The sequence below is a fragment of the Melanotaenia boesemani genome, chromosome 2 (assembly GCF_017639745.1).
Source record: "Melanotaenia boesemani isolate fMelBoe1 chromosome 2, fMelBoe1.pri, whole genome shotgun sequence".
Classification (NCBI taxonomy): Eukaryota; Metazoa; Chordata; class Actinopteri; order Atheriniformes; family Melanotaeniidae; genus Melanotaenia; species Melanotaenia boesemani.
The window spans coordinates 26033182-26177360 of record NC_055683.1 but is presented as its reverse complement, the minus strand read 5'-3'; the positions used below and the strand labels follow the sequence as shown (position 1 = coordinate 26177360).

The 144179-nt window shown below is 39.3% G+C and overlaps 1 protein-coding gene and 1 long non-coding RNA gene across 2 annotated transcripts; one reads left to right on the top strand and one right to left on the bottom strand.

Annotated features, from left to right (window-relative positions):
* The first annotated feature begins 15471 nt into the window (after positions 1-15471).
* LOC121630304 (transcription factor Sox-9-like) lies at positions 15472-19302 on the top strand. Its single transcript, XM_041970542.1, has 3 exons — positions 15472-16227; positions 16590-16837; positions 17114-19302. The coding sequence occupies exons 1-3, from the start codon at positions 15800-15802 to the stop codon at positions 17875-17877; spliced, it is 1440 nt and encodes a 479-aa protein (XP_041826476.1). The 5' UTR covers positions 15472-15799; the 3' UTR covers positions 17878-19302.
* A 43257-nt stretch (positions 19303-62559) lies between these two features.
* LOC121631898 lies at positions 62560-110981 on the bottom strand. The gene is made up of 4 exons (XR_006008833.1): positions 110286-110981; positions 80645-80706; positions 65290-65354; positions 62560-63469 (listed from the first exon to the last, which is right to left on the bottom strand). It is a non-coding gene; the product is annotated as an uncharacterized LOC121631898 (long non-coding RNA).
* Positions 110982-144179: the final 33198 nt, after the last annotated feature.

Sequence of the window (144179 nt, the reverse complement as noted above, 5' to 3'; positions counted from 1 at the left end):
TGGTGTGTGGTCCTATTCACATCACATATAGGTGCCCCCTCCCCATTGCTGGGCCACTACCACTTCACCCAGAGACACAATTAAGAGCTCTGGCCGGAAAGCGGGGCTGAGCGGGTGGATGCTGAGATGAGACAGGCTCATGGAGTAATTCCTTTCCCTCCTCAACTCTGAAAGCCCCTTGGCAAGTTGCAGACGGCCCGAGATGTCAGTTTGCAGCAAAAATCCAATCGGTCTCAACACAGCTGGCTGACTGCAGGACCTGAAGGAATCTCAACGTGTAGCATCTCTCTGCTTGCTTTGCACTGAGCCATGCATGCTCACGCAGCAGGACACAGGAAGGCCTGATCAGGTCAGCCTTTCACAGCAGTTCAGGTGGTCTGCATGTAGAGCTGCAGAACTCATGGGACATAGCTGCTGATAATTTTGTCTGGTGTAGGGCCAGGCTTTCTCAAAAGCTAGTAAGTAGAATGAAGTCCCTCTCAAAACCACTACATAGAGACTAATTAATGACAGATGCTTGCTCAAGCTAGAAATGGTATGCTTTTTTTTTTCTTTTATAAAGTTTGAACATTTTTTTTACATTATTTATGTGTAAAAAAAGGAGCAGCAGGTATAGTATCTTATGATCTTAATAAAATAGCACCTCCAAATTAAATTATTAAATAACCACCAACAAACTCAAACAACAAATTATTTCTTAAATGTCTATTTCAGAATCTCTGGGGTCAAATGACAGAGTTAAACAGCTATATTTAGGACTGTGTCTTGTTTTGCCTCCAGCATAACATTGACCTCTGACCTCTAAATAGGCACTAAACTCTGTGCATTGAATTTCTGACAAATGCTTTATCAGCTGAACTGAAAGACAGTTAATTTGTTAGACATGCTTCATGCACGCACACTACTCAAGAAAAAGATGAACATGAAAAAGATCAAAATATTTGAGATAAAACTTTGGGGCTGCCATTGTCATAACTGAAAAGTGCTTACAGTGACAGCTTATTTGTTGCAGCACCTTACTGTTTCCAGGCTTAGAGTGTGTTCCAAGAGCAAATGAACAGATTTACTGCTTAGAGGTGTGAGTGCTAAGTGCAAGTGTTGCATCTCATTGGGTTTTCAAGTGGACAAACATTAGCTTTGAGTCCTCTCTGATACCAAGTGTCAAGTGTTTGTTTTTCCTCAAGCAATGATGTGGTGAGAGAGACACACTTTCATTTCATTTCCAATTTATTTCTGACAATATGATAATAATGTTCTGGAAGAATTGTGTTATGGTTAAGGAAAATATGATTTTTTTCTATACATTATAATGAAACAAATCACATTAATTTCCATTTCCTCATCTCCAAGTATCTAATTGCTCATTGATGTTCGACACCTAGGTGACAGGTGTTAGTGTTTCCCCTCCTTAAAACCAAAATAGGTTTATTTAGGTTTTCACACATAGACTTCATCCATGAGCCAACACCAGTTCTGCCCCATATAATAGGAGGGAGACATCATTTGAGTGACTCACATTACTATCATTCATGTTAGCCAGTCTGCAGCACATCTTAGCCTTGCTCCCCTATAACACCAGCTGTAAAATGACACAACTCCTCAAGTAGCTCTTCAGCAGCAATCAAACCCCTATGTGCCTGTTAAAGTTCACTGATTCAACCTCCACCTCAACCATCCCACCCCTGTCTTATAAAACCAGGAGCCATAAAACCACCACTGGGATCATTCTGACTCTCCACGTGTCCTCAGTGTTGTGACAAATGGACAATTCATACATTAACATGTCATGACAGTAATATGAACATGATTCTTTCAATTGGGGATTCATAACAGATGATTTATTTGCTACAGATCAGAGGTCAGATGCAGAAAAACTCAAACATAGTTCAATACCAGCATATAATTCCAGTAGTATTTATAAAGTGGTTCTTCACTGCCGAGGAAAGCACATACATATATCACATCTGTCAGCACCCTATATGGGAATCTAATAAAACTTATATATAGTTGCCTGATAAATAATACAAACCCATGAGCAAATCATTTTGGGATTTGGACCAAAGTAGACATGAAGAAAAAATTAGCAGCCTGAGAACGTGGACTGAAGCGTTAGAAGTCAGACCAAGAAACCCCTCCCAATCCTCACACCAGCCCTCCTATCCTTATTTACACCCTTTTCCTTTGCCAGTTCCTTTCCACAAGCTGACCAACAAAAATGAGATAAAAATCTGAGCAGCTGCTGGTATTTTAAGGAAAGATCATTGTCAACCAGATATACTATGTGACTATGAAGATATAAATATGATAATGTTTTAGGGGAACTCATTCAACCTGGAGGCAAATACAGATTATGCTTAGGATGTGTTCACAAGTCATTCCCATCTAATGTTGTGCAACTTATGCAATAATGCTGCATTTGCATTTATTTAGCAAAAAACACTTTTGCAGTACTCCCGAGTTATCCATGTGACAGAGTTTCATGGAAACGATTACTCACTGGCAAGTGAAGTTTTTTTTGGCAGGTCCTTGTGTGTGTTTGACAGTGCACATCCACACATGTTGGTACACTTAATCTCAAAGAGAATAATTGCCACTGAAACATCACTAGGTTTCATTTGACAAGTGCTCTGTGAAACAGCCAAACAACATCTGGACAAGAGTAGAGAAGTGTGATGCCTGCCAAGCACAGGCATCACAGCTCAAATCTATCTGCAAGTATGGATGAGACTGAAAATTAGGTAAGATCGTGGTGTAAAAGCTGCAAAGCAGGATCATCTGTTTGTATGTCTCTCCTTGTGACATCTTAAAAATCCAGCTTTAAAAAAAACTTTAAAGGGGAAACACAGAAAAAGATGGTTCATGATGTTTGATGAGAGAAACAGGATAGTTAGTGGTAAAAGTTTCCCAAATACAAATAAAAACTACTCCAAAAATAAAGCAAAAGGTTACAGTTACCCAAAGGAAACATAAAAATCCTCATAAAGTAAAGTTCTCTACAGCATAAATATGTAGTAAATATCCCTTTCACTGCATTTAGAGGACACATTTACTTCACTTCTAGTGGCTTCTTTGACCAAATCCATATACTCATATAAAATGTATTTAAGCACTCAAGCAAGAAATTTAACTTAAATCCCTAAATGTGTGGTGAAGGAAAGATATCAATAGCAACTTTAAAACTTTAAAAGACATAGCTTTTAAGAGAGAAACCAAGAATTATTAACACCAACAAAACTATCCAAATCCAGGACTGATGATGTTAAAAATAGAGACAGTAGGCCTTCTCAGATGCTGAAGTTTATATTCTTTTTCCCTTCTTATTTGGATCAGGCTTTAGATCCCAGAGCACTTATGTAGCATTTATTTTCATCTAAAAGAAAAAATGTTCTCCAGTCTGCAGCATATCATCGCCATGCAAGGAAGGAAAACTGAAAGCCGCCCTCAGATGAACTCTGACCTGGTTCACTATGCGGCTTAAACCCAGAGCGAAGGGCCTCTTTATTCTGCATCTTTAATGAGGTAAACTGACAAAATTAATCTAAGAGCCCACTAAGGTGGGCTAGATGAAGAAATTAGCTACTGGGGCCTGTTCTCTGTTGGGTTTAAATGAATCTGATTGGTTGTACTGGAGTATAATTGGGTCTAATCAAGTCAACCACAGTGAGCATTTCTTTTACTTGTCTGCTGTAAAAAGACATTGCAATCAACGACTGTGTCTCCACTGGGGCTGATCATTGTCAAGAGTAGTTGAGGCAAACTTCGGCAAAAACCATCAGGTGGTTTCACAAACTGATTTGGAACAAACAAACACTGAGTCGTAGTGGCGGTACATGGGTATAATAAATAGAACAGTCTGCCAACCACTGACAAAATCTTGAGTAAAAAGACAAACAAAAAGAAAAGTTATCTTTTTATATTGATCTTGTTTTATTTCTGTAATGTTTTTTTTCTTGATGTATAAACAGCTGATTATGTTCATGTGCTGAAAATATTATTTATGTGAGAACTAATTTGCAAAAGGTGCTTTCATCTTCTACTTTGGTTGATCATTTCCTTCTGAAATAAGGACAAATAAAGTAAAACATATTAAAAAATTAAGGAAAATTTTGAAAAATGGAAATAATGGCACTCCCACTAAAATATAAAATTTTAAGTTTAATCACATAAGCTACTTAATGCCATGAAACTCCTATAGCTCATATAATCAGCTTTTTGATGCGTTTCTTAAGAACTTAACATGCATTCTTTCTTAGCAGTGAACCTGTTTGTATAAAGTTTTGTTCAGGTCCCACTATGCAAGTGCAGCAGTAACTTTGCTGACCCATTTCAAGCTGACAGCCTGTGTTCACACATCTGTTGTTGGTTTGACAGTGTTCCACTCTTTCATATGCAATCCCAAACACTTTGCAATGGATAAGCAATAATTGGTAAGGCAACTGTAAAATGGCAATTGGTTCTTGGGTGTTATAGGAACTGTATGACAGCATAAACCAGGACTCTGGTGGTCTGACTCAGAGATTGACTTTGGGGTTTTGTGGGCAGGATTTTCAGTTGTGGGAGCTGTAGTTGATGCTGACAGCGTTTGGATGATGCAAAGAATTGGAGATAAGACCTTTTTTGTGACATTTATTTTGGTAGGATCACTACACATCACTCACATTTTAATGCTGGATGTATAAAAAAGAAAAGAAAGAAAACAAAAATGCATGAAGCTGACGTTCAGCACAACTGGGAGGCAAAATTAAATACTTACTAATGTGAGTGCTTCAGGCTTTGTCACAAATCAAAATCTGGATTTTGTGGTTGGATCAGTCTAATCAACTTCACCTGATTCCCATTCTCTCATGAGCATTTCCTTGTTGTTCTATGACATTTTTTTACTTCCCCTGTCCGTGGCTAAGAAAGCTAACATTAATGAGTAACTCCACTATGAGACATATTTGCCTAATGCTGCTTGTTGAAGTGATACTTTACAGGATGAAATTATGAGTCCTATCCAAGGCTATGACAGATACGATTGTTTCAGTTGGAGAACTTGAAGATTTATGTATCTGTCCAACACATTGTAGTGACACAGTATATGGCTGCAAACAGTGTACGATGATCAGGTACCCCTGAGATTTTGTTTGCTTTTGAGCAGCAATCATGTGACATAATACAATATAAGAGTGTGTAAGATGTCATTGTGTAGATTAAGACAAGGCAAGGCAGATTATTTAGATAGCACATTTCCTGTACAAGACAACTCAACAAGCTAAAACATAGAGAGAAAACAGACAACAGAATTCAAACTGTATGATATAAAAAGACGTCCGTGGGACATACATCATTATTATTATTGTAATCATCATCATCATTATCACCATCATTATCATTGTCATCATATTGTCATCATCACATCACCCTCACCATCACTGTTAATGTACATATACAAGAAAATGTATTCAAAGCTAAACAGAAAAATCTCTACCTTACTTAAAAGCAGTGGCAAATTAAAGAGTTGTAAAACTGGATTAAAAAAAAAACAAAAAAAAAAAAAAAACAGTTTTGGAGCTTGGAGCAGGCTTGCGGTTTGTTCCAGATATTAGGAACATAAAAACTGGACTCTGCAATAATTGCAAGTATTTTAATGATTTTTTAGAGAGACACATAACAAACACTTTATTACAGAAGTCAAGACTACTGAAAATAAATGCATTTCCTTTTTAATCATCTGGAGACATCAGTCCCATTATTCTAGATATGTTCTTCAGGTGGTAAAAGATTAATTTGATGATTGCTTTAATTGGCTGTTAAAATTTAGCTCAGTTTCCAAACATGACATCAATATTTCTGACTTGATCTGTTTATTTCAACATTGCTAACTGAAGCTGGGCACTAATCTTTGGATGCTCATCCTTGTTTCCGAGCACAATGATTTCAGTTTTATTTTTATTTAGCTGAAGAAAATTCTGACATATCCCTACACTGATTTGACCAATGATTGCGCTTGAAGCTTTGTATGGGACCAGAGTCCCTGGTGAGGCAGTGATATAAAGCTGAGCATCATCAGCATAACTACGGTAAAACATTTACTTTGTTTCCATTATTTGAGCAAGTGGGAGCATATAGGGTGGACAAAATAAAGCCTTGGAAAGTCCCCATATAATCTTTGAAAAGATTTATAGTTACGAATTATAAGAAATAGTCTCTGCTTTTTAAAATAGGATTCAGACCAGTTAAGAATTGGACCACTGATTCCCACCTAATTTTCTAGTCGGTCTAGTGATGGGAAACCTTGGCCCTCAACCTTCAAGTTTTCCATGTGTCCCTGCTCCAACACACCTGATTCAAATTAATGAGCCACAGTGCAAAACTTGATGGGCTGTTGGATCCATTTGATTTGAATCAGGTGTGTTAGAGCAGAGACACATGGAAAACATGCCGGTTGAGGGCCAAGGTTCCCCACCATTGATCTAATTAGATGTTGTGGTCAACTGTGTCAAAAAGGAGCACTGAGATGTAACATAACCAAAACCACACTTCTTCCACTGTATTTTCTTTAGATAGATGTCATTCAAGATTTTGACAAGGGAGGTTTCAGTGCTGTGATGTGGTTGAAATCCTGACCGAAAGTCGTGAAATAAGTTATTAAGCACCAAGAATTTGAAAAGCTGTTGATAAACAGCTTTTTTTTTATTATTTTATGTAAAAATTGGAGGTTTGGAATGGGTCTGTAGCTGTACATTATTACATTTGGTTTAAGTGGTTGTGTGATCACTGCAGTTTTCAGGGTTTGTTGGAAACAGCCTGAGAAATTAATGCTACTGATGAACAAGAAGACCTAACCATGTGCATTAATGTCCCTAATCATGTGTATAATGTGTTTTTACTACTTTGCAATAACCAATGGGTAATGATGATGTAGGAATATGAATAAACTGAAGAATCAAATCTAAGCGTTATCTATGTAGTGAACAGAATAATGACAATGTAGCAATCATAAAATTGTTCAGCCTGTATTGTAAAGCTCATGCAGGTTTTTCATGTTCTGCCAACAAATGATTTTTAAAAGCTTGCATAAAAGTGGTAGTCTTAAAGTGGAAGTATTGACGTCTTCATAATCAACACAGTATATGTTAGACTTTGGAAACAGTCCTCTGCTGTCAACCTTGTCAAAAAGGAATTCATGTCTCAGCCCAGAGAGCAGGAAGGTTGGGGAAATGGAGACAGTTTTTAAAGGAGATAAAAATCAACTGGCGCCTGTTGAGGAGGTGCCTGTGTACAGTACGTGCCGTGACAGACTCACCCGAGTCACACCTCTAAAAAGGATTTCCATCTTAATGCTCAATTTTGGCTTTTAACTTCTGACATTATGACATTGGTTAAAAGGCGTGCTATGAAAAATCATGAATGTGCTCACTAGGTGCAAAATGACAGCTTAATACAAAAAGTAAAATAGTAATATTATCTGATATGATACATTAGTTGTTTTTTTCTGCTCAAGTAACATGACATATGATGTTTTCTATTCTCCTGCTTGTCCAGCTCAAATCTTTCATCTCTCCTTGTTGTTGTTTTTCCTAACCATTAGCCTACACCTTCAACTGTAACTTCGAGCCCCTTGTGGGACCTCATGCACCTTCTGTTGCAATCTCTCCTTCCTTGTGCTTCTGATCTTTAGGCTGGTGGGAAACATTCAAAGGTATTCCCCTTTCTTCCTGTTTCATGCATGACTTTAAGTGGTGCCCCAAGAGACCTGGTGTGGATTTACTGACAAAACTTTCCACTCCCCCCCACACGCTCACTATCCTGTGTCTATCCATTGGATTTCATCTGCTCCTTCTTGGGGTCTGCCACCTGCATGTACTTGTGCATAGATACCCATTGTTAGAAAGTTAGGCCTCAGTGAGCAGCTTCAACCAAACTAAGGAGAAACCACAGTTTTAGGTCATAGCAGTGCGCTGAGGTGTAGGTGCTGGGTAACTCTAGATTTCTAATTACAGACTGGGCATGGGGCTGCAATACGAGGGTCACAGCTTCCTGATAGTCTATTTGCTGAGTCACTCAGATGGAGTGTAAACTCCAGACTTCCTATAAAATCAAAGCAACAGCCATTCTTTGCTTTTGTCTCTGACAGTTAAAAGCATATGTCTGACTCATTGTTTTCCAGTCTATTTCAATTAGTTATTTTCATGCTTTAAGCTTTCATTTATCCACAAAGTCATTTTACTGGTTTGTTTTATAGCCATTTACTAATGCTCTTGTCTTTCCAGATTTTCCAACTCTCACCTACATGCTGTTCTGGTAGTAGTCTCACCTGGCCCTGCCATTACTCATAACTAAGAATCTGTGGCAGGCTCAGGTTGCATTAACACAAATACACACACACACACACACACACACACACACACACACACACACACACACACACACACACACACACACACACACACACACACACACATATATATATATATATATTATCCAAAGAAAAATAATATGCCCCAATAACCTGATGAACGGGGTTGCTAATCTTTAGTGAACTTATCAGAGTTCAGGACACAGCAGGCTATAGCAGGCATGATGGCACGCTTGCACTCTGCAGCAATCTACAGAAAATTTAATGGAGCATTTACAGATTTTTTTCCTCCTATCAAGAAAAGTCACCAAGTGGCTCACATATTGGATCTCAGGAAATGGTGGGGAACAATTTCCTTCAAGAGTAACATTAGAATTCATGAGTCTGGCTCCCGGAGGTTCGGGGCCACCACTGCTGGGCTGCCCCAATTAGACGGTGCTTCCCTGCTGTGTCTGATCCAGCCTGAATATAGGAGCACCCAAAAGGAGCTGAAGGAAGAAATGGAGGAAATAAAGAAGGGAGACATATACAGCCCTGTGTGCTCTGTTGTGCTTGGCACATATTTTACTTAATGTCTCTCCTAGTGTGCACACATTGCATTATTTTTCTTGTTCAGAAAAATGAATGAAAAAGATGAAAATTTGACAAATTGGAACAAGTAAGCAGAAAGTCACTCATTTGTTTATAAACTGTTTGAAGGAGATTGCATATTTTGTTGGATCAGGTTTGAGAATCAATTAACTGATTCAGTGGTTTCATAAGAATGAATTTATGTAATTTCAAAGCAGTTTGTGATACAGTCACAAAATAGTCACAACATTGTTGTGATAGATATACATTGAGGTCATGGTAAATATACACATTGTTTTTGCTTTGCAGCTTAAGTAGTAATGATTTATTTATTTATTTTTTGTTGCTTTTTTTTTGTTTTGTGCCTGCACAGAAACAATCATGTACACATCCCTATAATTGTACAGCCAATTCAATAACAGGACTATTGGTAGAGCTTCAATGATAAGTGTCAAAACTGATATGTTCATTTTAAACCTGCGCATAGTGTACAGTCTCTAAAGTCAGTTTGTTGACCTTCTCTTTTTCCTTTGCCCTGTAATAGGCTTAAACAAGAATAGACTTGGCTCTCCTCATTGTAACAAGACACTGGTTTAAAGCCCTTGAAATATGCCATTGTTCATTTACCCCTACCCTCTCTGAATGTATTAATCCCATTGCTACGGTCTAATGCTGAAATCCCTGAGCACCTAAGAGGACTGGATCTGCTTGACCACACAAGATATCCCCATTTCCCTGCAACAAGTGATATCAAAGGTATAAGCATAGTGAGTGGTGCATGGCTAAGAGGAAGTACATCTGTACACCATCCATTTCTAAGTATTCAGCAAAGGTTTGGGTACTGGCTCTGATGCAGGTGCTACACTCTGGAAGGTGATTAGATATCATCACTCTTTCATTAACTTGGTATTTCTAGTATCTCCATGACTGTGTAGGAAGAATGGCCCTTTTCATCAGTCCTCCCAACAAATGAGCCCTGCTGAAAAGAGCCAGGTTAAGTTGGGAGGATAATGAAACAAGAGAAAAGAGGGGAGATATCTGACAAAAAGTAAAATGGTGCACTGTGGGTGTTCAGTATCACTGAGGATAATCAAACGTGCGCCAATAAAGCTATAAAACTTGTAGTGAGTAACTTTTATAAAACTTGTAGTGAGGAATAAACAAATGAGGATGTAAACAAGAGCGGCAGGTGACAGAAACAAAAAGGGGAAGTTGGGAAACTCATTAGAGTTTATTTTTAGATTTGCAACTGCAGGGACAACAAAAGTTTCATTTTCACCTGATCATTGAAACAGGTGGGAGGAGAGAAGGGGTTGCATATTCCATTACGTAGTCCAGAGCCAAGCACATACAGTGTCTTTATGAAAGGTGTCTCTGTGTGTAGGCAGAGGTGCCGCGCTGACATCATTCAGAGCTTGCGGATGGGACCTTTCATGTGTATTGGTACCAGGGAGCAGCTCGCACTGTCAGCCAGTCTGAGTCAAAGCTGCGCCTCAGACACGAACGTGTGACAATCCATGACAGAGTTTCACAATTTACACACAGTTCTGCTCACAAAATGAACAATTACGATAAACATGAAGCACATGAAAATATTTCTGCAGAAATGGCTTGAAGAATGAGCAGCTGGAAGATTTGACATCTTTTACACCTTTTTTTTGTATCTTCTTTCAGTGCTCAAGCTGGAGGATCAGCCTCTAAAGTCATATGAGAGTCCATTATATGCCTAAATAAAATGCTAAGCATATGTAACAACATGTTTTTAATGAGACTAAAGATTAAACACATAAACAAATAAATAAAAAACAGGATAACAATGTATTTACTATTATTATTTATAACCTAGTTAAAGAGTATCAATTTATACAACATCATCTTTAAATAAGACTACAAATTTTCTCCCAGGTAAGTAGGCTTGAATACCCCCCTTCTGAAAAGAAAATTCAGATAACATGGCAAAGTGAAGAAGCCTGTCAATGTTCATTTTAGGTTCATTAAAACTTTATCACCCAAAATCAGTGATGTGCTGATATCATCCTATACTGCGTTACCCTTCAAATTAAAAAAAAAAGAAAAAAGAAAAGAAAAGCTTATTAAGAGATTCACAGCAATACACTTTATCCCATTCTAACATGCTCAACCACAAGTCACTGATCAAACCTGTTAAGTGAAAGCATGCAAAATCCCTGGATATATTGACCTGAACAAGGGGTATTGTATTATCTGTGAGTTGAACATTTTAATTTAGAAGAATAACAAATTATTTTGCCATCAAACCTCATATTGTCTTTCTTAAAAATGATCCATCAGCTTTGGAAATAACAGTGAAAGCTGGTAATATGTGTTGTTTTAATTACTCCTTTGTGACTGCTGCCTGCTTTCAGATGAGAGAACCCCTGTTGAGGGTGCAAGCACATTTTTGTCCTCTGCAAAGACCCAGGTAATGTTGTAACATTTTGTCAGCACTCTGAGAATGAGCTATTGTCATTCAAACATAATTACAGGTCAGGCCCTATTATTGGAAATGGAGGGCAGTGACCTACAGAGATCACACTCTGCTTTCATTGCATTTCATTGTCATTTAAACTGCCTCTAAGGACACTCCACCTGAAGGCATGGAACGTCCCTTGAAGTCACTCAGCGGAGTTCAATATTGAATGTGCTTTTCAGGTGTGCTGGCAGAAGTATTGAAAGGCAAATATAATGCAGTGAGGAGAATGGAAATTCCATTAGAGGCATTTTTACTTTACAATTTATAAGTTAATTTTATCTTGAATTATTGCATGTATAGTTTTACAGTCTATTTATTTATGTTTGTGTTATAGCAAAAGCTATAGATCAGGGCTGGCATTTATCTATATTTTGTTTCCCACTGTACTTCCAGATCAGAGTGCATTTCCTTCCCTCAGCAGATAAGGCTGAAATTGTAGTGCTGCTATCTTCTTATAACAATGAAGCAATAGAAGGATATGCAAAAAAGTTTGGAGGAGTAATTACCCCACACTGTTGGACAGAGAGGTGAAGGCCAAACTACATCTGTTTCTCAGTTGGAAGGTATTTCCCCTGAGGCAGGACTTGACCTAATGAATTGTGTGGTTTTGTGCATTTTACTGTTACTTTGCACTATTTCTCTCTTTTTTGTGTGTGTAAAGATATGTAAACATTGAACTGATCTCAAAATATTGCAGTGTCTTGGAAATGTATTGTTGTACATAAAGTTACTATTTCCAAATTGTCTGCCTGCTTTTATCCCACAGTCTTTCTGGTGAAGCCACTGGGAGCTGCTGTGGTTTTGTGAAGGATATCAGGGAGGTGTGAGTGAGTCGGAGCAGGGAATATGAGGCTGATTCTTCTGAGGGTGACAGGGTCTTGATAAGTCTTATTTAAACTTTACCCTTTGCAAAATGCCATGTGTCAACAGTTGCCCGTGGCCAAAGTGCTCTGGTCTGGTAAAGCAAACACCCAGGGACAGCCCGTACATCCTTATGAGACCGTCACTGACAGTGGGCACTGCAATCTCTGTGGCTTATGTTCCAGATATAACCCTAAAAACTAACAGAGCAAGCACCCAGAAGGAAAGAATGAGATGGTTTGCCTAAAGGATTTTGTCAGTTTTCCCTCGTGACGGTTTCTGCTATGCCTTGGGCAGTTGGTACAATTTATAGAAAGCCTCAAACAGGTGTTCTATCAGCTATAAGCTGAAGGTACTTTTTGCCTCCACTACCTAAGCCACATTATTTATCATCTAGATAATTTGTCTCCTCTTCAAAAATCTCACAACAGATCATTTAAACGCATTGAAGGTGTCATACACTAATTGCAAGACATCTAATTTGTCTCATTATTGTTGAAGGTCTTCACACATTTAATTCTGACCAGCCCTTTAAAATATAATCCTGTAATTTTTCGTGCACGCAGGGAACTTTAACATGTTTTATTGAAAATTAATCAGAATTTGACAGTGGAACATCAGCAAGATATAAAGTACTCTGCTTTGTGTCAGACACATCTAAAGCAACAATACTGAGTCATACACCCACACTACACTGACATACAAATAACATTGAAAGCAAAAAAAAAAAAGCTGGGGGGTGGATGGGGGTGGGGTAGGCGGTGAGCTCAAACATTTGCAGTGGAATCTGAAAGAGCTAGGAAAGGTGGAAGACATGATTTGGCAGTTTACCCCCAGTGTTTGCCTCAAAATTTTGACGCCATGGCTCGAAGTCAAGCTGAGAAGTTTCCCAAGACTTGCTCATCCTGCAAGCGGGTGTTTCTTGTAGGCTCCCAAGCATCCATTCCCCCTCCCAGACGGCTGAAGGGCTGCTCCAACCCTCGGCAGTCAGCAATATGAAGGCGTGAACGTGTCCAACCACACCTCTGATGCCTCTGTGTTAACCAACACGGTTTGCTCCTCCGCATGTTGAGACCATTCCCCTCACAAAAGAAAACCCTACAAAAGGCAACAGCTCTTATCAAAGTTTTCAAAACACATGTCCACCTAAATCTACAAATAATATTAAAGATTCACTTTCTGCTGGGACTCATATGTTTGTACTATAAAAGACATTTAACAAAGTCTAAGTGGAATAAAGTGTGACCTTAGCCGCAGCTCAAAGGCACCTCAGACTTTACACCTTACTAAAGGAAATAGGTTTCCAATACAAGCAGAGAGTAAAGTTTTGTTTTTGTTAAGAAAACATGCACAATTATACATATTAGGTGATTATGAAAGAAAAACATTTCACACTCAGAAAGTTTTTCTATTCCTTGTGTTTTTCAGACATTTGGAAAAAGAGCTTGGATGTTCTGTAGTGGCATGAAAGTCATGTCTCATCTTTTCACTGCTTCATGAAAAAGACAAAATATTCTTTCTATACCTGCTTACACATTCTCAACGTAGAGCTATTTAAAAATACATTTATTAAAAAATTGATTTTATTGATGGTTACCACCTTCATTCCTTATGATGGTTATATGTGAACTCAAAACTTACCATTGGATTTTGTTTCTAAAATTGAATACATGGATTATAGGCACTGAACTCTCTTAACAAAATGTCTTTTGTCCTCTGAAAACAAGTGTTGGAGCACATCCAGAAAAGTAGATTGTGATGTTGCAACACATTTGAAATTAACATTTTTAATGTGATTTTTCCACACAGAACCTGTAATACAGCCTAAGTTTCATTAGTTGTATTAAATACATGCATGTATTCTTATTATGGTAAAAAATAATATTACTGACATTAAGATTATTTTCATGTCATTATTACTGTTAGCAGTCTAGATCATAGACAATTTATTGTGAAAGAAAAGTAAGCTTTGTGTGAAATAAAAAAACTGGTCTTATTAAATGAAAACGAATTACTTTTTTTATAAACTCTTAGGCACAAATAAATACACCTATAATGATTGTTTTTTATGTAATGTGAGATGCTGTTGCGCCCCTTTCCACGTTAGTAAATGTTAAAAAAAAATAAATAAATAAAAAAAAGAAGAATTTCTGCCTGGACATTTTTAGAAAAAAATGACTGCAAGTTGAATATAGTTTTTTTTAGAGCTGGTGGAGTGAAAGCAGGGTTTAGTTTAATTAACATATCCATTAAATTATGTTTGATTGCACTTTTTGTTGGTGTTGTATTTAAATAATTTTGCTGTGCAGTAAAACTAAAACACAAAACCAAGCCAGAATTTTGAATGCAAGGACTAATGACTTGTTTTAAATGTTGCAGCAGCCTATAGACACAGTCGCAGGTCTTCCGCTCATGTTTCTGGACTGCTGTCGCCCCCTGTTGGTCAATGTTGTTACAACCTTTGACCGCTGCGCCTCGGCTTTGTAAAGACTCGTGTGCAAAGCTCTGTGCAAAAAAGATTTCACACAGTGGTCGTTTGCCTGCATTCAAACACAAGTAAATATTCATAAAATGCTTGACAATAATCAAAATGATTAAAGATAAGCCTCTGCAAAAAGTCTAGGCTATATTTATTTGTATATAAACGGTACATTAAAGGTAGGTTTTGCCCTTTAAAGGGATTTCTTACACAAGAGAGGACAGACTCGTCAGGTAAAGCAAGAGGTTGAATGTTTGGCGTTGACATATAAAAAATAATATTACATTTATATCATACATAAAATGGTAAGTGTGAAATCATTAAAGCTTTGATTGTGGACAGAAGTTAAGTGTGTTAGGTACAACTTAGTTTCCGTAAAGTAGAATAAAATAAAAATTGAAATTTTCCAAATCAAAGTAATATATTGCTTTTGTGGTTAAAAAGAACATAGAAAGAGGACTAAATTAGGAATAAATATCTAAGCTATCTTTAATTTATCTGATTTTCAAGTCAACCTGTTCTTCCTTAGTTCTTGCTATATTAATTTTATTTTAATTTTTCAAACTTGTGACATGGATTAAACGAAACCAAAGACCATCGGGGGAAAAACATTAACTTCTGCTGTGTTTTCAGAGCTGTAGATTGTGCTGTGGACTTCTGAGTCAAATTACGTCTCCGCCCACCGAATCATTCCCTTGCAGTCAAACATAAATTGAGGCATCGCCTCCTGAGTTTGCAGACTCTTCACTTATCTTCAAACAGTAGACTTCTCAGTCACATTTTTCTTAAAATCGCTGTTTCAGAGTTAAGCATCCGAAGGCAATCACTTTCAGTTTGCTTTCTTATCTGTGAAAAGTTGAAGGAACGTCAAATACGATTCTTTTTTTCCTCCTTTGGCATATTTTTTTCACTGAAGGATTCAAGTTTCCCAGTGAAGCAGTGCGCCCTGACAGGCTGTCACTGCAGTCTCTGGGCACAACACTTGGATTTAGAAGAAGGATTTACTCCTTTTTTCTTCTTTTTTTTATTTTGAGAGGTTACTCTTTAATTTTTTCGCATGAATCTCCTCGATCCATACCTGAAGATGACAGAAGAACAGGAGAAGTGTCACTCTGACGCTCCCAGCCCCAGCATGTCTGAGGACTCCGCAGGCTCTCCGTGCCCGTCCGGCTCCGGTTCGGACACTGAAAACACCCGGCCGTCCGACAACCACTTGCTCGGGGGTCCAGACTACAAGAAGGAGCACGAAGAAGAAAAGTTTCCCGTGTGCATCAGAGACGCGGTGTCCCAGGTGTTGAAGGGTTATGACTGGACGCTGGTGCCCATGCCGGTGCGCGTCAACGGCTCAAGCAAAAGCAAACCTCACGTTAAAAGACCCATGAACGCATTCATGGTGTGGGCTCAAGCAGCTCGGAGGAAACTGGCCGATCAGTACCCTCATTTGCACAACGCAGAACTCAGCAAAACCCTTGGAAAACTTTGGAGGTAAGTTTGGTTTGCATTTCCACGCACTTTTGCAGAGCGCTTTTACGCGCCGTTGTGCGCGGCGCCCTACCTCTTCTAAAACCTGCAAAGCCTGTCGACTGCTTCGACTTATTTTAGCGTGGGAATATAGCTTCTGATTTTCTCAGATTTTATTTCTTTAGTTCATATTGTAATCGAGGCACATTAAGTTCTTGTGCGTACATTAAATTATTTGGGATAAGCAAGTTTATTTCCATTAATTTTCCCTTTAGTTTGTTTTTAATTAACAACTGCACCCACTCAGTAAGATTGCCCGTCACTCTAAAAATGAATTAAACGAATTTAATATGAATGCACATTTATTTTTCTGTGATTACTCCCAGATTGCTCAATGAGGTAGAGAAGCGACCGTTTGTGGAGGAAGCTGAGCGACTGAGAGTGCAACATAAGAAGGATCACCCCGACTACAAATATCAGCCAAGGCGAAGAAAATCAGTCAAGAACGGTCAGAGCGAATCCGAGGAGGGGGAACAAACTCACATTTCTCCCAATGCAATCTTCAAGGCTCTGCAGCAGGCCGACTCTCCGGCCTCCAGTATGGGCGAGGTTCACTCTCCAGGAGAACATTCAGGTGAGATAAGGAAAAGAAATCATTTAATCTGAGAAGTTTTTTTTTTCTTTTTCTGTTTGAAGAAATCGAATCCTTTGAAGTCTTTAAGAGACTGAAAATACAGCTGCTAATGATTATTGGTTAATGGTTAGTAAGTTTTACAAGCCAGTAAGCAAATACACCTGTCAGAGGAGTCCTAATCAAGCTCCATGTGCATTTACATCAATATATAACAAATATTTTCTAAGCTATATTTTTTTTAACTTGATGAGTCTAACTTTGCCTTCCTTTAACTAGGTCAGTCACAGGGCCCACCAACACCCCCAACCACCCCCAAGACAGATCTCGCTTCCAGCAAAGCTGACCTGAAACGTGAGGGGCGCCCCATGCAGGAGGGCTCCAGCCGCCAGCTCAACATAGACTTTGGAGCTGTGGACATTGGTGAGCTGAGCAGCGAGGTCATTTCCAACATGGGAAGTTTTGATGTTGATGAGTTTGATCAGTACCTGCCACCTCACAGCCATGCCGGGGTGACTGGCACAGCCCCTGCTGGCTACACCGGAAGCTATGGTATCAACAGCTCCTCAGTTGGCCAGGCAGCCAATGTCGGAGCCCATGCCTGGATGTCCAAACAGCAGCAGCAGCAGCATACTCTGACCACCCTGGGTGGAGCAGGAGAACAAGGCCAGCAGGGTCAGCAGAGAGCCACCCAGATTAAGACAGAGCAGCTGAGCCCCAGTCACTACAACGAACAGCAGGGCTCCCCGCAGCATGTCCCCTACGGCTCCTTCAACCTGCAGCACTACAGCACCTCCTCTTACCCCTCCATCACAAGAGCACAGTATGACTATTCAGACCACCAAAGTGGTGCCAATTCATACTACAGCCATGCAGCTGGTCAGGGCTCCAGCTTGTACTCCACCTTCAGCTATATGAGCCCCAGCCAGAGGCCGATGTACACCCCGATTGCTGACAGCACCGGTGTGCCCTCTGTGCCGCAGACTCACAGTCCGCAGCACTGGGAGCAGCAGCCCATTTACACACAACTGTCCAGGCCCTGAGGAAGCAGTCTGAGCACTGACTGCATAACAGCCACCCAGACTTGTTCCTGGCTGGTAGCCTTGAGGCTGCCTTGCCACAAATCCTTCGTTGCCAACAGAAAAACATGACAAGGACTTTTTTATAGTTCTGAAAATATATCTTGGATTGGCTCACAACAGTGCCTTTTGTATTGGTTGGAATGATTATTATATTTTTTTTAGATATAATGCTTAAAAAAAGTTAAATCCTCTGTGAGGACATACTGGTTATGGATATGTTAGTATGTACTGTGTATGTGTCTGCTCTTGTCATTTTCATCATAATCAGTGTCATCAGCATCATTACCATTTGAAGGTTTAACTCATCTAAAGGAGCAGGGATGCCATGTTACAACACCCTCAGTGGCCTTACTTCTCACTAATGTACTTTTTTTTTTACAGGAAGTAAGAGACATTTGTTTACTGACACTGCCATCTCATAATAGCCTTCATTCTGCTTTGAATTTTTGTACTGTACATATTTTAATTCCCATGAGATGCAGATATTGAGCAATGCAGGTTTAAAATAGACTAGAATTTTTGGCCATGATATGACCATGTCATCAGTGAATTAGTCAAATATTCTACTCCTTGTTTGCGCTATTTCAATTAATGGTGTTGGAAACGCTATAGCAGGTGCCATGAAACTCTTTTAGGGGCCTTATTGTGTTGCTAGATATGACAGCAATGGTTGCTTTTATCTGAGTACTGCCTTGACACCATGGGTGCCTCTGGAGCCACACTAGTGAGGCTTCATCCACCGGCATTGCAGCATGGAAACCACAGCACAGGTTAGACTTCCTGCTTGATGAGGTTCAGGAAGTGACCTTTGACCTGAGTCTTGTCAGCAGCCATCAGGTCTGATCGTGGTGTGCTTCTGCCATTCCTTTTTGCCACATTCTTTCTCCTAACTTTTTTTCTTAATTTATTCCTTAGCATTAATTTTATTTGAGAATAACTATTTGCAAATATCTTTTTAATTCAACAGCAGCTAACTGAGGTGAAATAGGTTGCTGTCATATGTGGTACAAATTTGTTTATTTATCATTTGTAAATGTTTCCGTATAAAAGTTTCTTTTATTTCTGATCTGGTCATGTACAGAATGCTTAAAATTACATGATGAGTCTTTCTCTAAATTAAACCTGGACATTTTCTCTCTTTTTTCTTTCTAACAAATGACTAAATGGATGAGAAAGCAGCTGTAAAGAATTTGCTGGAATCAACAAGATACTTTCAATTTATTTGTTTGTTTTATTCTGAGAAAAGTACGTTTCTCGTTTTATATTTTGTATCATTAGTTCTCATTTTGTCATCTTAATGCAGTTTCCATAGGCAAACATGGCATTGTCTTAAAAGCGTATATTTTGTATTATATTTGTTTGCAATAAAAACAAAACACAGAAATATGTTTGCTGTTTTGTGGCATCTTCAATTTTATGTGGTATTGTTTGTGCAGAATAAAGCTGCTGGCAGCCACTATGGTTTATTCTTTCCATTAAAAACAAGGGAATCTGGTTACGGATAATAAGAATAAATAAGGTTATTACTCAGCAAGTTTAATTAAATATGGACCTTTAAAACTCAAATAAAAGAAAAAAATCTGCTCTTAGAAAGACTGTCTTAATGTGACACAGATAATTGAATTTCTGTAACACTAAGAGCCAGCTTGTTGGTAACAAGCTAGCAGTTAAGTAAAGCTAAGTTTTTGCTTCTGGCTTCTCAGCCCATGAGGTCACAGGTCCATTATTACCACGGCCTATTGACAAGATGTATGTCCACACCCTTCCCACTGCCTGTACACACTACAGCTTAAAGAAACAAACTAGACACTGAATATTGTTTATTCATTACTGGCCAAGTAACATAGGAATAGAACTGACCTTAATAAATCAGTGAAAATGTAAACACAATCAGGTACTATAGCTTTGTGTTGAAATTTGAGGCACATTCACAGATGACGTCTCTTTCCTCACATCAATTGGACTAGACGTTTTTCTTTCTGCTGCATCTCATCTCACTGTGATGACTGGACAATTTCTTTCTTTTTTCTTTCCTTTTAACTTAACTCCATCTATACCTATTAACACAGGAAACAGGAGCGGACAAACACTGTGGCTATGAAGACTTCTAGAATATATGTTTATCACCTAAATTTATGTGTAGTTATTGTAAATGCTAAATATCAGCAATTATTAAGAATAACATTGAATTATTAGAAATATGCTTGAATGCTACAATATCAATGTCATAAGATGGTAATTTGTTCTTAATCCATCTGAAAATCACGGAAACCAACTAAACCTGCAGGAACATAGCAACTAGAAGAATAATACAATACTATATACATATATATATATATTACATGCATATATTGCAGCTAATTTTTTAGTGTCATCAGGTCTGACTCTGCTGTCTCTGGTTACAGAGGAGGGAAACCTCCCCTCTGACTGTGTGGAGCAGGCAGGGTGTGTGAAGCCCACCTCCCACAGAGAGCCCCAGGGGCACATCCATCACTGAATCTCCTGTGGCTCAAACCTGGAGCCAGGCAGCGGGCCTGGGGGGCCAAACAGGGCAAAAGGAAGGCAGTTAGGGATGGCTCGAGGCAGAGCAGAAAATAGAGAAGGGAGTTCACAAGGAGAAGATAGAAAGAGCTGAATAATCCACCTTTTTTTGTCCTTCAAAGCAAGGAATTTTACTCATGACTAACATGAGAATTTAAAATGGGACTAATTCCCCAAAACTGAAACCATTAAAATGACAGTGTGAATGGAATTAGGGGGCGCCTTTAACCCAAACAAGGATGTCTGAGTTTGACAAGTTCTTAAAGTATTACAAAGAAAAATGTTAGGAAACTCAAAGTGTGTGGTTTTAGCTGTTGTTGATGGGTGTATTTGGTAACACAGCACTGATTGGCTCCTGATCGAAGATTTTGCCTGGAAGTTCAACCCAACATGTCTTTTCAGAAAAAAAAAACACAGATCCATGTTTCTCCGCTTTCAGAGAACGAGTGAAGCACTTTTTAAAAATGTTTTCATTGGCAGGTTGTTAGCTGTGTTTGTTGCTTTATGGGAAAATATTACATGTTTACCTTTTCAGGTCCAGCAGTGCTTTACTTATACACTCATTTTTAACAGAAAACAAATGTATTTACTCACTGGAATGACAGAAAATGTGGACATGGTAAAATTTTATTTGTAAAAGCAGTTCTAGTAGATTTGCCAGCCTTGCTCTGCTGGTAAAAAGAAACAAACATGGAGTTACGATGGACTCTTTCATCGCATTTCATCAGAATGATGTTTTGTGTGGCGCTGTCAATGAGTAGCATCCCATCAGGAAATGACATCAGTACTGAGACATTGGGCTTTTCTGCAGATCCAAACAGCCCAAAAATGATGATGTATTAAATGTGCATGATGTATCAGATTACAATACAGTTATCTTTAGAACGTATTCCCTGATTTTGCAAAGCATCAAGTCCAGTGAGCTTTTGAGGCAATGATGAAGCTGCTTCCCACTAAACAGCAGTAGTGCCCTGATGAATGTTTCCGAGAAGGATCGGAAACAAGATGAAATTTTTCTTCTTTTTTTTCTTCTTTTTTTTTTTGCCAGACAGGCCTTTCCATGGGCAATTTTCCCAGGACGACCCCATTATTATTCCACAGAGACGTCTGCCCCCTCCAAGCCCTATGGGTGGTCTTTCTGAAGGCGAAAGGAAGAGAAAAAGAAAAGGAAAAGCTAAAAAAAAAAAATCTCGTGATACACCCATGGAGACTGGACAACAATAAAATACATAAAAATGTAAAGGGAAAGTCAAAACAACAAATCAGCAACACAAATGGTACACAAGCATCTAACAAGGATTTGGTGCTTCATATTATGCTGCTAGTATTTGTGCAAGCAAGTGCATTTTGGTTTATAATACAGCTAAGAACTAATTAAGGAAGAAAACGAACACATGGTTATGTCCAGATTTATGTTTGTGTCTTAGACCTAACTTTTGTTTTGTTCATTGTGTTCTTGGTGTTTTTGTACCACTTCTGTTTTGATTACCTACAGAGACAGTGTAAATGGACCCCACACTCATTTGCTTTTAAACTGTCCAGTCCATAAAATTCTTTCTTAAACCAATAAGACACATCCAGAGGAAACTCCTGCTAAATCATGTGGAAAGACAAGCTGAGTACAAGGCTGTTTCCATGGAGGCAACACCCTCAGCTGAAGAACTACTGTGTGAGCAGATGGGATGTAAATGGTGGGTACATTTTCTCCATCCTGAGTTGTATTAATTGTTGTTTAAGCACATGAACTAAACCATTCAGGGCCTTCTAATTCTTGGAAAATCTGAATTTATTTTAAAATACTCTCATGTCACATTTTGATTTCACTCGTTGTTGGAGCATACTTAGTGGGAGAAACCCGCAATTATCCATCTTGCACTGGTCCTAAGAGGACATTGCCCTGTGCCAAGAGGCCGAGTTAGGCCAGCCTGCTGGAAGCCTTGGTGAGTTTTGTGCCTTTGTCTGAGGATGTGGAAGAAACCTGGCACTGGCCCGAGGTCAGCGTCACAAAATTATATTACCATAATCCCATTAAGTGTGTCTGAGGCCTCATGAGCTCCAGCTCAGTCTGGGAGAAAGGTAGGTGAGGGCTGGCAATGGGAGGTTTGTACTGGAGAAAACAGACAGTAAATCATTTAAAATGTGGGCATTATGTTTTATCCTTTTGCCCTTTATGTATCATCAACATAATGTCTTGATGTTAACCCCAGTTAAAACTTTCCTAAATCATGTGCTTTAAACACTGTGCTTCACATTAAGAAAGCATGCAAATGTTCCTGTGAGCAAGACAACTCCCCATAATTGAATCCAGGAGCCCTAACAAGATGATGGATCAAGTGGTTTTGTCTGTAAGCTTTATATAATCAAAGTTTCTCATCCTTATCTTTACTATTCCTTCATAATTCAGAGAAGGAGCCTCTCCAATAATAATGAAATTTTCCATCCATGTGTCCAATTTAGACATCGAGAGAAATTATTTGACTGTTGAACCTACCACAGATAAAGTAGTTTGTCTTTTATATTTCCTGCTCTGTACCTGGTAAATCGCCATGGTACATATCATGTTACTGTGTACATGCCCATTAGGCATAGTTTGTTTGAGAGGAGACACATGAACATATTACTAACAACCGATACTGTTCTCACAGTGTATGAGAGCTGAATTCAAGCCAAGCTGTGGTAGCTGATCCTTAAGCCATACTTGTGGCTGTAACAAAAAAGAAAAAAAAAACTATTTTCTTATAGAAAAATGAGCCAAGATTCAGTTTTACATTAAAGTTTTGAACTCTAACCATATTTATGCAGAAAATAAATACAATAATAAAAGAAAAATTGCTGAGGGGTGCGGTCTACTTCTTAGAAACATGTTCAGCTACTGAATGCAATAACCATCTTTCATGTTTACCTTTTGTTGGATAATAGTATGAAAAACAATATAAACTGAATTCTTGTCACCAGTGGAGTCAACTAAGCTAATAAAATCTAATATTACAGCAGCATGGGAGTACTTGCCTTTTCAGGAAAACACAGGCGTTAGCTGCCAGTGTTTGCAATGACAGCAGTGAGTATTATTAGCAGCTCAGCAGGCATTTCTTTAGTGACAGGGCCCAGTATCTCAAACATACCTCCCCTGTGTTTGTCCATTCCATCTGTGGGACAACCAGTAAGACTCAATCCTTTGTCCAAATAAGTTAATACCTCAACCAACAAGTATAAGTAAAGTTCATGGCCAAATGCAGATTCCTGAGAAACGCACCATCCTTAAACTGGCAGTAAACCGATTAATTTTACACAATGACATGAAGACATGAAATTATGCACAAACAAACATGTAGTTCTTTCATGGGGTGATACACTGTAAAAGCAGGAAATGAAAAAAAAAAGTTTTGCGTCCAAAGTAAAATATCTTAATTTCCATAAATTCTACAATCACCCATTTTGCATGCTCCTTTGCATTTATTTGTGTTCTATGAGCGATAGCCTTACTTCTTGTCTGTCCTGTTCCCTCTCTTTTCCTTGCTGAGCTTCTGGATGTGTGCCAATAGTCTTTGAGAGAGAAATTTGGTAAAATACATGAAAGGAAGAGCCTTCATTTGCTTCATTTCTTCTCTGCAGAGATGTCACAGAGCATCAAGCACTGCTCCCAGGTCTGTTTATAACAGCAGAATTATCATCAGAGCTCTACTTTGACAAAAACAGTCTCTAAAACCCATTTAAAAATATATAGAAACAACAACTTTGAGTACGGGGGATGTAAAAACACACATCTTGTAATGCCTTTGTGAAGTTTGCTAGAAGACATTTGCAAAACAGCTGACTCATCAGAAAACTGGCTGGCTGGTATCTACTACAAGTCTCCACTAGCTTAAATCTGCATTAGCTTTAAATTAAGCTAGTGTCATGCTTTGTAATTTAATAGATAAAGCAAAAATGAAATTGTTCAGTTTACTCATGGTCCCTTCCTAAGTTTTCACAAAGTTATGGGCACTCCGTTCTCAGTGTGTTAATTAGTAACAGTGCTAAGATGGGGGGTTAGATAGGGGCTCTGGTTTGTTTTGTTGTGTGCCTCGTTATTTTCTCCACAGGCTGTTTAGTGCGTTCCAACTACCCCTGAAGAATCAGCAGTTTTGGCTTTATTGTGTTCAGAAGCAATACTTTAAAACAAGGTGAGAAGCTTTTTATGCACCTCTGATATTATGATACTGTTTTACAGATGGAAACTTTTGCACGTGCCCATTCCTATTGGAAGGTTTTATCTATTTGGTGGTTGTCTTTTCTCTTTAATAACTCTAACTAAGATCCTTTTAAATATTTTCCATTGTGCTAGTTGTATTTGCAAAGCTTAAATTTCTCCTGCAAAGTCTAAAAAAATGGAATTATACCTTTGCACAGATTGCTTTTGCAGCAAAAGCAGCAGCAGGAGGAAACAGGTGTGTGTGGTTAGCACATAATGAGGACCATGAATCCTCTCACATGTTGGATGTATATAACAAGCCTTCTTAACATAGAAAGAAATTAGCTAAACACTCCTAAATCCTTTTTGTTTCTTTGTTGTCAATTATCTATAAAAAAGATAGTGGGAAATAAAACGTATAAATAAGTGCCAGTTAAGTAATAGATGAAGGAGATACCTGAATCTCTCTTTTTATAAATCCAAGATAAAATTTGAATAAATGAATGAGTGTTGTGCCCAGCCACAAAACCGAAGCTGCTAGGCAGTACATCCAGCCCTCTCTTTCTTTCCAGCCTTTTTCTCAAGTCACTTGTTACGTACCTCACTGTCTGTAACTTGCTGTAAAATTCCAAGAAGACATCAAGATGAGAAGAATCAAGAGGGAGACATTTGTCATTCACGAGCAGAGAAGCTAATGTCTCAAACACAAGACTGCATGTTTTACTTTTTTATGTAAGGGAAATGCATTTTCTGTTGTGTTTGTTGTGTTTTACCCCAAGGAAGGGGGTGTTTGCGATTCAATTGCAGTTCCTCTTGTTATCAATGGTTGCCATGGTAATAAAGCTTGTTGACGTTGAAGGGTTTCGGTAGTCTTTTTGGCATTGGCCTGTAGCAAGTGAGATGAGGCTCCTCACCCTGGGAAAAATCATGCTTTCTCCTGATTTATGATACCTGTGAAAACTTCAAAATTCTCTCCCAGACATGTCAACAAACATCACAGCACAGGTCCAGTTATTCGTGTGTTCGTGTGCATAGATCCAACGAGCCTGTTTGACACCTTGTTAAGGTTTTCCTCTCCTTCCTCATGAGCTCTCAACCCCAGCACATCCATGCCCCATCTGGCCTTTTGCACTTTGGGCACTGACCCCAAAGCCCTGAAGATCACTTAAAGAAGCCCCCTGACCACCACAACAATCTGGCAACATTTGGCCCACAAATTCTTTTCCCACTAGCTTTCTTCAAGAAGCTCCACTTACCTTTTGCAGCAAGTAGTAGCTGAGCAAAACTTTAGTATCATTATTGCATCTAGTCATGACAACTACTGAAAAAAACTGGTCAATAATATAAAAGGCAAAACTTGCTTTTCTACAGATATATAGCTGTTAAAGTGTAATTTGCATATAACTGAAAATAACATAAATAACATTCATCAGGCCAAGCATGTAAAAGTTAATAGGTTTTGTTATATTTACATACATAGCCTTCTTTATGTTACGCCAAGTTGCTAACATGGATGCTAGGACCTGTGTCCCTGTGTCTAATCAGCCAAAGTACCACACAATAACCATGAGAAAAAACTCTCCTGTAAGATCCAAGAATGCACTGTTGCATATCAATGACCCCCATCAACAGAAAGACACAGAAAGAGGGAGAGAGAGAGAGACAACAAAAAGGGAGGACAAAAGGGCCCCTACCCAACTAAGGCACACAACACAAACACACTACAAACACACACAGGCAGGCAAGTCTGTGAAATATGACAGGCCCACGGTGAAGAAGGTGGGGGTGAAGGGAAGCCATATTGTAACAATCTGATTCTGTGGTCATTAATCGTATCCTGCTGTTCCAGCCTCCCCGACCGTGTGCGCTGAGCGTATGTCAAACACATTTCCCCTCTCTCGGTGGGCGCACTCCCAGCCAGCTTTAATGCTGCACAAAGACACACACCCCAAGAGCTCCTGAAGGCAGACAGGCCAGATAATCTCCCCGTCAGACTCTACCGCCAAGTCCAGAACCAACTTATTATAGACACAGAAAGACACAGGCACACAGGGAATGTCTTTTGGCCTGGTTGCTGCTAATGTTAGCATCCATATTTATTATGAATGAAACTATAATATTTCAGCAAACTTGTTTACCTCTGTTCCTGGTGGTCCTTATGAGTGAAAATTATGAAATGCTGCTACCTCTGTTGCTCTCCCACTTGGCTTTCCAAAAGCTTTCCAAACACACACTTTTGGAAATGTGAGTTTCTATAGAATTAAGGCTTATACAGTATACTAAATTCAAAAGAACACCTTTTACATGACACTGAGTTCTAATCAAAAGCAAAAAACAATGATTTCTGAAAAAAAAAAAAAAAAAAAAAAAAAACAATTTTCGGTTTCAGCCTTCAATAGCAAAAATCTATTCACTGACACACAGGCAAATTTTGGGCAGCCATGGTGTTTGGCAACTGTAAAGTGTCCTTCTTTCTTTTCATCCATCTCTCCATCTATACTTCTTGTCTTGCTCCCTCTTTTCCCTCCTGCTGTGAGCTGCCTCATTAGGGAAGTGATGATGTAACCCCTCTGTTTCATCAAGCCTGCCATTTGTCATTATGACTGACAAGTGCAGAGCCAGGCCAACTTACAGGAAGAAAGGTCCGTTTGGCCCACTTGCTCTGTAAATAGTTTTAGTTATTATTAAAACTTGCTCATGTTTATCTATTTAAAATTGCCTTAGTGCATAAGAAAAAGAAAAGGCAAAAAGATATCCCTTTATTTCACGCCGTCACTGCCAGTGCTGTTTGTATAAGCACAAAAGAAATAATATGAGCACCTCAATCGCCATGTTTCATTATATTAATTTTATTTTAAGCACAGAGTATTGAGTGGCTGTACACATCTAAGAAAAAACAAACAAAAAAAAACAAACAAACAAACAAACAAACAAACAAATGAAAAAACCTAAGACTATTGCCAGAAACTTGAGAAGTCTCGTGACTTAAAAAGGAGTCTCTAGAGTGATGGAAAATCAGTCTGAAAGCTCATCAATCAGATCACAGGAGGCTGGGTGAAAGAAGTGTTTTTCACCAACAGTCTTCCCAGAGATCCTGACAAGATAATAGATTGTGAAGTTGTCATGACACTTGAAGACATATTGATCATAAATCAAGCTTTCCAGACTTTAACTTGCAGAGATCATATGCTGATACACCATTATGATAAAATCTCTAGTGGAAACAACTTTATAGGTTGACGTTTGGGACATTTTGGCCTTTTTCTGGGTTTTAAGCCTTAGCCATTCAGGGTAGCTAAGAACAACAAATAGTACAGCCATTGCAGCAACTATCTGAATGAGACAGTTACAAGCACATGCATAATGAACACTTCTAGCATAACAACACTCCTCAAGTGATCAAATTAATTTGATTGCGGTCAAGTGATGAGTGTACGAAGCTGAATATGCCTTGACAGAACCCTTGACCTGCGGGTCTTTGTTTAGATGGGTGCCCGTCAGTGGAGACAGGAGAGGAGTGATTGATTGGGTCTGCGTTGGCGAGCTCAGCTGGACATCCTGAAGAGATCTCCCCATCCATCAGATCACCGAGAGCCGAGAGGAGCTGCTTCCAGATGGGCAGCATTGTTCCTGGGCCACCCTGGCAGACATCTGAAGGACCTTGCAAGGCCCAGAATGTTACTGACAGCAGCCATGGACAACCCACAACTCTGGCATCTGTGGCTGTCTGTCAGCATGCTCTGGGAGTCACAGCTCACACCAAACCTAATCGATACCATACACCAGAAAGGGCATGCAGAAACAATAGCTGTCATTACAATTAAGAGCCATACCTCAGCAATCATCCACGGTGCAGAGATAAGAGGTAGCACCGAGGGTGCGCTGGCAGTGATCACTGTGTCTAGAGTCTAGTGAGGCATAACATAGAGATTTAATTGTGGTTCAAGGCCTAATTGCATGGTCAGGACAGGGGGTAATGACTTAATCCTGAGCCAGTCATCCATGAGGAGGAGAAGCAGGTCCTCAGTAATTGCACTGCTGCTCATTAACCTCTGAGCATTGGTAGATGGATGTGGAGGATGTTTTGATGATCTGCTCTCAACTTCAAACTGAAGGAAATTGAACAGGTACACTTGGGGTTTTGGGACAGCTTAGTTTAATACACTGATGGTTTAAGGAAACATCCTGCACTGGAAAAGAGGAATGACATGAGAGCTTACATGATACATGTAGTGCTCATTAATTACCTCATAGGGTCAATTTCCTACTATCTGATATTCTCCAAGTAATCAGCTGCTGACTGCAAACACAGTTTCAGTGGTGACAGGTGACGCTGTGGCTGGATATGGTCACTGTTCAGACTTCAGCTGCTGATGTCTGTGCTTCTATGGGAAGCCAATTGTTACTTTATGAGGCAGCAGATATGACAGATATGTTACCATCACGTCACAGAAGTTTGGGAATATAATAACTTTAATATAGCCAGCACAAGTATTGCACATATCTATGAATAAAAGATGCGCCATAACCAGTGGATCTGAGACCTGGAGCCAATGAGGAAGCATTGGCAAGTGCAATACCATCAAGTGACACTAGGCTTCAAAACACATTTCCACTGATAATGTCTCACCTTTTCTCATTTTGATTCTATTACTTTGATTAATTCATTCTGATCAGTACGCTGGTGGTTTTGAAAATAATTTAAAGATCAAGAAAATATTAATCCTCAGTAAGTAGGTATTTTTTTCCTGGTTTTAAGCATTTTCCATTTCCACCCTCTTGTGTAGATATGGTCACATCTGACTCCAAAAATACCAAAAGCAAAGCATACAATTTATGAAATGATAGCTTAAAACCAGTGTGTCACTGTGACTACATCTACCTTTTATACACAGTCCATGCTCCATAACTGTAATAACACTAGCTCTTACTGTGGTAGCCATGTGTCCTACTGTCCAAATCAGTGTGTTTTGAACCAACTCTTTTAGTTTTCTTTTTCAATGGGAAGGTACAGACTGACCATCAGGCACAAACATCATTCTGTGTGTGTCACTTTTAAGAAGTGGCAGTCTACTAAGTACCCCTGTATATTAAAAGCCCAATCTATTTCTGTGGAGGAGATGCAAACAGTGATACAAGGGAATGTTAGAGGTATTTTTAGGTTACACAACCTCATAGCACAAAAACAATCCAGAAACCAAATTTCCATAGTGATCTTTGCAGGGAATATGTAAAAGACAGCTTAGCTTTACTCTTTGGTCAGAATATTTACTCTTGTTACTGCAAGATGTTCAAATGAAATATATTTATTGAAATATAAAGATAATCTATAAAAATCCCCTTTCATGGTTTGTACATCAATCTAATGTGTTGACACAAAGATTGCAGTGTAAAAAATAGCTTTGTTAAAATTATTCTGGTCTGGACTAAATCTTGAATATCTTGTGGCATTCAAGCAAGTTTTATAACATTTTAATGGTGGTTTTGGTAGTTTAGCCACAGCTCTTGTAGTATTTAACGGGCTAGCCAAGGAAGCCAAATGTTCTGTCGTGAAGGGAAAAGGTTGATTTCTCAGTTGCATATCACTTTGACAAATTTTTACTATATTTTCTAGCAGAGGCTATTCAGGAGAAGAACATGTCAATATTTAGGGGATACTATATGAGGGGAACGTGTGATCCAATAGCCCGATATGACAGGCATCACACTGTTCTCTATGTGATGATCTCTTCCATATGGTCCTAGGAATGGTCAGTTTACATTAGCTGATCCCAAAAATGTGTCCTTAGATTTGTTCTCTGGCACTGCAGCCCAGGAGGAGAGCAGACGAAAGGCGCTTGGGCAATCAGGACACCCCCTGCCGAAGACCCATTAAGGCAGGCTGCACAGTGACACCATGCAGAGCAGCAACCCTCCAAAAACATATACTTAAACACCCACAAAGCACTACACCTATCATATTTTCATAATTGTCGGAGGCTCCTGAAGTCATGGCCAAGTCAACACATTTTGCCTGGCAACATTTGAACAGGCCCATATGTGTGAAATGAATATCAAAAGTCTTTCATCTGTGTTTGCTGCAGAAAATTGAAGAAAATATCAAGGTGTGATTTTCAGATGGCAGTCCTAGAGAATCTGAGCTTCTTTGTCAACCTTGGACTGAAGAAGGTGTCAAATAATTTTAACTAGGTGGAAGTATAAAGTCTCCTAAGTTTCACTGCCAAACTAAATCCTGGCAGTAGGACTGAAAACTGGTACCAGCCAGTGCAGAGCTTACAACTTCCTGCTCTAAAACTCATGTGATATACTGCACAGTTAGATCTTTTTGGTTATTTGCAGCAAGTATATTTAGAGGGGTAAATGAACTCATATGGGAAAAGTGTCACAGAGATATGAGATCTTACTTTGATGGAGAAATTGATAAGCCGACTTTACACAGAACTGTGATTTCTCTAGTATTCCACATGGGTTTGGTCTCCATTAGCAGGACCTATGGACAGAATGAAATGACAGACCTGCAGCTATCACACTCTTCTCCCCATTTGCACCATAGCCTCACCTCTATTCAAAACATAATTTCACCCTAAGAGTATAAACCCTTCTGTGAATGTTTGGAGAAGGGGGCTCTCCCCATAGTCTCCTTAAATAACCACTTCCCCAGGAATGAAAACAAATCCATTATAGGACACTAGTATCTGCTCTCCTACTGGGGCACCTCTCTCAGTCTCCCCTGACTGAGTTCAGGGTCTAGGCTAAACGATGAGATGTGATGGCAGAAAACTGCCCCTTCTGTGTTGACTCATAGCTGGAAGTGAGTAAGCTGAACTCAGGCCCTTTTTCACAAGGGACCAGCCGCACCCCGCTAACAACATCCAGCCCTTGACATTCTTAAAAAGTCTCTGGTTATTAAGGAAAACAAACAAGGGCATGGATCTCGCTCACTGTCTGTGCTAATACATACTGTCCCTAGGCAATACACTGGATTCCTGGAGTAAAAATCCAATCAGTTCATGATCATTTAGAATATTGGATAGGACCAACTCAGCAGTCATCCTGTTTAGTGGATAAAAGAAGCAGCTGCAAATGTGATAACCTGTGAAATGTGCAGGCAGAGAGTATGTCTTCCTTACGCAGGACTCACAGCTGTCTTGGGGAGAGCAGCGTATGTGCAGTTTGGTCCTCATTGGGGCTTTATGATGGGATGTGGCTCTCAATCCATTGGAGGGAGCTCTTTCATCCCTTCCTCCGGCCCCCACATCCCAGAATCCTATTCCACTTCCAGCCTTCCCTCCTTTTTCCCATCTTGCCACACATCATTGCCCCACTAAACGCTGACAATTGCTGACAAATGGACTGCACTGCTCACAGTGAGTCAGTTGCCCCAGGAGACAGTGGCGGACTTGGGGTAGTGGAGGAGAGCAAAGGAGGAAGGGAGCAGGGAGTCCTCGCAGCAGTAAGGCGCCTGGCACAGGTGGCTGAAAATCAATACAGATCCGGCCTCTGATTGGGCCTGACAGCACAAGAGCGGTGGAGTGTGGGAATCCTCTGAGTGCCACCCACTGCAAATTTGGATGACGATGGAGGGTAGAGGGAGAACAGAAGAAAGTGTGTGTGTGTGTGGGGGGGGAGCATTATTCCACATTATTACAATTATATTTTCACAAAGAGGCAAAGATGAACTCAAAATGCATGCACATATAATAAAGAAAGATACATTAACAGATGGCATGTCAACAAACACAACTCATATTTAGCATGTTTCTGTAACTCATGTCAGTAATGTAACATATTCAGAGTAAACGATGTCGCAGCTGACAGGGGGATCTTGCACACTTAGCAGACCAAATGATTTGGTTTTAGTGCAAATAACAGAGCCATATGTCATTTGCACATATGTACTCTTATAGGCTTACTTTCTGTCATGCGCAAACCCTCTCTTGCTCATAGCTTGCAGTAACATTAGTTCCAACCAAGGCTGAGCACATGCAAATGGTGCAGCCTGTGGCTACTTTGCTGCTGCTTGAACATGTCAGGTCAAGAAAATGAAAATATTGAACATACAGGGGATACATAAAATATTAAAGTTGTAAAAAAGCTTAAAAAAGTTGTCAGCACCTGTCATGAAATGTGCAAGCAACCATACAAACGTGATACAAATAACAAATCTGTGCAGTTCCAACCACCAGTTTGATACATGTTAAGTTCTCTTTTTATTTAAGGTAATAAAGTATTTTATTTATGAGTTTCATCTCATATATATTTGTATGTCTCTGAGAAAATCTGTCAGTCAATTTGATGAGAAGAAACCTAAAGTTGGGAAGTGACATTCCCACCCTGCAGCCCCCCTGGTGGAAGAGCCCTCCCACATATGACAGTACAAATTAATCAAGATCCAGGACAAACCTTAACTCGTCATGAAACAAAAGGATTTTCCCCAGGCCTCAAGCTGGCCTCACCAGGCAATTAAGTGCATGTGCATGTGCACATGCAGCCATATCAACAACTTTATCCCATGTCATAAATTCTAATTCATGCATTAAACATGAGCAAATATCTGTGTCGACCTAGCAGCGTATATTTATGAGTGTGTGAGCAATTGGTTAATACGGGTGTGTGTTTGTACATGCATGTGGAGGAAAACGTGTTTTATGTGAAGTGGTGGGGGCGCAGTGGGGGGTTACAATCAGCTGTGTGCAGGTTGCCGTCTTTGAGCAGTGATTGGGTGGGGGTGTGAGGACATGTCGGCCCTGTGTGTGGGAACCCTGCGCTCCTCACTTCTCATACATTGTTCTCTTGCTCCTACAAACCGTTAATGCCACAAAAGATGCTCAGCCTATTGTGGCCCAGGGACAGCTGAGGGGGGAGGCCACTGGGGCGGAGGTAGGCGAGGGAGGAGAGGTCTAGCCTGACCTGATCCTGGTGTAGATGCCTTGGTTACCAACCCTCCTTTCCTCTCCTCTTCTCTTCTGTCCTCTCTCCTCTCTGCTCCTGTGCTCTCCTCTCCTCTTCTGTACTCTTCTCCCTTCACTCAGCTCTGCCACTTAGCCCTTCTCAAGAGGATTTGGCTGGGCTGGATTTAGGGGGCTGATGCTTACCATACAAAAGAATTAAACCAACTTTATGTCCAAGCTTTCTGCTGTAGACTGCTATGGCTAAGCTGAGAATCTGTGGAGACGGGCTTAGGTGATGTTATATTTTCATTAGACAACTGATGGCAAATGGGGTGCTAATGGTAAGAGCTCTGGGTGGCATTGTGATGCAAATTGTGATTATTTCTTTAATTAAAGCATAAGGGGAGGGGGGAAAGGGGGTGGAGTTGACACTGACAGAACTGTATGTCCTTACCCCAACTAGACAAAGTTTCTCACGTCCATTGCAGACTGGAGATCTGGGGCTCCAGGGGATTTGAGCGGGTTGGGTTAAGGGATTGGGGCTGAGTTTCTGAATCTGTGACACAGGTTGGTCATATTGCATGAGAACATTAAATTTTAGCTAAGCCTTAAGCAAGTACTAAATCTTTTAGTTACTAAGAAGGAAATCTGATGACCCCCCCTACTGAAGTTCACATTAATATTAAACAGACACCCGATCAATCACCATGTTTTTAAGGGTAAAGTCATATAACCCCAAAAGATCCAATGAACACCTCTCTTCTTTGCAATACTGTGCACAACAAAAGAGGAAGACAGAAAAACATACTGTTAGGTAGATGAGTGATCCACCCTCAGGAATTGTACTGTTTGCCCCTGTCACGGTTCTGGTATTCATGGGAAGACCGTATGGCTGGAGACCAGATGTGGTGCTTAACTAACTGTTGTAAGGCAGGAACCACTGTAGGCACTGGGCAGCAAAGAAGGGTGTGTCAAATGTGCGCATGACACCTCCCAAATCACCTTAGATCATCCTCCTTTAGCCTGGAAGAATGATGTGCACGTGTGTCATGGTTGGTGGTGAGGGCTGTTGCTCATGACTGTTGGTGATTGAGGAATATTGAGCCCAGGAGAGGAAGGCGGTGTGTGTGGAAACCCTGAGAACGTTTTTTTTTTTTTCTTTTTCCTCTGGCATAGCTGCACTGCTCTCCAGGACCATGCAGTGTTGCCCCCCTGTAGCTTAAGCCTCTGTCTCTTTTTGTCCTCAGCACAACAGTCTGTGGCATTCCATGGCAGCAAATCTGGCTGTGCTGTCACATGGGGGAGATTAGCCAAACTAAGACCTCAATAGAATGCTCACTTTACTTACCCATTCCAGCAGTGGCCGCATAACCCCCCACACCCCGTCCTTCCTTTCACCCAAACACCCTCATACACTCAATTTAACCATTCCTCGTCTAGACGGAGTGTAAAGTGATTATTTATGGCATTATTAGAACTTACATGCAATTCAAATGTGACATTCCCAGTGATACACACGAGCTGCCGAGCTATAAACCCTATTTCCCACTGTTTAGGCACTTTCTTCGGGGATGGGCCTGTACAACAAGCTGCAAAGCCAAGCTACAGCTCCTAGAACTGAATGTTGAATATCTTACTGTGGACTTACGTAATTCTATTTCCTGTCCATTTTCTTCTGTAACTGTGGCTTCTTATGCCTTCTGGCTCCTCCGGTCCACCTCCCCTCCATAATCAAGTTATTCTGGGCTCGGTCACAGATATTTAACTGAGTTCTTTTTGCCACACTGCCACACACTCCATCCTTATCTGGCTGAGGACACTAGAGGAGGAGGATCTTCCAGGAAACAAGGTTTAGGCAAGATGCATAGGCCTGTGGCTGCCTTAAGGGAATTGAGCTGATCAGAATCCACTCCTATGGGGTACTGTAAGAACAAAGCCATCTGACTACATTTACAGACAATGAGGGAAACACATGGTTCATGTTTGTAGCATGTCGGACTTACATCATTTGCCCATTTTATTCAACTCCTTCAGGTTCATTTGCATATGCATTCATGTCCAATGGGAATTATTAGATTAAGATTTGCCAGATATATTCCCTGATTATGCTTTTTAAGTATCCTAAATCAGATTGCAGTTAATGCACTGAAAGAAGACACTTCACACACTGTAATGGTAAACACAATCTGATGATGGCTATGATTTTGTAGTTCGGAGCATTGTTTTAGTTATTAGTTAAGTGAATCAACCTTTCTCTTTGGGATAACTTTACAGAGATGAAAAAGGCTGAGCTTCATGAGGCCCAGGAGCTGAGGCCAAGGCATGAGCCTGAGTTTGCAGCTGGAGACACGGGGCCATAGTTGCAGCAGCACAGAAAATAATTAGGTTTATTTTCAAGTAATGGTCTACTGCCCAAAGCAGCACCATTGCTAAGCAAAGGCAAAAAGCTATTTTATCGTTGCCACATAAAAGGATCTCTCCCACCACCTCCCAAAATGGATGTCATTAATGGACCAGGTCTGGTTGCAAAGGGGTGAGGGTAGGGACATTGCGGGCAGGGAGAGGGCTAATAGATTAGGAAAGGATATATGGGCAAGAGCTACCCGTTCCAGACTGGTGAGCCACTCAGGCCCTGCTCCAGTGCCACTTCCTCCCTCACCTGTTTTGCATTACAGGCAGAGCAAAAGAAACAGTGAACCATGAGCCATTAAGCAGATATGGTATATGCTCTTAAGTCATATACTTTCGCTGACGTACATTGTAGGTGAAGAAAAATCATAAAATCTGAGCTGCTTGGGGACCACAAGGAAGGATACTCAAGGCATACACTACATAGGATCTACATATAATTTCCTGCTGATACAATAACAGTTTATAAGGCATTTATCTGAATAGAAGAACTACGAACATTAAAATCCTGCTTCAGAAAATAAGAAATTACCATTTACTTACTATCACATGCAGATTTAATTTCCATTGCTTTAACTGCTGGCTTTAACCGATATATTTTTTAGAAAGTTTAGCTTTCTTTACTTGGGAGACTTGGTAAGACCCCTCAATGCATGTAACCCACCAATGACCTAACACAGCCAAGAGGGAGGAGCACCAGTGACGTACTTAAATCGTATCAGCTAAACTACGAGCAACTCCACCTCTTTGGGGACATATTCAACCCAAGTCCTAAACTTGGATCTGCAATCAAGCCATGTTTGATTGTTTATTTACTTATTTATTTATAATATAATGCCTTATAGTCAAGGAAAAGCTGAGAACAGTGCAAAAAAGTAATAACTTCAGAATGCAGCCGTGCCGGAGGTCATGAGTATGTAAATGATCAAAGATTTGGGTTTTCTGACCCTGAAATGCATTTGGGCTGGTGCCGCCATCTTTCACCTCCATTTTAAATAAGCTGCTAGAATTAAGTTTACCTCTCTTTGTCAAGCTTTGGGTTCCTGTCAACAGACAAACCCTAATCACCTCCTCTTGGCAGTTGACCCAGTTCCTGTAGGCTGGCTTTGCAACATGGAAGCCTTAAGCATATACAGCACATCCATTATAGATTAATCCTGACTTATTACATCTCCAGGGTCATGGGATTACTAAAATAATAAATAAAAAAAAAGAAGAAGAATGTGAGGGTTATGGGAAGACCTGGGAATGATTTTGTCAGAGATGACCTCTTTTACCTCTTGTGACGCACACGTATGCACAGTTATAAACAGGAGTGAAGTAAGTGCTTGGCAAAATGAGTAAGTGGGTACCTGCAATGTCAGGCTTCTGGCTCCACTCTATCAGGCTGTTATTGCCCCTTTCCATTTATTCCGTCATTCACACTTTCCATTCACAGCACCACAGGCTTGCCAGTGGGGTTTCTATTTCTGTCACACAAAGCTATTTTGTATGTGATATACAAATAATGGTGATAAAAGCAAGAGGTTTTAGATAAATAAATGCTCAATTTTGCAAACAACAGATTCTGCTGTCCAGCTGTGGTGGCATTTTGGCTTATTGCACCGAAATTGGTATTCAGAAAGCATTCTACATATCTCCTTGCTTGCTTACTGCTGAGTTCTCACCAAAAATTTGGCTCCCTAAACAGTGACTTACAAAGATTTAAATACTTCTTGTTTAATGTGTGAATGCTTGTTTGCCTGGTCACGCATGTATTGCATAAAGTTATATGTGCTTATTTGTATCTGAGGATCTTATTACCCCACATCACTTATGAAAACTTTTAATCTAAGAAGTGAATTTGGAATTTCCATAACTTTTGACCTTTTTAATGTCTAACAAATTTTTTGTAGTTTACGGGAAAGCTTTTGAAAGTGCCTCTCAGTTCTGTTCTTGTCAGATTGCTGACCTTTATAATGTAGTCAAAGACACTGACACTTCTGGGAGCTATTGGAATTTTTTTTTCAACCCCTGCTCACATGTAGAAAATATGTACGCAAAGGGCCAGGTTAGACAGGGGAATAAGGGAATAAATATGCTGAGACAGAAGGTGTGAATTCCCTCTCCAAGAGGGAGCTGGGAATATGTGAACTGTGTACTCCCTGTGGCAGAGGGACTGCACCTCATTGAAGCCACAGGACACTCCCAACCAGTTAAGGAAAAGAGAAGCACAAGCCACATAGATTACAAAAGTATACCATTTTGAAGTAAACAGTTACACTGATTACGTCAAGTCAGAGCAGAAATGAAAAAATGGAAGGTGTATTTAGGCACAATGACAGACTCAGAACTTCCCCTTTTAATGTTGCTGGAAAATGTGTCTGAATGATATCACTCATGTCAGACAGACATGAGAAAATAGTGAGAAGTGAAAGTGCATGTCTGTGCTCAGCCCACAGCAATGATGTCAAAGTGTCTCGTGAAGATTAGACATCTGATTTAACCAGCAATGTCTCTACCATGGGAAACATTATTTGAAAATTATATTTGCAGGAGCTTGGATTTGATATAGTATAATTAAATCTGAGCACTTGCGATATTTGTTGGTATTCTTTAATCCAATTAAATCATCTCTGACATATTGCTCTTAATCAGTCAAACTTATTTGATTATTTATACATATTAAACCTTCCGGTGTCGTTATCACTTTCGAATTTGTGTAGGATATGTATATATTGATTTTCAAAGTTTTATTTGTTTAAGAGACACAAAAGAAATAGTCCCTGAGCAGGTGGAAAAGTGCTTTCCTTACTGATTCTTAGGTGCGACTATTGAACACTACTACCTGCACTGTACATCATGCTGACTCCGACTCATGCCAATCTTTACTAAAACCACTTTTTCATCTTAAAAATTGTGCTACAAGTGTGTCTAAAGTCTCCAGTTTACAGCACATATGGTATGGAAGAAACACAGACCCTACAATACAAGCACACACACACGCATTCTTGAATGCGGTGGAACTTTAGTCTCATACTGGGTATCAGTTTCCACTTTCCAGCTCCTTATAACTGTACAAATTGCTTTGAATCAGATTTACTTGCAGGGTCTGCTCTTTGTTAAATAAAGACAGAGTGATTATAGGATCATGACTACGCTTTCTCTTAAATGATGACAAACTGCATGGATTCTTCCTTACCAAGACTAATGTTGCTATGTTGCTGGCTTGTTTTTTATTATATAAAGAGCATTGCTAACTTGTTCAGAGCATCAAAAAATATTGCAGTGTTTTAAATGTAATAAGTAAAAGCATTAACAAATTTTAGTACTGGCTGCACTTGAACTAAAACTATGTTTTTTTTATTATAAAATTATTTGGAAACTATTTTTCAGCCAAGTTGCTAAGTTATTAATGGGCCACTTGCTGCTACCTTCAAACCGGGTTACCAAATGTTCCTAAGAAAAATGTAATTTCATTGCATCTTACCCTCCATCTGAACTCAGTGGCACAAACAACATGGTCCTATTAATCCACAGACACTCGAAAGGTAATATAAGCAGACACATGTGCATAATACATAGAGATGAATGGTTTTATTGCAAAGGGATAGTGGTGTGTTTCTTTTTGGTTCTGCTCTTCGTTGCTGTCTTTCTCACTCCCACATTTTTGTCCCAAAACTTGACGGTTATTGAGGCGTAGCATTACATGTAGCATAGAATTTCTGGCATTATCACTGCATGACATTTTATAAACTACGAGACTTTGGATCACCAGCTGCACTTTCCAACAGTAAATGTGCTGCTGGCATGTAAATATCAAATGAGCTCAGGACCTGAGGGATAACTAACTGCGAAAACCAATTATATGAGCAAAGATCATGCCAATGCAAACAACCCCTCAAATCCAGCAAGTGATCTTGATCAACAAATTAAAACAACAAAGACTCTGACAGGTTCCTCCTACATGCAGAGAACTCTCCACACCCCATGTTTTCTACACACAACAATACAGTGCACTAATATAAGTGGACTGAGTTTCCATTTGATAGACATTCCCATGGTATCAGCTGTCTCAGGTGTTTGCCAGGATGTTGCTGTCCCACACAGCCATTTCCTCCCAGGGCCAGGTGATTGACAAAGACACAACGGGCTACAGAGCCAAAACGACCCACTGCTCTACTGCCAAGCACTCTGGGTTACAGAGCCATTCCCATACTGAACAAAGGCATTGAGCAACTGGAGATAGAAGGCCATATCAATTTCAGCTTTAATGAACACCTTCTGTACTCAAGCTTAATAAGCAGAGCCACAAGCTATCATTTGTGTGTGTATACTTACAGGAACATGAAAAAACACATTTTATGATTGAGGCTGTTGCTCTAAGATCAACGTGCAGTCAGCCGAGGGCAGATTTATTCTTCGATAATGACAGCATATATTATCTAGATGTCAGTAAATCATGTCGTTTTGTATCATATTCATCTCATTGCTGCACAAACATGATTGTGAGGTGGTATGTATTGGAAGTGTGGGAAGGCCTTGAGAATAAAAAAAAAAAAAAAAATGTAGACAGTGCAGAGGAGCTAAGCTTGGGATCCTGATCTGTCTTCTGCCATAAACAGCTGCGTGTTATCCAGCTTACAGCAATGAGACGTGACCAAGCTTCCTTCCCTCCCTGCTGCACATCTCGACAGGCTACTTCAAGGAGATATCATCAGATGGCTGTGATAGCATCAGATGCAGGCTCCCAAACATCCCTCCATGAACAATGTCTGTAATTTGCTCCTCTCACTCTCTTCTTCTGAGTTCCACCAAGTGTACGTAAGCGTTTGTTTTGTCATGTGGAAACAAGAGGACAGGCTTCTTGTCAAAACTATTTACTTTCAGAACGCTTTCATTAAGAGCTTGATTTCCAAGTTGAATGCTCTCACACTCTGTAAGGATGCATGTCTGGGTCTGTGTATGTGTGTGTACCAGATATATGCCTTTACATTTCCTTGCAGTGGCTAGTGAGCTCATCAGGTTTTCGGGGGGGGGGGTTGACAGGTGTTGTTAATGTCTGAGTAAGTGTATATGTGCACAAGGATGCTCACGGGCTTATGGTTGACTATTATTAAGGAAAACATTCTGCTGTCACCATAGAGATGGCGGTGCTCTGACATGGCTTCTGGGAGTGCTGACAGGCCTGTGTCAGAGCAGAAATACCACCCCACTATTTAGTATCACTTCATCACTCCACCCCTATTTCTCATGTCTTTTGTCAAACCACTGAAACGCTTTCTAATGCTGGTTTTCTCTCCTTACCTCACTCTTTATTTTTTTGGCACTTTCAAGCAGCCGCTCCAGTCTTCAATGCTCAAGCAAAGTAGTCTAAATTACTACTTTACTATTCAGTTTATAATGCATTTTGCAAAGGTGTCATCTTCGTTATACTTTGGATTTTATTAGATAGAATATTTCCAGAGTAACAATCTTAAACCATATCAGCGCTGAGCATTTAAGAACACATATAGAGAACTGAATAAAGGGCTTTGACAGCTTGACAAGCAAGGAGACAACAATGCATATGTTGCATTTGTTCTTCTACAGTTAAGCTAGCAGGTACAGCCTACTACTGACAGTGTCACTCACTATAATGACAGAGCAGATAATAGTGCATAAAAGTTGTGTGAATGTGGCATAAAGTAGCACATAGTGGTTCATGTGTGTCACCCACTCGGTACAGTTTACTGGGCACAAGCTGTCAGCTAATGTGCTCTGCATGACTCAGACTTTCTGATTAGCAGCCTGTTTACATCGATACCACGCAACAAGAAACAAATGTGTCTGAGGAGTAACTCTGAGAAGAAAAGAAGGATTTAATGGCATTCAAGTGCAATTAGTGACAAGTATCTTTGACTCCTGATTTTCAACCTAACTGTGATTTATCACATAGTAATGTCTCTTTCACAAAATAAAACTGAATCAAAAGGACATGCACAAACAAGCCATGTATTTACCCAGTAATACATCAGCAGTTTTATTGCTTTCTTCTTACTTTAAAGACAATGACACAATCATCATCCAGTCTCTCAAACACCATTATCAGATATTTGGCCTCATACGTTGCATTCTTTGTATTCCCTCCATCATTAATATTTTCAACAGACTGAGTTAAAACATCTATTGAACATAATGTCACACAGGTCATCAATTTACTTATGTAATTACATCCTATTGACAATAACCAAAATGCAACAGTTTTTTATTAAAAGATATAAGGATGCTGGTCCACACTGAAAAGTGCTTCTGTTTAACAGTGTTATGTTTAATAGGTTTTGTTGCATTCTTTATTGGAGTGCTAATGTTAGATTTTCATGTTTGGTATTTTAGTCAAATTATTTCTAATTTACCATGATTTATTTATTTATTTTATTTATTTATTTTTTGCTTTAAGTTTTACCTCCTGCCTGTAGTTTAGACCTGTGTTTAGTTACCTATTTGCTACTCAAATTCATTTCTTTTGTTGATTACCCTCTCATATATTTGTCTTAGTTTCCTATGTTCTTCACCATTCTGTAATTATTCCTGATGGTTCTTAACCCTGCTTGTTTCCTCCCTTGTTTGCCAGGATTTTTCTTTTTTTTTAATTTACTTTTTTTTTATTCCAATTCTATGCCTCTGCGACAGCTTTATTTTGTGTTTTTGTAAGATTCATTCATAGTTCACATCAAATCCCTTGAGACTCTTTTTTTGTCTTTTTCCCCACACCAATTAAGACATACAGGCTCCAAAATTATTCCACCTCATCACATTTTGGGACGTTTGTTTCTTTTTCCATTTCTTTGTGTCACTGTATTCTTCTGTTTTAAGGAGTGTTGCAATAGAATAATTTCCCTCTGGGATTGATAAACTATTTCTGATTCTGATACAGAGACATAAAGATTTCAAAATGACATCAGAGCATTTTCTGTTCGTGTTTAACGTTACCTGAAGTCCTGTCTGAAGTATATGTTCAGAAAAGATAAGCATCTCACAATAAATTTCCTTCACAAGGCAGCGTTCTTGTTGGGTCACAAGATTAAAAATTTGGAAACAACCCTTCTTGATATGCTCCAAGCTAAGTTTTTGAGCTGAATGAGTTGAGTTCATGAGTTCAAACCAATAACCTTCAGCAAATAGGGTTCAACAGAAGTTAGAAGCTCATAGGATCACTTATACTAGAGGTGGAGAATATTTTTTCATGGCTTTTCCTGGTTAGAGGGGATGTTTTCAGTCTTATATTATAGTTCTAATGTAAGTTTATTTTTTAACCAACAATAATAAACAGTTTAAGCAACAACCTGACAAAAGATTCTTATAGCGCTGCCCTTTTCAAAACACTTTTACATGATGACCTCCAGCTATGTGTAACTGATAATTTATCATTTTAGAGTTCTCAGTTCTGTAAGACCTTAGTCCTTCAATGTGCTCTGGCCAACATTAAAGGAAAATGTGTAAGAGTTGGAAAGCAAAAATGGATCCAAAATTTAATAAGTTGTGAGAGGAGATTTGCTGCTGCTAGTAGTTTTGTTATCTGTGGTTTCAATCAAAAGAAAACATTGATAATAAAATGTGCATTCATTTGTTGTGTGCAAAAAGCTGTACATCAATAGAAATTGCATGTACATGTGTTCAACAGACATAATACCTGTGATTTGACTTGCCATTGATGTCATGGGTCATTTAAAAAGTGACAGATGCTCCTAACTGAAATGAGAAACTCTTCCTGAATGTGTTCTAGACTGATCTTTTACAAAGAAAGGAACAGGAATGACAACAAATTCCTCATCATTCAAGTGTCAGAGTGTCGTCCAACATCTCTGATTTAATAAACATGTAAATTTACATGGTCTGAGCACTGAACTCATTTTCAATAGTATATCAGGATCTTATTATGGACACACATTCAGTACCAATAATAGGATCAGGGAAATTAAATGCAGCTAAGACAATTGGCTCAGTATAGACTGAAGCCAGTACTTGGATCAATGCCAGAATCAAACTTAAGACATCTTCTACATCTGACATCTGGCTTTTTATTGGAAACATTTCCTGGCACTGAATTTTTGCCATGTGCTTTTGTAGGCTGTAACTGTCAGATATTTCAGTTATAAACAAATTAATAAATAAATACATACTGTATGTGTGTCTAAAGTGAGTTAAATATAATATCTCATGTTGCCTTGTTTTCTGAATGTAAGACATAGTTAATAAAATACAGCAATTCATCTTCTGTATACTTTACCAAAACCATTTCAATAACCTTCTTGTTAATTCAGTATATGCTAAGTTGTGATTAGATGCTGTTGTTGTTTTACATTATCTTTTGTTTGTTGTAGTTACAGCAGTGCAAAAACAAAAGATGATGTATTGCACCTGGCAATGTGTTGTCATGTCACCACACTAGATTTTAAGTCAGCAGCTCTTGTGAAAAACCTTGTGAAACTCTTCAATCTCATACCGGAAAGAGTGGAGGAAACCACAGATTATCATCCGTATAATTTAGACTTTTCTAGCATTTATACATGCTTGCCTGCAATGGTATAGGTGGTGTAAGTCACACTACTGATATCTGAACAAAAATGCATGTCTCCTAGTTGCATTGTATCAAGCTGACACTGGGTGCAGCGATAGGTAAATCCTGGATTTCACTGGTCAATCATACTCACATCTGTAGGAAATCTAGAGCTGCAAATCAACCCAGAGAACCACTAAACTGCATGCTGTCTGTAGTGCCTACATCTGTTCAAATTCTTCAGAAATGAGTTACAGATTTTTACTCAGCATAAGGTACTCCCCTAACTTTACCTCTACTCAGCTTTGCATTATTGTAAACATGCTCTGACTATCCAGTCTGTTTACAAGTCATGGTCCTGTCAGGGACAGGGAACCTCTGAGAATTATGAATATTTTTCCACTAGTGTGAAATCATCACCAGTGTTCTTTTACAAGCACAATAATACCATAAAACTTTGGCAACGCCTCACAAGTTCTTTCATCTCATTCTCTTTCTTCTCTTAATCTCCCTCTTAATTTCTAAGGCAATGGAATAATAAAGTAGCTGGTAAGATTTGGAAGGGCTGCAATCTGATGACAGAATCATAGTCAGGCTTTTCAAGTGATGCATAATAAAACAGTTACATTTTGAGGCGTGTAAGGGGTTTAAACAGCTTGCTGGGTCCAATTTGTTCACAAGCCTCAGTTGTCAAGATACATATCTAACATCCAAAAGTAGCACAATGCACAATGTCACTTTACTTCCTTCAATCACTTACCTTAGGTCACACCTCTCATACATGCATAATAGTTCATGCAAATGTGCAATCGCAGACAAAAAAGCCCACAGACAACTATCAGACATAGCTGTGCAAACAGTACTCTCCAGCTTTAGTGACAGGTCAAACAAGTCTGAGCAGTGTGCTGTATATTAATACACTTTTGGCTTAAGGCCTTAGACACAGTAGGCAGTCAGAGCTGGGTGGGACAGAACCGTGGCATCAGACTTGGCAAGGTACAACAGTACTCCCTACTAAGCCACAAACTGTAGTTCTGTACATTCAACATATTTTTAAGCAGTTTAAGTCTATTTGAAAAATGATCATGTTGACAGCAGTTATTTCATGAATTCCAACCAATAGTGTCTGGTTTTAGGAGTTTGGCTTGTGCATGCAGGACATCCTATAACTTGAATCCTGTTTCATTCCCAAGTTGTTGTGCATCGCCAAGACAACATCTATATAAGCCTGTCCTCGAGGTGAACTCTGCTGTGTGCCCTGACAAAGCAAAGGGGAACAGCCCTTATGGCTACAGGACAGGTAAATTGCACTGGAAGACAAGGGGCTGTTTGTGTGAGACAGAAACATGACACGTTCTAATGTAGGAAGTGAGTTTTTTTTCCCCCAGTCTCTATCTTTATCTCACTGTAAAATAAAGAATTAAAGCTGGAGTAGAGGGAGCATTATAGAAACCATGCTGGCACCTTGGTGTCTGTGAAAGTGCTAGAATAACGTAATGTATGACTGACAAGGAATATGTTTCTAAAAGGTGCATGTCTTGTCATGTTTAAAAGTTCACTACAGTTTGAAAAACAGAGAGATATTGCTAATATGGTACAATAAAATTGTCCTTGGAGCTTGCCCAGGCAGTAACCGATCTGTGGGAGTGCAGTGCTCTTGATCTTGCAAGTCACTGCATACTACACGTGGAAGGAAATCTAAAGTTCTCCTCTTTCCTATTTACAATTACTTGGCATATGTTTCACTCAGCAACAGTGTCAAACTAAAAACTGGAGCACTGGTTCCCATATGCATATCTAATTTGCAGGGTTTTTATTTTGCGCTGTTACCACTTATCTTCCTTCTGGCACCTAGAGACTCTTTTTCTACACTAAAAATGTAAACCAACACCCACACCATGCAGTAAATCTGTGTATCTTTGTGTCTGTCTAAACTTGATCTGGAAAACAAAGGTTTACAAGACAGAGAAGAAGAAACATTAGGGATTTGGTGCCTTCTTATTCAACAAGAGGTTTGGCTTAAAAGTGGATACACTTCTCAACACAAACGTACTGAGGTAGAGAAGCCACACCACATAGCCCATTTGGCCGTGATGCTTTTATGCTAACACTTCATGTCATGGCACCATCTCGTAATGCCAAGATGTTGACACCCAATGATTTTTGTTGTGCAGAAAAACTGGTGCAGCCTGTATGAGAATGGGAGAGATTCAAAGATGAGTAATATAAAAGCATGATATAGATACCATATGTTTCTACTCCAAGCCAGAAGATTGAAGGATGATTAGGTGTTAAGATGTCAGATTCCTGAAAGGAAGCTGGATGATTTTGAGGACAAATGGAAACAGAAGAAGGAGAAGAAGAGGGAACAGGAAGTAAGTGTGCTGAGAGAGTTTCAAAAACAGTTCCCATGCAATATGCCAAGTGTTAGGCTGGGGCATACAGTCTATGACCTCACTGCTCTACTGAGCTGCAGAGCTGTTCAGCAGTTTCACTGCATCAAACCCTTAATTTTTGTGGTTTTGTTTGGGGCAGATCAAGAAAACCCAAATGGAGCCCAGAACATGGAGGTGGGATTGCAGCCCAGAAAAAAAAAAAAAAAAAAAAAAGAAAAATCTGAGCCAGCAAATTGCTTGTGGTAGTCTCATCAGGTCAAAACTCTTAGGAGCAATGTTCCGCCCCATGCAGCAAACAGGGCTTACCTTGGTCTCTGGTATGACTGTGTCAAAAGCAAGAAGCCCCTCTTTCTGAACCACAGCTTTAGGCTCAATCCCATTTCTCTTTTTTATCCCTTCCCCTTCAACTACCCCTTACTTTTCGCTACCCCTCATCCCCTACAACAAAATTGTGAACAGTTAGAGGTGAAAACATTCCCCTAGGAAATGAGTTACCCCTATTTTACTGTTATATGTCATTAGAAGTAGTCACTAGCTGCTACATCAGATGAAGCGACAAGTATCTATGACAACCAAATGGCAACAAACTTATAACAACAAAGATGGTGTATATAGATGTTCAGTTCTTCAATTATCGTTTCAATTGCCTGGGTTATGGGCATATTTTTGTATTTGTCCTCAATAAGACAAATAAACAAAAGGAAATATAATGCTATAATGTTATAAAATACCCTTGGAGGGCTATGCTGATGAACATTAGAGACATTAGCAAACTAGCTAATGTTTTAGGTAATGAAAGTTATTGATCAGCAGTTAGTGATAAATTAGCGGTTTTGATAACAACCCTATAATGAGTAGAGCCGTAAATTAACGGCTACAAGATGGAACACAGTTTTAAAATAATTTTGTCCAGCCTTCTGGGCTGTCTATGTTTGGAGGGTTGTGCGGCCCTCACCCTTGGCCCTTCCCCATTTTCCAAAAGAGAATCGAGATAGCCCTTCCCCTAATGTGAACACGCAAAACAGAGGGGTAGGGCCAAGGGGTAGAAATGCAATTCAGCCTTTGTATGCTGCCATACTGCCGTACTGATGTAGATACTAAAGCCAGAACAAGAATTGCAACCAACTGGCCACGGAGGTGGAACCGCTTCTCTAACCTTGCACTAACATGAAAAACTGTGTGGGATAGAAAATAGAAAGATAATGAAACGTTACCCTTCATGAATAAACTTAAGTGGTGACAGAATACAACCCGTTAAAAGATGTGAGAAAGAAAAGAAAAATTATTGGAGGCAAAAAATTTGATTAATGATTAGGATAAACAGTATGTTTTCATCTTAAATCCTGCTCTAATCTCAGTGAGGGTGTTACAGCCACAGTGCATCCTCTGGTAGCTTTTGGAGGTGCTTAACTCTTTCACAACACCAAAGAACTGAAGCTGCATTTTATATGACTCGAACCAGCGACCTTTTTGCTTTGAGGCTGCTGTGTTAATCACCACACCACCGTGCAGCACCATGGCACATTATACTTAGCCATAATGTAAATACAACAGGTATTATTAATGCGCTTTTTTTGTTGTAAGTGCTAGTTATAATTATTATACTTGAAATTCTTGCTAATGTTTTACAACTGTCTATTACTTTCTTGTGAACTATGTGAATGACACTGTACATGATATATACTAAGTGAGACATTATGTGTGAACTGATTTATAGTTTTGACATGGGACATGTGGCAGCATTCCCGCCATGCTTACATTAGAAAGCCCTTTCTCTCTTTGTAAATTTTACTCCTCTCCCACAGAGCTGAACTTTCTCCAGCAGCTCTATCTTGCTCCAGCCAGGATGCTAAACAGTCCCAGGTGTTGTCAAAGCTAAGCTAACACAGTAAGCCCACCTAGACTGCAAGGCCTTTAGTTTCACTTCAAATTGCAAGCAGTGAAAGATCCAACGTTTACCACAAAAGTAACGTGTTTTAATTGGGCTAACCCTTGTGCAAGCATGCCCCTTCATGCATTATACCAACATGTCAATCATGCACTGTGCTTATTAATTCATCTGGCATGAGGTTGTTTTGCCTTCTATAAGCTTTAAACAATGGATTGCTCAATGCTCACTGCCAACAACGATAGCAGTAAATGCAAGATTAATATGACAAAGACTGTCGAGCCCAATACCAGTCTAGATAAATGTGTTGTCTTTTGTAAATCCTGATCTCGCTGAACCAGTAGATTAAAGGTCTTTGTCTAAACTTCCTGCATCACCCACAATACTTCCTTATTCTGTTTGACCACTGCTGTACACGTGTTTTTGATGAAAATTAGGAGGTAGAGCAATCGTGGCTTTTCATTTGGGTTGCTGGTCTAAATGGTCTGCGTATCTGTAGTCTTTCGTGGACTAAATGAAATGTGGCACTGAAACGTAAAACTGCACAGCTGCTACTTTAATGCTTGTAATTCCTGACCAGCATTGTGCCTTAACAGTCTATCAGGTGTTGTTCTTCAGTCATGCAGGCAAATATGGTTTCCACACTTACATGGCCATTTGCCAGCAGTATGTGAGGGCAATGTGTTTTCAGACAAGGGCAGGTGGAGGGAGGGGTGCAGTGGCTACGTGCCTGCAGAATGGTTTACAGAAGCTAAAGGAACAAGTGAATAGGGAGGAGGTGAAGGTGGAAGGGATGTCTTATGATAAATCTTCTATATTGTAAGCTATGATCTGCCTCCATGCTCAGTATGTAGATATGCCATGCACTTTAAGTGCATACCAAAGACAAGGTAAACAACACGTAATCCCTCCCATATCACATCCATCACAGCCCTTCCCATATGCATACTCTCATATAAACTTGTCTCCACCTTACCTACAATGTCTTTGAGCACTTTTAACCTTTATCTCTCATTCCCCTCCCAACTGAACTAAAGCTATAAACTTCCATGAAACCAGTGGCTTTTAATTGCAGCCAAAATTATGTCATCATTGTTTCCACAGTCATTTTCACCGCATTACCCAAAAGTCTTTGTCATTATCTCCTCTGGTATCAAGCCAATGATTTGTTTACAATGCTCCTTACCCTTCAATATATGTTTAAGCATACACACAAACTGAAACCTACTCCGTCTACCCTGGAGATAGAGACAAGATGAGTTGCAGGTAGCACTGTGAGAACATGTAACCACATATCCACTTTCTTAAAGCCCATTTTATCTTGCTGAGCTCATCTAAATCTGAGCAGGGCAGAGTATAGAAACTTGCTCTGTACCTTTGAGTAAGACAGTAATCGTTTTGATATCAATTTGCATCAGCAACCCAGAGAAATGCATAGGAAATGTAACACATCAGATTAAAAAGTATACCACTGTGCCAAGATGGTGCAGCACCTGTGTAAACCCTTGAAAGACACAGAAATTAATTCTACCTACACCTAAACTGAATAATTGCTAGAAATCCATCTCTCTTCTGACATAATGTGATTTTCTTAAGCTTTGTTATTCCTGTTCCGACCAGATTTGTATCATATCATATTATGTTAGATGAATCCTCTGTTCTTTTATCTCTCTAACCTTTTGTTGCCGCATTACAGGGTTAACCAGAGGCGAACTGATGTCATCTGATTGTGCAGGCTGATTAGTTGTGGCGTTTCTATCAGTAGCCATCTTATTCAGCTACTGTTTGTTTTTTAGCTCACACAGAGACAAGATGTACTCATAAATGACATCATGAGAATGGAGCAGCTCTTCAGAGAGTGAGGCTCTGAGAAGGTATGACCATGTTCTTTCTGCACAAGAAAGATAGAGGAGCAAGAAACAGAATGAAAGAGTCAGGGGAAATGTAGAACACACACACAGTGGGCACTGAGTTATGAGGAAATGAAACATAAGCTCCCTTTTAAAGTAGTGTCCTGTGGAGAAATGTCCAACAAAGGGGAAGGCAAAGGTCTTCAGTTCCTTTTGTCATTTTTTTTTTTTTTTTTTTTTTACCAAAAAGAATCTATTCTTAACACTTTACAAACAAGAATATGTATAATCATGCAAGACACATAAAAAGCTGCAACACAAATTGGGATAATATTGGGTAAAATCTAAACTACGGAAACGGCATCTTCATTTATTTTTCACTCCATAAGTTCCCAGTCTTCTGGTACAGTCAAAATATGTCTTTCTTATTCTTATTTTTATATGTCAATCTCACAGTATGTCTCTTTGCAAAGGCTGTCTGAGTTGATCGGAGTGATGAGTAAGTGTGTGGGTGAGTAACCTTGTAGGAAAACAAGAATTGGTTCCTGTCTGCAACTTAAAGAGTAATAAAGTACATGGATTCAAATCCCATCAGAAACTAAGTAGGCTATTGCTATTAACCACAGTGTTTGGCTGATGAAGCAAAATGTTGATGCTCTAAATTAATACATAAATAGATATAAAATGCTGCATGAACTCGGTCAATAATTTAAGGACTGACAGGAAAATGATGTGTTCATGTGGGTGTCTGCAGTTGCAGGTTAGAGGAGAGGGTGGAGGTGAAGTAGTGCATGGTGTTGATTGCGAGGAGGCAGTGGGTGGTAGAGGTGGAAGTGCAGTGGAGATAATCCCCGGCTTTTGCCCTAAGTCCTGTGCACGCTGGGCAGATCACGGGCTGAGGGAGGAGTGGTGCTACCCTGCGGCAGTCACCCAGCCTTGAGCTCCCCACCTGACCAGCCTGGCAGCCTTGCAGCCTGCCGCCTTGGAAACCCAGCCTTCAGCTTCAATCAGGATCTGCCAAGTACATACTGCTAATTCTAGCTGAACGGACTTTGAGCCTGCTTTTGGTGCGACTGTGTCCTAAAATGCCCCGGTGCACTATGAGTAAGCGTGTTTTGAATGCTTTTCTCAGATGCATATGGTCCATTCCTCCCTCTACTCATGTTTCATCACACCCCACGTGTAAAAAGATTTATACTTTTTGCAAATGAGCATCTAAAAGTGTAAAATAATAGCTATTGTTATCATTGAGTGAAAATGAAGTGTTCCGTGTATCAGTGAGCAGGACACAGGGGGTCAGTGGGTTAATGTGTTCAGTATGGCAATGGGTTTGGCCCAAGGGAGAGATGAAGCTGAGAGGTTAACTTGGGGGGCAAAAGGTCAGGCAACCCCAAAGCACCACTCCAGGCCGAGCCCCAATTCAGCTGGAGACTCTGAGGAGAGACTTCTTCAACCTACACATCACCCTGCATGCAGTTGGGAGCACCAGCTGTTAAGAGGAGCAGCAGAGAGAAAGGAGGAGGGAGAGGTAGAAAGAGCTCAGCTGACAGGATATGCACCAGTCCCGAGACACTCTTTCACTCCCATCCATCCCACACTCTCTGTAATCAATCACAGTAAGCATTTTTAATGTTTTTTAAAGCTATTCCGCTCATGAAAAATGAGATTTTATCACGTCCATGTAAGCTGTGTGAAATACTTGTCTTAAATGATTTGAAATTATACCAATTTCTGAATAAAATCTAGATGCAAAAGCAGAAAACATTGCGATCCCCCCAGTGGCAATAAACCCAAGCTCTTCTTTAGCTGATTATAACCTCTTGATAACCCCACCACCACTGTCATTATGGCCATCACACTAATCATGTGATTATGCGAAGCTTGGCTCCAGCTGTAAACCCACAGCTTCACACCCAAGTCCACTGCTTTGCTGAGTAACTCCAATTCATAAGAAATAGCTAAATACAAGCAACGCTGGAGAGATTCTTCACATAGCTAAACTTTCCCCAGTCTACACCACAATGTCACTATCACTTCCCTATTTCTATTACACTGAGTAATCTCTTGCTCTTCCTTTCTCAGGGGAGTTCCCAGGTGCCTTAAATGGATGCAGGGGGTGAGATGTGAGAAGACTGTGTCAAAACAGAAAAGATAGCTTGATACGAGGTGTGTTTAATGGCATTGTTCTCATTATATGTAAAGCAAAAGCTCAGCGATGTGATCGGATTACATGTTTTTTTTGTGGTGGGTGAGTACAGATTGCAGAATTAACCCATTATTAAAATGGGTTAATTCAGAGGTAAGTGTTCAGCATTCTCACAGAACAAAAAACTAGAAAAAGAAAGAAGTGAAGTGCTCCTTCATACACTAATAGTGAGTTAAAATGAGACCAGAAATTAATTTTTATTCTATCCTCATGTGAAGCTGGGCCTGTTCTCAACAGGTGCCAGTTCGCACTAACCAGAAAAGATGGCAAAGTCATTCAAGCTGCTTCAGGCAGAGATGGGATGATTTGCTAACAGTGATTCTCAGGCGGATTCAATGTGGGAATGCTTTTTAACTGCAAGTGAGAACAATTAACTTCACAGAAAGAGTTGAATAATCGCATGCAAGAAAGTATTTTACAACACACCTGACAGAAGCACACAAACAAAGCACAGAATGTACTTCTAGAGGTTCCTGCATGTTCTCAAGTTGAGCAATACACACAATGATGGTCACTGTAATAAGTATTTTGGCACACAGTTCCCAGTCACCCTCTCAGACATACAATATGTATGCTGCCACTGACAGAAGCTACTGCTACTTTTCACTGCAGAACCCTGACTGATGGGGAAAATGGTTTTCTTCAGGCAAATAAAATTCCTTTTAAAAGGGTAAACAGTGTTTGCTAAAAGTAAATTTACTAAAAGTAAACACTGTGTAGTAACTTAGCATAATTGCTGTGATGTTTTTACAAATGGACTTGCTGAGTCCTGTCCAGACATATTTTTTTAAAATAAATACTAGAAATACTGTTATATTATTACATAAAGACAAAACTAGTGTTAAAACAAGCTAACACTCTGCACCATCTGGCTCACAAGTAAGCTTTTCATTTGAGCCACGCTAGCTACTTTGCCTTCTTTGAATGTTTTCTTTCATTGCACCTCAGTTAAGTAGAGCTCTACTATTCTGCAGCAAAAAGAAAAATGAAGGGAAAATCAAATTACCTAATGTGATGCTCATTATGCTCAAGGACTTGATGTACTAAAAAATATAAATAAATAGACATGGTTCCAACCACAGGACTTTCGAAGAGCTAGGAAACGTTTAGAATTTCTGCTGAGGAAAGGGACATTGTGGGGCTCCCTGATAAAATCGCATAACATCAACTTTCTGGGCTACATTTCAAGCAGGATGGACAGGAAGACAAAGCTGCCTTTGAAATACAAAGGCAAGGAAACAAAAAGCCTGAGTCTGCAGTATTTTGATCACATTCTGTCTCAAGATAAAAGCAGACCTAAATTTGTGTCATTCTTCGGATTTCTGTACACACAGGATGCAAGTTAAATGAAACTTTTACCCCGTATTGGTATTATTATCGGCCATTAATCACTTGGATATGAGTTTTAGGTAATTACTGATGTACTCTGGAGTCAGTGGTTTAAGTTGGCATATTTCTTCCTTTTAAGAATATCATATCAAACCATTTGATAAAACTGCTCCTGGTCCCCCAGAGAAAGTAGAATGAATGGCTGATTTTTTGGCTGGATGGCTGTCTCACATTTATCATTGTGCAGATGCATTTGCAGTGGGGTGAAGCAGTGGATTCAGTGTGCTGGTGCTGAGGACCTCACTGTCTGTGTAAACAAAGGCTCATAGCCTTGAAGCTGATGGCTATCGACAAGCCTAGACACAGGAATGACAGGTCTTATCTGGCCCAACGATTGGCTATCTGAGCTACATGTTCATTCGTGACAGCAAGTTTGTGCAATAGGAACTATCTGTCCAGGTTTTACAGAAAAAAGATTAGGCTCAATGCAAAGAAAATATGGTTTTTGTACACAGTGCCATTACATGGTGGACACAGCACCACCATCTTGTTTGTGCTATCGTTGTGATAGATGGCTGTGTGAGTTCTTGTTGTTCCTCACCCCTCTGCCAGCTTTACACATAAGGAAACGAAATTCAAGTGCTGCATGTAAAAAGGAACTTTGCTTGTGTGTGTCAGGGGGTCACTGCTTTCCCTGACCAGTGTATTCCTGCACCATTGGAGGCAGCACATGGTCAATGCAACATAACAATATTATGGCATACATTTCAACAAAACCGTACAATAATGGCTGGATCTGAGGAACGGTGTCATCATAAATCCTCAGCAAACTGCTGAGTCATGATGTAAAATATGATCTGAGGACAGGCACATCTGGCTGCAGATGTTATGACTGACCATGGTTCTAATTTCAATGGTTTTAATGTTTGATGTTTCTTTATTGTGTTGTTCTTTATTGTACTGATGTTTCTATAGTTTATTCTCTGATATATCCATGCACACAGAGAGAAGTTTGTATTGTGGTTAAAAAATATAGTTAAAAATGAAAAGCAAATGTAACAGTAAGATGAGGTTCAGTGATTAGATACGCTGTTTTTTGAGTTTTTTTTTTATGTATGTAAAATTGTATTAGCCATAAGTATGGTCAGTTCCAACCTACAGAAGAGAAGACTGGTTTTGCAGCAGGATCTAACAAATATGTTTGATGGCTGTGATTTTAAAAGGTGTTTTCTCTGTGTTGGTCATCAAGAAAACATTTATGAAAAACCATCTTAAAGCAATAAATTTTCCAGTACATGCAGGGTGTTAAGGCTTTAAGAAAATACATGAGTTTACAACAAGTGAAAATTGGACCAGGTATCAAAGTGGATAGGTCTGAGTCCTCTACCGTCTGCGGTACTGTGCGTACAGTGAAGCCACACAACTCGAGGAGATGACGTCAATGTGACGAACACGTGCTGATTCCCAATCCATCCTTCCTCAGTTTTTTATGCTTTGTAGTCAAGCATTTTTTGAAGAAGAAGCTCAACTTCTTCATTAGTCCAAAGAAATGTTTCTCTTTTGCTTCGCAGTGAATCCTCAGCTATCTTCTCTTCACTGCTTCCAGTGTGTACTTCCTGCAACACGCAGTGAGCCTTTATCAGCGCTTGCGTTGTTTTGCTCTAGCTTTGGAGTGTTACTATTTTGCACCCCCACAGCCTTGTAGTATGTACTACAGTGGTGTCGTGGGGATGTTGAAGCCTTTCTCCTAGTTTTCACCACCGTTTTCTCACTGTTTTCACACCTGAACTGGCTTCGGTGCCATGTGGACATAGCCTTAGTTTTTTTATTACGAACTCATACATTTAGTAATAAAATAGTACTTCATACAAGTAAAGCTGAAACAATCTGTTGATTTTCTCTCTTTTGATAATTTAGGATCGGATTTCTCACAGTAATTCACATTAACATGATTTTTACCAACAAAACAATCAGCCAGTAAAGCAAAAAACAGTCAGCAAATTACTCCATAATGGAACTAATCTTTATTTGCACTTGAGATACAAAACAGTTTTACATCAATCCAGCCACATAAATTCCATTTTGCATTTAAAGTAATACACATGAAATAATAAGTAACAGTGTAATGTAATGTGTATTTGCATAATGGTCACAGCAGGACAGTATTTTACCTTGAACATTTTCATTGCATTTTAATCCTAACATTTAATATTTCATTTTTAATCCAGTGACTTCCCAGTTTTTATTTTTATTTTATTTTTATTTTATTTTATTTTATTCTTTTATTTTATTTGATTCTTTTATTAACTTTGTCGTTCCATCTGCATTCTGACTTCTTCCCACTTCATTCTGACAGCTACATAAAGACATAATTTGTCTCTGCTGTTGACAAGTTGGCACCACCTATCTAAATTCACCAGAGGCATAATGAGACATCTTCATATGACAGTGTTTCCCAAGGTAAACTCCAGAATATCACCAAACGAAGAGGACAAGTACCAACCTGACCTTTGACTTGACCTTTTTATTTTTCACAGAAAGAAGAAATGAGCAACACACACTTCTAAAAGTTTTAGAGTCTTCCATCTAAATGCAGTTGTTCCTCTTTAACAGCCAGTAAAGGTCAGGCGGCTGAAGCTGCTGTGGTGAATCTCCCTCTGCTGGAAAATTTCTGATTTTCAAGTGAAAAAAAGGGGAGAGAATATAAATCATTTGTCATAATTTCCCCTGTCGGACAGATTTGGCTCTCTGACTTGGCCAAAGTTCAAACGTGGTGCTCAGCGGGATGGGAGTGACGTTCTCACCAAGCAGGGACAAGGCAGAGTGTTTGAGGTGGTCTCTCAGTCTGAATTCTGAATCCAGGAGTGAAATGGCCTGTCAGAGTGATGTATGATGTAGGGGGGGAAGGCACAGAGGACTGGCATCCTAGACTTGAGAACGCTTACAATGCCGCTTCATTTCATTTCACACAGGAAGGAAATAAAAATTCACAGGAATTTTTTTTTGTTTTGTTTTGTTTTGTTTTTTTTGTTCTGTCACACATCTATGAAAGAGTATTGCTAAGTGTAGTTTAAGGCAAGGCAAGGCAGTTTATTTGTATAGCACATTTCATGTACAGGACAATTCAAATTGCTTTACATGAAACAAAGGCATTACAGATATTTAGAAATAGTGAAAGGCATCAACACATAATCACAATAAAATATTAAATTACATTAAAATGATTAAAAGTAAGATAAGTTAACTGAACATTAATTTAGGAGGAGAACATGTAAAGACTAAAATGTTCAGTAATTAACACTGATGTAGAGTCAAATTGGATATGTGATTAAACACAAGACAATAACCAATTACTCAATAAAATGTGAAATTCACATGATTATTTGCTTCACATAGTCTATAAATAGAACCTTTTTAATGTAATAACTTTTCCAGAGACCACTATGGGGAAAAATAGGAAATACACCTCTGGATCAAAATGTGCTTCTTTATAAGATCAAGCTCACATCATCTTTGTGATAATTGAAAGTAAACTCACATCACCATCACTTTCACCCTCACGCCAACCTATTGGTTCTCCTGGTACACCATTATTTTCATTTTGGGTAGACCCTCCCCCAGCCCCCTTTATTATGCCCAACCCCACCCCCAAAACTCTCCCACACCCCCTTGCCCCCACCCCTTGCCTTGCCACTGCCTCTCCACATTGATGCTGATAATTGCCGCTGAATGGATCTGCAGATTCCCATGGATGTCAGTGGAGCCTTTGGCCTGTTGTGTTGCTTCCCTCCTCCTCATCCTCTACTGCTTCCCGAGTCTCCCCTTCTCCCTCTCAATGAGGATTAAGAGAGAGTGACAGAGGCGAGAGATGGAGAGGGTGAGACTGAGGAATGGTTTGCCATGCAACTCCCTCATCTATGTCACCTTGCCAATCAAGGTTGTCACCATGAATAAACCAGAAATGTTGCTGCACATTTTGTGAATTTTGGGACGAACATAACCTTAATGTCACAATCAATTTGTGGCTGATGCATTGATAAAGTTCTTGCTTGGAAAAATGCAGTCACAATAAAAGTCAAGGTAAATCCCATGACACATTAGAAAGTGAAAACCTGTTGGAAAATAGATTGCTTTAATAAAGAACAATTGTGGAAAATACAGGGTAAAGGCAAAGTAGCAGATTCCCACCATTTCTTTTATGCAAGTGGAGCTGAGTGGATCGACGTCATGGTCATTGGGAGCCCACGCATCTTTAGCAAGCCAGAGGTAACCGATACCCAGTCTACGCTCATCCAAGCTCAAAAACCCACTAAAGCTATGCTCTCTTCCAGTGAAGTCCAAGGAGGGGCCTACCCACTCCACCACAGTTAATCACATCAGAGCACATGGAGGAAGAAAAAGGAGAGAGCATTAAACTGAAAAGATGATCACTTTAGTGGGTAAGAGACTTGGCTTGATGGATAAGATAGAGACAGAGAGCAATTTTGGAGGAGCAACAGGAGAAAGTTATCACATGCTCATCATTTAAAGCAGTGAAATATATGGCAGGAAATCACCATCATGCATCACACATGACTCTTTAATGCAATATGTTATAATAAACATAAAACATGGACTTACTCCAAAACCAAGTGGTAATTCTGTCTTTTTTTTTCTTTGGTTACAGCTTCAATTTGAGGAAATGGTTTGGAGTGGACTCAAAGGCGTCTATGCTGCAGAAGTGTTTCGAACCAACAAGGTTTGGCTCTTGACTTTATGTCAACCTCATTTCAAATTATCCTCATTAATGACAATTCCGAAGGGAAGTGGCCATTTGTATGAGTGCGATACTCTGGTGCACACAGTCTGTAATGTTTCTGGATGTGCACCAGAATAAAAAGTGGCATTTATTAGTCAGGGTCAGAGATTCTGTTGTGCCGAGCAACACAGCCAGTGACAGGTTTTCTGGTTTTGAGACTGTGGGAGAACCCAGGACATGTTACTTTATATCATAAACCAGTGAAGAGAGGAACACCCCAATTACTGCTCTCTTTTCAAACTATGAAAACACTGAAAAATAGGGAAAGGATTTAATCCATGAAAGCACATCATTATTTTTTTTTAAAAAGATCAATACATCAATACATCCCCAAGTAAAACTCTATTTATGTCAGATTAAAAATGAATGTATCCTTCTTAAATGCCATTTTAGAATCCATCAAATATATTCAGACTACTTATTTATCTTTATAAAATAAGGGTGATATTAACTGAAGAGGGAACTTCAAATAAACAGCTCATTGGTTGGCACATGACAAATGGTTGACATAAACAGTTCATGACTTAACACTTTTTACTGGTCAATGGTTTTGATTTTTTTTTTTTTTTTTTTTGTATGCTGATAAATCAGGAGATTTGTAATGAAAAATATTCCATCGTTATATCTAAGACAGTGCTCCAAAACCCTTCCCTCTCTTTCCATCTCTCTGTATCATTTCCCAAAACTGTTTACCACAAACACAAGAGTGACGCTGTCTGAGCTCATTATAGACACCCAAGCTGCAATACACTGCCAAGTCCTGCCCCACCGTCCAGGCCTAGCGTTGTCGTCTTGACAACCCAGCATCCAAGAACACAGGGCTTGGGGGGGTTGGGTTATGTGATGGTGCTGGTGGTGGTGGTGTTAATGTGTTGCAGCAGGGGTTGCATGATGTCATCTTGTGGCAAGGAGGGGGCCAATCAAACCCTGAGAAAATTATGTCACCTTTTGTTGAGCCGCTCCATTCAAGGCTATAGAAGTGCAGTGAATTGAGAGCTGCAGAGAGGTCATTTTTTTCCCCCTAAGTTGTGTTTATGTGTATGTGTGTGTGAGAAAAACTAGGGGAAAAGAAGCAGGGGGAGGCAGACAAGCAGAGAAGTGCATTGTGGACATGCTAATGTTGTTGACCATAAGCAGGGCCATAAAGATGTCATGAAGCTCAACTTTCGAAAACATCAGCGAAGGGGGCCTTCACACCCTATTTCTTTTTTGCTATTGCACTGACCTTGTCCCCCTCCAATCTGATTCTTAATATAATCCCTATGATGCTTTGAACAACTTGTCAGAACATTGTCAAGCACGAGAATAAGGGCCCGAACAAACTGCAGTGGAAACCAGGCAGCTTGGCTTTGTTTTATCAAAGGAGAGAAAAACAACAATATGCAACCTCTCATGGAATAATTGCACCCTTAAGGCCCATTTATGCTCAACGTAGAAGATAGATACCCAGACGGACAGACAGTTTTGTCAGACTTCTGCATAAATAATGCACATAATTTGGTCCGTTTTCATAGAGCTTAGCTATCCGTCGCTTGACGAAGGAGATGGAGCAATACCACCGGAAATCTCGGGGGCAGTGATGAGCAGAATAGCTGACGTGCAACCAGTGAAAGAAACAAACCAGAGAAGAAGAAGAGGATCGGGAAGGGGGGAAAAAAGCAAAAGAAGAAGAATGAAGAGGAGCCCAACAAATATAAAAATTGTGCGAGCTTTTGAAGAAAGACTATATACGAGTGTTTAGGGTGTGTTGGAAAAAACTTCGTAGTGACACATTACCCCTGCCATATGGTGTCTGAAACTGACATTGACTCAAGGGAGTGAACTCTGAACTCACCACTGCCCACTAGTGGAAGAATTGACTTAGCAACCATGGCAACTCAAAGGACGCATGACTATGTTTGAAACATACATCACTATTTACAGACGTAAGTGAGCATAAATGGGCCTTTAGCAACTCTACCATTCCCCACTGGTGCCATAGTTCTAAGCCGAAATTGACATTGAACGACATTTGAATGGGAAGTCACTGCTGAATTGCTGAATGCATTCAGACTAATTGAAAGCAATATATGCACTTGTAGTGTACACTGCAATGTCTTTCTACAGAAGACAAGGGGCCCTCTGGGGATTTCTATCCTCTAAATGGCTGAAAACTCCCTGCAGCTTTTCTCATAGTTGACCTAGACTGTGACATTAAGAACTTCTCTGTCAACATTATACATACAGAGTTTATAGAAACCAACTCTGCAGGGAACACAAGAAGTCATCTTCTCTTTTGTTAGAAGACAAAAAAAGTTCTTGTGGTGACAAAAAATTTTTTAACCATAAAAGTTTAGATCATTTTAAAACTGATGCTTCAGAAAAAGTGCAACTTTTCTAATAACAGTCTAGTTAATCAAAATTCAAATGTCACTTTGTTCCACTTGTCATTTTCTAAACAGGAAGAAAAAAACTGAAAAAAGTGGTACAACCAGTCCTCCGGCACCAAACGGGAATTTCACAGACTTAAGACTTTATTGTCACCAAAGGGAAATTTCCACAGACTGAGCCCCTGGACATCACCAAGTAGGCAGTATTGCACAGAAAACAACATTCAACACAACAACACAACACTCATGCAGTAGTGGTTTAGAGTGTAAGGCTGGATTTAAACACAAGCATTTCAGGTGTTGACTTATTATCCATAAATTATGACTGAGACAGACTGGCCCAACTAGTAATTAAGCAAGCAACAAACAGTGACAGAAGAGATACACACACAGGCAGGTAACAGTCATCGACAAAACATCTTGCCAGGTATCAATCACATAAGTTTGCAGCAGGAATGACAAGACAAACAGACAACCTGTCTAATACCTTTTTATTTTTTTTTATATATACTTTTTGTCTTGGCAAGGAGATATTAATCATGATTAGAATGAACAGCCTGATAGGATTACTGGTTTACATTACTAGGCTGCCAATGTCTTAAAAAAATGTCTTGGTTTACAGTTTTCAACACCCTGATCACAATGGCTTCTCTGTGACTGTGACAGAAAGATGGAAGTTATATTGCAATTGATTGAGTAATCATTTTGCATGATTACATTTTGTTTACACAGCAGAAGACTTTAATTTGATTTTCACTATATAAAACTGTTGTTAGATAATAATTATAATAATAATAATGGATTAGATTTATGTAGCGCTTTTCAAGGCACCCAAAGCGGACAACATTATCCTGAAAAATTACCATCTAATCATTTCCCATTGATGCTTCCACCACTTGCTTTTTTTTTTTTTTTTTTTACTTGTCCTGTCCAGCATCATAGCAAGCAGAATGATGGTCTGACTGGAGGGGACTTAAAAAAGGAGAATAGTGAAGAGAAATTAAAAGGAAAGTAGGAAAAAGAAAGTGGAGACAATGATACAACAGATAATTTGGATTGAAGGGTTGTTTCCTTTTAACACCAGACAACCATCTGCTACACCTGTACAGAAATACAACAGAAAATTTCCTATGGCTTTTACAGGAAAACAAAGCTGACAATCATCAGAAGTTACTAAAAGAATAACCAAAATAACAACAAAAAAAATAAAAATAAAAAAAAGCAAAAAACAAATGTATCACAACAACAACAAAAGTTCCAGAAACACACAAACAAAAGTATGTGAAACAAAAGTAGCTCTTAATGTATGAACCCACTGTACAACTCAGTGACTGTGTCAACATGCAGAGCATGAGGAATAAGGAGTGATCAGAGATGAGTGTGATCATGCAAATTCGACTACATCTCTACGGAGGCCCCCGGGAAATCAGCAGCAATCCCAGAGCAAGCCACCCTACCATGAAAACAACCCCAGACCCATAGGTGGAAGAGGAGAGCCCCAGCCAGAGCCCCACCCACACCCCGTCAGCGCAGCCAGCCTGGACACCGGCCCCGTGGTGCAACTGTCGCCCTCTGCCTACCCCTGGTGGTACCCAGGAAACAGGAGTGTGAGATGACCCCATTGCCCTCACCTCCCCCACCCATGAATGCTTGTGAAGTGTGTGTTGTTTGCAATTAAAACTGAGGGACGGTAACCACACTGCGCTGTGAGCGAGGCTACACTTGCAGCCCTGTCCACCATACACAAGATGGCATGTCCTCCTTCCAGCACTTGATATTGACTTAGTGTTACAGTCACAGGCAATTATATGAATAAATTCTGGAAATTCTGGAAATTAAAAGCATGTATGTACAGGAAAATATAAACCAGGATTCCACATAGTTGACAAGTCAAGCTATATGTAAATGGACACAAGTAGCAATGGCCAATCTGTACTCATTACAGTGACTTTCCCAATGAGTGCTTCTCCAGACGTCAAGTGATCCGTTCCACAATGTTTAGGCAGCAGAATACACTCCGCTGTCCTGCTGAGTTGAAGTCACAGCTTTTCCAAGTTAGAGTTTCTGTCTGGATCTTGAGAGTTAGATTGTCAGTGATGGAGCTCATGCTGTCAGCAGCCATGCCAGGAGCAAACATCTGCTGCAGGAGGTGCTGGTCCATGGTCCAAGCCAGGATTTAGTGTGATCCTAGAAACATAATGTAGAAACTAATGATCAACCACAGCCAAAAACCACTTGTTTGAACATAGACACATTTCTTATCCCCATTAAAAAAAAAAAAAAACATTAGATGAATAATCTTTTCTGGTACATTTATTTTTTTTCTAGTGTAGGGGAGTATGAAAATTCAAAACTGTTACCTCAAGGGAACCAACACAAATGTCTATTCAAATAATTTTCTAAGCAGAAAAAAAATTGGCTGCATTCACAAAGTTTCCACAGAAAAGGCACTGTCACCTTTAAACTGCCATGGAAAACCTTCATCTATAGCTGAAATGATTACGTATTGATTGCTGGCAAAATAAGAATTGTGTTTTGTGCTTACAGCTTTATGGATACACATTTCTAGATCTTTTTATCTGTTTACACAAGAACTCATATGTCACCACTAAAATGTTGTATGTAATAAAAAAAAAAAAGATGTGCATACCAATTTTTAAACATTCAAGGCAAAAATATACAACTTAATTTAAAATATGCACAAAGTAGCAGAAGGTGAAGGTGTTGATAAGTCTACAACTTCCCCTTGTTATCTTCAGCATATCCCCAGATGAGGTAATGCAGGTCGGTGGCCTCTTGACAACCCAAACTGCTGTACCTGTGCTTGTTCATGCACCCTCCCATAAAATGACATTACATTGTCCACCCCCGCACACCAACCACTCAACCCTGCAGTAGTCATGGCAGCAAAGCGGTGGGACCGGCCTGTCCCGTCTGTTCTTCGCCCGGGGAAAGAACAATGTGTCAGAGGATAAGTAGTCATCCATCACTATTTCTCATCTTCTTTCTGCCTGTCTGCACTTCTGAGTTGTTTTACCTGTGAGGAGTCACGTTCCACCTTCACTCCCACACCTTTACCTCATCTTTCCTCTCCTGCAGCTCGCACCATCATCTTTTCACAACCTGCTTCCATTAGTATAAACTATGACCACTCTATGCTTGTTGTCAACACTCTTGGTCATTATCCACCTTCTTGTTTGGCTGTTTGGTTTTCCTGCCTCTTCCTCAGAACAATCGTCTCTTAACCTTATTTTCCTGATCGCTCCTTTTGGCCTCCATGCAGTTTTTTTTCTTTCCCACGTTTCTTTCCTGTGCCTCACCTTGGAGCAGAGCCAGTGGAGCAGCATCAGCACACAGAACCAGGTCCCAACCTGCCTCGGAGTCTAAGCCTGCCCATGTATGTCTTACTCTGCCTTGGGCATATCACCCTCCCCCATCAGCACATTTACTGTACCTGTCTGCTGGCACCTTGCCATCCATACACAGTTCCTCTTCATTTAGTCCGAGAACCAGGTAGATGGGAAGGAAAGTAAATAATGGGAGACTAAAATCTATAGAAAATGACTCATGCTGAGGTCAAGCATGTTTGACCTCCACCAACAACAGCCACGACCACCCTGACAGGCACACTTATACATTAGCTGTCATTCAGCCTTCTGGCTGCCCCGAACAACCCCATCAACAGGTTTCTTTGAAGGCCACCGACTCTGTGGTGGGCCATCAAAGCATATCTTTATTCCGTTCCACTGAAAGGATCTGAGGCTCCTGACAGAAGTTGTGTTTGAAGTGATATCTCTGTGCCACTGCATTCTCTACAGGGCTGTCATGACTTAGATTACACAATTAAAAAAAAAAACAAAAAAAAAAACCAAGCAAGTATACGGGCAAACATCCAGTGCCACCACTGATCATATCTCAGAAATAATTATGTTACCACCTCTATTTGACTGACAAACACAATGTGTCATCATCATCTTGATCATCAGAAAGAAGAGAATCATCCCTACCTGTTTAATCTGTTGAGATCATGTTTTCATTAGTCAGCCTTTTCTTGATGATCACCTGAGGTCACCTAAAAGATATAAAAGATGGAAATAAGATGATCCAGAAAGAGGCACATTCATGGGTAAACACAAAGGACAAAAAACTGAGGAGTCAAATTTAATCTAGGCCAGCTATGCCCAGACTTGAATAAACATATACAATGAAGTAAAACAGAGAAAAAGGTACTGTTTGATGTGTAATAATGATCCTTTCATAAAAAGAAAAAGAAGAAGAAGAAAAAAAAAGACATTACAAAGCCATCTATATCTGCAGCCTGTTTAAGAAAGTTAGAAACTTATAAATCATTCCAGTCATTTATTAACCTAACAACAAAGGAAAACAGAGATGCTCTAGCTTAGTCAGGAACTTCATCCAGATCCTACTGAAAAATCCTGAATTCCTCCCAGGCCAGCTGGAAGATATAATCGCTCTAGGATACTGTGGGGTGATTTTAGGGCCTTTGTCTTCTGGCCATACTTGATAAACCATCATCTCTATGAATTTTCAGCTTTGAGTGAATTGGGTTTTACAGCACTCAGTAATATGCCAAAAAGTAAAGGTCATGATAAAAAAAAAATCACAGCATTGTCTCATCCCTTAATTACACATTGTGAATAATAAAACAAAACATTAGCAATACCTTCATATATGTAACTTGGCATGTTATTTTATGCATGTAAAGCATAATTTTACTTTTTTTTTTTACATTAACTCACAAAGTGGCACAAAAAACAACAATATATATATATATATATATATATATATATATATATATATATATATATATATATATACATATATGTGAATGGGATTATTTGCTGGTAAGATTATAACTTTGAAACACTTTGTATTAATTTAAGAAAATCTCCTGAATTTAAAATTGGCTATTTAACAGAAATTCCCAGTTTAACAAATTAGTTTTGTGCAGCCTATAACAAATGTTGATTGAGGTTATAGGTTTATTACAGCAGTCAAATGGCAGAAATACATTTTTCTCTCTGAATGTTGAACCTTGTATTGCAGAAGGTCAGACTAAGGCTGAATGGTGTACTATTTTAGTACTTCAGCATTATGTTCTGTTGTGCAATATTCACACTGAAAATGTGATAAACAGTCTTCATGCTGCAACTTTTCTTGCTGTGAGACAGAAACAGCAAACTAAAACTCTGATTTTAGGATGACTACACGAACCATCTCTCTGAAACAGGTTTCAGGCTCTTGGATACAGTTATTTTTTTTATAAAACATGCCAATTTAGCTTTTAGTCTGTAGAAGAACAAATAGCAAAAGGAAACACAACAGACTGCAGAGGTGAGTAAATTTATTTGCTTGAGGTTCCCATCTGATCGAAAGCAACAGTACAGTCCCACAACAGCCCTTCTGCCTGGCCACCTGTGCCTCTTTTCCTTCATCCTGATGGATTCAGCTGTTGAGCCCATCATTGCTGTACATGCCAATTTCCATGCAAAAGTACTGAAAAATTATTTCTGTGTTTGCATCTCTGCCACTTCATTTCTTTCTTGTTCTACAGAACGCAGAGAAAACGCTACAACAGTCACATGCATTTGCTTTTAGATGTTTGAGCATTTTCTTTAACAGAATATAAAAAGCAATCATTTTCCAGTATCCTGCAGTTAGTTCAAACTGTGTCGTATTCAAACACAGTTCCTACTCAGCCACGAGAATGACATGTTAAATTCCCATCAGACTTCCTAATAAACGGTAGTGTGTGAAAGGGGCTTTGTTTTAGGCTTACATTAAGGCCATTATGCATAAACTATGATCATATCTTTACTAAATAATTAAATGGAGCTTATTATCTTAGATCACAAGACATGTCTGCTGTCTGCCCTCAGCCTGAGAACAGATATCAGAGGAACAAATATAAACAAAAAGTCTTCCAGGCCTTCTGCACCCACCACTTGGAAAAGTTTGCAATAGGAAATGAAAGTAGATAACTTTGTGTCCCTGGCCGATTTAAAGGCCCCTCCCGCAAGATCAACTGTTATTAGCAAACTTTCATTGTTTGTAGCTCATTTTAGCTGATATAAGTTGCTCTGTAGATTGTTTTTTGTTGTTGTTGTTGTTTGTTTGTTTCTTTTAATATTTATACAGTCCTACATTTAATCTAGCTAGAGAGGATGATCTTTCAATTGATGGCCAAAAGTAGTGTTATTTACATCAGCATATATTTAATGTCAATCAGTCTTTTTGGGAGAAGAAGACTGATTTAAATTAAACTGATCTAAATTAAATTAAATTAAATTAAATGCTTAGGTAAAAATATAAGTGACCAAATACACCAGTTTTCTCTGTGATGCACTCATTTAAATCAAGTAAAGCCAAGTATGGACATAGTTTTCATCCAAAAACCCCTGAAACACATTAATTTAAAATGAAACAGTATACTGTACCTAGCATTAGAGCTTGCACTACCATACTAAACTGATTAAAAAAAAAAAACGATATGATAATAAATACTTCACTGACAATTTTCCTCTCAAACACTTTCCTATTCTGCAGTTGGGTCTTGGATCTCCTCATGCATTAAATTAACCCATGCTGGACATACAGGAACACAATTCCATCATAGTTCCTCTCAATGCAGGGGTTTCTTGACCTCGTATGTGACGATCTTAGTCCATTTTGCTAATGTTCAAGCCCGTTGCTTCCATCTGAAACTAAATATAAACTGAATGTTTACACGTTTGATTTTGTAATAGCTGTGTATGCCTCTAATGACGCTTCATTCGATAACAATGGGTGACCAAATAAATCTAAGCAGTTCACTGAATAAAAATATAATTCCAAATGAGTCCATCAAAGTTCCAGAGCTGTGTATTTTCAACATTTTTAGAGTTGGTTTTCACTCAGGGATGGATTGGCCATCTAGCATATACATGGCATTTTTTTCCGGTGGGCCGACATGTTTTTTGGGCCAGCACAGTTTATGCCTATTTATGACTGATATATATACTGGTATGACTGGTCCATAAAACTGAGTAGATCAGCGGCCCAACTAACACTGGCCCAGCCTGCTCAAAACACCCCCGTCCCTTTTGTTATGGTCCTAATGCCTGAGTGATTAATTTAAATTGTCATCGTAGAACTTTTTTTTTTTCCTGACCACCAGCACATGAAACAGGTTGATCTGTGGCCCATTGGTTCTGTTCTTAACTGACACCAGGATGAACTAATCAAAAAAAAAAAAAAAAAAAACTTCCCAAAAGGACTCTTCAACCAGAACCAGACCTTCATTAGCTGTCGTGGATGATGAAAGTAAAGCTGCACTGCCTTCACATTACTGAGACCCTGTTCTGAGTAAACAGACCCATTAAAGAGTTGGTAGCAAACACACTGTGATGAAACACATCAGTGAAACAGCTGTTCGGTTACCACATTAGTTATAATGTTATATTTATTACATTAGATGATTATGTCACTTTTTCCAGCTGAGAACAGCTGGTTGTGTTTACTGGTTAAAACAGCAGAACTTAAATTAAATATTTTATATCACTTATAACTAGTATTCATCAACATTAACAGTGAATCAGCAGCTTCATCATTTTATTTTATTATCCATTATTGGTTGTGGGCTGATAGTCTGTATGTGTGGACAGTATAAAGAAATAAAACATTAACATACACATTAGCCCATATATTAATACTGCTGCAGCTGTTTGCCTCTTTACCAAAGAATACAGTTATTCTGGATATGAACTGTTTTGTAAAAAAAAAAAAAGGAGAGAGAGTAAGAGAGAGGAAAAAAAAATAAAAACACCTCCATTAAATCTTTAGTTCAACCTGGTTGAGACGGCATCCCCTGAAGTAGAGAAAAGGCAGCAGAGACACTGTTTCGGCGCTTTGCAGCAACAGTTTTCATCTGATTTATCATTTCTCATGTCTGTTTTCTCTTTCTCCATCAAACACATGGCAGGATGAATGCTGCTCCAATATTCATCACTGTGCTGGAGTTCAGATTTATATTTTATTAAGCAGTTTTTGGAAGTACTTAACATGTCTACACACTCTGATTCCTGCTAACTCACTGCATGACTGGTGATTTTAGGGAGTTGCACAGTTGATATACACATTTAAGGGAGTGCAAAGATTTATGGCGTATAGACTGGTCAAAATGCCCTTTTGTCCTTGTCCACCTCTGCTCCAGACACCAAAATATATGCTCTGAATCACACAAGAGGATCTTATTATGTGTCCCATTTGAGGTGATTCTTCATTGGGCAACTCAGCTAACTCAGATTTTCTCCAGTAAAAAAGAGTTAAACTTATATTAGTAAGTTAGCTCAACCAACTCTGTTTTATGTAAATCTAAGGTTTCAGGGGAGCGCTGTAAAAACTTGGCAGATCAGGACAACGTAGGCAGTCAAAGTGGCTTTTCCAGTAAACCATTTCAGATTTATTTGGTGTGCTGGTTTATTTTATAAGGTCAACAGGTTCAGGAAGATACTGGCTCAGGAAACCTGTCAGTTTCTTGATGCAAAAATGATTCAAAGTGAAGCATTGCTCTTTGGACAGATGACAGCTCGGGTCCCTCTTCATCCATACACAGACAAAGGTGCTCCCTGCCTCTGAGTTTCTCTGTCCCAGACCTGTTACCTTGGCAACAAATGTACTGTTTCCGAGTGACACAAAGCCTGAACTAAAAAAACCTCCTTGTAGGTTGAAGGCTCCAAGAGTTGAGAGGAAAACAGCAATAACAGGACGGTGGGGAAGGAAACTGAATACTGGGAAACTGCTTCACAGAGTTTCTGGAGGACATGGTAAAATGATTCTTTCTTTCCTCTCCCTTTTAAAATACCTTTCCCTGGCACCAGGCACCATAGGTAGTTGTGTGCTGGTCTAACTTCTTTTATATCCTTTCTTATATTTCCCTTTTTTTAAAAACTATCACACTGTGCTAAGTGAGTTATCATGTACACCAGAAGGCTGGAGTTGCATGTGGCTAGGCTAAGCCTTCAGATGAGGTAATGTTTAGAGAGTTGTTGAGCCAGGAGAAGGGTTGGTCAGGTCTTGATTAGCTCAGGGGTAGGGGCTCTCTCTAATATTGGACACCCCTTTGTGTGGTGAGATTACTACCTTATGAAAAACTGCCCCTGCTGACACGCCTGATGGGATCAGAGCTTCCTGCTCGCTGCATCATCCTGCTTATGAACTCTCCACAGACAGAAGAGAAAACACACAAACACAGAACACACACTCTTGAACCTTTCAGACTCGACAAGCAACGACACAGAGAGATCCCGGCTCACACACTAGAGCTGTTTAAATTTGAAAAAGCTCATACATTTATCCAACCAACACATGTGCCTGCAAATATCAACCTATAATGGCTTGTTTCTTTAACTTGTATATGTCATGACCACAACTGATGACCCAAAGATGGAAAACAACCTGTATTTATTAACAAGACCAGATGATACACAAACACACTCCTGCACACGAACAGTGATTGTTCCCTCCGGCCAATCTCCACTGAAAATCACATGATAGACTGCATCTGCCTCAGAGAAAGAGAGTAAGAAAATCTCCACCACAAAAAACATCCACAAACAATCTGCAAAGAAAGAAAAACTGAGAGGATTCAGCGGCAAAGCTTTGAGGACATTTAATCCTACAGGTCCCCGAAGACTGTTGAGGCTATAGGATGATTTCAATTATTTGATATCATTTCTGATGGTCCATTAGCTCAAAATAAAGCTCTGATTATAAAAGATGTGTAAACAGAACGTTGCAAACAAAACTTGCATCAGAGTCTGAAGCAGAGCTTTACTTTTTTCCAGATGTGTAATTGACTGTTAATTAGTGGTGGCCTGACTTCACGTAGCCTTTCCTAAACAAATCTTATTTAAAACCATTGACAATGAAGTAAATGCAGCACTCTGGTTTGCTCAACTGCACCGCAAACTTCAACACCTCTCCATTTCTACTGTGTGGGAGCCTGAACCAACAAACACTCATATTTCTGCAGTCATCTTGGTGAAAACAAATAAATACACACAAGCATGCAAGCACACATGCATCCAAACCAGTCGGGGACTCTGGCACAACCTTGCGCCAGCGGTCCTTTAAACCAGTCATGTGAAACGACCCATTCCCTTCTGCAAATCAGATTACATCTCCGAGCTGAGCTGAGGTCTGCAAGTACACACCCACACTTAAAAGCTTGGGGCTCATGTCCACACAACACACACACAGAACACTCAGCTTAATCAGATTTTGCCCCACAAACCTTCCTCTTTGTGAGTGAACGCAAACCACTAGGATCAGCTAGGCGAGGAAATACTAACTCAAAAATTCTCAGAGGATTCAGCAAATTTAAAGTATTTGTCAACAGTTAGCTGTCTATTAGAAACAACTTCGACAAGGCTGCTGCAAGTTCTGTTTTCCTTGGAAAAGAAAAACTATTTCTTTGTTAGGGAAAATAATAGAGGGGTGTGATAAGCTTCTTTTCAGCAGCATTCAACTGCTGTTCGACAGCTCTGCTGTGGAATGAGCACATGTGGAAACATGTTTACGGTGCGTCGGTTGGAATGTAAATGATAGATGATTCACAAATGATTCAAATCCTATTCAAGCTACCGAGTGCAGATGCATTAAACACATGGAAATCACAGTTATTTATTCTCAAATGAGTGTCAAATTAGCTTTGTTAGTGATTTCATGTTAAACAAGCTTAATTATTCCATTGAATGACTGAGTTAAAAGATAAGTGTAAGATCCAATGAATAAGTGGGGGGCAGCAGATGGATTGAACATTGGAAGTTTTTGAATACTTCAGTATTCTCCATCTATGATCCCTTTGTGCTGCTAAACATATTATAGTCTGTAAATTGATTGCAAAGTCTTTCACTCTTACACTTGCAAGTCATAATATGAAGGAAGGTGGTTAGCTGCCTGTTGGTGGACTGGTTAGCTTAATCAAACCCAGACAGCAAGTGGAAGTGCAATCCACCCCTACAGGCTGTACAATAAGACTCCACTCAGGTAATTAGAAAACTCATCAACAACATCAGAAGGTCCCTCTGGCCCAACCAACAACCAAATCCCATTGCATTTGCTTATTTGTAGAGGAATTTAATGACTTTTCCATAGACAATAGGGAAAAAACATTCCCTGTGGTGACAGTGTCGATTATGATAGCCAAAACCCTTAGTAAGCATGCTGTGTAGCTCACTGTGTGTGCCGTCCTTGCCCTTAGTACTGTAGAGGTCAAAGGGTGGGAAATTCTGGGTGGCTGGAAGCTGAGATGGTTGTACCTACAATGGGGTGTCAGGACTCTGTCAGTCAGTCCAACTCAAGTTCAGACCACGTAAGGTCATTCTCTCTGCACAGTGGAATCCGAGAACACTAGAAATGGAGACAAGCAGCATGCAGACTAGAGGAGCAGAGGTACCGCACCCTCGGTTAGGTTGCAGTGGATGCTCAGATAAGATGACAGGAAAGGGCAGAATGAGGTGGGGCAACATGGGAAGCTTAGGCTATGGTTACCCAAGGAAGAGCTCACTCAACCCTCAGATCACCTGCCACACCTGCGGAGGCCAGAATCTGATTTGGTCACAAAGCATAAAAGCCAGGAGGTGGAAACTGGTCACATCTCATTGGACTCCAAATAAACCACAAAGAATACTGTGTACAATGAGTTATTGTGTTGATATTTTAATATGCTTGGCAATAAACAAATAAACAAATAAAAAATAGTGTGACTATTTAACATCACTTACAATATACGTTCTAATCTGGGGCTCCCCTTACCAGCCATAAACTGTTACCAGGATGCAAAACATTTCTTACTGTAGCCACAAAAGTTTACATGCATACATGGATGCATGTAAACTTTATATTTGTTTACATATATAATGACAGACAGCTGGACCTTAGGGGTTAATAAATTATCCAGCTTCACTTTCAACAGAATTTTATTCGTTCTTCTCAACTAGTAATGACGCAATAAGTAAAACCTGGAAGAGCATCAGCAGCTTGCCAAAGACAACAGACAGCTTAAAATGTTTGCTTGAATCTCTGTTGGCATTCTAGATAAAAGTAAAAAGTCAATATTTATCCATGACACTACAGAAAATGTTAAATTTCCAAGAAGATAGCTATGCAAAACCATTGTCTGAAGTCAAATTTTTTTTTATCTCTCAACTGGACTGTTAGTGAGTGGAAATAAAGCTCAAGGCTCAAGCTGATTTAGTGTTGTTAAAGAGATGCAATGTGTGCCTCCTTAGACAAAGTATAATAGCTTCATGCCTACACAGAAACTTTAATGACAAGATAATTAAGTAAGATGTCTATTCTATGAATTGGAAATAGAGAGATACACTGTATAATTAACAAATCTAAAAAAAAAAATAATATCAATGAAAATGTGGATTATGTTGCGTTCCAAATTTAGTATCTTTTTTTACCCAAGAAGCGAAAAGGGTGCATTTACCAGTGTCACATGCTGATCTACTTTTAGAATGAGAAGTCATAAACATTATAAAATTACATGATGCAGCTATGAAAAAAAAAATAATAATAAAGAACCCAACCCTTCTCCTTTAGTCAAGGTTCAGTGAAACACTAATTTTCCAAGGTGTGAAGTGAAGTTTGTTTATCTAGAAGCAATAATAGTGATGAATCGTTATTTCTCAAAAAAAAATGTCACCAAATGCTCTTCTGTCACTTAACCCAGTGACTATCAGAAATAGTGTCCAGGGGTGGTCACAGGAGCTGTGAAATGTTAGTTTTAGAGTAAAGGTAAACAGTATCTCCCATGGTGGGCCTGTACCCTACACAGAGTAAGCACATGTTTCCCATTGTGGTTAAAAGGGATGAGGATTAAAGTGTAGCACAGCTGGAGCCACAACTATACACCCCATGGTGGGATCACAGTATTCTCAAGTCTTTGAGCAGCACTGATGCAGCCCAGTTGGAAGGAGCCAATGTTCAGGAAGAAACCATGGTCAGATGAATTAGATGGGCCAGTCAGAGTCCCCTAGAGACCAAATCTGAGGCCTTTCTATGGGCCTGATGTGGCAGGCATGTTACGCTGTTGACAGAACTGCATGAAGGAGGCTGATGGACACTCATACAAACACAATCTATTTAAGAGTTATGGAAAGGTGTTGAAACTGAGCGGATTTTGTGGTCAGAGGACCAGTTCTGTCCGGATAAAAAAGATCACCTTCAAAGTTCATAGTCAGCACTGGAAAACAAAATAGAGAGAAAATGACAACATGGATTAGACAGAACGAAAAAATTAAATAAATAAATAAAATGGCAAATGGCCATAATTTGAGGTTGCCAAATTCTTGGCTTTCACCCCTGGGCCTCAGGGTCAAATTGGCCACATTCAGGTACCACAGGGGACAGTTAAAGCAGGAGACTGTGACTGTGCAGCCAATTAAAGGACGCTTTAAAAAGGCAAGCAGTGCAAGGGACATTGAGGAAGATATGCATAGTGAAGCATATCTGCACTTACCAAAAACTGCCAATTAACCAACACTGCATGAAGTTCAGCTGTGGCTGAGGAGCTTACACGTGTAGCAAGTAAAAAAAGAGTTTCTGTGCAGGGCAAGGATGGATATAGACAAAGGGCTGAACATTAATTTAGTCAGTCAACATTAGTATAGCTGCTGAGTAGTTTGAGGCATGTAGAGTATTTGTAGGTTTACTGAACTTTAATTAAGCAGACAAAACAAATAAGTAAAAATTAACTGAAAAGTGTCAAGTTTTCACCTACTGAAATAACATTTTTTTTCTGACTGTTGCTACACGTTTAGCAGTAATATAATATATTGTAGCCTTGATGTGCAAACTGTTTATATTAATTTTTTGCCTTGATTAAAATACATCTAAAAAAAAAAAAAAAAAAAAAAAACAACAAACTTGAGGTTGACTTGGATTTGACTTGGATTTGAAATATTTGTAGTCTAGTATGCTTTGCTCTACCCAGTGAGATGGGATTGTCACCCAGGCAAGTTTAACTTAAGTATCCCAGAAAATAATGAACCACCATTAACCTTTTGGCCTCACATAAACTTAGATAATTACATGCTATGCGTCTGTCAGTCTTGCAGCTCTGGTCTATCTGCTTCTGTGTATGTTTGTGGGAGGAATTGGGCAGCAGGAATTGTGTGCAGGGTGTTTGCGCAGATTTGCAGGACTTCCTCACCCACAAAAACATTGTGTGGGTGAAAGAGTATGGCATGTTAATGAGCATGTGCATGGTCATGTTTTGAAACTGGAAACAGATTTACACAGTGATCAGGATCAGGCCAAAAAAGTTCACTCTGAATGAGTTTGCCCTTCTCAGTTAAATCCTGCTCATTCTCTGATCCGGGGGATTCTCAGCCATGACACACAGAACAGACACAAGCGCCGCTAAGACCATTTCTCTTACTTTGTCAATAGTTTCCAATTCCAGTGACACCATACTGGCATTCAACTTCTTTGATTAATTGGTTCCTACAGGGCTCTTTGAGTGTTTCCGTTTGAAGAAAAAAAACAAAAGAGATGAAAAACCACTTCTGGAACCATGATTTGCAAGATTTTCAGCTTCGATCACAACCAAAATGCAAGATGCCCTGGCATGGATTGAAAAATATTAGTCACCAAACAGAGTTTTCCCATTGACCCCAAACACAGCATTAAATGGGAAGAAGTTTGTGGGTAAATATGTCAACCTATGCTGATTACAAACATCCTTTATTGACACGTGAAATAACACAAACGCATAAAAGCATACCACTGCATACACATGTGTCGTCCATGCATGCATGCAGACCTCTTGTAAATGTCAGGGAATGCAACAGTGGAAAAAGGTAGGGTGAGGAACACATATAATCCGGTTAATCCCGCCGAGGATTAGGAGCAGGCAAATATCAGTAATAATAAACAAATGACTAACATTCCCGGTCTGTGCGGTTACAAGCCCAGGGGCTCCAGCTAGGACACAGCAAGGCCTGGATCTAATCCCTGCTGTTTATCAGTGCATGTCAAAGTGGCCACTTGTGAAACCTCCATGATAAACACTTTGGGGGACAAACCCAAAATGGCTAACAGAACAGTCTGACCAAATCACTCCTCCTAGTTTAATTTATAGATCAGACCTCAAAGACCACAGCCTGATATTCTGACCATGCTGTTACCACTCCATTACTCACTCTAACACTGCTTTCTTGTTAGCCTTATTCTGTGAGGTGATGATTTGATTCCACTGAAGTCATCTCTAGAGATGGACTCATCCTAAGTTGTCAGGAAACAATTATTCAGTATAGTGTTAATAAACTTGTCTGAACATCTTAAATATAAGCAGAGATGCTTTTGTATGCATTTTATTTAATTTTCTAATTTAAGATTTTTGGCAGCAAATGTTTTGACACAGCAATTAGTTTCTGAATGACAGCAGGGCAGCACACCTGTTCAGCGTTACTGACTAAATATTGATTGCTTGTCTAGGTGTCACCATGGCGATATCGCAAAGGAATGTTTGACAGATAAAGGAAATGGGTCATAAATTCCCTCCAGGAGTAAGGAGGTTGCTCAATTAGCACTGTGTAGTGAAATTTCAGATCAAAGGTGAAGCAGTGAAAGCAGGTTGTGATTTTCTGCAATGAAGAGATGTTGCAGAAAAAGAGCCTCCGCTGAGACTGCGACACAGAATTGTTTGTCCTTCGTTTTCCTTTCTTTTGTCCTATGTGACATCAGATGAAAGGCTTCACTAGTTCTTAACATGGGTTGATGTTCAGTGGCCTTAATCTTACTTTGTATGCGTGTCTGTTGGTGCAAAGAAAAAAGAATCTGACCTTTGCTCTAATCCACCTATTTTGTTTCGGTCTACTGTTCAGATTCAAGGTGAAAAAGTGCAATGATGGCAACATTTTTGCTTTCTCAGTCATCTAGACCACAGTGCTTTACCTGCTGAGTCCAGAGACTTACAAGGCCTGAAGGACTCTGCTTCTTTAACGTTGTCCCTAAGCAAGTCCTTGGCCAACACAATAGCCATCTGGGGTGCAGCAGAGAGCTTAAGCAACAAAATAACTCTTTCAAGCAACACTGCATGGTTCTGACTAAAGGGCATTGAAGTTGCCACTACCAAGACTCTGACTGGTCCTCCTCCTCTTCCACCCTCCTAATCCTGGCCTACATGACCAACTTCAACTGAAAGCCCCACATGCCAGAGGTGGGAGCCAAAAGCACTGTCAGATTTAAAAAAGACCACCTGCTCATCAAATTAAATTGCACTCACAGAATGCAATAAGGGAATAGAGAAATGGAAATAAAAGAAGCAAGAGGGGAAAAAATAAGTAAAATAAAAGGAAAGACATGTCACTATCCTGCCTCTGTGATCTTGGCAGACAAAAGAACAAATTGCACGTCTGCGTCACGGCTCCGAGGGTCAAAATTGGCATAGAGTCCCACTCAGCACTGTTTGTATGTGAACATTATGATATGTTCCATCAGTTCCAACATAAGAGCTAGAGAGGTGCACAGACCCACCTTTCAGCCTTTCATCTTGGTTCCTTTTGTATTCTGCTACACTTGTGTCTCTCTTCTTTTCCCTCTATGGGGTAGAATTGACTGTTATTATTCCAAACAGCATTATCTTTATTAATGCCACAGGTCTCAGGACAGTGCACTCCCTGGGAGTCGGGTCTGGACAGAGCTGTAACCAATCTCCCTAGATAAAAGCTCAGAGGAGAGCTGTATGCAAGCCAGACAGCTCGAACGGGCCTTCATCCTCACTTGTCGTTCTCACAGAGAGGGAGACGCCCTACAAAGACAACGATGTGACTTTAATCTTAGCACTTTCAATCAGGTGGAAGCATTTGTAGAGAGACTAGGTCTATGAAAGGCTATCAAAGTCTATTTGGGTTACTCACTAGTCAAAACAAACAAATTATTGTGTTATTAAAATACAGATTTGTATGATAGTTTAAAAAACTTTGAAAAACATGGAAACTGGGGGTCATGAAATTGTATATCTTCTGGTTTATTATGGTGCCATCCATATCTGCTCTAGCTCGTATCGTTAGAGGCTACTATGAACTTGTAGCTGAGGCTATTTCCCAAAGGCAGTCATGCATGACCAGTTATTTTAAAGGTGGTGTGGAGAGCTGACGTGCAGCCAGGCCAGGGCAGGGCAGCGGCTGGGGTCTCGGCTTAGTGCCTCAAACCCCTCGCTCCAGTGCGGCACATAGCATCAGCTCCCAGCCAGAGCCTGGACACTGATTTATGGGACAGGGGGATTACGATCAAACCAGCCATGAGGACCACCCAGATAGTGGCACAGGACGACAGCAGCACAAAACACACATGCATGCAAACTCAAATATACTTAAGTAATAGTTATAGTTTTTACACATGTATCTGAAAACACAGGGTTAATTAAACCATGTACATGTGCACATGATTTGTGTCATGGTTCTTAACCACTCAAGTGCAGCAGGAGGAATTAATGCACTGAAGCTTCTTCATTAGCACAAAGCAAAGGAGCCAATTTTACTCAGTTGTTCTGCATCTACAGGATGTGTCTAGTTGGAAAGGTATTTCTGCAAAAGTGCGTCATTCAATGTGTTGTTTCCTCCTTCGGTTTGCATGATGCATAATTGAAGACTTTTGTAATTTTCTACAGCATCTCAGTTGATAAAAGTTCCATCTGTGCAGTTACAGATGGAAACCAGAAGAGAAACATCCCTTTCTTCATACACATCTTGAGTCTTCTTCTTCTGTATATATCACTATTTTTGTCAGGAACATGTGCAGGTATACTAAGCCAAAGAGGAAAAGTCAAATACAAACACACATTTCTCACTTGCTGTGGGACACAACACAACTTAATCTCGAGGCACCAGTCGGATGAGCTGAACAATAAAAGTCAATGACGAATCGGACGTGGTGCATTCCTTGAACAAACACTGATCTCATAAAGGGAGACAGGTATGCAAACACTCACCTGCCATAAGCTAATAAGACATGGAGCACACACACACATATAAACACACTTTCAATGCATACATTTGGGCTTGTAAACGAGTTCAGACTGCATAAAACTATGATTAAAAAATAAGTTTGTTGTGTTTTTTAAGACAAAACAACATCCAAAGATGAACACAATTCTTAAAAGTTTCAGCTCAATAGACCACTTGCAAAGCTGTTATCCCCTCAAAGCGCAGCTTATCATGTGTGGGTTGAAAATGGCTTCAGTTTGTGTCAGGGAATCATTCGTGACTAGATTCTCTTACTTACCAAACAAATAACACACATGTACTTTAAACAACACCACTCCACTCAGTAAGACACACTGTCATCACTTCCTGGACATGTGATTTCCCTAAACTGACTTTTGATTGGACAATCTGAAGCAAAAGGAATGATGAGAAGAGGAAATGGTGGTGGTAAAGAGTGGCCGTGGAGCTGGTTGGCAGCAATCACAAGAGGAAAAAAAAATTCCTGCTCGATTTCCATGGAGATGAGTCAACAGCAGGTCGAGGGAGAGCAGAGAGGGCTGAGGGGGGAGCTTGGGGCTCTGGCTGACCTGCCGTAGTTAACAATTCATCCCCGTATCCGGATCCCAAATGATTGGGCAAACATGGAGTGCTTTGGAGGCAAAAGGGCCCAGAGGGGCTGAGAGAGGGGCATCACCCTGGAGTGACACACTGACAAGCACACACTGGTTGGTAGAGGGTAGACCAGCTGAGAGCGGGAGCAAGGCATAGGAGCTATCAGTGGGGCGTGAAGGGGGCCTGATGGGATGTGAGAGAGTAACTAAGCAAACAGAGCAGGGCAAGCTGCAGTACAGCAGCAAAAGTAGCATTGATAGCTGCAGCCCTGGAAAGCAGAGTAATTAAATGATTTGGGTAATGATGCCATTTTGAGGACAAGAACAATCTTTAAAGTCCACCACAACAAACATCACCCAGTATATTCTGTTCCAGTTCTTCATGTTAAGTTAAATTGTTAACAACATTTGGCTACCAGTTGTGCCAACAGTAAAAGTAGGAGTTGCGTCAGTTTTATAAGCCCGAACCGCAGTAACACTATATGTCTCTGGCATATGTCCACTTTGTTACAGAACATTTTGCACATCTGGGTGAGCCACAAAAGCTGTGAAGCGAAGCCCTACCAACTGAGCACAAAAGTTTGTAGGACATAACATCACTTTATTATATCTACAACAGTTCAATAAGGACACATGGTTTTGCACATGTTCCACACCAGAAAAAGGTTTACAGGAGATGAATTTTAATGCTGAAACACCACAAGCAGACTGAGATGGTTAGCAGGGACTTCAGAAATGCATAAACTTACCAAAACATCCCTGGGAGGCAATTAAAGACTGACATCTTCTTCCAAGAATGTGAATTCCTTCACTGTGAAAAAAAAAGACAAATATCACTTCACACTGATTATACAGCAGTATTCCAATGCTATATTCAGTAACTGTTCACTCTTTCTTTGCCCAGTAGGGTTACTTTGTATGAAAAGTTGTTGAAGTGTGTAACAATCAGAATCAGAAATACTTTATTCATCTCTAGGGGAAATTGGATAACCAGATATATGAGAGAAAAATGGTTAAACGCCTAAGTTTATAAAACGCTGACGACTTTACTGTGGAGTGGCCGTCTACAACAGATAAGAGACAGAACAGATGAGTGGCGGGTGTATCACATCATATGGAAGAAGATCCACAATGCTTCAATACTCTACTTATACTGGGTCAGACTTCATGTAGTTTTATATTTGTCTCAGTCAGCAGAAGTTCTCATTTGTACCTTTATGAACTGTCACATCTTGTTTTGCTCCCTGGAATGGCAAAACCAAATTACACTATCCAATTGGCTTGCTAAATTTCATGGATTGAAATGCCACCATTACAGAGGACCTTTCACTGGGCAGCAGTGTACAGAGGGTGTGTGAGCAGGGAGGACCTTTTACTGGTTCTCCACTTCTACCCACGTCAGAGCACAGAGCTTTCATAAACATTGCTGAAGCAAAGCCTTCAGTGGGAATTGGGATCCTCTCAATAATAATCCACCCAACAAATCTTCTAAATGAAAAACAGAACATTTACAATGTGTCTGTCAGAAAAAGAAAGAGAAGAAAGGGAAAAAAAAACAAGGGGGAAGAGTGTGATTATGATAAAAATAGCAGATGTTAAGAGTCACTTCTCGAAAGGTGTGTCATTCGGGGAGTTTGGGACAAACTTTTGGCTGAAGCAGAGGTCTAAATTTAACATATTCACTAAAATAAAAAATGAGTTCAGTCTCTGGCAGTGAACGTTTCTCCTCCCCATCTATGACTTCAGTGGTGAAGCCAGCATCACTGATGACGAAACAAAAACCATATAAAACAACAAAAAAAAAGACCTCCTTAAAATACTCAGTACATAAGGAAGCAGACACTATCCAACATTTCCTGAAAGCAGTCCTATAAAGAGAACCAGCTCCAAAACAAGAGAAAAATAGTTTTCTGATCTCTAAATTTAGACAGGAATTACATTTTACATTGCCATCTTAAAAACTAAAGCCTTTCTCTTCAGTTTCTTTACAAACATACTCAACTGTGTGAAGAGAATGAACACAAGATTACACAAGTACAAGTGTACTATGTGAAATACCTGTATCCATACATGTTGAGGATGAGCCTGTGTGTGGCAGGCTAGGGAGGATACCCTCAGGCCATGATGAGGAGCAAGTGAAGCAGAAGTCCCATCTAAGCTCAAAAGCATGCAAGAGTCAGGCCTGTAACTAAAACACAAGCATAAACACGGGTGATGTTAGGGATTACACACTGCTAAACTGCTGCAGGAAATCACAGACAGCACAGGTGTAACCATCGCCACGGACAGATTGTTCCCCAATCCGTCCTGACTGACAGCTCATCATCTACTCTGTCTAAACATCTGTATGCTTGTGTGTGCGTGTTACTGTGAACACACAAGGGAGGATGTATATACTCGTGCACATACACAGAGTGGAATTACATTGGCTAACGCCATGGCAGAGAAGCCTTGCAGCACAATAACACATTCTTTATCAAAGTGTAAATCACTTTGTTTGAGAAATATTCAACTTAGTGTTTTTATTTTTTATTTTTTTGCTTTGGGTTTCCTTGAGAGTTGAATTTGATGTGTCTGTTGCACCATAGCAATAGTTGCAAATTTTAACAATAGCTTTTCATTATTTTTTATTTATTTATAAGAAATGTTAAAGAACTTATTTGTTTAAAATGAAAAAGAAAATAACACCATTTAATGGAGCAACAGAAAGGATAACTGGGAGGAAGCCCATTTCCTCAGTAAACAGCACCCTCTAGAGCAGCATGCTACATTCAGTCCTGCACCCTAAGACTCGTTTCTGTGGACAATCTCTTTGCAAACTTCAGAGAACTATGCCACAAAGGCAGATTTTTTTTGGTAATAATTACTTCAAACAAAATGCCAGCAATTCTACTAATTTCTCAGATTTAGAAAGTAAGAAAGCCATGTAGGCTCACAGGCCATTTCTCTTTTATTAAAGACACCAAATAAGCAGGTTGCCTTGTTTTCTAACTTATACAAGAGCCACAGTGGAGAGTTCAAGCTGAACCACTCATTTTCCTCAATGTGAGTTGATAATGAGGCAAGCTGTTATTAAGATGTTTGCTTTAATCGTGTGCAGGGTTATTAGGTGCGGTTTACAGTACACAGGAGAGATTAAGGCCATGCATGACGGAAAGAGCTGAGGAGGCTGACGAGAAGCCAGCTGAGAAATATGAGCGCACTGTAGGACATGAAACCCAGTAAGACAAACCATTTTCCTCTCACTCTCTTTCTTTCTCTCCATTTCAGTTGCTGTCTCTCTTCACCCCAAATCATGTTACACAACCTCGAAGGAATGCCTTGTATATCAGAGACAGATTTAAAACAAGAGGAAAAAATAAAAACGGAACAGTAAGAGGATCTCAGAGGGATCTATAGAAGAAGGAGGTGTTGTTTGGTTCTTATGTTTCTGTATAAAAGAGAAACATGACAGGGAGCCTGGCAGCGTTGTAAAGGCACACTGCAGTCACACACAAGTCCAAACACATACACACCTAACTACGTCTCACATACTTATATAAACTAAATCAGCCTCAGACGCACAGCAGTGTGCACCAACCAGGGAGCACTACATTTTTCCTCTATATTTTTCCACACTATTAATAAAAATAGACATTGTGCTGTTTCATTACATTTTGTTGGAATTAGGGGACCACTTGAAAATCCATCATTTTCTGAGCTTTCAAATTTTCCCACAGTATTCCCACCATTTTTTCCCGAGCATTTGACCCATACACATTAAAGTAGCACTCAATTAGCTCGACATATGGAGCGGGGCTCTCATATGCTGCTCAAACTCAACACAAGCACCCACCATCCATGTTATGAGAGTTGGGCTACATTAACAAAAAACAATGCTATTTCCTCAGGTGAAGAGAACTGTGTCGTCACATCAGGTCGACATCCTTTTATTATGTACACTCCAAGTCTAAAGAGCTTTGACTAGGGCTGGGCGATATGAACCAATTTTTATATCTCGATATTTTTTACCAGAATCACAATATATATCTCAAAGATATTCCCTCATTCTATATCGTGTCTGATAAAGTCTCGATAGATTTGAAAATCTCGATATATTGCCCAGCCCTAGCTTTGACTATAAGTGAGACTTTGCTGCTTCATTTTACTTAGCTTCTAAACAAGACTGAGATCAAAATGAATGGTTCTCACACCCTTTTGCACTGCAGTAGCAAAAAGGGTGTGTGTTTGTCTATTTGTGTGTATCAAGTTAGCAGAAGGTCAGAGTGGTGAAGTATTAGAGCTCTGTTTGCTCTCTTTCATGTACTCTTGGGGACCAGCCTGTTTTAGAGTTTGAACAGTGACGTGAGAAACCCATAAAAACAGGACATAGCGAAACCGTGTTTGCTTAAGAATACCCAAAGAATGGGCTACCATTACAAAACAAATCGCTCAACCTGCATTCCTCCTGTCCATCAAACCCTACCTGTTGAACAAGATATGACACAGAACGGAAAAGGCAGTTGTGAGAGGAGCTACTTCATGACAAGGTGACTTGTAATTTGTTAAGAGTTTGTCAGCTTTCTGACCTTTATCTCTGATCCATGAAAAGAGGCATGCATCCACAAGTTTCTTGTGCTCTGTGTGCAAATGTACACAGTGACATACCTTAGGTTGATTTAATTAATCTTTGCTGTGATATTCATAGAGCTGAAACAATTAGTTATAATAAAGCACAGCAGGAGAAAGAAGATAAATAAACTATATATTGACATCATCTCCTCAGACATCATGTTTAAGTTAGATGAATGGTAATTTTTTCAGATAATGCTGTGGTAATAAGATTTGGATTATATTAGAGCAGTGACAGTCTGCAGATGTGTTATGAGACCATGAGTTAGCACTTAATGGACTGCTTTTTAATCACAATTTCTGATGGGTTTAGCTATTTGACAAATAAGAGAGAAACATATCAAAAAGCAACTTTATAGAAAATTCAGTTGTATTAATATACACCTACTTCCCTGTTATAACAAAACAATGCTAAATGAGGAATTTTGGAGGTTGTGTGCCGTGTTTAAGCCTATTTTATTAATATGTTCTGTTATGTTTACATTTTTATTATATCTTTATTATTATGTATATAACATTACTAAACAAATGATAATTGAAAAAAGCCCACAGAAATCTCAGAAAGAAACCAATACTAATTGGACCTGATCTTCCGCCCTCAGATGACACTGCTTTGAAAACAGTTCGGGGTGGAAATCACTGCATTAGTTGAAAGCTGTTGTCAGTGAGCATAGTTTGTATAGTCGGAAATTCTGCCTTATTTTCTGAGACTAAACACAGCTAAGGCAGACTGAATTGAAGTAGGGGATTGTGACTTATTATCCGCACACAGTTAAAAAAAAAGCGCATTAATGATGATCAGATGTGATAATGCACATGCACCTAAGCATTATTAACCTGCATGGCAGCACCACTGTTGCTAAATCAAACAGATTTCGGATGATGTCTTTTTCATGGAAGGTTGGGCTTATTTCAGCAAGACAATGCCAGATGAAATTATACACAATGTATGCAGAATCAATGGGAAATAGTTCTGCTTATATCTGGAGCAACACCTAGTGGTTAACATGCCCCTGTCCCATTTTATTTGAAATGAGTTGTCATCATATTTAAACAGATTGTATTCACTTCCATGTTTATCTTTTAAAAAATGAATAAATAAATAAAACTGGTTAGGGTGTCCTGATAATATCAGTGCAAAATCTGTTACTCCAGGCTTGAAGGGTGTGTACCTGAAGGTCATAATGGATTAGTGACATTTTCAGAAGACAGGTCAAACTTACTCTTATGCAATATAATTGCATAATTGATTCATCAGACAATAGAGTTATGGTGATAAAGGGTGGAAATACACCAAATAGGACAAAATATGTGAGAGAGGCCCCAGAAGATTCCATCGTGTTCTCCTTCCCTCCCCTCCCTGTCATTATCCTTATATCAGAGGAGCCACTGGGAGAACTGGATGTGATTTGTATGTGTTTTTGAAGAGGGGTGCTCATAAACAGCCATGAAAGGGGCCCCTCTATTCAGCTTGCCAGCCAAGATGCGCTTCACTGGGCCAGCCTTTTGTTTTCCGCTGTTCACAAACCCCTTAGCACAGAAAAAAGGGGGCAGATTCTCTAGATGTGTGCAGGTCCAAATGATGCCATTAGATTGGTGCCCGCTTTCGGTGAAAAAGGCTTCAGTAACGCTTGAAGTGATTTAAAAGATGCAGGAGAGAGCTGCCCACAAATCCTGTTTGAGAATAGCCTTGGAGGAGAATAGAAGGGCAAGATGCCAAGCTAGTGATCATTCTATAGTATGCAAAATTGCTCTCAACTTCATGAGTGCCATTGATGTTAAAACAAAAAACGAGGAGCATTCCTATATCACGTAATGAGAGACAATGTGCCGTGGTGGTGCGTGGGGTCAGGAAGTTCAGCAAACTTCCCACGCTGCACACCGTACTCCATGGTTAGAGACTGTAATATTTATAATTCATTATTGGCATACTGGGATGAGCCATCAGATCTAAAAAAAAAAGGTAAAAAATAAAGATAAATAAACACAAACTTCCTTGTTGGAACGACAAAGCTAGCACATGAATAATACAATATGTTATTTTCTCACTGAAAATAAATAAATTAATGTTTTCAGACAAAATCCTGAAAGAATTTGTCATATATGTCTGTGATGTTACTGAAAAAAAAAAAAAAAAAAAAGACAAGTGCAGGTACAGTATGTCACCCATTAATGCAAAAACGACATGTTGAAATGAAACAATCAGGATCAAACATTGCAAGCCAATGGCATTAGTAAAACAAATAGCTATGATTCCAGTTCATTCATAGAAATGTAACAGTAAACCTGACAGTGCAAACAAAGAGACAGTGCCAAATGAAACCACTTGTTGTGAGAAGGAGGGGACCTGATCAGGCCACTGGTCCGGTTCCATTAATCTCCACTCAGCCCTATAGTTTCCAGTGACACTAAGTTTCTCTGAAATCTTACCGATCAGGAAGAACATTACAAGTTTGTTTTTCTTTCATAAATTATGTTCTAATTTTGGCAGCCACCCACACCTACTCTCACATGACCACTTCTGGGTTTGAATTCCCTGCATACATTTTAAACAACAGCACATCCAAGTTAAATGAGGTTAGATGAGGGCTTTTCTATTGCTTTATCTTTTCTATTCCACTGTTGTATAAAAATGCTGTAATAAAAACAAATATCACATCCACATGCTACAGTTGGAATTAATGATTATGGTGCTGTGAATGAAATCATCTCCCTTGTGGTCACATTTATTTAATGCCATTCATTTACTGAATAAATAAAACAACATAGCACTTTTACAAATATAAGAGCTCATTGACTCATAGCTCATGTTCCTAAATTACGTTTAAACATTCATTAAAAGATTATTTCAAGTTCAAAGATGTGCCCTGTGGAATGCTGGACATGTTTATAACTGTGCAGAAAAATCTGCACAGAAGAAGGAATAGCACCAGATTAACATCTAAACGTGTGATGGGCAGAAGCTGCTTCGATTGCCCTGGTGAGAATTTACAACAGTAATAAATTTATTTCAACACAGTGTCAAATAAATGCTTGTGCTTCAACCCTACAAGGTCAGTTTGTGTCACAGCTGTGCTGTTCACTCATTAGTTATTTAGAATAATAAGGGAGTAAATAAAAATGTGTAAATGAATTATTTTTATTTGAATGCAATTACTCATGAAATTACTTGAGGTTTAAACACCTGGACACGTTTTTAATAAAAAAAACACCAGTGGAAATCATTATTTTGCAATAAACACCAGGTGAGCTAACGGTGACTCAACTGGAAACATTCAGTGAATAAGATTGTTTCCAAACTGATGGATTTTCCCACAGTTTGGCATGTTTGTCCACTGTCTGAACTGCCAGGCAATACTCCCTCTAAATGGACAATGGTATACACACACACACACACACACACATATATATATATATATATATATATATATATATATATATATATATATATATATATATATATATATATATATATATATATATATATTTAAACACTATTAGTTTGTATCTCTGTAATGATTGTTCGTGAATTCAAGCTGCAGATTCCCAAGAATCAAATCCAAAGTGGACCCTCAACATGATGTCAGTGGAAATCTTTTTCAGGATGCTTGCTTGATATGGGTCCTATGGGCTCCTGCCGATAAGATTGAGGAGCAGGTCATTTGAAGACCCTTAGCGAACAATGCTGCCTCAGTCCCAGCTATCAGGCCATCTAACTACAGACCACATGTGGGTTAGCCACACACAGGTAATCAGCCTTGACAGAATGGGACAAGCTCCTCTTCCAGAAGTATAAACCAGCATCTACACCATATAAAAGTATTCCTGCTATAAGTCAGGGACAGAAACTTGTAAAAAACAGAATACATTTTATGAGCAGAGACAGTTCTGTATGCCACATCAAGCACTGTCAAGCAAACATTTCCCTTCATCCTCCTTGCATAAGCGCAGAGACTCTCTGTCAAACCGGTTGGTGTTGAAATCACTGTTCATTGTGGTACCAGTTGCCATGGATACACTCAGGTGTTGCTCACAAGCCAAAGCTGTAGAATATGAAAGCCAAAGCACTCGCAAATCCTTCTCCATACCACAGTGTGTCAATAATTAGGAATGCACTGTCTAAACTAAAGCATTGTTTCTCTGCCAAAGAAAAGAGAAAAAAGTTACAAATATACAAATAAGCTGATACTGCCTCTGGGCACTGCCACCTAAGAATGGTGAAAGAAAAGGAACTGAAGAGAAACAAGAGTTGAGCATGATATAATGACACCTTGGTATCTCTCCAGTCAGCTTAATGTTGTCTAAAGCCTTTTGCTGCAATGCATGGGGAGGTGTATACCAATGCACTGCTGAGGACTGACTAAAGCTGAAGCTTCTGTAAGACAAAGTCAGAGCTCCTGAGAAGACCAGCTGCCATCAACAGTTGGATTTCTTTGAACCAGCACTAAGCTCTCAGACAGCAGGAAATATCCTCTTGACGTCTTTGATCTGGACCCATTAGTGTACTATTCAAAGTAGAAAATCAAATAGCAAAATAATCTCTCAAGGGCCTGACAATAGCATCTGATCCTCATGGACAAAAGCTTCAAAACCAAACTTTTGTTTCCCACTGTTCATCTGTCACCAAGTATGATTTTTATTACTTTGGCCCCGAGCCTAGAATGTGGCAAGCCGCCATTTTCAGACAGCCAGGGACTATCTAAAACTCATTTGGTGTATGTGTCACTATCTTTACATGTCATACTTTTAAGAAGACATTGCCATGTCAGAGAGACATTCTGACATGAAGCACTAACAGCTCAAACGTCTTAAACCACAAATCAAATTTTAGGATCAGATATGCAGACATGAAAAGTTCTTAACAAACCTAATGTGAGACAAGACAATAGCTAGCCTGTTGTCTCTCTTCCTTCTCTGGCTCTTCCCTTCGAATATTGCGGTATCGCAGAACAGACAAATGCAGAATGGGGCAAACGGATGCGGCATAAGTGGTGAGGCCACTGCGGAATTTGGCGGTACTGAAAAAGGTCCTCCTGAGAGCTTTAATGTGTGCGGCGATGAGCCACAGCCGGATTTACTTCCCTAAGATGCAAGGCCTTGTTGCAAGCCACAACAATGAGCATCTTTGTCAAGCAGGAATATTACCATTTCACATTACTGTAAATGACAGGAGAGTGCACTGGAGTAAATATCCCATTTAATGAGCTCCAGGTATGTCCTTGTCAGCAAACAAAAAACTAATTTAAACATCTGCGTATCTGAACTTGTGTATCCTTCAGAGTTTGGGATGCTAATCAGAGTGGGGGTTTTTTTTTTTTGTTTGTTTTTTGTTTTAAATCATTGTCTTTTAAAGTCCTCACAATTATAATTAATTTGAATTTAGGAGAATATTTTTAATCTGTTACAGTTCTATTTGTTTTAAAAAATAAACATAAAGCAGGTCTTAAGATAGATAAATCATTTACTTTTGATGGGAAGCCTTCCTAGTCCGAAGATTTATGTACATAGTGATTAACAGATGATAAAAAAAAAATAAAAAAAAAAAAACTTGAGGAAAAAAAGAAGAAAAGTTGTTTTGAGATCATTTTCCAAATACGCAAAGGAATACAGTGCACGGCCAGGAAAGAATCATTCTCATCTGCACAAACAAAACAACAAGTAGATCACCAGACTCATGGAAGTGTTTAATTCTGGTACAAATGCAGTCTGAATATCTAAAAATGTATTTAAGTGAACAGGCCAGAGACATAGAGAAGCAACTTTACCCTCTTTCTGCCAAATTACAGCTCAACCTGCACTTGACCCCTCTGTCACCCGATGTGAGTGCCTTCATTTTCCAACGGAACAGGTTGGTTGAGGATTATCTGACCCTGACTTGTAGAACTTGGCCCCCTCACTTGGCAAGTGCTCACTCGTCCTGATGTCATGAATCTAATTGCTTGTGCTGCGTGGGCTGTGAGGTTTAATACAAGGTACACTGTTGATTGTGTGCATAGGCTTGTGTATTTATGTGTGCAAATATGTCATCGGGAGCCAAGCTAACACATGCCTTCAGCAGCACACACACACACACACTCATGTCTTCACCCGCCACAACCTATCATTACCACTGTCACGTAGCTGCCTCTACAGCGGGCCTCACAAGCCCTGACAGCCACCAGCACACACACCTGGAGGGCCAAACACAAGTTCCCAGTGCTGTGCTTCGTAAACACTGCCTTTAAACAGACACACAGGGATATAAACAGACACACACACCTATTCATGTCCTGTTGCCTCAGCTTCCACCTTGTAAAGTATGTCTCACCTTTCTATCTCACAACCCGCAAATTCTTTAGTGCCATTTAATTTATTTTCTTTGTTTTCATTTCCACACTAGCTGTGCGAAACAGTCCACAACCTGCAGATTCTGGTTGGCAGTTCCTTCAGGCAGCCCCAGGTAATGTGTGGAAAACAAAAGGCTATGATATTTAAGGGAAAAAAAATACAGAGAAATGGCATTTAATACGTTTAATCGAGCCACTTAACAGAGGAAAGGAGCTTTCTAATACAGTCTGAAGTAGGAGGTTATGATTCTAGGAGCTGAAATAACTGTAATTTCCTCTCCTTGTAGGTCTCTTCTGTTATATTTCCTTGAACAAGGTCAACTTGTGATTATATGCAGCTACAATCCCAAAGTAAATGTAGCTGACAATGCACACCTTACCCCACTCACCTGTCACACACAAGAAGCTTTACAAAGGGTGTCACTGTGACAGGCACAAGGAGCACTTTTGACAGCATGCTGGTTAAAGGGGGCTCAGTGCAAACACACCCTTCAGTCAGGGTTAATCAAAGGAACAATAGAAGACCTCAGGAAGGTGCTACCCTAACAGAAGTGTTTGAAAAAGGCATGAATCAGAGTAGTGTTTGCCCTCATTTGTCCTTTGTCATGTTACAAGGGTTGTCTTGGGCCTATGCTTGTTCTGCAGCGTGTTCCATTCAGGGATAGCTTAGTGTGCAGCAGCTTGCACTGATATGTGTCTTCAAAGGAAATCTGAAACTTTAAACTGACAGACTTCAGAGACGAACTGTGCAGATAGAAAATCCTTGAAAAAACATCACCAAAAGCAGATTACCGAGGACCATTCTCTTGCGATGAACTAAAAATACCAAAGTTTTTTGAGCATATTCTAGCACTTTGCGTAATATTTGGCTTTTCTACAGGAACTTAAGTCTCCTTTCTTGAAGCCCACTTCCACAGTAAAAGGGGATATGAAGATGAGAGCATATTATTTAGCCCAAACATCTTCTGCATGTACTCTTCATTCATTCTTTTTCTATACTGCTTAGTCCAATTCAGGGTCACGGCGAACCTAGAGCCTATCCCAGCAATTAGTAGGCCAGAGGCAGGATACACCCTGGACAGGTTGCCAGTCATGTACTCTTCTACAAAGAAAAGATTTGTGATTAATCATTACTGTCAACTGAAGATCCTGTAGGAAACACTTCAAATTTGGTCTTGAGCAAAAGCTAGGCTTTCCTCTTTTTTTCTACATTATATCTTGGCCTACATCTGTGCATGTGCTGGTTGTATGTGTATATATAATGTTATGAATGACCTCATCAAACCCTTAAATACACACTGGAGGGGTCTGGGCAACATCAGGTCCGAATTTTGTCACAGAGCCCCAACAGCGTTTCCCTGCTTCATTTACATACAACAATATACACATCCACAGCCCACTCGCAAAAACACTTAAACAAACAATTCATGGCATGCTAAACTTAATCTTTGTCAGAGAATAAGTGCATGGAAGTGCAAGAGTTGGCACCATGATTTTGTTGCTCCAAAAAAGTCATGATTTTAAATCTTTTCTGCTGGATGGGGGATTCCACTTTGCTGATGCCACAGTCTCAGTATGTGACTGCTGTGAGAAGTATGCAGAGCTGTCTCCAAGTTAAAACACTGGGAAAAGATCCAGCCTTAGGATATATGTGTATGTGTGTGTTGTGTATGCGCAGACGGCTCAGGCATGATCAAACAAAGAACACCCAGGTACAGTATGCCATCTGTACTCCCCCATGCCCCAAAAAAATGTACTCTATCCCGCCTGCAGTCTCCACGAGTCTTTGCACTACATGAGGTATCAAAATGAAAGAGTCCTTGTCTAAGAGGCTAATCCTTTAGTGATTAGTCAACGCGTCTTGATTAAAAGCCCACAATGCTGCCACGCCCCCATCCTTTAACTCCTCTCAGTGGAAATGGCAGCTCACAGGTGTCCCCACAATACATGTCTCATTGCGAAAAAATGGGCTGTGGGAAGTGGGCCAGGGCTGACTTTCACATGAGACAGAGGAAAGAGACAGAAGAAATCACTCACAAAAGGCTGGGATGCCTGCACAGTCCTATCTGCATCTTTATTTTGCCTCTTTAAATTTAATTTTTCATGTACAACCAGTTCCACACACAAGCTTACTAGACTTTTTCCTTTCTTGATATAAGCAAAAGAAGTCAACAAAAGGGAGAATGAATGAGCTAAATAAATACACACTGTATATTTTTGATAGATTATGCCTTCATCAGTGAGTGTTTTCTGTAAACACCCATCTGGAATTGAACGGAGTGAAAGAAGAGAGAGGTATTTTACCTAATCAGCCTCATACACCCTCACTTTCCATCAACATAAATACCTCATCCCAGGGCTATTCCCATGCCCGAGCATGTCACGACTGACATTTTGTGACTGATGACACTGTACATAATTTTAATGTTTAGAATCTTCAGCACAATTGTAGTCACCAGCAAATACTCTTGATCAAGTCAATGAGGGTTTTAAATGGTGGGCATTTAAAAAAAAAGAGGCATTTTTTAAGTTGTTTCTTTCAGCCTCTCCAATAGAAGCCGGATTTTATGTGATTACTGTTCAGCTTTGCGTAATTAACAGACTTAGTTCCTCCATTGTCATTGTGAGTTTAAGCCATTTTTCTTAATCTGCTCCTAGTTAACCCATGGCAGCAGGAAATGACCTGTGGACCTGGGGACAGACTACTGTACTTCCCCAATCACATCCATCGTGTGCCTAACCTTGACTGAAAGCTTGAAAAGGGAGGGGGTATATCTCTGGAGTCCGGACACAGAGAGGAATCACTTACCACTTCCCCCAAGAGACCCCTGTGGAGTTATACAGAGGGGGGATTCAAATAACAATGACGAAAAGGAGGGGCTGAATGTTTCCTGAGATCACATGTTGTTAGGAAGACCACATCACTTGCTAACCAGGCAGTCAGGCCGGCTGTACGCAGAGGTCCACAGGGTGAGAACACACATGGTTTCAGTTTGGCTCCATGTAGGACTTGGAGGAAAGAAGGGGCCTGGTAGCAGGAACCCTCCAATTCTCACTTCCTGCTTCTGCTGGAAATGTGATCCATTCGACTGCCGTCCCCATCAACACAGGGCATAGTGTTCACCCAGCAGCTGAGGGGATTGCATGTCAAGGCGCGGGGCAACACATCACACAGAATCAGCCTGTCAGCACCCTGAAATCCAGGCGGGTGTTTCCATAATGAGATGGTGGGGACACAGCTGAGACAATCCCATGCAATCATGCTGTCAATCGCCCTGTTCTTTGGAGGCAGGTTAGATGATATTTCTTCTTTTCTACAGGAAACATTTTTCAAATAGACTGGCTGATAGTTAAATGACGTTAGGCTAAGTGGAAAAGGCAAAAGAAAAGGAGTGACTTCCTCTGATTTTGTACATAGAAACTTTTTGTTTGTGTAAAAGACTGGATATACATGGATGACACATGGTTTGAGGCCATGATTATAGGCTTAAGCAACTCCCTGATTTACCTTTACTATCTGAAAGCAAGCCCAATGTTGCTTAAACTTCTTCTGAATGAAAGACCTCTAGCTGACCTCACTGTCCCTTCTTAACAGTGAAAGATGACTCAACTGAAAAAAAAAAAACAAGTATACGCACTATGTGCATAAAGCCACAGAAAGAGCCTCCATGAAACCAATTAAATAATTTCAAAAATGAAAAAAAAAAATGCAAAAGGCTAAAGCTAGTTTGTCCCTTATGGGCTCCAGCTAAAAAATGCCAATAAAAATGGCCCAGGGCAAGGAGAAAGAAAAGTTGGGATATAAACAGATTGACCTAAGCTAATGAAAACTCAAAGATTATTTTTTATTATTCAGTTTTTTTAAGTTATTGTTATTATTTTGCATATCTTAGGTTTTGGACACTAATTGTAACAGGCTGAGTAATAAAAGAGACAGCTGCAGGAAAATACTGGACACATTGCAAGATAATAAACCTCCTTTTTTTTTTTTTTAGAAATGACAATAGATTCATGGAGTTGTGTGAATGCTGTTGTGTGCCTTGTATATTACCAAGGCCTGAGCTCCATTGTTTATGCTCTGCTGTGTCTGGACCAGCAGGACCCTTAACTAAATTCTTGCCTCAGCATGCAGAAAGTTTTAACAGTGTTGTTGCAGGAGGAGGAGAAGGAATGATTACATTATAAAAGTACAGCCCACCATATGTCCTACAGAGAGCCTAAACCACACAATGACACAGAATAAAACCCATCCTGGGCTTCAGCAGTGCTTCTGCTCCTCACAAGCTGCCGCAGCCTCACCATGGCTTTGGCTTATCCATTCACCTGGAATTATTTTCCTTAGCTGGTGGAAAATGAGTAAGACAGTCACCACTAGGGAGAATAAGTCTTTCAGAAAGTGTCCAGTCATCCTGCCCGATCATAGAAAAGTTTAAAGTCCAAACAAAAGCATCAGTATCATTCTTTTATTCATTCATGCCCACATTTCTCCCTTCGACTAACTTTCACTTTCTTGATGACACTATCGAACAAGAAAGTGAGACTGTGGCGGAAGAACTAGCATAGAAAAGCATATTTAAATTTAGCTTTTACAGTGTGGACACATATAAACTCAGAGATGGCTTCCAGTACCTCGATCAGAACCTCAAGCTCTTTCCACCACGTTTTCATTTCTCCTTCTCTGTACTCTTCTTGTGTCTTATAACAAGATGGAGCATGTTCACTGTAAACCTCTTGGGGGGTGGGGTGAAAGGGATTGGGAGATTAAATTTATTTTGAATTCCTTCCCCTTAATATGGCAATTACCCCCACCCTTCCCTCTCCTTCTCCTTTTTGAGCAGCACAGCGTGAAGTCTGTTCCAAAGCACATCTCGTTTATGTTTTGTACACAGAAAGCATTTCTTTCACCCCCAGCTGAATCTCAAACTTCACAGCAGAAATGGCCTGCCACTCATTCAACTTAAGGTGGATTAGATGTATGTGTACAGCTGAAGCTTGAGAGCAAAGAAAGCATTCCTTCATTTAAGATGGATAAGAAAAAGGTGGCTATTTGTCAGTGTCTGTATTTAGCTCTGCATGCTTGGATAATAGTGAAGCCAGAACACAAAAAACTACTGACCTTAACCAAAGTTACTTTTGAGGAACAGTACAATTTTTCTTTAATATGAAAACTTATCATTTACAGCTGACTGAAAAGTCTACAGACAAGGACGTCTTGTGAAACACATTTTCCTGATTTATATACAAGCAAATGGCCTACAGCTTTAAAACTATAATTCTAAGGATTACTATACCAAAGCATTTTGCAGAGTCATAATCCTGGTCATTTGTGTCTAAGCTTGGTAAGCAGATCAGAAACTGTGTACTTGTGCTTTTCCTGTGCAGGATGTTTTTTTTTTTTTTTTTTTTTTTTTTTTGCATCCACAATAAAGTTCAGGAATGCTAAGGTCAACACAATACAATGTTTCAGTTGCAAAAATGTCTGATTGTTACGTTCAAAATCCCTGATCTAAACCGCTTGTGTAACAAAACGAGCTGGGGATGTGAAATTTCGCTCAGTTTCTGCTCTACTATTTAGAAGGTTTGACTCTAACCCCTCAGAGGCAACAAAGACAGTTCTTTAGGAAATGAATCCCTCCTTTCTCTTCTTGGAGGACCAGTCACAACCCCCCTTTTCACTGCATTTTCACACATTCCATGCATCCAAAATGGTCTCGTTTTCTATCAGCTAAGCCTCTTAATTGACCGCTCTATGCAAGGAGGGATTAGCTGATAAGAGGGGGCAAAGAAAGAGAGGGAAAGCAAAACACAAAGAGGAAGTAAACGGTCAGTTAGGGGTGGCAAGACACCAAAGGATTACCCCTGTCATCTGTTCTGTGATAAAAATACATCTTCAGATGTGTGCTAAGAAGGGGGAAAGTCTTTGTGAAGCATCCAAGAAAAATGTGCACTATCAGGCACTTTGGAGGCACCCTCTCTCCAGGAGAGAACAGAGGAAGGCCCCCACAGTGAGGATCCAGTGTTTCTTTCACCAGAAGCCACAGCTGAGACACTCTCAATGCCTAAAAGTCTTTTCATACGTCTAACTTCAATGATCTCACACAATGGCTGACATATAACTCTTTTGCTCTCTTCTTATGTTACAAAGCAACCCATGGCTAAACAATCTAGGGCTAAACATTTTGTGATGACATTGTGCCTTGATTTTCTAATCTGTTCCATCCATTATTTGGTGAGTTGCAAGTACAGTATATGATTTTCAGTAAAATCATGGAAAGTAAGGATGTGAAAAGTTACATGTTGTTGTGAAATCTCCAAACTCTTTCCCACAAAGTGGTAGAGCAACTACAGCAAGTACAAGAGGGACTGATATTGTCTTTAGCCTATGAGTACACACACACACACACACACCATCTCACACAGTAAGAGGGTGCCAGCTGCACTGACGCAGGTGGAGTCCAAGTATCAAGCCAGTACAGGCCTTTATAATCATGCTAGATTTATAGGTGTGGTGCCTTGCCTTCTATATTTAATTACAGATTTTTACAATGATAACATGTTAAGTGAAATGTAATACAAGAACGTTAGAACTACTGCTCTGACCCAGACATTGCAGCACACATAGCCCTACCTTTTAATTTCACCATATAAGGTTTCAGCAAAAAGGACAGATATGCTTCCTGCTTAGGGGTGAACAGGTAATGTCACTCACAGAAAAGCAGACAGAAGAGAGTTTTTGTCCTCTCATATTCAGGTTTATCACTCCACGTCTCACTCTGTCCTCCTGTACCCATTCCTGAAAGGTGCACATTTGTGTTATCTTGTATTTGACAAACAAAGAAGCCATTGAGTGCCTTGTCTTCTCACATTATTTAATTAGGTTAAAACAAATAAAAAATAGCCAACTCTCACTCTAGGGAAATTCCACCTGGGGATGACAGGGCCTGCAGAACAGTAGGAGGGGCTGGGTGAGGGTGATGCAGAGGGGAAGGAGGAGGGGGAAAGCTGAGCTCCATCTCTTTTTGACAGATTGGTACAGACATGGGAAACTTTACATGCTGTTTATTTGACCATCCTTTCCGTATACAGGTATCATATTAAAAACCACAAGTGTTGGGAGAAGTGTCAGAAGAAAGGGGTCCTTCCTTTCCTCAGCATCAGCCGAGTCGTTCAAGCAGGATTTATGCCGCACAAAGGTCGCAACAGGGAGAGAGAAATACGCACTTTCATGTGTCCCACACCAATTCCGTCTGTCGCAAAGACAAACACGCACAACCACACAGCCTTATGCGCACACACATTTTATGTATCTACTCCAGCACATCTGTCAGCTGCTGCTATAATCTTCACTGACACCTGGTGATCAGCAAACAATTATAAAGCCATCAAGCGAGCAAATACTGCTGGTGTTGAAACTATGAAAAAAGGCCATAAGGTGAAACTGATGACAGATTTTTGCTGTAAACAAGATGCACCATTTATACTCAAGTACAAAACTTTTAAATAAACAGTATTGGTGATAATAAAAAAAAACTCTGGCTTGTACTTTATGTTCTAAATGCATCACCATTTTAAATGTTGCAATAGACTTTTAAGAATAAAAACGTGTGATATCTGTCAGCAGTATTAAATATCCCATTACATCCAGTTGTTGAGATCTGAGAAAACGTAGGCTCCACATGTACCTCACATTTGCTAAGCAGATGTCTTGATTGACGCTCACTAAAAAAAGCCTGTTGTTCCTCCCAACATGACGGGACATAAAAGTTCATAAAAACCACTGTGTGCTGAGCAATAAACTGTTTTGTTTTCAAACAATGACAAGGCCCGACCTCGTGCATGCTTCTTGCATGATTCGACACACAGGACATCGAGCCGTGTGGTGCATGCATTACATATGCTGGGCTCAGTCCAAGATGATTAGTACAGAAAAGTAAAGCCCACCCGTGTTTGAACACATATAAACCCTGGCTATCCAATCACATATCATAGATCAGACTATTTATGGGACTACCTGTAAAGACCAGAGGCAAAGGCTCAACCACATGTTTTACTGCTCTGTTTGAATAATCAGGTACAAGTAAAACAAACAGCTACAGAAGGGATGTTTAACAAAAAGCTCAGGATCCAACTCTGGGTAATAAGTGTTCATTAGTTTTAATAGCCTGGCTCCTGGACCAAATGAAATGAAGACCAGGAGACCACATCCAGCTAATGTAAATAAACCAAAAATCTCCTCTACTGTCTGTCTTGACAAATCTCACTCACATTCTTCAACAGCTTGCATAAGAGCAAAGCAGGAACTGAAAGATTAAGCTGTTCTGACTAAGAAGCATAGTTTGTGCTGTGGTGTAATTATGAAAGAAAGTATGTTTAGCTGCTGTGTGAATCTTGAGAAAGAGGGAGCAAAACATGACACAATGGAGTGTTAAAAAGCTAAAAAACAAAACAAAAAGAAACAATTACACTACAGGATACAGGCATTAAACTTCAAACACTCTAAAAGCACAAAAGCATCTGGATTTTTCCCCCTAGTTTTAACAGATCGCAGTGTTAAAACAATATGTGTGGAACTCAGGTCAAAGATTGTTTAACCTTCAATAAAACCTTTGAAAAACATATCTCCCAGTACTCCCTGTCTGTGTCTAAAGTCTATATTAGTCGCTGTTGTAGTTGCTAGCAGCACATCTTGATTCCACCTGAGCTCGGAGAGAAGCGGTGAAGCAGGCCCAGTGGTCCAGATGCCCCACCCCCCCCAACACAAGCCTGAACATAAACATGGCTTGGGTCTGGTTGAAGAGGGAGAGACCCCGTTTATTTATGGACATGTCTGGGTCTGGGACACAATTATAGAAAGATAGATAGAGGAGATGAAGGACAAAGGAAATGGGCAGAGGAGCCATGCATTCAAACTTGCGGATGGCTTCCAGTATGGTCAGCCTGTGTGATCTGGCCCACCTACACAGAAGCTGAATATTACTGTGTGAGTGTGTGCAAGGTTAAAAGTGCATATTCCAACATCCTGCTCTTCCTTATCTACAGATTCAGTCCAATGTACAAACAATAAAGCAAAATAATATTTTTAAAAAGGAACAGGAAATGCAACAACACATTTATTTGGAGAAGTAATTGAACTCTCAGTGACGTCAAATGCACTACAAAAAGGGGGGAAAAAAAAAAAAAAAAAAAGCCAATGTAGCCAGAAGTATTGGCTGCCAGGCGGCAAAAGTAGAGCAAGGGTGTGAAGCCGGGGAATTCAAAGAATTTTCCTGTGTGCTTACCGGTAAAAGCCAAGCCCATTGTAGGATTATGAAAGTATGGCTGAACTAGGTCTTTTTCATCTATGCTGCACTCTCCTCAACTATATCGGTTCAATCAACATTTTTATAATATGACTTTACAGCTTAATAACCTGGCTACAGAAACCAGACATCATAAGGTGTTTTTTATGACCCTCGTAGCTCCTTTATGACCTGGCCAAATGTCATTGTTTCACTGTACAGCAGAGGTGAAGGATGTCAGTAATTCTTGCGAAAATAAGCATGATCATTATGTTGGTGCCATAATCACTGCCCAACATTGACTTGTAGGATTGTGTTTAAAATGAAGAAGTCTCGATCACTGGTTCCAGCATACTGAAAGGCCTAGGCAAAGGTACACACTGGGCCAGCTTATATCAGAAGGTTTTTTACACTTTTTCTAAGTGGCAAAGAAGATTTGGGGTGATTAATGTCACTGTGACCAGTGTTTGCCATTGTTCTGACCCAATGCAAATGCTCTTTGCTTGTCTCGCCTCAGCATCATTGCAACACTGCAGAGTGCAATAAAACTAAGGTTAGGTGATTAGCACGGTGGCCTGACACAGCGTGCACTTATTCACTGACTGAAAAAGAAACATTACACAATCACACCAAACATCTGAGCAGCTTCAGCTAATTAGGACCATGCTGCTTTTTAAATGACCGTTTATACCCCGACTTTTAAATTAATGCTGACCCTGGAGCTCCCTCTAAATAAGCCAAGTCAAAGACAGAATGACAGAGACGGAAAAGTAGCGGTGGGAGGAAGGAGAGAAAAATGATTTTGCCTTTCAGTGCCCCACTACAAAGATCCTTTTCATCAAAACATGTTTAAATTTTAAAAATTGCTGATCAGAAACTAAGTTTATCTCTGGGATGGTGTTCATTACTTTCATAAACTTCTGCTACATGTGATTACCTGAAGCTATTTTGGTAAATAAAGCTTTTTAGACATAAAGATTATCAAACATGCTGGACTGGTCCAATTGTTTGATCCTCCTGATTCAACAAATGGGTGAAAGTGAGCTACAGAAAGGGAAGTTTAAACCTCTCAATCAGTACCATGTGGTGCTTTATTAGTGCACTGCTGCCATTCCTGTTGCCTTGGCAGCCATGAAGGACACAGAGACCCAGGGGGCAGAGGGACTGGCCATCGCTTTCACATCATTAAAGTCGATAAGCTGGCAGCTGGGAGGAGGAAAGCTGTAGCCACCAGGTCCCAGACCACCTCACTCACATTTTCCAAAATGTTTTCACAATCTGCTCTCTGCCACTCCTCTCTGGTTTGAGCAGACTCCAGAGCTCAGGCCAGTTGGTCTGATGCATGGCGCCACAGTTGTGGGAGGACTGAAAAAGTCCAGTCTCACCTGAGCGTCCTTAATCTTGTTAGCAAGCCCACCTGGCTCTCTCATACCTCTCAGTAATGCTTTAAGATGAATTCATTTTGCATCAGTACCTCCACACACCTCCCTGACTCTAGAAACTTATTTAAAACAAATTAACAGAAAGCTGTCACCATTAAAAGTCATGCATAAACTATAGGACACAGGGTTTGGATTTAAAGTTGCTACTGTTACAGATTTGGGGATTCACAAAGAAGGCAAATGGACAGAGAGAAACTGAGACAGATGTCTGGAAAGGGATAGGCTGGCAGATTTTACAGTCAAGGAGTAAACGAATGAAGGAATACACACAAACATCTGTGCACAACCTCACAAAAACTCTTCTCCTTGAACCACAATGAGAACCAAGCTCACACCAGCCATGCACCACTGCTAACCTGTTCTTTGTGGTCATAGGCTGGCAGCTGCATGTACATACTACTGAAACTAACAGTCAGGCTCTGTACAGATGTTCAGCACCAACACACATGCACCCCATTTAGGCTGCTGCTGATTGAAAGCTGCATCACCCGTTAAGGGTAGCAGCAGATGTGTAAGATATAGATTTCCCCAGTTTTCTAATTGCCTATGTTACTGTGGAGGTGACCTGGTGAAAAGATTTTAAAAACGTGCATGTCGCACACTAAGAAAGGCCTTTAAAGGAGCTGCTGCTGCTAACGGCACCCTGTTAACATCAACTGCTGGGAACAAAGACGCAGAGCAATAATAAATGCTTAAAGGAACGCTTTCTATGTAACACTTTCCTGCACAGCTGCAAAATGCTGTTAATGCCAGAGCCATCATTCAGAGGTTTAAGCTCTGAAAAATGCAGCTAATGAACAAATGTTTTCCTAGAGCTTTGTCCGCCTACAAAGTACAGAAAGACAGCGAAGTCCAGAATTAATGATTAACTTGGACAGTAGACAGAGGTTTACCTGAACCAGAGTTGATAAACATGCACTTAAAAATATCCTACAGACTTCCTCCTCTGTATCTCTACTAAAGCTCCACCTTAACTTGTCTCATGTTGTCTGCCATTAACAGCTCGGGGGAAAAACATGGCTGTTTTCTGAGAACGATTGCCTGTCTGCTCTGAACGCGCCTGGTCAGGTTCTCAGCTCAGCTAACCTGCAGTAGCTGTTATCAAAAGCTGCAGACAAATTTCAATGATTGATTATTCCGAAGAGATGAGTAATTTTGAAGAGATGGGATAAGATAAGCACCTGGGAGCAGTGTGGCAATGTGTTGTGGATTAATGGCTGTTATGAATACGGATGCAGTTGATGCAGGTCTCTACAAAGACCTGCGAGGAAATATTCCATGAGAATACACAGCCACAGCCAACAGCTCTGATAACCCTAAATGTTGGTTAGAAAGTAGACAGTAGATAAGAAGGTTTTAGAAGAGCGGTTATGCAGGAGGCTGTCTGTGTGCATATAACTTTGTTGCCCTTTTTCAAGGTGGGTCAAGTTCCCTGGTTGACAAGAAGTGATTAGTTGTAGATATGGACAACTTGACATGCACTTGTCCCAGAGCAAAGGGTGTGGTTGTACATTTAAAATACACAAACTGTGCATGAATGCATGTGACCAACACCAATAAATACCGTAATGCACACGAGCTCATTTGAAATACAATGTGGATACATGAACATGAGAGTGCATTAAAGCAGGGTTGCAAAATGACTCGCCCACGAGTACAACTTTTCCTCAACAAACTATCCCATAATCCCCAACTGACATGAACATGATTAACCACATACAATCTGATCTGTTGGGGGTTATTAGATCAACTTCTAAAAACTTGCAAAGTAAACACACCATGTGAAAACACAAAACTTGGCTGAAAAGAGTTGAGTCAGGAGTGGATGAAACAAGACTGCTATGTTTTAATGATATCTATACACACTACTCCTTTTTTAGTAGTTTTTATTCAGAAAGTTTGACTTTCTTTTAACTTATTTCTTTTCTAAATCTGGGAAATAACGATAATGATAGAACTGACACACATTACAAGACATCTGTGGGAACTGTGTATTAAGCAACCTGACATTGTACTTGTGTCATCGCTAGCGCCTAACCATAACCTGCCAAAACCGTTCCTAAGCCAAGTCATTTTAATCTTTTATTCATTCTATCTGAATGCTCAGAGGAGTGTAAAAAAGTGTGCAAACACAAAATAATTTCTTTATTTCTCAACTTCTTTTGAACAGTGTAAACTGTTGGATAGGTGACTCTATGTTCATCTGCATATCAACTTATAACGCTGGGAAAGGTTCAAGACAGACAGATGTACAAAGTGAACAGTTGGCTTTATTGGTTTTATCTGTGTCGGTACACACACAGGCGCACGGCCACTTTGATCTTCAAAGAGGGATGAGTTAAAATGAGGGGCAATAAGAAGATAATAATGCCAATCTACATCCATTACTGCATGGATCACAGGGTTACTACAACATCTAAAGCTGAGCTTTTGTTCAAAAGGGGAAGCCAAGTTCTGTGTTACCACAGTGCCATCTAGTGGCCATAGTAAAGATTGACTATTTATGTACTTCAAGCGTGGTATGTACTGTTTGTAAATTTAATAGCAACTTAATTTTTAAAACCACTATAAAAATTAAAGCAATTAGTGGAGGAGGTCTCATAGAAAAAGTACAAACACAAACAGATTATGGGTTAAAGTGAATCAAATATCTTTCTGTGAAAAGTTAAATACATGGACAAATGCCTATCACTGCATTTCAACATCACTGTGATTATAGGTTAACAGTAAAAACAAGGCCTCTTTTGTGATACACTTATAAACTATAATTAGCAACTTGGGCTGCATGATGGTGCAGTGACTGTTACCTCACAGCATGGCTGGAATACTAGCCCAGATCTCTTCGCATGTGGTTCTTACTATAATTTTCTTCCCACAGTCCCAAGACATGCATGTTAGGTCAAGTGATTATTGTAATAAAATAATATATTATAGAGAATGGATAGAGGAATGGGACCTGGTGGCTCAAAGCATAGCCCTAGAAAAGGATCAAATTGTGACCTCTAGTGGCAAATAGAAGAAACTACATCAGCATTCAAACCATGACAAGTATTAAGATATTTTAGAAATCTATCTAACTTTTGACTGGTTCAGTTATAGCCCTAGTTGAGTTGACCTAGTTAGCTCAACCCCCAAATACACTTGGACAGATAATATCAGCACTTTTAACATATGCTTACCTGGAAATGCATTATCAGATATATGATCATAAGAAGTATTTGCATTCGTGGTTCAACTATAGTAGGAAACTAAGTATAAAACCTGTTATACAGCAGTTAAATAGAAATAAGTAGGTTTGAATAGTGTTTCAAGGTAGGAACTTTATGAATTTTTTCTATCATGTGAACATTCGCATGATAACCTGAAATTTGTAACCAAATGACCAATCTTCCTGAAGACCCTTATAAACGTGCTCATTGTACATTGTTATGATACAGTTAATATAACTGTAAATAATTTAATATCAGATTACATTTACAATTTTAAAAACAAACAGTGATTAAATTTAATTTATGTCCATTAAATATGTCATTATAATACGAACACTAAGCAGCCAAATACAAAAAAAATGAAGAATACGCACTACGAAAGCAGTTGCATCCATTGTCCACAAGAGGGCAGCAGAGTTTAAGAAATACATGTAATTGATGTCAAGTGAGAAATAAAGTTCATACATCATTGCTCTTTCTCTCTGCTATCCCTTTGTAAAGAAAAAAAATGCAAGTATTAAACCTTAAAACTATAAAAAGAAAATATATTTTGAAAAATGAAAGATACAAGTACAAATATTTGACTTCCCTGCTTTGTTTTGCACAGGTTGTCAAATGATTGAAGTTGCTGTCATGTCAATGCTTACTAAAACATTTTGATTACATTGTATCTGACCAATCATGCCCCTTGGTCTGGGACAATGAAAGCCATTTTCCATCCCCTCAATAGCTGTGTATTTCCACATAGCTTTACAATGTAATACATAGACCTACTTGGACATCCTTAACTATGAGCATCTGCTTCTTAATCAGTAAGGTTTATGTGACACAATAGTTTGACCCTTGAAATGTCAGGGCAAGCACAGGTATTCAACAATCTACCTTAATTATACTTTTTATTATAAATAACTGTGACCTGGCCTTATTCAGACTGCAAAAAAACTAAACATATATAACATGTGGTGAAACTAGTTTTCAGAATGCCGCAGATTTCCCTCACAGGCAAAGGACTTAAAGCTCACATAAACAATCGTCTGAGGAACCTTGGTGGTCTGCTGTGTCCCTGGGAGGTCACGCAGGAAATTTCATGCTCCTCTTAACGTAAATGTCTCCTTTATACTCCCCACTGAGAGTGAAATAAAAGGAAGGGGAAATAAAGAGTGAACTGAATGAAGATGGCTTACTTACGTAGGTGTGACTGGCTGAAAGGCAGTGAGGCTGCCATGGTGATCCACGGGGTAAAGCAAAGGCCAAACGCGGTCACAGGTTCGGTGGAATGTGACATTTATGAGAGCAAAACACAAAGGGAGGAATTTTCCCTCCAAAATCAGAGCAAGAAAAGAACAAGTGAGCTCAGATTTGAGAGAAATGTCTGGAGTGACACGATAATGGCTTTACATGCATTACAGTCTTCCAATCTTAGTATAAGAGATGTAAAGTTTTTTAAGCATGTCACAACTCAACTTCTGCAGAGCTGTAGTGTCTGTGTAGCGAACTGGCTGATGTGTAACTGCAGCCTTACTGAGGCAGATTCTGAATGGAGTGCTGTCTGCCCATGTCTGAGCTGACAGAGCTGCCCCTGTGCTGTACTGTGTGTTCTTACTGTTTGCTTTTTGGTTTGTACACTTGCATTGGGCCATGTATGGGAGGAAGAACCTGTCCTCATCGTTGTATGGTTTTCTCTGTACAGTTCAGTCTGGCTGTGGTCACACAGGAGGTAAAATAACAGAAAGGATAGAGCCAATAAAACCCAAACTTATGGCTTGATTTTGTCATTAGCATAAGGATGGAGTAAAATGGCAGTTAAATATGTGGAGATATCTGAACAGCAGGTGCAGGAACAGGAGAGCTTTATCAAAGAGTGCATGTTTCAAGTATCGGGCCCAGAGGCATGACTCTGAAGAACCCTCACTCATGTTCACTTCCTCTTAAGCTTCTTGCCACACTCACACTAAAGCATAGGCTGCCTGTCTCTCTCAGCCTCCCACTTCCTGATAATTCCCAAACCGGGATAACACCCCCCTGATCCAAATATACACACACTAGTGATCCTAAGTTGTGGTTTCCCAGTAGGAAATCAGCAGTCTGCTGTCATTACTGACCAGCAGTTACCCTTCATCTCTCCTCCCTCCTTTCCTTCAATGTCTTTACTCTGATATTGAAACAAAGCTTCCTTCCCTCATGAGCATCATCAGAAAAGGGGCCACACTGCCACAACTGTGGCAATAAGCCAGAGGAATACACAAAATGGCTAATTAGTCTAAATCAGTGGTCTGGTGTCATAGCATCAAAAGAGTAAGGCTTTGTGTGGCATCACTGGCACAATAATCATTTGGATAATAAAAACACTTTGGAGAAAGATCTGAACACAACAATTAAAGGATCATTTTGTGAATAAAATGACTAAATATGGCACAAAGCTGGGCTTTAATACATTCTGAATTTCCTTTATAAAAATATAAAATTCCAAGCAAATGAAAGTGGTGACAAAATTACTAATAATTTCATTGTTTCTGGGTTTGATGAGTTCCTCATTTCCCATCAAATAAGGTGAAAGTCTATCTAAGATACTAAGCTAAAAGAAATAATAGATGGAGGGAAAAATCACAAAAGCACCAAAGAAAAAGAAAAAGAAAAGTCTTGAAAAGCACTCCCAGCTTTTCAAAACCTCTCTCCCTTTCACACACACATAAACACATAGGCACAAACACATACACCTCGAAACAAAGGTGCCATTTTACTCAGGAAGGGTCAGCAGTTCTCTTCATCAGACAGGGGCTTGTTCTTGGTCAGAGACTGCTGCCCAATCTCAGGCCACCCTCCCCTGGCTCCACCGGCCCCCTCTGGCCCCCCTCTGGCCCCCACCACCCCAGAGACAAGCTCCCCATTGTTCCTGCACTACTAATAAATGACAGTTCTCCTATTTAGACAAACTTTACAGCCTATTATAAACACATTCAACCTGAGTGTTAATGGTGCACTATATGCAGAGATACACACTTTTTCCTCCTTCAAACATTTTTCTCCTTCTGACATTTCTCATGGAGGTCATTAAGCTGCTGTCTGACACTAATGATGGAAGGAAATTTTCCTGCAACTTGAAGTTTCTACCTGCAGATAGGGTGAAGTCATGCTGAGCCCATATATGTTACAAAAACTAGGAGTAATTAGTGCTCTAAACTGATAAAAAAAACACCCATGACACACAACCTTGGTTTGTTGCGAGATCAGGCACCCTCACTCTACAAATCGAGTAAGGCCTTAAGTTTAGACATGATAAATCACCACTCAGTTTAAGCTCATAAACACACTGTTAACATGCTCAACCAAAGCAATTTGATCAGTTGACTCAGTGCAGTGTGTTGGGGGGGCTGCTGCTCTCCGTTTTGGCTTATGTTTGCATGCCTGAGAGCTTGATGCATATGTGTATCTCTAGGGTCAGTCAACTCCAAACTTAGGCCACTGATTTGTTATAATATTACCATAAGTTTTCAATCCAAGGATCAGACAATAGAGCTTAATGCATATGTTTAGCAAAAATAAGAAATTTGTTTAAGCAATTTTTTTTTTATTTCTTTATCTGCAACTTGCAAAGACCTAAAACTAAATATGCCAGATCAGATCCTTCCATTCTTGATGAGGGTAACAAAGATGACAATACAAAATCAACTTAAACTAAAAGAAAATGGCAAGTAATTAGAAAGTTCCTCAAAAATGTTTACTAAAATAAAACCATAGTTAAGTCTTGCCCTGGTGTGTGTACGTTTTTGTGCTGCGGTTCACCACAAGCATATCATATGACAGTGCAGCTAGCGCTCAGTGCTTCAAGAAAGAAGAAAGCAAATTCCTGCTTCCCCATTCTCAGCTGGGGATTTAAACATCGACACAAGTATTGAAAAAAAGGGTAAATCTATTGTAACATAATGGCTGCTTTCATATCTATTAATGGGGTGTGTGTGTGTGTGCATTACACAAGTGTTTTGGAAAAGGCTACTCAGCACAGGAGTGATGCTGGCCACATGCAAGACAGATGCTGGATGAGAGAGGTCACACCGACAAGAGCATGTTCCCGCTATGCCGTTTAAATGTCAAAATGAGGAGGAGGAAGGAGAGGCAAAAGTTTTGAGAAGAGGAGTTAAAAAAAAAAAAAAAAAAAAAAAAAAAAGCCCCTGTGTTTAGTCAAGGCCTGCTCACTGACACAAAGTCTGTCTTTGTCTGCCTCCCAGGGTGCCAGATAAAGGAATTCTTGTGTGTCGGGGGCTCTGACCGAGTTTATTTGACACTTCAGCTCCTTTTGTGAAGCAAGTGTCCCACCGTCAATGCTGGCCATGAGAGTCACTTGGCATTAGACAGAGGGTCCCTCTTCATTGGAGAAAGGGGGTCTTGTTTAGAGAAGATTTTTAATGGAGGGGGTATGAGGGGGGAGTAATGAGTTTGAGGGGATGCTCAGCCTCTGCTTTACACTGTATACATACATATAGAAAGGCTCTATGCCCTGGTCAAACAATAGATGGAATGTGCATCTGGAAAATGTAAGAGACTGAGGAGTGAGAGATGAAAGGTGGTGAAAGAAGGTGGAGGCTTCATCAGATTAAGCTTAATGAACACACATCTCCCATCGCTGCAATGGCATCATGACAGTGAACATGCCAATATAAGCAATGCGACAAACACTTCTCTCACATAATCATGACTGCATACCAACTACACATTCTATGACTGCATGCACCTGCGGGTTCAGCTCAAATCCTTCTGAGTGTTAAACACAGTGCAGATCTTACACCTCATACACACTATGTGCCAGGTGGAGGCAGCCAGCAGGAATGACAGCCGCTTCTTAGGACGGGCCAACCTGAGGACACAGGCGTTCACACTGATTCACTGGCACCTGAATGGAGCCACTGTAGGAGAGGTGGCAGGACAACACGCTGCTTTTTATGGACACTGTACACACTGTGCGTTTGTTTTTGCTGGACGCGGTCTTCCGCAGCTTGTGACAGGTCATTACTCTGTGAGTGAGCTGTGGACACCTGGCACTGCAGGTGCATGATGGCAGTTTACGAGGTGTAAATTTTAGAATGGGAGGATTGCATAGACGTGACACTATTTTAAGCAGTTTTGAGGCTGAACTAAGCAGCTCTCACTCTGAACAGGTAGATGTTTTTTTTATATATATATCAAACATCCAACTCTCTATTGGCAATAAGAAGAAACAGACATTGTTATCCATAAGGAGTCCCACGCTAGAATTTGACTGTAAAATGCAATTTGGTAGAGAAGATATGGGTCAAATGGGTGTGTTAGAGAGATAACGACAGAACCTTTGGCCAAAAAAGACACTCTTAGACTTTCAGTTGTAAAATGACAGCAGAGGAAATGACATTGTTTCATATTGAGACCCATTTGACTAAACCGGATTAAATAAACTTTAGGAGGCGTTCGTTTCTTACAGAACCAGCGTTAACTAATAAGCTTCAATGTCAAAAAGTAAACAAGTCTTTGGGAACTCATATTTTCTACATACCTGCTGGTTTAAGATATCCATAGTGATGTTACCCAAATAACTGGAACATCCGCTGAGCGCCGCTTTAAAAATATATTCCAGGATAAACTCGGTCTTTCCTTATGTGAAGCCAACAACAACACGCACGCTATGGATTTCCAAAATTGTAACATAGCGCTGATGGTTTCTGGCACTGACCACTTGACCATGCGTGGACCTCAAGTATCCCAACCGACTTGTCCAAAATCAGTACTGAGGCACGAACAAACGTCAGTTGTCCTGGACAGAGTAATCCCCATAATATACAACAAACTATCCACAGAAGGAGTTATAAATCCATCGGCTGTTGCCATTCTGACTCCTCCACATGTGTCAGTGCTGAAATATTAGCTGTTAATCCTTCAAATACGCTGGAAGAATCCTTGCGCTAAATTACTTTTTGGCAATCAGGCTGATTATTTCCGATATTGGAGGATGGTGGTTTTTCTTTTTGTTTGTTTTCGTAAAGTCCAGAGCGGTGATGATCTCCGCAGCAGCTCCAACAAGCTTCTCTGCTTTTGTGATGCTCCCCTATGCAGAGCCGCAGCCTCACTGAGCCATAGTTTACAGACAGCAGCGCAACACATGCTGAAAAGAAGGCGCGCAAAGCATGATGGTAAATGAAGTCAATTGCTACTCCTTCCCACTGAAGGGCGAAAGGAACATATGATGAGAACAAAACTTTTAAAAATAACAAGATGAGAAGTAAAATCGGATTTGCTTCTATATACAAAACAAAAACTGTTTGCTTTTATTCAAGAACACTAAACCTATAAAAACTGTTACTGACATTATGATTGGCCAAATTTAATGATAATAATAAAATTATCATTAAAGTAACATTAATACTGCTTGTTGTTTTAACAGTTTACTAATATTGTTATCAAGTTTCTTGTCTTGTAAGTCAGTAATTTATTATTTCGAATTGCAATTACTTATCATCTTTTGGATCGAATCCATGTTGCGTGTGAGCCCTGAGTGAGCCATGTGTGTGAGTAATAATGATCATCTGTCGTTGTGCAAAGATACAGAGATGTCGGTGCCTTGAATCACCCTCCCATGAATGAATCTCTTGTCTTTCTTACCTCACTTTCATGTTCTAACCACCTCCAGGCTTGCTTGTATTTCTGGGATCATAGTTTCCCTTGAAATTAAAAATAAAACAAGGACAGGATTCCAAGGAGCGGAGTACAGGTTTGAAGAGTGAAGTTATATCATAACATAATTTACTGTCTGTTATGGAGGCTGACTGGCAAGTGGAGTTAAATATCTGCTTGCTTAATTTTTACTAGAGTATAAAGTCCCATTCCTTTATGTAAGAATATGCATATGTCATATATCAGATTCCTTAGTGAGTGTATCGATTACATACAGCAGTTTTGGTATTATAATAAACTTGTTTCATTCGCAGTATATACTAGAAGATAACAATATGAGATAAAATATGGGTAAAAAAGAGTCAAATTTTGGTTAAACATTTAAAACTCACTAAATTAAAATGTGCATATTCTCATAAAAACAGCAAAATTTAAACTAGCAAACTTAATCTTGATAGCAGATATATTCCATTTACACAGTAACAGGTGAAGCTCCACTCCACCTTTTCCTTAACTCCTTTGGCTGATCTCCAGTTCAGTCCAGGAGTACCTGAATTGCACGCGATTCTGTCAATTGCAGGTACTTGATGACTTTCTTGTGTGCAGGGGTTGAAAAGTTTCTGGAGTTTTGTGCACACAGCGTTGCGTGACTAGAGTTGGAGATGAAAACACAAAGACATTGTTTTCAGTGATCAAACCCCCTTTATAGTAACTCAACAGCATTCCTGTCTCGCATTCCTAAGCCATTGCTGCTGTGCGAAGGGTTTTCTTGTCCTTTTGAGAAAGAAAAAAATAAATAAAGAAAGAAAGAAAGAAAGAAAGAAAGAAAGAAAGAAAGAAAGAAAGAAAGAAAGAAAGAAAGAAAGAAAGAAAGAAAGAAAGAAAGAAAGAAAGAAAGAAAGAAAAGCAGTGTTAAACATTTTTGTCTGGTTCACTGTTTTGACTTCTCTTCTTCCAAATAAGTACTTGCTTGCTCATTAAGCAAGAATCAAGACTGAATTAAGGTATTAGTAGAGGCAGTTGTCTGTAATTAAGAAGTGGATGCCTTTTAACCAAACTATGTGATGAATGCAAATAATGGTACCAGAAGTTCCCTCTGCGTTCATGCTCGGTAATCATTTGGCTTCACAACAGACTAAGATTAAATGACACATCATTTCCAAATGTGCATATAGTGCATGCATCTGTAGGCATACCTATGTGTTTACGCAAGTGCCAGCAAATATGTGTTTGCCCACTTGTAACTGTAAGTGTATGTAGGTATGTGCTAATGTGCACACAAATGTTTTCCAGATTGGTGTGACAAGGGTAATCATATCCAGAGAGCAAAAAACCCATTCTGAGGTGTGCTCAAACAGATGGGAGTTAAAACAGGAATGCATAAGAGAATCCAGAGGAAACAAGCCTGACTAAAGGCAAAGAAACTTTGAATGCATTTTAATAGCCGAAAGAATATTCTTAGAGTTTGTCCACAATCAGCCGACTGTGTAATTTATATGTGGAAATCTACTGTAGTCCAGTGATGGTGAAAATAATATTCAATACAAGCACCGGCCTCTATGACCGCCTTTAGACATACGAAACAGAGAGGACAATTGAGTCAGTCATATCTCCAGTGTGTGCTCTGAGAGTGATTAAGACTAGAGCACATTCATTACTGGCCCAGCTCAGACAGAGAGGGGCTTCAGAGCAGAGCTCTTGTGTTGGGCTGTTTAGATGTCCTATCCCCTTGTATCTCTTTGACTACTTCCAACACAAGGCTCCATTCAACCAGACTGGGAACAAATGTTTCCTTATGTGGCTCTGAGTGCACAAGCTTCAGCGACAGGATAGAGAACAAGAGCCTATGAGACCAAAAGACAGAAAGGGTTGCATTAATGCTGGCTTTACCACCAGCCAGGATATGATGTGCATTATGGCCTGGAGGAAAAGGGAAGATTGTTAAAAATGTCACAGAAAGAGTACATAAGGCAATGATAAATATTTTCCAATATATGCATGCCTTTTCGCTGGCACTGCACCCAGCATAAACCTGCTGGCCAACCACACTTTGTTACCCCTCCTTATTTTCTCACTTTCCCACTTTTCATTGGTGTTATTACTTCTACATCCGCTTGGGAATTAATTTGGTCAACATCAGCCAGGAAAGCTGAGGTTAGATTCCATGTTGGCAGCTGATGTAATTCCATGTAAGGACAACATGCAGAGTTATGTCTGTTTCTTTGACCTGGTTGTGGGAACTGGTAAATGAAGCTAAACAGGGGTCAAGGCAAGGTTTCAGAGTGACGTGAGTGAAGATTTCTCATGTGAGAACTGGTTAAAAAAAAAGGGCTTGCGTCTGTTCTACATAATAAGCCATAATGTGGCATGCACCTCTTTTCTATAGAAGCATCCAGGATAAAGAGCTAATCCTCTTTAGCTATGAGACTGATAGAGCTGGATTCCTTCCAGCACCTCAGGGAGTCAGCTCTAGAGAAAATAGAACCTTTCAGAGTAACCCATGTAATCAATGACATAAACTCCCTCCAACTACTTATTCGATTCATGCTAACTGTAAACTTTTGGTAAATTAACTTTTTTTTCATAGATGTCCCTTTATTACTACCTGTAAGTCTTACCTCTCTCATCCTGTATTTAGCCAAACTGTAAGTTTTTAAGAATTTAGACAAATACACCCTTAGTGAAAGTTTTTTTTTTTTTTTTTTTTGCATGTAACTTGCTTATTTTATTGGGATTTTGTGTCAGAGCAAATCTTACTGCATCAACATCAAATTCTTTTTTTTTTTTTTTTTTTTTCAACATCAAATTCTAAAGCTCAATTGTCAACAGAGGTAGTGTGCAGAACTGAATAAACAATTCTACACCCAAGCATATGTATTTTGTATTTGACATGCGTTTTGTAACACTAAAAACTCTAGCCTATATTTGTAACACACACACACACACACACACACACACACACACAAAAATTAAAGTGAAGTTTTATGAAGGTAGTCTAAGCAAGCAATCCACTGTAAAGAATAAAATTAATATTTGTATTCAGTAAGTAAGTATGTAGTGCATACAGATAGTGTTTGGGCCCTTTGCACTTCTCCACATTTGTAATTGTTTCACATTCAGCTTTAGAAGTATTTAAACCGCTTACACCCATTATCATTTTTCACACACTTGTCTACATGAAGAAGTAGAGGATTTTAAAGGATTTTAAAAAATAGCCATTCAGCATGAGTATTCAGACCCATTATTTATTTCAAAACTTCCATTCCAGTTATCTCTACATGTGCAAGACTGACTTGTATCAAACCACAGATCTGGTGGGTGATGCAAAACATTTTCACAGGATTAAAGTACCCAAATACACAGCAGACTGGAACCATAAACAAAGTTTAAAGTTGTCGCTCTTCAGCCAAACTCCATGATCAGGGGTCAGCTTGTTCATATGGGTAAAAGTTAGAGATCAAACATCCACAATTTTTGTGGAAATGGGGGAACCTTACAGGAATACTGCCATCAGTGCAGCACTCCACCAGTCAAGGTGGTTACATGGCCAGATAGAAACTATTCCCTACTAAAACACATATGGCAGCCTGTTAAATGACTCTGAAACCACCAGAATCTAAATCCTCTGTATGAAGGAAATAAACCCTAAATTATCTGATCAGGATTGTCAGTGATACATGTAGGACACCAAGCTTGGATACCATCCCTTTAGTCAAACACGGTGATAGCAGTATCGTTCTGTGGTTATGTGTTTATGTAGCAAGGGCTAGGAGACCAGGAAAAAAATATCTGAAAAATGAATTCATGAAAATAAAGACCCAACTTTTTTCCAACTTTTCTTTTTTTCTTTTAAAATTCTTTTTAGCAAAACAACAACTTGTGGAACAACATGAAATAGAAACAGCCTTGGAAAAATGTCTGGTCTTAAAACTTTTTAAAGTTTTTAAATGGCCCAGTAAAAGTTCAAACCTGAAAGGGGATCTTTGGAGAGACTGGAGAATATTACTACACTGATCCTTCCCACGCCTTCCCAGCAACTGGCTGAGCTAGAACAACTCAGCCAAGAAGAGGGGTAGATATTTCTAAAGGAAAGATGCAAAAGTAAACATAGAAAATGATTCCCATGCAGTGTTGAGGCTGCCCGTCTTGCCAAAAGTAATTTAAGCCAATAGAAGATGAAGGTCTACATATAATCTATAGTACATGACACAAGTTTTTAAAACTATATTTTGTGTAGCCTGATGAGTACAAAATGAATTAAGGCAATTCCCTGATGAGTCCGAAACATTCAATGTGAAAACAGAAAATTTTCCATTTATTCAAAGACAATTTTCTAGGTGTGTGTGTGTGAGCTTGGTGGCAAGCAGTGTGTGAGGAGCTGGGAGTGTGGCAGAGCTATGCGTGACTAGGAGAAATACACCTGTCTCTGTGCTCAGGTATGGAAGGGGGAGCCGGCACGCAGGGGCCTGCCAACTGAACAATGCTCCTTATTGTACCTGCACTGTGCAGACACACACATAAGAGGAAGCCCTGATCTCACTGTGTGTGTAGCTCTCTTGCTCTCTCTCTCTCTGCTTACACAATCACACAACTTAAACAGCCAAATTATTTATAGTACACATATTGTGCTGACCGCAGGCGCCCTGGGTTAATTCCCAATAACTCTGCCTTTTACACGCTAGCTGCCAATCAGAGCTGCAACGGACAGATTGTACAATCAATAAAAAAAGAAAGGCACACAAGCAAAAATGTGTTCTTCAATATATGTTGCATGTTTGTGAATATTTGAGAATGCAGCATTCAAATCAGTTTAAAAATGTAGAATACGTAGAATTATGTCTACACAGAAATTTGGAACTGTAGCAACAGAGAAGGATAATTCAGAGGTGTTGCTGCAAGGATCCATAATACTTTGCACAATGTTCTTAAAAAAAATATACTACTGTTGTTAGTGACCTACTATCTGCCCTTCAACAATCCAAGTTTTTCCAGGCTCTTTATTCTCAGCTTAGATAAGACAACCTTTAGATTGTGAGCCATGATAGTGTGGATGGGAGATAGGCATCCAAAGAAAGAATCACAAAAAAGCAAGAGTGCCTGTTGGTAAATTACCCGGGCTCTCTGTGGTTTCCACAACAATAGGTGCCTCTCATTTTCTTGATTTGTAGGCCAGCTATGGTGAAAAATGAACAGGGCAGCCTCAGGGAGGCTCTGGCATTAGAGGGAATGCTAAACATCTGCTTTTAGACATTTTAGTCCTGCCCTGAGCTTCGATGGACACAAGTACTACTTCTGTCAAACAGGAACTCCAGCTGTTCCACAGATGGAGCCGGCTAGCTGGTGTGTAATGTGTAGCCACATAATAGTTAGACTGTGTTTGATCTTATTAACAAAAACTAAAAATGAAAAAGCTTTTTTTTTTTTCTGATGTTTAAGTCACATCAATCATTCATTTTTTCCTGTTAAATTCCACTTTGTGTGATGTGTGTGCTCTTGTTTGATAGCTTACGTGAATGTGTGCATGTGTGTGTGTGTGTGTGTGTGTGTGTGCGTGTATGTTCACTGACTAACGCAATACAGTCTTCATAAAGGTAGTATTGTTAAGTTGCGTGCGAAGCTCATGCTTCAGGCTTTGGTTCCCCGCCCACCCCTGTAAACCATGGCCGTTTTTTTTCCTCTTCTTTTCTGCCTTCTACACCTTCCCCTTTCTTTTTGTTGCAGGTAAACATTTGATGTCCGCACGCAATCCCGAGAGTCTCCTCCCCTTGTTCTCTCCACTACACTCTCTCATATACTCACAACACATGCACATTCACCTAACACTCTCTCTCACCCACATACACAGAGACGCTCCACCCTTCCCTCCCCATTCTTCTGACATTCCTCTCCTCACTGAGTCAGCACCTGTTTCCTATGGAGGTTGTGAAGTTTCTCTTGAGCGACTGCTTGAATTTGTGATTGACTGGAAACAGGAATTCACCCACAGATGTTGAGATTTAATTTTCTTTTGGTGAACCTGAAGTATGATCACCTGGGTCCCCGATGTGATTAATTATGGAAGTTAAAAATATAGACATGTTGCTGAGCCTAGAACATGCTAAACCATTATGTTGTCATGATACACAAAGGAAAAAGAAAACAAAAAATCCATTTGCAGACTTCAGACATTAGCATTGCGTGACTACAAACATCCATTGAATTCACATCAGCTCTGATCTCAGTCACGGTCTGTCAGCAACAGAATCCTGAAGAGCTCAAAGCACTCACCCAGTAATGAGAAACACAATAGTCAAAAATACTTTTCAAGTAAACTCCACTACTAGGTTTAAAGACCGTAATCAGAGACTGGGATTATCTATGATTTATAACACAGTTTGTGCTTACCAGTAATAATTTGTATATACAGAATACACACATCCTCAAAGGTTATGGGTATGTGTCCAAACTTCCAACTGGTACTGAATACAAATCAAAAACTAGTCAAAAACTACTGGAAAGCTCTCATAAAACATATGACCAAGTTCTCTGCAAACAAGGAGTTTACCAAGAGTGCAAGGAGTGCCCATAACAACGAAACAGTGTTAAAATATGTGAGCTGTTCTGAGAAACAGATGTCACAAAGGATCCAAAAACTTTTTTGAAACAGTATCTTCAGATGTGTCACATAGCTCAACTTTGTCAGGATCTTTTGGCTTCAGGGCGCAAGGGATTAGACATTAAAGGTCTATGCAGATATAAAAAGTTTTCATTTGAGGTTACATTTTACACAGTCAGTGGTCTGATTAGGTCATGCTCTATTTTTATGTTTAATATAAAAGTGGGTCAAAGGGCCAACCATAGTTAGGATGTAGCAGCGATAGCATGGTGGCATAAATGCAAACAAGTACTTTGTCTTTAGTTTGGAGGGGTAAAAAAGCACAGGTCTGACTCATCTAAAGGGTCACAGATGATAGCAAACAAGGAATGCTAACATCAGCAGCCCAGGCAACAATGTAAAAAATAATAATTAGGGTTTGAAAGGAAAAAAGAAGTTGAAGTTAGATTTTATTCAAAAGAAATGCAACAAAACATCTGTGGCAGGAAGAGGACTTTCTGTCAAAGAGAGGAGGAAATATTAGTTTCATTTAACACGATAGGAGTTATAAAAAATCCTGGACATATTTCACCTGCATTCTTTAACAAGAAGGATAAAATAGTGGAGGTTAGTTAATCTACCACTTTTTCTGTTGACCACTTTTAATGATCGCTTAATAAACTATTTACTTGAGAATAGCAGACCAACAAGGCTCTTACTGGAGAAGAATGCTGAAGCAGACAGTCAAATTAAATTCCTCATCACATTTAACGGTGGTCATCACTTTGTGCTTTTGTTTAAGATATTAGAGACTCATGGGAAGAACAACTGCTGCCTCTTGCCAGCTGCCATCAGGCAATAGGCAGAGTAAAACCTGGATGGGGTGCCAGTCTTAATACGAATCTGGCATGAAAACCTATTTTAAAAAAAGCACTAGTAGAAGAAAAATAGGCATTTTCATCTTAATTAAACTTACTATATAAGTGATGAGAATTAGCTGTTATTAAAGCAAAAAGTGAAAGCAGAATAGTTTTTAACTTCTTCTTCTGAGGTACAACAAATGTGGGGTGATATGAAATTGAAGTTGGGTCAAGACAAAGATGGCAAGGCTACATATTTTTACTCTGAGCTCCACCTGTGATGTAACATTACCCTATAAATCTGAATAGCTCTCTGAATGACAATCTTTGGATCAAGCTGGCCCATACAAAGCGACAGGATTGTGTTTTTTTGGAGTGTTTGAGTTAGTAATCAGTTCAGACATACAAATAAATGCTCTTAAGAACAAAGGATGTTTTTTTTTTATTTTAATTTTTTTAATTTATTTATTTTTTTAAGATTTTACCCCTTAATCCAAGCAATGATTTTGATTTTAAAACTTCACTCTATACTTAATTTGATACTTAAGAGCACACGCTGTCTCATAAGAGATGCATAAATAGATATTTTATAATGGTGTACAGATTAATTGTCACTAATTGGACCCCAAGGCTGCACAGTGATGTGGTGGCCAGCACTATAGCCTCATGGCAAGAAGTTTTCTAGTTGTGGAGTTTGTATGTTCTCCCACTGCATGCATTGGTCCTCTGTACGTAGCTCAGGCACCCCTTATCATCCAAATCAAATCAGGTTAACTGGCGATTCTAAATCAACTGTTTAGTGTGTAAAGCTGTTTGTCTTGTTTGTACCTGATGGTAGCTGGTACAGCCTCTAACCCCTTTGCACATCTGAATAGACAAATTGGATATGGACTGTGTATGAATGAATAAAATTAAAACCTAAATTCCACATTAACACACATATTTAAATGCACCATAAACCAGTCAGCGTCTCAATTCCATCATTCAAGATGTTTTGCTATGTACCCAGCACAGTGTAAGGTAAGATTTAAGTTAAATTTACATCTTTACCATGCCAATCCCATTGGGAATATGGCTGCACCTTTTAAACATTATAATTAGCAGCCATTCCATACAGTGGATTCCCCACTTGGATCTAATGCTAAAAGGTGCATATATATGATTTTAAGGTTCTTTTACTGGTTTATAAATGTCTTAATGGTCTTGGACCTTCATAGTTATCTGAATTACTTTTAAATTATGAGCCCTCGCAGACCCGGAGGTCCTTTGGCACCAGCCTCTTAGTTGTTCCAAAAGTAAGGACCAAAACATACAGTGAGATCTCTGTCCATTATCACTGCCCTCGTCTGTTGAACAGCCTGCCAGACAACCTCAGGGCTGCAGACAGTGTTGATGTTTTTAAAAAGAGGCTCAAGACCTACCTTTTTAGCTTAGCTTTTAACTGAATTTTATTTGATCTTAATTTATTTTATATAATTTTATTTTATGTTATTTTATTCTCATTTTATTCAGTTTTATTACTAATGTAATCACATTATTTTGTTCCCTGTGTGTATTTTTATTATTGCTGCTCTAAGTTGTTCTTATTGTTTCTTAAGGATTTTTAATCTTTGTTTTAACTCCAGTGTTTCCTTCATGGGGATCCTCCACGCTGGGGGTTTTGCCTGCTCGGTCTGGGGATTGTTGCCGCTGTGATTGCTCTTGTCTGGGTGGCTGGGGTCATTCACTGCAGCCTTACGGCTGTGGTGTGAAAAGCACTTTATAAATAAAGTTTGATTTGATATATGCCAAATATCATTGTGTGCTGCATAAAGATATGATGATTTGTCTAGTAAGTAATACCATATTGACTGAATGATCAAAGCTATATTATAGCTTTTCTAATACAAATTTGATCATTTATTTGAATATGTTGACTTCTAGCTTGTTTGCTGACTTAAATCATCCAACATTGACAGACTTTCTCAACCAACAATAAACAGTAAAAAACTGTTTATTTTACTTTGTTCCTAGATGGTTTACAGCATAGACAAAGATACAAAAGAATGTGTGAATAACATGCAACATATTTACTGATGCATGTGAATGACTGGGAGGAAGGTAATAAAACAAGCCCAAATCTGGTCTGTGGATGCCAGCTCTGTTATAAGTGCCAATCTTAGTCACGCACATCCTTCCAGTTACACGCCAGTATCAATTCTGAGACTGAGGAGAGGTTTGACAGGTTCTGAGACAACATGACTGTTCATCATGTGTAAACATTGGCTTTATGCCGGTCTTGCTAACAGTACATATGAATTCAATTACTGTTATTTAACTTGAGAGTAGAAAACTTACACATATAAAAAGTGCTAAATAAATAAACAAATAAAATAAAAACACATGCTCACGTACATGTTGCCTATTAATAAATACATGACACATTAAGATCACAGACAAATTCAGACTGCATGGTTATCAGTTTGCCTTGCTTCTATAGAAATTAAAAATTCGTTAAAAAAAATATTTACTTTGCAAGATTACTCTCTCGGCTCTAAGTTCTGCTGTCTTGCTCATTCTTTGTATTACAAAAAGTCATGGTGTCAGGGAAGAAAGGAGCATCCCATTCAGCCACAAAGGAAATTATTTCAATCCCCACATTGTTGTCTCTTATGATAATTGTGCCTGCTGCTCTCTTTTATTAGAGGCTTTTGGCTCCCTCCAAACAGCCCAATTAGCAGCCCTGCTGAGGTGAAATGTATTATGCAAATACAAACAGTTACTGTACCAGCATGAGCAGCCCCCACGGTAGCCTACAACAAAGCTATGTTAAACGAATATTAGATTTGTTGTGCCTACAACAAGTTACCTATTGTTGTGCTGGCCTCTCTGCTGCTCTGGAAAAGCCATTCAAACAAGATAATCTGTCTGCTTCTCGTCAATGCAGCACACTGTTCGGCTGTGCTTGGATGAAACATTGAGACAAAGGGACTGTTTGATTGGGAATATGAACCAACTGGTGTTAATAAATAAAACAATACTTCTTACAGTCTCCAATATCTGATGATGCAAACAAGTCAGATCCAAGTGAAAGACAAAAAAATGCTCAATTTACACAATCTCTTCTACCGTTTTTGTAACTTAACCTCTGCCGTTTGTCTGCGTCTATTGTTTCGTGCCGGGTTCATCTCTGTCCCTGTTTTCTTATTTGGAACAATTGCCTTTGTCTCTGAAGCCAGTGAATGCCTTGGATATAAGGTGTGATAGTTGGGCAGGCCCAGACTGGCACATGAGAGAAGCAAAACAATTCCAGGTGGCCTGGGCCCAAAAGTGGCCGGAAAGCCTGCTTTTCAAAAAATAAAAATAAAACAAAAATTACGGTGCTGATTGGTCTGCCTGGCACTGACACCTGTGCACAGACTAAATCATTTGTGCCCGTAAGTTGTCAGTAATAACGGCAATTGGTCAAAATAATAGCAATATTATGTCAAAACGTTATTCTATTGTTAATGCTTCAGCACTGTTATATCTCTCATCAGCCCAAACATAAAAGCTACAGGTAATTCCAGCCTTGGATATACCAGGGGTTCCTATATGGAATTTCTTAGTATCATAGATAAAATATTAGTTAGCCTAATTTTATGTGCTGTGTTAAAGTTACAGGTTGATATTTCAATAATGAGGCGGCACAGCTGTTCAGCTACTATCCCCATCTGTCCACATCTGTCCTTGTCCAACTCAGAAACAGCTGTAAACTGGACCAGTGGGGAACATTTTATTAGTCCAGGTTAAAAGCTGATGAGGAAACCTTTTGACTTCATCAGTTTGTCAGTGTTTTTATCTGGTTGTAAATGATCTGATTGCAGTGTTTTATGCTTGTTGGCTTATTTTACTGCATGAAATATTTGGTGGGTCCTGCTGGACCAAACATACCTCTACAGGTGGCTGCTACATGTCTGGGAACCCATCTTAAGAATGGACAGCCTCTTATCTGTCATCTGTCTAAACTGAGTTGACTTTTTTATTTTTCTAATGTTAGTTGAATCCCATCAGGTGAAACTGCTTCGCTTCTTGTTTTTACTCTTGCAGCAAATATCAATATTAACATGTTTATGGTAAACTAAATTATTTTCCTGACAAAATTACACAATCATGTTGTTTCAGATTAATATATTATCATGATATGAATAATGGAGTCCTGCTGTGACAGTTTTATAGAGTCTTTTGAAGAGAGGAGAGAGAAAAGCACTGGACCGGTGGCTTATAGTTGTGAATGTCGCCCTATATAGAATATTGAGCTTTAATGATTACTTAGCCCGTGTGTGTTTGTGTGTGTGTGCATGCATGCATGCTTGCGTGCACTTGCATGTGAGCATATGTGTGCAGTATATGAATTAGGGCGGCCTGGGAGAGTGTATGACTCCTGGCCTGACTTATTGTCCCAGTCCAGCCCTGCAGTTGGGTCAGAGCTGTGAAAGAGCTGATTGTCCCACCTTATGCTCCAGTCCAATCCAACTTTATTTGTAAAGCACTTTAATAAAACCATGGCAGGACCAGAGTGCTGTACAGATTACATAGTTCTGTACTCCAAGGTGTGCCTGGAGACAGACTTACAAAGTGGCTGCATAATGGTAAAACTTGTTTTCTCTGTAAATTTTTAACTTTTAAAAATGATTCATTGTTCTCTTATATTTGCTAAATCAATTTGGTAATGCGATATCTAAGCGTGTATCTATAAAATCTAACAATACAGATGATGCCTTCTTGAAGTTGGAAGACTAATATAAATTTTACATATTTGTTTTAGTTTAAATCTATTAGGGAGTGGGAACCTTCTTTTTTCTTATGAGTGCAATACTGTGGTTTGATATTTTTCACAATTGTTTTTTAGTACAAAAATGTCAACCAGTCTCTTGCACAGAGACAGACAGGCTGAGAAGTAATAAAAAGACAAGCGGTTGTGTCACTTTCTCTTTGGTCGCATCACAAAGCATTTTGTAAACCACACTTCCCATACCCCTACCAGTTAATTATAGGGTTGAGCTGGAATACAAATATTTCTTTCTGGCACACTTTAGCAGAGAAAAGAGCAGCAATGACAAAGCAGATTTGAAATGAATACATTCGTCAGCAACAAAAGAAAGAAAAATTTATAATCACTTCAAATAATTAGTTGAATATATCTGACTTTGATGCAAAAGTATGCACAGGAGTTATTTGTTACATGCTCTAATATGCGTAAACCAGGGGTAGCCAACGTTGGTCCTCGAGGGCACCAATCCGGCAGGTTTTCCAGATTTCCGTGCCCCAACACACCTGACTTAAACTAACGAGTCATTGTGGAGATCCTTATAGGCTGTTGGATCCATTTAATTTGAGTCAGGTGTGCTGGAGCAGGGAAATCTGGAAAACCTGCCGGATTGGTGCCTTCGAGGACCAACGTTGGCTACCCCTTAAACTAAATCACAAATACGAATATAAGAATATTCTAATTAACAATAATAAGTCATCACAATAATTAAGAGTTAAAACAGGAATAAGATAAGAGTAAAATGGGATCCAGGTTTTTCCAAACTAAAATATATAAAAGTAGATTTTTAGCAAAACAGATGTATGTAAAGAGTATAATGTTTAAAAGACATATAGTATGTACAGCATGTACGCAGCACTTCAGGTCAGCATGTGTTCCAATTCATAGCTCATCTTATAAATAATGATGGGGAGAAATTTATTGTGGCTGATGTTTGCGGTAAGAAGTATTGTGTCACTTCCTATGTACCTTGCTTGTTTGCTCTGCACCGCAAGCTGTGTTAGCAGCACATCGAAATTGATATTCTCCACTGCTTGTCCTTTCCACACCATATAACAGTTAACGCACTCTCCTTCTGCTTTACCATTTCTGGGACATTTCAGTTCTTCATTATTTACAGTGTCCTCCCTTCCACCACCCAGAATGAATAAACCAAAAAGCATATGTGGAGTAAATTATGAAAATCTCATAAAAATCAAAACAATAAATTTAACAGTACAAAAAAGGAAAACCATAAAATGTGGTTTGCTGCATATCAGGTTTCTTTTCAGCACTGTAGCCTGGTTAACTAAGAGTAGTGCCGTTGAGCCATGTGTTCCTTCAACTCTCAGCTGTGATAACTTCATGAGTTTCTTCTTCGTTGTAGAACCGTAGAACCTGATTTATGTTTGAACCATTTCTGTCTTTGTACAGCTCTCTGAGGTAACCAAAATAATGGCTTCATCTAAAATTTCAACTTGTATTTTAGACCCCATCCCAACCAAATTATTTAAGTTTTTCCCTTGGTTAATGCATCTGTACTGGTTCTAATTAACATATCTCTATTGACAGGATATGTACCTCAATCTTTTAAGACAACTGTAATCTAACCTTTACTTAAAAATCGACTATCCATCCAGTAGTGTTAGCTAACTAGACCTATATCCAACCTCCCTTTTATGTCTAAAATTCTTGAGAAAAGCGTTTCATCTTAACTATATACCCATTTGAGCAGAAATAAGTTAGAGGCTTTACCATGTTATTGGCATTAAAATAACTGCATTTGGCTGTTTTAAGTCATTTTTATCTGATAGATTTCAGTTTATTTTTGTAAATGATGAGTCTTTCTCACACACACCAGAGTAAGTAATGGCGCTCCTCAGGGTTCTGTACTTAGACCAATACTTTTTACATTATACATGCTTAGGTAGTATTATTAGACAGCATGGTATGAACTTTTATTGTTATGCGGATGATACTCATATTTACTTATCCATGAATCCTGATGAAACCAATGAGTTGTTAGATTACAAAGATGTCTTAAAGACATAAAGCTCTGAATGACTCTGAATTTTCTCCTTCTAAACTCAAATTTAGGACAAAATTGTCTAGCTATGTAATTAATCTGGATAGCATTAATTTGGCTTCCAGTAACACAGTGAGGAAGAGTTATTTTTGACCAGAACTTGTCCTTTGGCTCGTGTTTAAAACAGGTTTCAAGAACCACTTTCTTCTGCCTATGTAATATTGCAAAAATAAGGGACATATCTCAGAGTAATGCAGAAAAACAAGCGCTTGCCTTCATTACTTCCAGATTGGATTACTGCAATTCCCTGTTAATGGGAATTAATAGTCTAATTGCTCTTAGACTGCAGGTGTGGTTCCCAGATTCTCAGGGAGGCAGAGCCTTCGGCCATCGGACCCCTCTCTTAGGGAACCAGCTCCCAGTTCAGGTTCAAGAGGCAGACACCCTCTCTATATTTAAGATCAGGCTTGAAATCTTTCTTTTTGATAAATCTTATAGTTAGGGGTGGTCTAGCCATCCATTGGTTATGCAACCATAGACTTAGACTGCTGAGAGACGTTCCATGATGCACTGAGCACTTCCTTTTCATCTCTCTGCTCCTTATTTTCCATTTATGAAGATATACTGGCATCATTAACATATTTCTCTTCTCTTAGCAGGTCTTTCTGGGTAAAAGTTGCAATGTATGTTAGTCTGATTTTCCTGTCCTCTCCACCTCAACCGGTCGAGGCACATGGCTGCCCTTCTTGAGCCGGGTTTTTTCCTTCCTGTTAAAAGGGAGTTTTTCCTTTCCACATCCACATGCTCAGGATGGGGAATTGGGCTAAAGTCAAGATTCGATGCAATCTGTTTGTTTTCCTTAACTAGGCTATTATTTATTATAAACTGGCTCACATTTATTTGTCTGTAAAGTGCCCTGAGATTACATTGTTGTAAAGTGGCGCTTTACAAATGCAATGAATTGAAAATTATCTGTTCAATTTATTGCAACAAATATTTCAGATTCAATTACTTCAGTGTGAATACTATCAACTATGGTTGTCTAGTGTAATAAGTTTAATATAAATTCCAATAACAAAGATAGTATACTATATCAAAAATAAAGGTGACTTCTGAAATGTCACTAGAAAAGCAAGAAGGCACATGTTTAAGCTACAAAGGTTGTTACTTACCCCTAATTTTGATCTGATTCACTGTTATTAGAAATCTGAAAACTATTGCACCCACAAGGGCTGAAGGTAGGTGTATTAGCTGTGTATGCAAGATATACCATGTGTTGTTGTGATCCACCTCATTTCGTGTGCACCATACTATAACTTTAGGTAATGCTGTTCAACACTTAAAAGATTAAAACCATTTGTGCTGAATTCTGTTCTTTGATTGAACTTGTCTCTGCAACATATCCAACAACCACTTCAAAGAAACAACAAAAAGTATCCCTGACTGGCTATTCCAGTATAATTAGCCTTAACTCCTCTAGTGTCTTTATTGTTTTTTCTGCTACCTGCCAACAGAATGAGGTCACTCTTCAAAACATTTTGTTTATATTTTGTTCTCTGGTTGGTTCTTTTAAATGGTGCATGGTATGTTACAGTGGCACCCATGTATGGAGTCCCTTTAATGTGCACTTATTATGTGTGACATCAGTATGCTGAGGTCCAACTTCACTAGTGCTGACTCACTCAACTGTGAGCTAGCGTGACAGCCCAGGCAGGTTAATGTGTTCTCCCTCCAGGCAAACACAGTGAAATACAGCTGACTGATTATTAGCTTTAGGCAGAGGACAGAAAGTTCTGTTTAAACAATTTAAAGGTTTTCATTTGCAAGCCCCTTAAAAAAATAATAACATGAGGCTTATGTCATTTTTGTATTTAACAAGTCAAGCTGCAATTAGTATGATGTAACATTTCACCCACCTATTGTGTGTGCTTCAATGCACATAATAGGAGAGGATCATCATAATCCACAAGTGAATGTAATTTCATCCTACCCTTGGGGAGATCCAGAACTCCCTAAGCTCTGTTTCACATCCTAATGAGTTTCAACTACTGATGTCAAAACTAATGTGACATGAAAATAATATTCAGCTACTTAGCTGATGAAGGATAGTACTGTCAACTGAATAAGCAGCAACTTTTAACACACTAATATGGACTTTATGTTGCAAGTTTTTCTTTTTTTTTGTAGAATTAAATACAGATTTTATATCTACATCATCATCATCAGTGCTGTTTTGGACAAGGGTGTTACATTGTAGGTTACTGGTACTAACAATACAGCTCTTTTGGAATTCTTTGATAGATATATATATATATATACATATATATATATATATATATATATATATATATATATATATATATATTATAATCTCTTCATTTGTATTTATTCAACTGTTCCAACTGTGTGTAAAGCTCTGGTTTTTGGGTCAGGGAAGATAAGGGAATGTTTAAAGAAAAACATGGTGGTCTAGTTGAAGTGAAGAAACTATAAAGAAGCTGAGGGTAAAGGGAAGTGGGTAACTTAAGTAGTATGTGGTGGTGGTTTTTAGAGTTTGTATGATGTGTTCTAAGGGGGGTAAAGTATGTCTGTGTTCTGATGTGGTTGATGAGGGCTGAAAGGGGCACTTGTTAGGAAAAGATACTGTAGTACATCCATGCCTGGCGACCCTTATTTTTCTTTATTGTGCAGATCATACAATCTCTTCTGGCAGTAGAGGGGAAACCAGAGGCTACAACTTTGCAAAAAAAGTGTTGCAATAAGATAACAAAGAAATATCCAGCTCAGTCATCAGTAATAGCAAGTCCCCGAGACACATATGTTCACACACATAAGGACAGCAGGCTCACAATGTACTGCAAATAAAAGGTGTTGCTACACACTTTGCATTTATAGCACCAACAATGGACTGTAAACCTCACAGTAGCTCTTTATGATGGTGAATGGCCTGCATTTTTATTATAGGCGAATGTTGAAATTACTATCTATTCTTCTCCATACTGCTGCAATGTGTGATTTGCTGTCTACAACACAAAGTCCAGAGTCTGCTGCCAACACACTGAAGATGACGCAGAAGCTTGTTTCACCTACTGAACGTCATACAGGCAAATAACCTCTGGCTCACCTTCCTAAATGCTCATCCAGGCCACTAACAAAAAGAGAAATACAACGCTGTACCCTGTTTTTGATTCTGAATGTAATTTCTAATAAATAGCTGCTTTATTAACATTTAAATATTTAGCACAACAAAACTAAATAAACAAATTTTAAGAGGATTAAAGTACAAATAGTAAAAAAAACAAAACCAAGGAGCAAGTTTACAGATTGAGTTACAGAAATGGAGACTTACCAAGAAGAATCTACAGGTAGTTTTGCTTTCACTGTTCCTTCCTGTAAACTGTATCATTATACGACATAGGTGTGTATAGTACATATCACACTCAAATGTCAACAGCGGTTGACTGACTCATGTACTTGTAACTGTTTTATGTTTTTTTCCTTGGAAGTCACTTTGGATGCTGCTACGGCTCAGTGCTCTTATGACGGAAATGAAAGAAGCCATTGGCAATTCTTTTCATTGCAAAGTTTTTTTGTTTGTTTTTTTAAATTAATGCACATTAATGTTGGTAATATCATGCAATCACCAAAATGTTTTTTGTTTGTAGTATAAGGATTTTTGCCCAATGCTGACATCACAAAGGTTTTTTCACCATCTCAGAGTCAGATGGTGAAAAAGAGATGGATCCCATACCCATGCACTGGTATGAAAAGGCATGTAAATGAGTTTATGTGTGGATCTTTGGTGTGATGTGCACGGCTGCATTCAAAGTAATTTCTTTGTTGTGTGCAGGAACATTGCCCTAAGGGCCACAGCAGCATGAGTGTAAGCTACATGGTGCTCTGGAAACAAGAAAAGCGGCTCTGTTTTTGGATGGCTGTCTTGGCTTTGTATGAGCGCTTCCTGGCACGCAGTCAAGATCCTGCCCCCAGAGAGGGAAGATTAATGACAGCTAGTCACGGAAAGGCTTTACAGCGGCATAGAGCAAAGAAGACGAGAAGAGTGGGAGAGGAACATTGGAGAAAGGTAAGGAGGCGTCAACCAAAGGTAAGCAGCAGTGGTGTTGAAGTGATAAGTGTGAGTAAAAAGTGTGTAACTCTGCGGGTGTTTGTGTCTGAGTATGCATCAAACACAGCAGAAAAAAGAATTAAGCGGATTGGTATAATCCACATAAACCTTCAAAACAGTTGTAAAAACTACAAATATAGACTGGACAAAAGCCCACACACTCATTGCATTTCATCACACTAATCCAGTTAATGTTCTCATGTCTGCTCTGACTCCTACTTTAAACCTCACCCTGCTCCTCCAGCTGTGATCAATGTCTGTCTGCTCAACATCCCTGCCAAAATCATAGAGAGGGTGAGAAGTGGCTAATTACACAAGTTTTATTTACTTAAGGTCTTGACATTGTATTTATTCCTGTCTTGTTCTGTAATTACACTTGAATGGTGAGCCCTCATCTTGCGTATTATCTCACCTGACAGTGTTGCACTCAGGGCAGTGCACACCAAAGCCTCTTTAACAGTAGAAACAGTATCTGTTTCTTAGCTGCAGTGGATTTCACACAATGTGTATCCACTTGTGCAAAATAATGGCCTATTGATGTAAAGAGATGTAAACAACAATTGGGTAGACAGACATAACTTTTGCTCAGTCTGCTGTGTTTTAAGCAGCCAGAGTGGGCACAACTTACTTTTTTATCTTATCAACACCAAAGTGTTTTGCTTGAAATCAATAAAATGTACAACTTCAGTTTTGTCAGCGATAATTTTATCAGTCTGCACAGTGCCTGGACGCTCACGCCCACACCTGCTGCTTAAGGTTGAGTCCTGCTATCCAACCACAAATTATGACCCATTTCTCTCAAAAAAGTCATGATTATTAGACAGTGTGGTCCACTGTAGGGACGTCTGTCTAAAGGGAAAGTGCACATTTTAAACAGAGAAAAAGTAATGGCATTAACAATAGTTTCTTTATAAGTTAGTGAATCACGACTCTTATGCTGAAAGAGTCAAGACATTTGGAGAGTGTAATGTTGCTCCAGCTGAGCTCTCATTGTCTTCAAACTCAAAACCCCAAACCAAAGTCCTGTGCTGCAGGGCAAGCATAGGTCATACTGAACTCACTCTCCTCATTCCCTCTTTCATCCCCTGACCACAGGACTGATTACCTCATTCATTTTGGAGTCCCTCACAAGCTCAAGTCTGTGTACTGGATGAAAAGCGATTCTGGGCAAACTTTGTTTGATGAGACTAAAAATTGCTCCAAGAAAGAATATGAGGACATGTGTGTCTGATTTTAAAAGCTGTTTACTTCATTCTGGCAACATGCTAGTTTTCTGCACTATGGTGGATGGTAACATGCTCTGCTTCATGGTGCCAGGCATTTCTGACCACAAGAATGAAGGGAAAGTTATTCTGGAAAACGCATTTGTCCAGAGAATGTGTCTCTCCTACGGTCATGTATTACCAAACAAATGAAGGCCCCATCTGGTTTGAACTGTTTGGAAATGACGTTTTTTTTTTTTTTTTTTTGTGGTATCTAATATACCTCACTGAGCAAGGTAGCGGACTTCATACTTTTGGAAGTTCTGGAAGATGGCCATCATGTAGCCATCTTTGAGGGATTATTCCTCTATCCAGTAATGACTGCCACAATGTTCTAATAGTTGGTTGGGCGATTTTGTTCCAAATTCAGGAAAATGAGCAGTGTGCTCCCAGATGCTGAGGGTGTGTCCATACAACACCTTGATTGACAGAGCCGTTTAAATGAAACACACAAGGAAAACAGAGCAGAGCTCATTTTAACTAAAGTAAACAGTTTAGATTATTTTGTTTAGAACTGTTTAGACCCATCAGCTATGGGTGAAGGCTCCAGTATTGTAAAAATTGTGAAACAAACACACTTATCCTAGCTGCTGAGAATTTGGCTGATATACATTGGCAGTGTATGATCACACCAGTAGAAAAGGGTGACTTAGCCAGGTGGTCTCAGCAGTGTATCATGTATCTGTTAACCCCAGCTGTCTGGTAAAAGAATGGTAAAAGTTTGGAAAACTCAGGTATCTGAAAAAGATGCATTTTAATGATAAAGATAGAATGGATTGTTAGCTACTTGCTTGTCAGAAGCTAATGTGCAACATTAGGTATACTTATAACAATCCAGTGTTATATAGCTACCAAATCCCTCTCTGTTTTGGATGCGTGATTTTTGACCATACTTAAGAATCCAGAGCACAAAATTAACAGTTTAACAGCCCAATCCCACAATTCATTAAAGCACAGTTTTCAGCCTTTAGCATATTCTAAAAGTCCACAGTTTAACACATTTAACTTGTTTCAGAGCAAATCTCTGAATTTACTTTATTCTTCAATTTGTTAAATCCTTCACCATAATGGGAGAGAGTAGTTTGACAGAACTTAAAAACCAAGAAATCAATGGTACATGACTCATTGAATTCCACTGCCGCACCTGGAGGAAATTAATTTAGCCAAGCAAAACAGTCAAACCCAATGGTACCTTTCAGCACCATTTTATGTGGGAGACTATCCACAGCTGGGATATCTCTGTTTAAGGCCTTGAAGAATTTTGGTTATCCTCACAGGACAGCAGTGTTCTTGTCTACAATGACATCCCCAGAGAGGTGTCCAATATTGAGCCCTGTCCTATAAACACTTCATACCCCACTGTCATAGTATTTTACTCAAACACCTGCCACCCATTCTGCCGACATTACCAGAGAGAGAGCTGAGTAGGTGGCGGGGAGAGAGGGAAGAAGGGAGGGGTGATATTGTTGGCAAACTCCTACAGCTCTGTAGGCTGGAGAATGTGTAGAGGTGGAGAGGGGGATTTAACAGAATAAATATTATTCTTTCACAGAACTGCTTTGAATCAGAACAGAACAGCAAATTTAAAGCTGTGAGGATTGGATGAGATCATTTAGGGGATAATGCTGTTATAAAATAAAATAAAAATATAAAAAGAAAGGGGAGGAGGAAGTAAGCAGTAAGAGGAAAATATAACAAGGGGGCAACAGCAACTGAAACAAGAAGGTGAAGAGGGAATGGAGTGTGAATAGACTATAGATTTATAATGGGTGATTTAATGGCAACTTGATGATAATGTCAGCTTTTGAAGGCAACATGCCTAAGGCTTAGGTACATTCATGTATTTATGTACTGCTGATTTTCTTGATGTTCTTTTTACAGATGAAATCAAATGGTAAAAATGAGGTTGTCATTGAATGCACCATAATTTGAGCTTTAATTACATTATCATTGACTTACTTGTTCATTCGTTCATTTATTCAATGAACAAAAAATACTGATGTAACTAGAAGGATTTGTTGGATTTTCAATGGTCCTTTAATAAAACTGTGTGACAGGCAATATCAAGAAAATGACTCAGCCTGGGGTTAAAGTTGTACTCTTTTTCCAAACACTTATTATGAATGGTTCATTTAAAATTGTACAAAAAAAAATCCAACAGTGTGTTAAACAAATAAAAAAAAAGGAGCTCATATTTCCATTAAATTTTAATTTCACCCATTTTGTTTAAGGTCATAACTCCTAAATCTTTAGCAGAGTTCACTGTAGATTATCAGTTTTGCTGAGCATATGGACTCCAGTTTGACTTAAATATAACTGTTGTTAATAAAGTCAGAAATATCATTGGATGCTCTAGGATAGCTCCAAAATAGATGCATTCACAGCTCTGTTTGCACGCTTTCTGAAAGTTCAACTCTAAAATTGTTTGTAACAATGAAGAGAAACCGTTGCGATGAAGAGAAGCTCAACATATTAAAGAGGATGTTTGTTGACTTGCTGAGTTATAAGGACTTAAAGGTTTCACGTCATCATATTTTTCAGTAAGAACTAAACTTCTGTTGTTTCCATGTCACGTGTAGCGCGCAGAGGTGAGGACCCAAATGCAGGCAGTCAAGGCAGGAGGCAGAACTGTGCTGGTGACAAGGTTTTATTCTTGAAACACAGGACAGGGAACCACACACGACAGGGGAATGCACCACATGTTAGGAACTGACAAGGAATAACAGAAAACCAGGAGTACTTATACACAGAGGGAATAACAAGACACAGGTGAAGTGGATGACTAATCAGACCAGGTGAACTAACGAGGCAGGAACAGAAAACCACAGCACACACACACAAGGAAAACTAAACATAACCAGAAACCCAAAAACATGAACAAAAAAACCATAACCGTGACATTCCAGGTCTGAGTTATTTGACTGAATTTGACTTTCACTGGTCAGATCTCACAATTCGATTCTTCCATAAAGTCCTTTACCAAGAATGCAAGAATTGGATTAAAGTCCTCATGATAAATGTGCAAAAGGACAAAATTCCATAGATTTAAATCTGCTTATATCAAATTCTTCAGCATTATATGTTGTGTATATACAAGTCTTTGTATATTACAGCCATTTATTAGAGCCATATTCAAGGCAAACAAAAGCTAATTTAAGGATTTACATTAAACAATTTTTTAAGTTAAATGCTTAAAACATTTAGACTGAGAATGACTTAGATCATTAAACTATTTCTTTACATTCGTTCTGGCAAGGAGGCTTTGAGAGACTGAGACATCCACACAGCTGAGATCAGCTGATGGAGTCTGTTAGGATTTTGGCTGAATAAACTCTAAATCCTGACTGTCATGTTTACATCATATCAAATTTTAACGATACTGTCACCCTCATCTTTGTGATTTTACATCTAACATGTATGTTCAGTTTAAATTATGTCAGTTATTTTTACACTTTAGTGCAGTTCATTTAGGCTTATTTGTGCTGTCTAAGAAGACCAAATTACAAATTTTTGTGAGTAGTTTTATTCATCACTTCAGTTTACAACTTAATTTGAACAAATCCCGGTGTAAGTGTAATTGCATTGTGGTAATAAAAGAGTGGCACAAATCAATTTTAATATTTATCAAAATGATGGGGGAAAATATCACTAATGTTTTCTTATTCAACAGGACAAGGATCCTGAATGTACAACCCAAGTATCAGGAACATGACAGGCGTGTGATGGTGGATGAATTTCCGTTGAAACAAGTTTTCTAAGTGTATTTTGTAAAATCTCTGTACCATGCACTCATGTTTTGCAAATACATATATTCTCTTAACTCTCTACTCTAAGAATTATTCACAGAAAGTTCTGGGACTCCATCTTGCATGCACATTTCAAGCAGTTACTGATCTTCAGGTAACATTTTTTAAGTTTTCCCTTTTTTTTCCATTCCAAATACTTCCATCACTTTCTTTGTGTGGAAAACTGTGTGCAGGGTGTTAATGCATGTTATAACTATTCACCACATCAAACTTTCCTTCAGTTTTCAGTTGTAACTTATGGCTTCCTCCTCACCTTCACAGGAAGATTGTGGGATTACTGAGGTCAATAGTAACAATGCTTCTGATTTCATCTGAACCATGTTTCAAAAGAAACTGTCAGCGAAAGATTTGAGTCAATCTATTTTTAACATAACTAGTTGTGTCAGTCCTGAGAAAAAACAGAGGATTTTTTTTTTTTACCATGCATAGATAACAAGTTTATAAATGAAAAAATACAGTGTTCTTACTAACCAAAAATGGTTTTATTATTAACAATGTTATTAAAAGATAACAGTGAGAGTGGAGAAAGTGTAAACTGTTGTAACTTCACATATTGTGCCCCTAGTACGAAAAGAGATGATCAAACTATCATCAGAGTAGTGAGACTTTACAACTTCCCACCGATATGTGAGGTCATCTTTTCCATCATTTGTTTGAAACACCTATATCTACAAATATAGCAGTTTTAGGATCCCAGTGGTTTTATAGTTGGCTCAAGCAGTTTGAAATTTGAATAAGATAAAAAAAAAAAAAAGAAAAAAACATTAGATTTTGAAATCTCATTCAGAATAATATATTATGGCAGATACTAGCCAAAGCTGAGGAAAGTACAAATTCATTTGATTTTCAGCTGACGTTTTCAGCTATTAGAATAGTGTAAATAAAGAATAATAATACTATTTAAAACCAGTCATGGACTGCCTTCTTCAAGAAACAGCAAGACAACAGCTACAAGAAATAAATAAATTTTTTTCTTGTGGGTCTTTTTTTTTTTTTTTTAAGAAACAATAAAACAAAACAGCCACTAATACTAGTTGCTCTATACAAGCCAGAGATTGCTGGTTTAGATACTGCTCTGAACACTTTTTCTCAATCCCTTCAGTTTTCTGCTTCTGCTGCAACTCCACATTTTAACATTTCTCTCAGAACTGTGAGATTGAAATCTCACTATTGGAATCTTACATTTTAAGCCTGAAACTATTACATATTGCACTTGAAGACACATGTTTCCATTTACCGATTTCTAGAGAATGGGCTGCAACTTTACAAATGCCAAACTCTTCAACACAGGTGGCCAATGGACTCATTGAACTTCAGCTGATGTGGTCCCTAGGATGACAGGTATGGAAGCAAAGGTCAATGTGCACAGAGAGAGGACAGTGTGCAGAGAAAAGAGCATCTCAGATGGACAGCACAGGGACCATTGGTTTTTTCAGACATAGCAGGGATTGAATTGGATTTATGTGGGAAGATTTAAGCTTCATGAAGCAGATCTCTCAATTTTCTCAGTGATCTTCTAAATGGAGATAGCAACAAAAATTATTTTAAGCTAAAATTAGATATGCATTAGTACTTTGATAACATAAAACACACAATGATGGACACTCCTCATATAAAAAGAAGAACTGTCCTGTAGGACTCTGGAACATACAGAACTTGCACACTTACTGAGGTTTATGTTCATTTCTGTTATTTAAGATGAATGAGAGGAACGTTTGGAGCACTTTAGAAAACAATTATAGTTGTATCACTGATCATCTGTATACAAGTACCTGGGAAACTTTATTTGAGCCATTTCCTGATTCAGATCATTAGACTTCTCTTTCTTTCCTTAATTTAATCTGTATCGTAGCCTGCTCCAACACATGGTGCAATCTCAAGTACTCACTCAACTCCCATGCAATAAAATCTGAACCCCATTGTTCTCCATGGTTCAACACTGACCCTCACATTCAAGTTCTTTTGGAAACTGCAGTTTATTAGAACAGTAAAATACACACATGTAGACACTTCTACATGTCTCAAAGCACTTTAGGGGGCCAGTCTCTTCATTCAAAGAGAAGTATGCAACGTTTAAGGTGCATAGACATGGTGCTACAACAGATTTTTTTTTTTTTTTTAATGTCAACATATTCACTCATAATTGAACAATATCTCATTTGGTGACTTCATATCTATAACATTTGAGTTAAATTTATTTAAATAACATCAGTTTGACTACTATCCAGTTTTCATTTCTCTACCTGCCTCTGAATGTTCTCATTAGCTTTGTCACTTATCTTATCTCTCACTTCTTCTGTCTCTAGGGATCTGTGGATGTCACTAACACACTGTTTTGACTGTTATCACTTGTCACGAGTGGTCTCTCTGTTTTGGGTAGTGTGGCTTATCTTTTTCTTCTTCCACTTTCTTCATTCACTTTACCTACTATACAGCCACCTGTGGCACCTGGCTTGAGGAGCCACACTGACCACAAAGTCCTGAGGGAGCTTTTTTCCAGCATAGCTAACGCTTAATATCCTCAACCCCCACCACTGGGCATAAAGCTATTCTGCGATGGAAGTACGCACAAGGAATGTCTAAAAGTCATAATCACCCAGTTCCTGTCTTGTTAGGGGTCAATTAGGTACACATGTACACTGATAGTGACCTCAGTTTCACTTCACTTTGACATCCTTTGCCACTACACTTAAAAATGACCCCTTTGAGTGACTTACCCCCTGCAGAGACTTCGTCTTTCTCCACTGTTCTTATACCTCAATGACCTGTCAAGCTTTTTTTACCTCCTGCTCCCCTGGACTTCACCCACCCTCATGTGCCCTCCCTGGCACCTTTGCCCTGCAGCCTGGCCTCATTCATCCAGCCACCCCTCTCCGGCCAGGGGAGCTGAAGGCCCTCTTTGTATATGCTCCCTGGGAGATATTAACCCCCGTCTCCATGCTCCCACCAAACAAAGGAAGCACTTACTAACCGCTAAAGCTTTAACAAACAGTGCCTTTCAAATGAACCCTGCTTCATGCGGTGCAGAGGGAGGGGAGTGCCCATGAGAAAAAAGCCCGAAACATTTGGTTGTTTTCACAGATTACAGAAAACCTGGAGGTGCTGGACTTGTATCTTGTTGAGTTGACTCACTACAACATGAGCTTCCTGCTTTGGCTCGAATGGTTTCCACTAAAAAAGGGAAGCAAGTAGACAGACATGCAAACTGGGACAAATACCCTGCAGCTCAACATTCTTGCCTGTAATTGAAAGCAAAACCTTTACCTACTGTTGATTTCCATTTCCATTACTAATATATCAGAGAAAAGCTTTGCCCAGAATCTATTTAACCATTTTACATGCAGAAAACCAAAAGAGCCTGATTCCCATAACAACTCACAACCACCTCTTTAACCATCATGATTTGTGAAATTGTAGTATCTGTTCGACAATGTCTGTTACTTATTATTGTGATACTGGAACAGTTCAGACATGGAACTGTCACTGGGAATTACAGCATGACTGTCTCCACTGGCACTTCCAGCTCTCTATTTCGCACCAGTTTAAATTATTTCCCAAGTAATGGAGCTGTAATTGAATGATTATTATTATTTTTTTAGTTTACCAGTTCCCAGTGCCTTCAAGGATGGTTCTTCATACCTCACTTATGACACATCAATAAATTTCATGTTAACAGTTACAACACTAGGAAACGCTAAGTAAAGTCTTCCTCCTGTTGACACATTGAAACACTGGCTTTGTTGGTTTATGCTCATCAGAACTTATTGGGACAGTAAAAACTCACAACCCACAGACAAACACTCACACACCCAAGTCATGCAAGTAGGGTGAAGTGTATAATATAGTTGAGGCGTGCAAGAGAATCACCTCAGACATGTGCACCTCATCATAAGATGCTGGGACTTTATGATGATTTTTCCCATCAAACAAACTGATGAGTGGATTGTGTTCCTTGTTCCTGACAGAGAAAAGAAAACAACAGAGATGAGAAACAGAAGGGGAACGATCTTGAAAGTCTTGATGTGGTGCAAGAATCTGTGGAGGATTATATTGTTTTTGAGTTTTTTGAAAGTGATGACATCGCACAACTGTGAGGACAATGAACAATTGCACTCATTATGGTGCATATCATCAGCATTTAGTTGAACTACAGGTCAACAACCTCTAAACTTGATGAATGTAATGTCAAACTGATTCACAAAGCTACAGTATGAATAGATTAGTTGACTGAAAGTGCAGACATAATACTGACATGTGGAACAGGAAATGCATTTTTCAAAAATTGTGGTTTTGGAAGACGTGTTTTAGCAACATTTAATATTTTGCTACTGCATCCAGAGTCAAGTGGAAAACAATAAACCAGAAGCAGGTGCAGTAAAGAGCTTTACAGCCTCTATTGTGCTGAGAAGATAAATGTCATTTTAACTGTTGTTCAAGCAGAATATGACCTTAATTGGACTCATTTTATGGGCTGGAGTTATTTTGCATTACATGAGTGGTGGAAGTCATGAAAGACATTGTTTAATTTACAATGTAGAAAAAAAAGTATGTGCATTTTTGCATTTTTTTTTCTTTTTTTTTCTTCTTTTTTTATTGATGGTGTTATGTTTGGAATTAAAAATTGGATCCAAGCACTAGTTTTGAGTAACACACTTTGTAGTCGTTAAATAAGCTGTCATGGCTGTGTTGCTAGTCTTCCCAAGGAGTCCCATCATCTTTACATCTGGATTTGTGTGCAGAGCCAACAACTTGGGGGTAAAACATAAACACTTGCTAGCCAAGCACAAAATTAGCAAACAAAAAGATGAATAAAGATTCTTGACATCCTGTAAATGATCCAAAGCACACACATCTGCTGAATGTACTGATATAAAATAATCATTGTAACAAAGCTTGTTCCTTATAAGGTGTCTTCATTTCATTTTGAGGGATAGCTTTCTTCTTTTCTTACCTGGAAAACTTGTTTAGGTTTTTTACTGAATAGTTTCTTAAACTAGCCAGGCACCAGATGAGATTTGATTAGATTCTCAGAATTTTCTTGTGGAAACAATTCATTCACTGAGCTCCACAGGCAGCAATGCAGAATAGTGTGTAAAAGTCCATCCTACCTCTGTCTGAGTAAACATCCTTCTATCCATCCAAACACATTTGTCACAACAACCCCCCCCCCCTCCCCGGCTCAAGTCCAAGTTAGAGAAATCATCTTCCCACATCTGAGCTTTTTGCCTATGAATGAGGCTTTGTCTACAGAGGAATGAGATCCATATCACCCATTTGGCATCGCTCATGTCGTCACTAATCAAAAACAGATGAGCAGACAAGTTGTGCTATACATTGCCTGTTTGTATTAGACTCAATGTGTGTATGCAGGAGTGTGTGAAGCTTAAATGGATTTTGCTGCAGACCTATAGGACAAGACTAAGTTTAAAAAAACAAAGTTCATGTAGCGATCATAGTGTCAATCACATACATTGGTCTGTATCATGAGCTGACATCCCAGTCAGCAATATTTTGAAAAAATATTGTCATTACTGCAGTTTAACCAGTTTTGGTTTAACTAACCAAAAAAGTAACAGACTTTTACCAAAAATACTCTTGCAAATGTGTTCACAGGACAAAAGCTACGTGCCCTCACAACTGATAAAGACAGAGGTTAAAAAAGCAGATCAGGACTCATACAGTTTAAAACAAGTGATGTTTCCTGCTGTCATCCAGCTACAATAGTCACAGCAGAGCCACTACTCTGCCATCCATAGGTCATATGAGGAACAACCACAAACCTTTTCTCCTGGGACACAGCCCACAAAATCAATACAACCATTCAACTAAACAGTCAACAGTCCTGACAATACAATTAAATTATACATCAATAATATTTATCTCATCTTTGGTGACTGCATACCTGAATTTTCTTTAATCCTTTTTTCAGACTTAATTATAACAAATTTCACATCCCAACTGCTTCACTGAAGAACAGTTTGTCTATATGTTGTGGACCAACATGTATCATAGCAGCCCTTTAGAAGTTTAGAAGTCCCCATTAGGTTGCTGTAAACTGTGTCAAAGGTTGTGGTGCTAGTGTGTGAGTGATCCTGGGTAATAGACCACTGTCAGCCGAAAACTGAAAATGAAAAAATAAAAAATAAAAATGAAACAGGCTCAGTGGAATGGTTCAAAGGCAGTGCATTTTGAGCACCAGCATTCAGATTAGAAATCTATCTGCTCAGCAGTGTGTAATGCACTCTGTTACTCATGGACACTTTAGGAGGACAGATGCATGAAGACACAATATTCGAACAAAAGCTGGACTGCTGAACTTTTCTTTCTGATCAATTAAAACCTTGTTGAGCCATTTTCTGCGTACCATAACCATATTTTGCATGAGAAGTGCAAAAAAAGCTGACTACTTGTTAAATTCAGAGCCCAAGTTCTCACTCCATTCTATGCAGTTGTGGTGACAGGCTATTTCTTGAGCTTCATTGTTATAAATAGATGCTTTCCAACCAGCAGAAAGTTGCTCTTAAAAAGCAACTTTGTGATGTTTCCCAAAACATGCTGCTCCCAAACTTCTCATGGCCACATTCATTCTGTACAAAGGATCTCTGTTCACTCTGGCCTCTCTCTTTGTGAACTTAGTCAGCAAGCCCTCAGCAGTGGAATGCCTGTTCTCGGAGTTAGGAGGTAAAATGCACACAGAGGGATGCACAAAGTTGTGTGTATTCACTTCTCTATGTATTTTCTAAAGATAATCAAATTCAGTCATGGCTGAAAGCTAGACAGGTGTGCTTCCAAAATTGGAGAATGTGTCTCCTATATTTGAGACCTGCAGCCATCACTGTATTTCATAACTTGTAAAGTTTGATTAATGTGAGCTGCATGAACCTGAATTGTACACTATTCATTTTAGGAAAGAAATGGAGAGTTTGAAGAGGGACAGACTATCTGCGAGAATGACAGGAGATATGGAAGGATGGTGAGTAGGCATTAAAGAGTGAGAGGTTGGGAGCTTCAGACACCCTCTTCACCAGTAGAGACTGTATGAGAGGGATGAATGTAGTTCTTTGTGCTGGGCAGACTGTGGACTCCAATGTATGTGTGTGCGAAAAAGAAAGAGACCTAGGCGGCCCAGGCTCAGGGCCTACAGATGTCTGGAGCTGTGCCGCTCACCCCCGGCCTCCACAGGCAGCAAGCAGCTGTTGTCAGAGAGAGACAGGCCGCCCCGGAGAGACTGGGAGGGGGCCAATGGGCAGAAAACAAGAAAGAGCCTCTTTCACAGCCTGGTATGTCCTTCTGGATCCCCACACAATGTATCCTTTGAGGACCCAGAAGAATAACATTTAGATTTAAAGTTTTCTCATCCTGGGAAGTTTGGGTCGACTCGTTCAGTCATCCTGCTCACCAAACTGTTGAGGGGTTGATGCTGAGGTTAGAGCTGGCAGATGATCCAAAAACTCTTACAGATAACGTGAGCGTGCACTCAAACATTTCAAGCACCCAATGACCAGTAAAAATAAGGAAATATCAGTTTTTATTGTGAAACACAGAATTCTGATGTTATGTTCTCAAACATTTTGTCAAGGGTAACAATCTGCAAGTGACTTTACTGGTTAACAGACATTTACAGTTTGCCAATAACTCGAACACTGACAAACACATTCCAGTCTCAATCAGTCACAGACTTCAACATACTATAAACTTCAAGTAGGTGCTTATGAAATGAGCTTGTAGCACCTGCAGAGCCAAGAGAACTCATCGTAGAACATTATTTACCTTTGCAGTTTTGGAAATGCTTACGCAGAAGAATTAAGAAAGTATTATCTGACAAATATCTAGGGAGGAAAGGTTTTATGTTTTATCTGTAGTTTGCTTTGCCAGTTGGAAGGAAACGCAGGGGAGAACCTTTTCATTTTACAGCTGGAGTGCACTTAGAGAAAAAATAAACATGTCATATCACTGAGACAGATTGATAGCTTGCAGGCTATATTTGTGTTTCCTGGGAAGTAACCCATACAGTGTGCACCCTGCATGTTCACCATATATATAGACAAAACATAATGTCATGTACATTTATTTCAAGCTTTTTGGGCGATTTCACATGTAAAATGACATGAAAAATGATTAGGGTGCAGGTTAAGGTGAAGGGCAGTGTTTTATCTCTTCACAATACATGGCATGCAATGACATGCAAGAAACACAAAAATGCTATAATGATACAGGCCTTGACTTACTGCAATGTCACTAACTTTTTCATGAAACAAGGCTGAAACTCATAGATGAAGAGGATATGTTGCAGCTAGTTAACATGTTAGATTATTAAAGATTAAAACTTTTAAGCTTTCTGCTTATTTGAGTTTGAGAATTAAAAGACTGTAAGAATGATAGAACCTCTGAGCCACACACTAAGCCACCTAAGCTATGAAACACATGAAAGATGGAGGTAATAAAAACAACATTACTCAAAAGTTGGTTAGGCATTATTGCATTGTGTAATTTTTGTAATGATGGAGTTGAAATAAAACAAACACACTGATAAATTTCTGCACTCATCCATCTTATCCATCAGACATCTCACACAAGCATGGCTCTTCAAAGCATGCATGGCATGTTACGGGGCATCCACAGCTGAAAAGGCGTGATAGGACAGCACGGACCAGCAAAATAGATCTCACAGCGAAGACTGCTCTGCCATAATAAACACACCAGAAGATCTGGGAAGTAACAAACCTACCTACCATATGTGTCCAAGCATAGCCATAATCATAACATTGATTTCATTTGGTTATGAAGAAGACAAAACTGATAGAGTAGCTAATAGAGTTGCAGAAAGTGGGATATGAATCATAAACTCAGCGTTAACTGATACTAATCTGTAGAGCAGATGTAGTCATTGCAATCATTACAAAACAAGATTAAGTAGTTTTCAATTTTGATAAAAAATAAGAAGTTTAAGATCCTTCTCATGCGGTCAAAGAGATGCAGTATATCTCTTTATAGAAAGAAATGAAACCTTAAATAGGAAGGGTAATTTTAGGACATGTTTTAATAATAATTGAATAACCATGACCCAGATCACTGACTGAGTTATTATGTGGTTAAATATCAGTTATAACAAGAAGCTCTCAGAGAGCACACACCTCCGCCAAGCCAATGTAAATTTTCTTTAACCAATGATTGTGGGCATTATTTTTTAGTTTGAAATTAAACCTACGATTACCAATGATTACATGACCTCCACCTTGGTGCAAGTAATGATTAAAATACTCCACAAAATAATAGAAGACAGACTATTTTATTTTAAAGTAAACTAAGCAAAAGTCCAGCCTCTAAAACTTGAGCAAAATTTCATCAATTCACTAC

Bases quoted from the DNA above. Each gene is read 5' to 3' on its own strand.
- LOC121630304 (XM_041970542.1), top strand. From the start codon at position 15,800: ATGAATCTCCTCGATCCATACCTGAAGATGACAGAAGAACAGGAGAAG. The intron at 16,228-16,589 runs GTAAGTTTGGTT...GATTACTCCCAG, and splicing joins ACCCTTGGAAAACTTTGGAG to ATTGCTCAATGAGGTAGAGA. The intron at 16,838-17,113 runs GTGAGATAAGGA...TCCTTTAACTAG, and splicing joins CTCTCCAGGAGAACATTCAG to GTCAGTCACAGGGCCCACCA.